The sequence below is a fragment of the Telopea speciosissima genome, chromosome 5, assembly GCF_018873765.1.
Source record: "Telopea speciosissima isolate NSW1024214 ecotype Mountain lineage chromosome 5, Tspe_v1, whole genome shotgun sequence".
In the NCBI taxonomy this organism is placed as follows: Eukaryota; Viridiplantae; Streptophyta; class Magnoliopsida; order Proteales; family Proteaceae; genus Telopea; species Telopea speciosissima.
The window spans coordinates 45,402,950-45,547,128 of NC_057920.1; the positions used below are offsets into that span (position 1 = coordinate 45,402,950).

Here is a 144,179-nt window from a genome sequence, read left to right on the forward strand (position 1 = left end):
ATCACCATTGTCCCATGTATGAAGTGTTTTGCTAGGGTATTAATCATACAAAGAAGAAAATACAGCAAAATAGGGGAATTTAAAGGAATTCAAGTTTTGATCGAATGAAAATTCCCAAATTTGAGATGAACTTGTCGGTTCATGGTTGAAAGAACCTATTGGTCATGTTAACAGCCTACCACAACCTACTTGAACCCTAAAATCCAACTACATTGTGAAGAATAATCAATTTGCGGTAAAACACATGAAAGCCCTAATTATCAATTGGGGAAAACCTAAAATTCAAGCAATGAAGTTAGGGGTTTGTTGTTTTGCATGGACTGTCAAGGACCAACATGCATTTGGTACTAAAACACATAAATAATCACTACATCACATATTTTTGCCCAAAACACATCATACATCCAAATTTGGGCAAAAACCCCTAATTTCCTAGGTTTGAAATTATGAAAATGGTGTTAGAACATCGGTGGAGTATCACACCTGTTCTAAAAACTTATCTACATCATGCATTCATGAAATAATCAACAAATCATGCTAAAGAATGCAAGCATTTCAAGAAAAATCACAAGCATGAACCTGGGCTGTAGAACTTTGAAGAAACTTACCCTTGATGATGCTTTGATGGTGAATAATGGATGAAGAAGCTTGCAATTGAGTTGTCTTGGGTGTAGAAGCTCTCCTCTCGCGGCTAGGGCAAGAAAGAAATGACCACACATAGTTGCAGACTGTTTTAAAAATAGATTTTTAAGCCTGTGGACGATGTATTCGAGCCTAGGGCCCATCCACAGACATCGTCTGCAGACACAGTCCGCATGGTATTTTTGGATTTTGATAGGTTCTAACTGCACCATCCGCTGACCTGCAGACGATGTAGGCATGATTCGCAATGATCGTCCACAGCGTGTATTTTTAGCATAAAGGTGGAATCTTTTGAGTTTTTGATATACGTGCATGTATTTAAATATTGTGACTCACCTAAACATGGATCCTACCCCATGCATGCAGACTTTTTAACGCTTTAATGATAAAATTCATGATGGAGTTTAATTGTGAGTTTGACTTGGTTCCTCCTCCTAGAATCAAGCATGGTTCGTGCTTGCAAGCAGGCCACCGAGAACCCAACCTCCCCAAGTCGGGAAGTGACTGGGACATCTGATTCCACTGTTCATGTCGCTCCTCCTGCCCTTACAACACATGACATTAATGCTATCGTGGGGAGCATGGTGCAAGGCTTCCAAAAGCAACAGCTTCTGTTCCTGGACAATGCATTTGCTACGATGCAACAATAGAAGTTGCAGTTTATGGCTGACGTGAAGGCTTGATTCCAATTTTCACACCAGACACAGGCCGTACCGGTGAATCCTTTAGTATCTGTTGTACCATCTGTGACCGACACCCCAAAGCGAAGAATTCGATGCTATAACTGCAACAAAAGGGGACATAAGTCTAGAGATTGCACGTATCATAGGAGTAGGTCCAGGTACGTACCATATCTGCAGGTCATTGTTCCCATGTAGCCACAGTCGGACAGCGGGCCTCACAGGAGTATGTTCCCCACGACTACTGAGGATGTAGGGTCATCTTTGGGCATAGTGACAGGTAACTTATCCATCTCGCTAATGCTTGTGCATACTTTGTTTCCCTACATAACTTGTATAGCATCAACTTAATTCTTTGTGTATCAAACACCTTGTGTGTACACCTATCACCCACACATGCATTTTCAACCCTTGAGCTTATTATTCAATTTAGGTATCCATCGCCGTTAGTTTGAACTTCATTTTGCAATATCTTGCCTTCGGAGAGAGACTCTCCGAAGGTTTCGCTGCTTAGTTTTGCTTTTTAATGGGAATTTCTCACTATTTCACTCGTAACCTTTCCAAAAGTACTGGGAGTGGTCCCGAGTACCCTTGGGTGAGCCTATAGCCCCACGCATCTCTCGGGAGTGCCATTCTTAGAACTAGTAGTAACCATGTCAGAAGTGCTGAGGGTAACCCTGAGTACCCTTGGGAGAGCCTTTGGCCCCACACGTCTCACAGGATAGCTATTCTTAGAACTTGTTGGTAACCCTATTGAAAATGTTAGGATTGATTTGGTGTATGGGTCAGCCCATAGACCATGTCATTAGAAACTCTCAGTTTTGTACCTGAATTCTGGGGGTTGGTGAAAGGCTATTAGGCATGTAATTGAACCCCGGTATGGCCATACACCGCTAGTCGTTGGATAGTTGGAAATGAATAAAAGATCTGGAGTTTTATTAGAGTGAAGTTATTTCGAGTGTTGTTGCGGCCCGGCTCAGTTGGGAATAAGATTTAACTGAAACTAAAGGATTTGACAAGACTTAGCTCAACGATAGGTATGAGTGGAGTAATGGGTCACCAAATGTCCCCTCCGTATTGGGAGTAAACAATAGGGATTCCATCAATATTCCAATTCATTCTAAAATTGAGCCAGGTAGTGGAAAAATCGGATATGAAACTTATTATTGATGAGCCATTTAAGCTAAATGAAATTTAGATTTGAGGTGGTTCAGCCCCAGATGAGAAATTATATAGATTGAACGGTGTAAAAATCTACAACTGTTTAAAGTTTCAGAAATGCCAAATTTTGAAGATGAAATTTTTATAAGATGGGGCGAATGTTACACCCGTCCCCAAAATCCGGGTCTAATTTGAACCTTATATGTAGGACCGACAGCGGAGTAACGGGGCATGGTCCTGGAACCATTTTTGAAAGTCTAAAGGGTGAATTTGTCCATGATTTATTTGAATGAGTTATACTTTTCAACATGTGTAATTGGGTCATATAAACTATTTAGGCAAAGTGCCCTTGCATGTACGAAGACCCCGGAGAAAACCCCATTGCATTTGGAGTTCAAATCTATAGGTTTTGCCCTCTACGGATGATGCCTGGGCAACCTGCAGATGATGTAGTACATCATCCGTAAGCACTATCAGCAGAGGCTAATTTAGCCCAGAATTGAGAGGTTGTCTGACCATCATTGGGAAAAGAGCAGTAAAAAACCAAACCCTAGGTCGTAGAATTTGGTCTATAGGATTAAGGAATCCTTTGAGTAGCTTGCAACTCATCAGAGTCACCCTTTGGTCAGACGAAGATTCCTACTCTACTTGAAGCCGAAAAGAATGGCCACGAGAAGAAAAAGGAGCCAACCTCTACACTCATCTCCTCCTTCGTGATCTAGTAAGGTGGCTCGAAGATGCAAATATCACCTTCAAAACGCATGCATCACCTTGGCCATGCAACTACCACTTAGGAGAAGGGTCATGGAGTGATTTGCAATCAACGAGGTGATACATTGTTTGAAGACTGCCCCCTGTGATAACACCTTTGTTCGAAGAATGCCCTTAAAATTTGCACAAGAAGGGAGATAACCCTTGGGATGTCAGCCACACCAACATCAAGTTGTAGCAGTAAGGCTGCATGGACAAGACCCCAAGTTCTAAATTGGGTCAAGAAGAAGAGAAGAAAGGTCTCTCCAGAGAAGCATGACCTCCAGATTAAAAAACAAAGCAGAATGATGACTATGCAACAACAGTTAGCAATGAAAATGGAGAAGGTACGCCCCTTATAAAGGGACATCAATGGTCAAGATCTTTTCCAAATGGACGCATCAGATCAGGCAACCCTTCGTTCCCAAGAGTTCTCTTCGGTTCCCTAGGAAGTGAGTTACGTGGCATCGCCCTAAAGGCAGAAGCTCAATGGACACGTGATATTGGAAAAACATAATTCAGACTCAACGTGAAGCCTCTTACTGTGTACAACGAATGTTCATAATGGCATTCAAAGCGGTACAACTTGACTTTAACTATTAGACATAGACCTCGAGAACAGCTGATCTAGGCCAAGCATGATGCATTGGGAAGACCTCCACAATGAGGCATGCGCCAAGCCAGTAAACTACCTACTATGGGAGTAAGTAGTTTAAGTGGAGTATCATGTTGAGGAGAGGAAACCTTACACTCGGAGGGCTTTTACTGACAGATATTCCAACGGTGATAGCTCCTGCCCACAATAGCCTTCTTCTCTGGAGAAGTCGATTTCGGTCTAGCGTATCCAAGGACTTTTAATACAACCTTACACCACAAGGTACCACAGTATAGATAAGACCTTAATTGAGCAGGTAAGGAGATCTTTAAGTTGTGTGAATTTACTCTATTATTCTTGGTTGTTGCCAGAGAACAGACTTGGGCATCGGAGAGTCCCCGTCCAAGTCTGCTCCGGCCACATCTTGTTACACCCGTGCCTAAAATTTGGGTCTAATTTGAACCTCATATGTAGGACCGATAGCAGAGTAACGAGGCATGGTCCCGGAACCATTTTTGGAAGTCTAAAGGGTGAATCTGTCCATGATTTATTTGAATGAGTTATACTTTTCAACATGTGTAATTGGGTCATATAAACCATCTAGGCAAAGTGCCCTTGCATGTACGAAGACCCTGGAGAAAACCCCATTGCATTTGGAGTTCAAATTTGTAGATTTTGCCCTCTGTGGATAATGCCTGGGCAGCTTGTGGACGATGCAGTACATCATCCCCACAAGCATCGTCCACAGAGGCTAATTTAGCTCAGAATTGTAATTTCTGCTCTTGGTTCACTCATACACGAGCCTAGGGCTCAATCCTAAATTATTCTAGGTTGCTTATGACCAAATTAACCTAACCTAACCTCTAGGATGATTGACCTAAGACCTATTTGGACTCTAAAGTGTTTTAAACACCTTCCAAGCCTTAAACCAAGCCCCAACCAAACAATCCCTTGAATCCTTAGCCAAATTAGGTGAAACCCTAGCCTCCTCATTTCTCCCATTTCCAACACCTGAGAGGAGGGAGAGAACATGGAGAGCAAGTAAGGAAGAAGAAGAAGAAGAGAACTCACCTCTTGTTGTTCCAACCTCCATTGCTGTCCTTCTTGAGCTCATTATCCATTCCAGCTGATTAGGAGCTCATCCTCTACCTTGGAGCTTGTGGGAGAGGAATATATTGATCCATTTCCAACTTAGAAGTCACCTCTCTTGTTGTTCTAGCCAGTTTCTTCTGTAAGCTACCCAATCTTCTTGAATTCCATTCAATTCCTTATAGATCTTAGATGGTAGTTGCTCAATTAATGTTCAGATCATGGGCTTCTTAATCTACTGATTATAGACCTTCAATTGGATGCTAGAAGCACCAATTATTGACCTCAATTGATTGTTCCCCAGCCCCTTTACCTATCCACTATGAAATCCCCATCATTGCACATTGAAATTTGGGGATGTTTGATTGAAAACTCCAATCTATGATTAGACCCTAATTGGGTTGGGTTCCTATGCTAATTAGTGACCTTAGAAGGCTAGGATATATGCCCAATTAAAGCCTTGAAGCTCCCAAGCTTTTATACCACCCACAACCCTTGAGTTTTGCTGAAGAATAGCAAAATTAGCTCCTACGGTCGATGCCTATAGACGATGGGTCCATCATTCGTAGACACAATCCGCAGGGACTAAAATGTTGTTGTTTCAGGGTTTGACCTCTGCCCACTGTTTTGACCATAACTCGATCGATACATAAGAAAATGATGCAATTCAAAATGCGTTGTAAACTAGACTTAAAGGGATACATTTCCTATGAAGAAACATTTGACCCAATCATAGGGGAAGACTCTCAAAAGTGGATCCAAATCTGTCTGTTGTGCATTGACAGCTTTAGTGGAACTGAACTTACTTCGGTGACCTCGCCTACTTTAAGGATAATTAAGTAGGGGTTGTAAGGTAATTTAATGAGGGTTTTCTACAGCTAGTAACACCTTTTAAACATATTAAATTAGGCAACTACAACCATCCGAAGACATCATACGGGAACGCGTAGGAATCGGATTTTGGTTAGAATCACCGGTTCGAAGAACAAGGTGAGTGGATTAGATACCTGAACTTAATTTCGGAGTGTTTCTCTCATTGCCTGTGGATGATCATGCATATTCCATGCTTTACATGTTTAGATACTATCTTCACTATGAATGTTAGATGGATTTGATTTCTTATTGAATGTCGGAACAGGTGAGACATGCTAAGATATCTACCATGTTGAATGCTAGTTACTTAGGGATTTACAATTATACTTGAACTATTATTGTGAATGTGGACATTGGTTATGTGTTAAGACATGAATATGAGATGTGATTTTATGATGATAATGCAATGAGCTATGGATGTGAATGATGGTTATGTGTTGGATATGCGATGTTTGTGAGATGAATATTAGAGTTGGGATCCAAGTGTCGTGAGTGAGCGCCGGACTTGGGATCACCATGAATTAATCAACGGATTTGTGATTGGGCCGACCGTTATTCGGTATCACATCCATTGTACCCTTGTATGTGTACGTGTAAGCTAGAGGGGGCGAGAGGATAGCCGGACCAACCGTTATTTCGTTACTATGGACTCAACCTCTAGTCTATACGTATGTATGCACCTTCATTTATATATTTAGATGCATATGGTTAGGATCATACTTCCCCAGTACTACACCCCTTACCAACAGGGGGTAAGGTTTTGGGTAACCGGTGGTGATTTTCGACAGACTGGGGTGTCATTCTCAACAGATCGATGTCTGGCGAAGCCTGAGTTGGTACTGGAACCGGGTGAGAGCTAGGGTTATATTGGGGGTTTGCGGACAACCCATGGAGGGGTCCTGTGCCGCAGGCGTCCAACTGTAACTAGGGTTTGGTATTGTCGGATAGTCACCGTGTTTTGACTCTGGAGGCCGGTGATGCAACCTAGGGTGTTGCAATAGCACTTTACCCCAAGGACTTAGGCATTATGATTGTTAGGTGGAGAATAATAAAATGAACTCATTAAACATTCTTTGCATGGCTGTAAACTAGATCTGATGCACGAATTGTCCTGGTGGTATGGGACATTGTGGGATTCGTCTATCATTTTTTTTTTTTGTCCTGGTAGATTGTGCATTCATGATTGTCTGTGTATGCTTGCATGATCTAATTACTCACTGGGATTGGTGAAGCTCATCCCTTGAGGGTCCTCTTTTTTTAGATGTGGATGTAGGTTTCGAGGACCAAGTTAAGGTAGACCTGTTTACTAGTATGGTTATAGATTAGATGTTTTGGTTGCTCCCAGCAAGGAGAGGCATAGCCCGGACTACACTTGTGATGCCTAAGCCTACGGGGCCCCATAGAGATTGGGCTTGAAGCCCATTGAACTTTGGACATTATTTTGATTTCCGGGTTGTAATTAATTACACTTATATTCTTTTGATGGATTTGTAGTTGTATCTATTTAGTATAATTTGACAAACTTTGTGTTGGAATAAGATTCAACCTACTTATATGATATCACCCTATTAACTTTCATACTCTGATATTTATGTTTATGTTATTATGCTTTGACTGATACTCTGATTAAGGTTATATTGTTGGGTCAATGTTCATGGCATTGCAAAGTGTAGATCCTGACATTGGTATCCCTAGGTGTAGGGAACGGGGTGTGACACCTCTGGTGTCACTTTTCCTTTGCAATTTGAAAAAAATTAGCCATTTTACACGAATTAGGACGTCGTACAAACAGTTTTCTACCATAACAAGTGGAGGAAAACTTTGTCCAACATTTTATTGTTCATGTGTATTCAAGCTTGTGAAAATTGATGAAAATGAAATTTCACAAAGTGATTCTTTTAGATATCTGGGCTCAATCATAAATAAAAAAGATGATGTAGATGATGCTTTTGGAGAATTACGGTAGGGTGGATAAAGTGGAAGGATGTGTCTGGAATGATGTGTGTTTGATGTATTCCTTTAAAATTTAAAGGAAATTTTTAAGGCGTAGCATATAGATAAACACAATGTAGTGGAGATGAGAATGTTGATATAGATGAGTGGTAAAACTAAACAGATAAAGTAAGGAATGATCAAATTAGAGTTCATTTAGGAGTATCTTTGATACATGATAAACTAGGAGAAAGTCGTTTGAGGTAACATGACCATGTTCAACGAAGGCCTTTGGATGCTCCAGTACAAAAAGTGATTTGATTTATATTAAATGAACTTTAAGAGCAAAGAGTAATCCTAAAATAACCCTAATAACAATAGTGAGGAAAGACATGCATAACTTAAGCCAGTATCAAGTATGACCTCAAATAGAACTAATTGGAGGCCAATGACTCATGTAAACCCTAGCCCATTTAGTTGGCACAAGACTAAGGTGTCCTATGCAAGCCATTGATTGTGATGTCATTGTAAAAGGAACTTGAATCCTCTTGATTCGTAGAAAAATGTTTTAACGGCAGTTATTTTCTTATTGCTTATTTATGTAATATCATGCTTGAAAATACTCACCTTGAATGCATTCATACATGCATCCGATGTTTCTTAACGTCTCTCCAACACGTCTCATTAAATCACCTTTCCAATTCTTACCCAAAAAAGAAATTCATCTTTCCAATATACTGCCGAAAATTGATACCAGATACCTTGCCTACTATTAGAATTGAACATCGACAGACCAACACAAACAATTTAGAAAACCTGTAATTTATAGAGAGCTGATATGAATCCGGGCTTTGTTGTGAAGGGAATGAAACAAAACAGACATTGAAGTGCTTGAGATTTATATATGGGCCAAAACTGCCAACAATTATTTGAAACAAAATTCCTGCAGAAGTTTACGCCGACTCAATTCAAACCACAGGTAATGTTAAATCAAGAATAAAATTACAAGCTCTGCCTCCATCCTCCTTTCTTCAATTCCCTATCCATATTAGAATGGATGAAGGTGAATTACCAACATTTTTCATTGGTTCTTTGATCACGAACCCACTCCACTACCTATAATCTGAAAAAGACAGCAAGCTAGCCGATCCGATTGAGGGGGAAAGAAAAAAGATGAGCTTATGTGTCAATATTGAGGACACTGACTCGTTAATCTCCAGCCATGAATGGATCTACTTCCCCAAGATCAGCAACTATAGGTTCCAACTCAGAAACATCCTCGTCTTGTGCAGCAAAATAAGTTGGGAATGGAAGCAAAGAAATATCTGGTTTGTTGTAAAAAGCATCCTTAATAAACACAAAGTTCCCTTCTGCACCTGGAACCTATGCCAATAAAGAAGAAAAATAAAAAAAACTCAGCAGAACAGAATAACCAGAGAAAAAGCAATAGCACGATATTTGCTTCTCATGTAACCTGGCTTTCCATTTTGTGCAATCCAACCTCCCTACACCCCCTCCCCACCCCAACCCGCCCCCCCCCCCCCCCCAAAAAAAAAAAACAGAGGAACACAACATTGACACTAGAATCAAGGTACAGATCCTCTACCAATAATACGCAAAACATGCCTGGGTCTGGTTGGCGAGAAGCACTTGAGAGGTTCCACCTAGCTGGCCATTTTTGTTGATGATATAATAATCACTGCCTGAATAAGCTTAACTATGATGTACAGAACATTTTCTGAACCAACCATGTTTTTACTCTGGCAATCTTTCCAGAGGGTAAAGACAATGGCTAGATTCATCATAACATGTTACATGCAGATCTTTTCTGATATACCGAATACGAAGAAGACAGACTACAGAGAGAAGCATACCTGGCCTCTGACCCACATCAAGTTCCTTGCTGGATCTATCTTGTAGACCCATACATTTTTAACTGTGCACTGCTTCCCACCCATGCGCCCAGGCATTTTCTTGCCTTTGAAAACCTGTATTAACAAAATCAAAGGTCACTTTTGGCACAGTAATGGCAATACTCCAATTGCATGAAATACCACACATCGAGAATCCATGTCCATAGTACATCTGTGATACATTAAATAGATAGTGGAAATGAAGATTGTAGTCACACACACACACACAGACAGAGAGGTGAGTCCAATATTAATGAGACGTACATGGATCATTAACCAGAGACATCCCATATGAGGTTCCTTGAGTATGCTTTTTGCTGACAATATTGTTTTGGTGGATGAGAAAAAGGCAGGGATAAACGTCAAGTTGGAGTTATGGAGATCAACTGTGCAATCAGAAGGTTTTAGTATATGGTGTATAACTTCAGTCACACTAGGACGGTTAATGAGATGGTGAATATTGATGAGGGAGATTCCACAAAGTGAATAATTTAGGTTACTGGGCTCAATCATAAATAAAGGTGGTCATATAGAGGATGATGTTGCTCATAGAATTAAAATAGGATGGATGAAGTGGAGAGGTGCGTTCAAAGTGTTGTATGATCGGCGTATTCTTTTAAAGCTTAAAGGAAAATTTTATAGGTCTAACATACGACCGGCTATGATGTAAGGTGTGGAATGTTCGGCAGTTAAGAAGCATCAAATAGATAAACTAAGTGTAGTAGAGATGAGGATGTTGAGATGGTTGTGTGGCAAAACTAGGAAGAATAAGGTAAGGAATGACCATATTAGAGCTGATTTAGGAGTAGCACCAATACAGAATAAACTACGAGAAAGTCGTTTGAGGTGGCATGGCCATATGCAACAAAGGCCTTGGGATGCTCTAGTACGGAGGAGTAACTTGATTCAGATTTGAGGAACTAAAAGAGACGGGCAAGCCTAAATTAACCATAGGAGAAGTGGTGAGGAAAGACATGGAAGGATGTTGAGATGGTTGTGTGGCAAAACTAAGAAGGATAAGGTAAGGAATGACCATATTAGAGCTGATTTGTGAGTAGCTCCAACACAGAATAAACTACGAGAAAGTCATTTGAGTTGGCATGGCCATGTGCAACAAAGGCCTTGGTATGCTCTAGTACGGAGGAGTAACTTGATTCAGATTTAAGGAACTAAAAGAGACGGGCAAGCCTAAATTAACCATAGGAGAAGTGGTGAGGAAAGACATGAATAGCTTAGGACTTGTATCATATATGACTTCGAATAGAGATGATTGGAGAGCAAGGATCCATGTAGCCAACCCCATTTAGTTGGGATAAGGCGTTGTTGTTGTTGTTGTTGTTGTTGTGAAACTACTGTACATGAGCAGCAATCTATATATAAATAGCATCTTTTATCTTCTGAAGCACATCAACCACATATCTGTGCTCCTAGAGAACGAAACCTGAAATTCTGGGAGAGGAACCGGAATTCAAGGTTCAAGACTTGAGGGCTTAACATTGCCTGATACAGATGAGGTTATAAGCAACCTATAATATATGCAGGTGATGGGGCAACTGATCCTCTCAACAATAAGTAATTCAAGGAAGATAGGAGATTGAAATATAAAACCAGCTAAGTCACACTCACATCAGATAATCCTAAAGTGATCAAACAGACGAACTACTATGTTGGTTTTGTAGATAATAACCAGCATCTACCTATATGCAGTTGTAGAAAACCAGCCTAGTTTGGCATTTCAGTCAGAAAACTAGGTCTTAATCAGATTGGATAACCTTAAATGAGTTGAGAAGTATATGCTATTTATTAAATAGCGCTATAGAAAACCAGCCTTCAGTAGTTCAGCGAGATCCAATGAAGATTTAAATAAAACAAAGACCAATACAAGCATCACCCCTCTACTAATGTCACAAGGAATTGTACAAAAATTGAAGGAATACAACAATTCTGGGGGGATAGGAGGCACTGGATCTGCTAAAAAGGGTGTACCCAGTGCATGAGGCTCCCGCCACTGCGGGGTCTGGGAAGGGTCATAATGTACGCAGCCTTAACCCTGCTTTCACAGAGAGGCTGTTTCCAGACTCGAACCCATGACCACTTGGTCACAGTGGAGCAACCTTTACTGTTGCACCAGGCACTGGATCTGCTAAACCAAAAATTTTCATTAAGTAGAATACACAAATCCTAGGTAGAGTTAATTCATTTATCCTATAATTGACTAAACTGATTTACAAAGCCCATAATCCAAATTTTATGCCTGGACTAGAATTCACTTAATCAACAATCTCTAAAGATTCATAAAACCCATATATCTGATTCATTAAATCCTTTTTATGATTGTTTCATTTCATCTGCACCTTGTGGAGATAAACGAGATGCAGAATTTGCAGATATAGTACATTACATATTCCTTCCTGCTATTCACTGCTATCAGAACTAATAGCAAAGACCTTTGAATGACTAAATGAGAAACCGCAGTGTCTTTTATTAATGATGAATGACTGCTCCCATGATTTGGAGTAAAGGTAATACAATTTAACATAAAAAAGTATACAGTAATACCACTCCCTGTAAAATATCAAGTAGTTTGTTAGAACCATAGGGGGATTTTGGACCCTTTTCTTATGTTTTTTTATGTTTCTATTATGTGGGCTTTAGTCCCACATTGTTTATTTGTAATTCTGTCCTCTATTCTCATTGATATAAATAAAGAGCTTGGGGTGATCATTAATCATCCAAGCCTTACTCTAATTCTAAATCTGTTAACATGGCATCAGAGCAGGTTTTGAATTAGGGTCCTCTACCTTCTATTTTCAGCTCCTTCTTTCTCTTCTCTTCTCTCTCTCTCTCTCTCTCGATCTCCTCTTCTCTCTTTTCTTCTTTTGTTTTCTATTCTTCAATAGGGCAACACTGATAAGGTGATCCATAGATCCAGCTGCTGCCCTTTCTCACCTCATTCAATGGTTAAATAAGTTTTTCGATATCAACAAATCCTTGGCTGCGATATTTGAAGCTTCCCATATTTGATTGATTCCACCTCAACTGTAAGGAACCAATCTCCCTTATTGAAGATCAAGAACTGCAGCAGGTTCCTTTGTTGAAGTTTTTATCTCAGATCTGCCTTGAAGACCCCTTAGATCGATTTCTCCAAAAAAAAGGGTTTTTTTCAAAACCCTGACAAATATCGATTTAGGGGTTGTTGTCCTCTGTTGGGGCTGATATTTGGAGGGGTGCTCAATCTCTTCTAGACCCACACTCGAGCCAAGTTTTCAGCTCAATCCAATGTTTTTTTTTTTGCAGGTTTCTCTCCCTACATCGATCTCAACAAAATCAAAAACCCTGAAAAAATTGATCTCAGGGTTTTGAGCCACTGCTGGTGCTGATTTTTTTAAGGCTGGTTCTCCACTTATAAAGACATCTGCCCCAAATTTGAGCCTCAACAATTCAGTGTTTGGGCCTATTCTTCCCTATATCGATTTCAGCCTAACAGGGTTTTTTCAAAACCTTGAAAAATTGATCTAGGGGCTACACTTTTCTGCTGCACTTATGGCTGAATCTGAAGTTTCTAGTACTTCTACTGATAATGGGTACAGTAGGAATGACACCCCTGATCTTCTCCCTAATCCTATCAAACTGGATGGGAGTAATTACCTGATATGGTCTCACTCTACCTACTTTGCCATTGCTGGCCGTGGGCTTACTGGCCATATTGATGGCACTACTGTCATGCCAGCTGAAGCTGGCCCTTCTCTGACCAGGTGGATCTACAACAATGGTATACTTACGTCCTATTTGATTGGCTCAATGCACTCAGACCTTGCCGATGGTTTTCTTCTCCTTAATACAGCCCATCAGATTTGGTCTGCTTGCAAGGAGACATATGGACAGCTCGGTAATGATGCACAGGTGTATGAACTGCGGAAGAAGGCCAATAATACTATTCAAGGGGAGTTATCTGTCTCCAAATACTATGCTACTTTGCGCAGTCTCTAGCAGCAACTGGACCATTTTTCTGATTACCATCCCATTACAACTGCTGATATCACTGCATATAAGAAGCATCTGGGACAAAACCATGGTCTATGATTTTTTGGTTGGTTTGTATGACCAGATTCATGTTCAGGTATTGGGCCATTCCCATTTTCCCACACTTCAATAATCCTATGTTTTGGTCTCCTCTGAAGAAAACCGTCAGGCTGCTATGCTCCACCCTCCTGTTATTGACAGATCAGCCCTCCAGTCTGCTGCCCAGGCTACCCCTGCCCCTGTCAGACATGTTTCTCTTGGTGATTCTACTATAGGGACTGTTACTTATGAGCATTGTCACAAGCCTTACCACACCAAAGAAAAGTGCTGGAAACTTCACGGGAAGCCAGCTGATTTTGAGGCTAAACGGGCTACCAAGAAGAAGACAAAAAATAAGGCAAACCACTCTGAATCTGTTCCTACAGCCCTGGCTACTGACACTGGCCTACCCCAGGATGATCTACAAGCTTTCCTACGACTGCTAAGGTCTTCTGCTGCTGCTGCTGCCTCTACTACATCTACTCTTGCCACCTCTTCTGCTCATTTAGGTTCACACTTTGCCCGGTCAAGTATTCCATTTGGTGGTCATTGTGCTTCTGTAGCTTCCCATTCTTGGATCATAGATTCTGGGCTATGGATCACATGACCGGTTCCTCTAGCCTGCTCCATTGGTATTTTTCCACTTCTAGGAAAAACAAGGTCAAAGTAGCTGATGGCTCCCTTTCCTCCATATCTGGAAAAGGAATCATCATTTGCACTTCCTCCCTCCCTTTGTCTTCGATTTTGCATATTCCTAATTTTACTACTAACCTTCTTTCTATTAATAGTCTTACTCGTGATTTTAACTGTAATGTGACTTTTTTTCTTCCCATTGTGTGTTTCAGGATTTGACCTCTGGGAAGGCGATTGGATTGGGTAAAGTGCATAGTGGCTTGTACCCACTTGATGGTGGTCGTCTCACTCCACCCCCGTTCCTATCTCCACATCAGAACTCCTTAGTCTCTTTGAAATTTACCAGTGGCACTCTAGATTAGGTCACCCTCCATTAGGAATATTAGCACCTTTATTTCCTACTTTGGTCAACTCATGTGATAAGACCGATTTTTTTTGTGAGGCTTGTGTTCTGGCAAAACAAACACGTTCTACTTATTCAATTTCAAATAAAAGGAGTTCTTCACTTTTTCAATTGGTGCATTCTGATGTTTGGGGCCCTAGTCGTAACACTTCCCTTTCTGGTCATCGTTGGTTTGTTTTTTTTATTGATTGTCAGTCTAGGCATACATGGGTTAATCTTATGCACACTAAGAGTCAAGTTTTTTCCTGTTTTCAACATTTCCGTAGAATGGTCCAAACTCAGTTCCAGGCTAATCTCAAGGTTTTACGAAGTGATAATGGCACCGAGTATAAGGAAAACCAGTTTTAGAAGTATTTGGCTGATAATGGGATTATTCACCAGACTAGTTGTGTCGATATCCCAGCCCAAAATGGTGTGGCTGAAAAGAAGAACCGACATTTGTTGGAAGTGACCAAGGCGTTGATGTTTTCGCACCATGTCCCCTCCCACTATTGGAGGGATGCTATTCTCACTGCAACCTATCTCATTAATCGGTTACCTTCTCGTGTTCTTGATTCCCGTAGTCCGGATGAACATTTACATGGGAATTCCACCTTTGTGGTTCCTCCCAAGGTGTTTGGTTGTGTGTGCTATGCCAGAGACACGAAATCTCATGGTAAACTTAACCCTTATGGGTTGCGGTGCGTTTTCTTGGGTTACTCTCCAACCCAGAAAAGTTATAAGTGTTACCATCCCCCTTCCCGCCGTACTCTGGTTAGTATGGATATTGTTTTTCACGAACGTCTTTCTTATTATCCATCTCCACATCTTCAAGGGGAGAATTCTGGTTCCAGTGAAGATGTGTTTGCGCTTCCTCCCCTTAAGGCTCCTCCTACTTTGGAGCCTATGACTGCTGTCCAGCCTACTTTGGAGCCTACTTTGGCTGCTGCCCCTTCTCCTTTACAGGGGGAGCTTGTAGAAAATAATGATGGTAATGTTCCTAGACAGGGGGAGTTGACTCCAATCCAAAAGACCATCAATTAATTTAAGAAGAGAATTGACAACTCGAATGTTATCACCTACGAAAAGAGATGCTCCAAAAGAGGGCAGCATCAATCCACTATGGCACCCATACCTATCCAATTGCCGGCTCAGGATCCAGATCCTCGTCCTCCTCCTGGTGAGACTTCTCCTTCTGAACTACATATTGCTCTTCGGAAAGGTACTAGGACTTGCACCTTGCATCCCATTTCTCGCTTTGTTTCTTATAGTTCTCTTTCTCCGTCTTTTCGTGCATTTGTGTTTTCTCTTTCTCTATTTCTATTCCTAAAAATTAGCAAGAAGCTTATGCAGATGGAAAGTGGAAGGTAGCTATGTTGGAAGAAATGAAAGCCTTGAAAAAAAAATAATACTTGGGATCTTGTAGATCTTCCTCCAGAGAAAAAACCAGTGAGATGTAAATGGGTGTTTGGGGTCAAACAAAAGGTTAATGGCACTGTGGATCGGTATAAGGCATGTCTGGTTGCAAGAGGCTTCACTCAGACATATGGGACTGACTACCAGGAGACTTTTGCTATTGTTGCAAAGTTGAATACAATTCGGGTTTTGCTATCTTGTGCAGTCGGGATCTACAACTGCTGGATGCGAAGAATGCCTTCATAAATGGAGTACTTGGTGAGGAGGTGTACATGGATATTCCACCCGGGTTTTCTTGTGACAGTAATCAAGGTAAAGTGTGCAAATTGAAGCAAGCACTTTACGGGCTGAAGCAGTCACCTAGAGCTTGGTTTGGTCGGTTTCATAAAGCCATGATTTCTGTGGGCTATCACACTCTCTTTACAAAGAGGGCTGGAAAAAACCTCACTGTTCTTATAGTCTATATGGATGACATTGTGGTTAATGGCGCAACGATGGTGATGAGATCAACCGGTTAAAGAAGTTTCTTGGGAAGGAGTTTGAGATTAAAGATCTAGGGAAGCAACGGTACTTTCTAGGGATTGAGGTTGCCAGGTCTTCTAAAGGCATCTTTCTCTCCCAAAGGAAGTATGTCCTAGACTTGTTGTCTGAAACTGGTTTGTTAGGATGTCACCCTTCAGATACTCCTATGAAGGCTACTGTTCGTCTCAAAGAAAAGGAGGGTGAACCTGTTGATAAAGGCAGGTACCAAAGACTAGTGGGGAAGCTGATTTATCTCTCACACACACGTCCAGACATTGTTGTTGCTGTGAGTATTGTGAGTCAGTTTATGCATGACCCCTATTCTTCTCATATGGAGGTTGTTCTTTGGATTCTTCACTACTTGAAGTCAGCTCCTGGAAAAGGCATTGTTCTGTCTCCTCATGGATACCTACGGGTAGAGGCATATACTAATGCTGACTGGGCTGGTTCTGAAGATCGAAAATCTATCTCTGGGTATTGTTCTTTCGTACGGGGCAATCTTCTCACTTGGCATAGCAAGAAGTAAAATATGGTGGCTCGTTCTAGTGCTGAAGCAGAGTTTCGTGCTATGGTACAGGGAATTTGTGAGTTACTTTGGCTGAAAAGCTTGCTACAAGACCTTGGTGTTCCTGTTCATCTTCCTATGATGTTGTATTGTGACAACAAAGCTACAATCAGCATTGCTCACAATCCAGTACAGCATGATCGCACCAAGCATGTTGAAGTGGACAAACATTTTATCAAGGAGAAGTTGGAAGACAGATTGATCTGTGTTCCCTTTGTGAAGTCTACTGATCAGGTTGCTGATATTTTCACCAAGGGATTATCTGAAAAATTTGTTCCATCCTAATCTAGTCAAGTTGGGCATGATTGACATATTTGCTCCAACTCGAGGGGGAGTGTTAGAACCGTAGGGGTATTTTGGACCCTTTTCTTATGTTGATTGATGTTTCTATTATGTGGGCTTTAGTCCCACATTGCTTATTTGTAATTCTATCCTTTATTCTCATTGATATAAATAAAGAGTTTGGGGTAATCACTAATCATCCATGCCTTACTCTAATTCTAAATCTGTTCACATAATTCAACCTAGGCAATTAATACGTTGAGGTATGAATACACTAGATTGCATAAAAAATAGTATTTGCATCAAGCCAAAGACTGGAAAGGGCCCGTTGAGCACCTCAAGGTGTGGCTGTCATAATAGATCTGAACACTTGCTATGGATTGACTTCTAGATCATAATTGCTCTAGTGGATGAGTAAAGAAAACTAATAGAGGGGAGATTTTAAAAAAAAAGAAACAAACAAACAAACTAATTATAAATATCTGCCAAAGGTTCACTAATTATATGAATGTTGGCAAGTCTCTTTGTATATGTTGTCATTAACGAGGAGCACTGTATGATTAATCATTCACCGGAACCAGAAAAGAAAATTTTGGTGGATAGGAATCCAGTAAAAACTTCTTGAGAGGAATGAGCTAGACAGTTATTTCTCAAGAGCAATAGCCAAGGGCCCTCAGATTACCACACCTACATGCTGATACTCATGAAATTTATGGAATACCAGTGATTTGGAGGAATCTGATGCAGAATCTAAATTACGGCTCATATATCAAAGGAGAAAGAAGAAAGACCTGTAGCAGCAGAAAGGCCCTTCCTAGGCCCATAGTTCTTGTTTTGAACCAGTTTTCTGTTTCTTTTTGGTATGCGGTTTTCAGTTCTAGTTCTCCTTGGAATCTCCAGGGTACTTTGGAGTCTTATTTACTTTATTTTATTGTTATTAAGTTGTTCTAGTTATGCTGGATTAGGTATCTATATATCAAGTCCTCATTTAAGTTTGGTTTTCTCTCTCTTCTAGAGTCCTATTTGCATTAGGGTTTACAGCAAGCGATTGGAGGAGATTTCAGACTTTGTTTTGGTTCTGATTTTCCTTTTCCGGTCAGGAATGCCTGTAGAAAATCAGAGGGTTTTACCCCTCTCTAAATAAAGTGTAAGGGCTACAGTCTACCCCACAATTTTTGGAAAACAAATAAAACTATCTGCTGCTGGTTGTGAGAGAACCCTTTCCCGCATCGGGCGCTAATATATATTTTTAACGTCTTATTAGATCGGATAACTATTCAAATTATAAACATAAGCTCGTTAGTTTTTGTTTCCCTATAATTGTGATGCAGATCGAACCCTCAGTTTTGGACCAGGAAACACTGTTCACGTGAACAGTGTCACAGCCCTTAGAGGAGCCAGCTGGCCTTTGACCAGTCAAGCTGCCTTTTATATTTTAGAAACTAAGTTACTTTACTTAGTTTCTATTTTCAGTCTTTTATATTTTAGAAACTTAGTTGCTTTAGTTAGTTTCTATTTTCAGTTTAGTTTCTATTTTCATAATTAGCAGTTGGTACTTTCTATTTTGTAATTAGAAAGTCTTCACTTTTCATCCCAAAAAAAAAAAATTAGAAAATCTTCACATCAACGTAGTTGTTGACAGTGCTATGTAACCTCATTCAAAGATTATAAATAAAAGCCAAGGGGGGCCCTAAGAGCTACACAATTTAGATTTAAAAAAAAATATTTGTTTTGCTCTGCCATTGCTGCTGCTGTTGAGCTCTACATGAGTTTGCCTTGTGAGTATCATCAAGGTGCAGGGTTGGTGGATCTCCAGTGACTCCTTGCATCTGTTAAGATCACCAAGTTCTTCTTCTTCACTCCTTGCATCTGTTCAGATCGGAAGATACATTCTTCAATCAATCTTCAAGCTGCTACTGTCTTGAAGATCAGTTTTTTTTCAAGTAAGTAATTTACAGATTTCCGTAATTACCTTCTTGTTCTCATCCTTCAACCAAGCTCCATTGCTGCTGCCCAGACCTTCATTCCCAGGTTACCTTCTATTTTTTACTAACCTTCTGATTCCATTCCCTCTCTCTCCTGCCCTATCCAGCCATTAGTTTTCTTCAAGCTTTTCAGCAAACCTTCCCCCCTCTAAGACCTCCACTCAATCTCCTTGTTAGCCCCATCTGACCTGCAGATCACCTTCCACAAGAAATCTTCCTAAACCCATCAAACCCCACTTTCCCAGCCTGCAGACCAAATCGGCAGAGACAACTACCCTGCTGCAGATCTGTTTGCCTAATCCCTTGACCTCCCTATCATTCCAGACCTATTCCCTCATCTTACCTTTACCTTAAGCCTATCCATTAATCCACCAGTCCAACCCAACCTTAACCCTATCGAACTGAGCCTTTTTTCCTGATTTCAGATCCTGTTTTGGGACTGGTTGAATCTTCATTCCTGTCCTACATTAAATTGGAGCCATCGAGCTCTATCCATTTATTCACTCGACCCAACTTTGAATTGATTTTATTTTGTCTTGTGAAATTCAGACCCCTAAACTGCTGCGAGAGTCGGTATTGAAGACCTGGTGGATTCCAGGTTAGGCTCTGGTGGGATTCCAAGCCTGCAATCAGGTGGATTCCGAATCAGTTATCTCTCTCCTATTTCTGTTCATCTTATCCATAAATTTCTAGGTCAGAAATCTGAATTTTTAAACCCTACGATTAGTTATTCTAAGTAGAAGATTCAGTTTCGGGTTAGTTCTTGATTTGGTCTAATTTGCTGAACTGTTCTTTAATATTCCTTGAATTGTTGACAACACTTTACTTCTGTATTTTAGAACTCAAATTCTGTTTTCGAAACTCAAAACCCAAATCGATTTCTCATTTTCCTATTTGAAGTCCAACATGGAAAACCTTAACTTTCTAGTTTGATCTTTCAATCTGATTTCTGTTTACAGTTACTGGTTTCAGTTTGCTGCTTAATCATTCATTATAATCATTATTCAAATTATTTTTTGGAACCCTAAAAGTCTTCTATCAATTCTGTCATTTCTGGGGGTTTCTCCTCAATTATCCTAGTCCCAATGAGTTTCTCCTCAATTATCCTAGTCCCAGTAGGATTTCTTCATATCTGGAAATCTGACTATTGGATTTTAACCAAACTTTAATTGACTATTCTCCTTGTTAAATAGACCAACCGACCAGGGTATTGACCTAAACAGACTCGTCTTAGTTAAATTATTAACTTCTCTCCTAAATCCGATCTGGATACTTACCTGTGATTCAAGAATTTCCTGGGTTTTCAAACCCCTAATCCATTAGGTGAATACAAACCCCATTAAGATCTCTTGAAAAGTATTCAGTGCCCATTTCGGTTAGCACTCCATATCTTCCTTTGGCTGAGCAGCATGTATTTCCATAATGCTCATTTTTTTCCAAAATGAAGCATGGTGATCCCACTCACACTGGACCCAGTGCCAGGTGGTTTGGCCAATAGTGGCCAAGAGATATCCCCAGATTTGGCGAGCATCTGGAACAACCAGTGAATACAAGTCTAATGTACTGTAATTGGTGTATTGGTTTTCACAGCCTTATTTCTTTTTGCGGGTTGGTTCCATGGTCATCAAGCATGTATTCAATGACTCCAAGCCAGTAATGCAAGTATTCCAATCACTGAAGTTGATTGGTGCAATTTTTGGTTAAAGGGATGAATAAAAGTTCAAGAAATCAGGATGCATTGATTAAAAATATACAGATAACATCAGTAGCAGTAGCAGCTATATATGAGAAATAACTGGAAAGACAATGAATCGTTCTAATATCTGAGGCAAAACAACTAAACCACCTGTTTAGCCCTTCAATAATCTAAAATCCTAGATAATTCTTCTCCAGAAGGAAAGGAAAACAAGACTCCTCAATATACACTCTCTAACAATAAAAGCACTGTACTCAGTGCACGAATGATGGCCAGCCCGGGGTTTGTAAACCCTATTTGCAATCACTATGGGCCCACATGACCAAGAGAACACTATAATCAAAGGCATAGTAGCAAAACAGTAAATAAATTGAAATTTATAAGAGAATGGCAGGACTATAAATATAGGGAACCTTAATTGGCTATCAAGGAATAGAGGGTGGAGGGAAATAGGAGGAATTATAAATTAACAAGGAGGGATAGTCTTAGTAAAGTAAAGGACATAGGAAAGGGCGTACCCAGTGCACGGGGCTCCCACCACTGCGGGTTCTGGGGAGGGTCATAATGTATTTTTTTGCAGCCTTACCCTGGTTTCGCAGAGAGGCTGTTTCCAGACTCGAACCCGTGACCACTTGATCACAATGGAGCAACCTTACCGTTGCACCAAGGCCCGCCCTCTTTGGGGGTGGCATTGTCTTCTGCCTTGCATTAGCAGAACCAGCAGGAGTTTCATTTTGAAGAGTATTTTCCCTCGGGATAGGATCAATCAGGTTGGGACTGATTCACAATTATGTACCCTCGGACATCCAGCTATAAACTAACCTAAACAGCTAGTGAAGAAATATTTCTTCAATCTGAACTTGTACCTGGATACAAATGGGAGTGCAGGTCTTAGTGTCATTGAGTCTCTAGGATGGAGAGGGCTTCGTGTTACAACCGCACCCAGAACCCTAATATAAAATTGTAATGTTGTGCCACGTAGGCGAGGCAGCAGCGTACTCCGGGGAATTATTTGCGATGGTCGTTAAGCCAACTCATAAGATCGCCGACCAAAGCACCGAACTCCTGGTTGAAGAGAGGTTCCTTAACCGAGACTAGGGAAGGTTCATGGACGGTGATTTCCTAGATTGCCCTCCTAGCACTTGTTCCAAAAGCGCAGAGGAACGCAAGGAGAACCCGGTGGCCGCTTGCATCAACAAGTGGTGCCTCTATGCCGTGTGCATTGAAAAAAAAATACCGTTCGGGGTCCGGGAACTGAGCTTGGACGAAAGGTGAGCAGATACCATGGGTGTAGTCCTTACCCCAACACTCATACGGTTGGACCCTCCTCGAAACCCTTGAAGTGTGAGTCAAAGCCCAAACATTTCTTGGCTTATTCAGCCTTGACAACAAGAACGGAACAACGAACGGAACCACTACTGGTGAGTCCGTTCGATCATCCATTCGAGCTATCAGGGTTGTTTTGGGAATTTTGGCGTGTGGGACCCACAACCCTACACTCCGAACATAGTGTCCATGCCCCCGAGTGTAGTAGACCCCACCTTTAGCCTTCACCTACCTTGTTGGGCCATATAGGCGGGCCACAGGGCTTAACTTAGACAATAAGTCAGTCTTATGACTTAAGGGTAAACCAAACAGGGCCTTAGGGCCATTTGACTAGTTATAAAGGCTGGCCTTAAAGACTCATTCATTCCAATACACCAACCCAAATCGTGGGAGGCTTGAGCATTGAAGGAATGTGGAGAAAAAGGGGGGAAACCTTGAACGCACAACCGATTAGAGGAAACCTTAAGCTCTCATTGACCAAGGTAAGCTCATACCCCTCCTCCCTCTTTCTTTAATCCATTTCTTGGGTTTGGGGATCTTCTAGGGAAAGGGTTTTACCGAGGGTTCCACTTGGAACCCAAGGATATGGACTTGATGAGCTATGGGGCTCCACTAATGGGTTCTACCCCCCTGAACTATAACCCTATGAAGGCCCATTTCAACCAAATTATAGTCCAATGGCTTCCCCCAACTCTAAAACCCTAGAAATAGTCAAATGGGAGCCAAATGCTTGTGAGCCCTAGAATCAATGAAAGGTTAGGATCATTGTGACCCTAGGAAGGCTTAGGACACCTCCTCCTAACCCTTGTGGCTTATGAATCCCAAGGAAAAAGGCTGGGAGATGGAAACTTGCAAAATCCCTGTGTTGCCTCAAACGGAACCAGTTATCGTGCTTCCGTCCATGGTTCTGTTCCATATAATTGGGTAACATGTTTGGGCGGAACAACGAACGGAACCATAAGAGTGCTTCAGTCCGATGTTCCGTTCCTCTCAGTTAGGCCTCAGTCTTGGGCGGAACAACGAATGGAACCATAAGAGTGATTCCGCCCGATGTTCCGTTCCTCTCAGTTTGGTCTCAGTCATGAGAGGACGGACGAACGGAACCAGTGGTAGATTCCGTCCGATGTTCCATTCCACCTATTTGAACCCAAATGCCTAGGCAGATCCAGGGACGGACTCACCCTGCTGCCTCTGCCGCTGAATCCATTTGTGCTGTACTTAATGAAATTAATAATTATTTTGGGGGACTCCCCTTACCTTCTAACCATGTTCACACATCCCTATGTGATCTAATTAATACGGAGGAGCGTGTATCTAGGCAATCCATCTCAAACGCACCGAACAATACGTAGACGACAAGTGAGTGGGTTTGGACTTTGTTTGGGTTTGCCTATATGCATCCACACATTTAAGAGAAAATTATTTGGACACCCCTTAGACTATGGCCTAATTACTTATTCTCCTCAACTTTTCAAACAATTACTTGAACACCCCCTGTAGTTTACCATTTTTTCATGTAGATCCTATCCGGTTGTTTAGTGATCATGTCATAGGTGAAATTTTTTGTAATGCCTAAACTACCCTTAAGGTGTAGTGAAGTGACAGATTTACCCCCTTCTTCCCTGCAAAAAAAAAAAAAAAACCATTAGGGCATCCTCAAAGATGGACGAGATCGTCGTTGACGGTGAACAGGACCATGATTGTGACAGCATCACAGCTTGCGACATATGATCAGGTGAAGGAGATGATACCTAGGAATGGTGTGATGAAAGATGGGCTTGGAACCCATGTGACTGCAAGCTTTGTTGCTGGGTTTGTGGCTGCGGTAGCATTGAATCCGGTGGATGTGATTAAGACAAGGGTGATGAATATGAGGGTAGAGGCAAGGGCTGAGCCGCCCTATTCCGGGGCCATGGATTGTGCTTTGAAGACAGTGAGGGCTGAGGGTCCAACGGCTCTGTATAAGGGTTTTACTGTGGTTCTGTTCGTGATGCTTGAGCAGATTCGGAAGCTGCTCAAAGATTTCTGAGTTCTCTCAGATAGATGATGACGAAGAGCATTTCTCATTATTGAGATGAAAATGGAAAATTAGTAATAATGATTCTATTTTCTTTGGGGGTTTTAACTTTTAAGATCCCTGAAGTCTGAGAATCAGGAACTAGGAAGTGGAAACTACTGTAATCATCTCATCAGTTAGCATTTCTTTTGTCTCTAATTTTTTTTTGAATTGAAATATGGTATTCAAAAATCTGAATGAATCTAGTAGTTTGTGTTTAGAGATTACCCATGCTTGCAATGATGATGGAGATCGGAGACTAGGTTAAGAAAATCAACGTTAATGTTTGCCCAAATCAACCCTAACTCCAATCAAGCACAAAGAGAAAAACGGGGTTTTGGGGTTGTAGCGTGTTGTCACGGACTTAGCCCTTTCTAAGCAACCGCGCCGGCACTTAGCACTCACACTAGCACTAAGTCAGCCTTTCCACAACTCTAGTAAGGGGCTTGGGAAGAGAACTCAGAGAACAAGAGAGTTTGAGTGAATAGAACTTGTATTTCACTAGAAAGCAGAAGAGGCGGCAAGGCTATTCTTGAAGCACGTCGTCAAGTATTGGGGTTTGCCACGGTCAATCATCAGCGATCGAGACCCTCGCTTCACGGGGAGGTTTTGGACGGAGCTATTCAAGTTGATGGGGTCGGCACTACACTTCTCTACAAGCTTCCATCCACAAACCAATGGGCAGGCAGAGCGCATCAACAACTTGTTGGAGCTTTACTTGAGGCACTTTGTGAGTGCCAACCAACGAGACTGGGCCAAGTTGCTTGATGTGGCCCAATTCTCCTACAATCTCCAAAGGAGCGAGGCAACAAACCAAAGTCCATTTGAGATTGCCACGGGACAGCAACCCTTGACGCCACATACAGTGATGACAGGCTACATGGGGAAGAGCCCCTCGGCATTCAAGTTTGCCAAGGAGTGGCAAGAGAAGGTGGGCGTGGCTAAGTCGTACTTAGACAAGGCCACTAAGAAGATGAAGAAGTGGGCAGACAAAAACAGGCGGCCAGCAAGGTTCGAAGTTGGGGACATGGTGCTTGTGAAGCTTCTACCTCAACAATTCAAGTCCTTACAGAAGGTGCACAAGGGGCTGGTTCGTCGGTACGAGGGCCCATTTGAGATTACAAGGAAGGTGGGCAAGGTGTCTTATAAGGTAAGCCTACCTCCTAAGCTTAAGAAACATCCAGTCTTCCATACAAGCATGCTCAAGCCTTATCATGGAGACATGGAAGACCTAAGCCGTGGAACGTCAACGAGAGCACCAATGAGTGTTACTACTTCCTACGATAAGGAGGCTGAGTACATGATCGCGGATCGGGTCATCCGGAAACGAGGAGTACCTCCTAGTAGGCAGTACTTAGTCAAGTGGAAGGGGCTACTAGAGAGCAAGGCAAGTTGGGAACATGCGGACTCTCTGTGGTAGTTCCAAAAGTAAATACAAAGGTTCTACGAGGAGGATGCGACGAGGACGTCGCCAACTTAGGTGGGGGAGAATGTCACAGCCCGCCTAATTATGGCCCAAGGCTAAGACTTGCAAGGCCCAATGACATGGACCTTGGGCAAAGGAAGAACCAAGGTCTAGAACCCTCCATACTTGAAGAGGCTAGACTTATTTTAGAACCTCTAGGCTTCAAGAATGTTCTAGAGAAACTTCTAGAGAATACTTGTAAATATCCTAGAATGTTCTAGTCCCATTACTAGAAAGTTCTCCACCATTGGATGGAGGACACTTGTATAGATCCTAGCCATTAATTGTAGGTTAGGGTGCCTATATATAGAGGTGGCCTCATTTAGCCAAGGCACCAAGCAAGTTAGCATTCAAGCTTTGTACTCAAGCTTTCTAGTGCAATACAAGTTTCTATTTTCTCAAACTCTCTTGTGTTCTCTAAGTTCTCTTCCCAAGTCCCTCAAAGAGTGGTGAAAGGCTGACTTAGTGCTAGCAAGAATGCTAAGTGCCGGCACGGTTGCATAGTAAAGTCTAAGGCCATGACAATTGTGGTATCAGAGCTTTGGTTACGAGGGAGCATACTTGTGGAGATATCTACTAACCCTTTGGAAGTGGTGGACATGTCGATGAACGAGCAAGTCCGTGGAAGGGAGGCCATTCCCAATAAGAAGAGGCGAAGAGGCAAAAACAAGTCTATAGATGTTGGTGGTGCTGTGGAGCCACGCTTACCTCGGGTGGAGCTAGCAACGGCCGAGGTGAAGGAGCACCTCGATGTTGTGGAGCAAAGCAGGGAGGAGCTAGAAGGCCACGTCGTTGAGCTCAAAGAGGAGCTTGTGAGCCAAATGGGGGAACTCAAGGAGTCCCTACAAAGCACTCTCAACACCATAGTGCACGCCCAACAGGAGGAGTTTACCACCTTCAAGATTCAAGTGTGGGAGGCATTGGCGAAGATGGATGCTCACATCGATGAAGTGCAAGCTGATTAGGCCATGTGTAGGAGGGCAGCGGCCGGGGGAGCCACTACCTCGCGTGAGGTGCCTAGGGTGGAGGCACCAAGGCCCAAGGCCCAAGGCATTTGATGGGAAGAGAGATGCACGTGAAGTCGACAACTTCTTATGGCACTCGATGATGAGGCAACAAAGGTGCGGACCGCAACCCTCTACCTTACCGACACTACGACTCTATGGTGGCATAGGAGGCACGCTGATATTGAAAGAGGTACGTGCACCATAGACACATGGGATGGGTTCAAGAAAGAACTAAAGAAGCAATTTTATCTAGAAAATGCTGCTTTCTTGGCTAGAAAAAGCCTCAAAAAGCTCAAGCACACAGGGTCTATTAAGGACTATGTCAAGGAATTCTCAACACTCATGCTTGAGGTCCCTAGTATGACTGATGAAGAACTTCTCTTTAACTTCATGGATGGTCTCCAAGGCTAGGCCGCGCAAGAACTACAACGCCGAGGCGTGCAAGATCTTGCATCGGCCATAGCAGCGGTGGAGTCATTGGTGGAGTTTAGGAGGGAAGACAACACCAAGGCCAAGAAAGGCAGCAATGGAGGAAATGGTGGGGGAGAGAACGGTCCCAAGAAATAGCAAAACCCCTGCAACCAAGGAGGGTAAGGCTAAGTATGACAAGAAGGACAAGATCACTCCAAAAGACAAGTGCTTCTTGTGCTACGGGCCACACTGGGCTAGGGATTGCCCCAAGAGGAAAGCTCTTAATGCCCTACTAGAGAAGGGCGAAGATGAAGCACACATGGGGTCCCTGCAACAGCTGAGTGCCATCAAGGCTAAGGCGACAGAGGTCAAGGCCACTACCTCTCAGAAGGGGCTTATGTATGTGGAGGTGCACATCAACAAGAAGCCCTCGCGTGCTATGGTCGACACTGGTGCTACACACAACTTTATCTCGACGGAGGAGCCAAAGAAGCTTGGACTAAGGGTGTCCAAGGAGGGAGGATGGCTGAAGGCAGTTAACTCCCAAGCTCGTCCCATAGAAGGTGTCGCGCGAGGGGTCGAGATGAGCATCGGGACATGGAAAGGCACCATAGACTTGTCGGTGGTACCAATGGATGACTTTCAAGTGGTATTGAATATGGAGTTCTTAAGGAGGGTTGAGGCTATACCCATGCCATTCATCAGCACGGTGTGCATCATGGAGGAAGGTGCACCATGTATGGTCCCAACGGTGCAAGGGACCAAGGAAGGCCCCAAGCTACTTTCAGCCATGCAGTTGGAGAAAGGGGTCAAAAAAGGAGAAGACACCTACCTTGCGGCATTGCTCGAGGAGAAGGAGAACAGCCATACAAAGGTGTTGCCTAAGCCGGTAGAGAAGGTCCTTGAGGAGTTCAAGGACGGCATGCCACCTGAGCTGCCCAAGATACTTCCACCTAAGAGGGAGGTGGATCATGCAATAGAATTGGAACCCGGTGCAAAGCCACCAGCCACGGCACCTTATCGAATGTCACCGCTAGAGTTAGAGGAGCTTAGGAAGCAACTCAAAGATTTACTTGATGCTAGGTTCATTCGCCCGTCTAAGGCCCCATATGGTGCTCCAGTCTTGTTCCAGCGGAAGCATGATGGGTCACTACAGTTGTGCATCGACTATCGGGCATTGAACAAGGTAACTATCAAAAACAAGTATCCTATTCCTTTGATAGCTGATATATTTGAAAGACTTGGTGGGGCAAGGTATTTCACTAAATTGGATTTGCGGTCGGGCTACTACCAAGCCCGTATCGCCGAAGGAGATGACGCCAGGACCACGTGTGTTACACGATATGGTTCATACGAGTTCTTGGTCATGCCCTTTGGCCTCACCAATGCACCAGCCACATTTTGCACATTAATGAACAAAGTCTTCCACCCCTACCTTGACAAGTTCGTAGTTGTTTACTTAGACAACATCGTCATCTATAGTAACACCTTGGAGGAGCATGTACTACATCTGAGGGTTGTCCTCAAGGTACTAAAGGACAATCAGTTGTATGTTAAGAAGGAGAAACATTCTGTTGCCCAAGAGGAGGTGATATTCCTACGGCATAAGATTGGGGGTGGAACACTAAGGATGGACGATGGCAAAGTAAAGGCTATACAGGAATGGAGGCACCTACCAAGGTCACTGAATTAAGGTCATTCCTTGGCTTAGTGAATTACTATCGGCAGTTCATAGGAGGGTATTCGAAGAGGGCAGCTCCACTCACTGATCTTCTAAAGAAGAACAAGGCATGGGAATGGTCAGACTCATGCCAAGACGCCTTTGATGACTTGAAGAAGGCGGTTATGGAGGAACCAATGCTTGCCTTACCAGACTACGGCAAGCCCTTCGAGGTACATACAGATGCATCAGATTTTGCTATTGGTGGGGTGTTGATGCAGGAAAGGCACCCCATTGCATATGAGAGCCGCAAGCTCAATGACACGGAGCGGAGCTATACTATCCACGAGAAGGAGATGACCGTGGTGGTGCATTGCCTAAGGACATGGCGACACTACTCGTTGGGCTCGAGGTTCGTGGTGAAGACGGACAATGTTGCCACTAGCTACTTCCAGACCCAGAAGAAGCTAAGTCCCAAGCAGGCTAGATGGCAAGACTTCTTGGTGGAATTCGACTTTGTCTTCGAGTACAAGCCGGGTAAGGCCAATGAGGTGGCCGATGCATTAAGTAGAAAGGCGGACTTGGCTCCCCTTAGCCAACCGGAAGGAGAACTCATGGGCTTGATCAAGGAAGGTCTACGACATGACCCGGTGGCTAAGAGCTTACTTGTCCTTGTCAAAGAGGGCAAGACACGGAGGTTTTGGGAGCAAGATGGCTTGCTCTATGCCAAGAAGAGAAGACTATATGTTCCTAAATGGAACAACTTAAGGAAAAATTTGATCCGGGAATGCCACCACACCAAATGGGCTGGACATCCAGGGCAGCGACGCACACGGGTATTGTTAATGTCACAACCCGCCTAATTATGGCCCAAGGCCAAGACTTGCAAGGCCCATTGACACGGACCTTGGGCCAAGGAAGAACCAAGTCTAGAACTCTCTATACTTGAAGAGGCTAGACTTATTCTAGAACCTCTAGGCTTCAAGAATGTTCTAGAGAGACTTCTAGAGAATACTTGATAAATATCCTAAAAATGTTCTAGTCCCATTACTAGAAAGTTCTCCACCATTGGATGGAGGACACTTGTATAGATCCTAGCCATTCATTGTTGGTTAGGGTGCTTATAAATAGAGGTGGCCTCATTTGACTAAGACACCAAGCAAGTTAGCATTCAAGCTTTGTACTCAAGCTTTCTAGTGAAAAACAAGTTCTATTCACTCAAACTCTCTTGTTCTTTGAGTTCTCTTCCCAAGCCTCTTGCTAGAGTTGTGGAAAGGCTGACTTAGTGCTACTGTGAGTGCTAAGTGCCGGCGCGGTTGCTTAGAAAGGTCTACGTCCATGACAATTGTGGTATCAGAGCTTTGGTTACGAGGGAGCATACCTGTGGAGATGTCTACTAACCCTTTGGAAGTGGTGGACATGTCGATGAACGAGCAAGTCCGTGGAAGGGAGGCCATTCCCAACAAGGAGAGGCAGAGAGGCGAAGAGGCAAAGACAAATCCGTAGATGTTGGTGGTGCTATGGAGCCACGCTTAGCTCGGGTGGAGCTAGCAATGGCCGAGGTGAAGGAGCGCCTCGATGTTGTGGAGCAAAGCAGGGAGGAGCTTGAAGGCCACGTCGTGGAGCTCAAGGAGTCCTTACAAAGCACTCTTAACACCATAGTGCACACCCAACAGGAGGAGTTTGCCACCTTCAAGACTCAAGTGTGGGAGGCATTGGCGAAGATGGATGCTCGCATCGATGAAGTGCAAGCTGATTAGGCCATGTGTAGGAGGGCAGTGGTCGGGGGAGCCACTACCTCGCGTGAGGTGCCTAGAGTAGAGGCACCAAGGCCCAAGGCGTTTGATGGGAAGAGAGCTGCACGTGAAGTCGACAACTTCTTATGGCACGCAGAGAGGTATTTTGAGGCAATGGCACTCGATGATGAGGCAACAAAGGTGTGGACCGCGACACTCTACCTTACCGACACTGCGACTCTATGGTGGCATAGGAGGCATGTTGATATTGAAAGAGGTATGTGCATCATAGACACATGGGATGAATTTAAGAAAGAATTAAAGAAACAATTCTATCCAGAAAATGCTGCTTTCTTGGCTAGAAAGAGCCACAAAAGGCTCAAGCACATAGGGTCTATTAGGGACTACGTCAAGGAATTCTCAATACTCATGCTTGAGGCCCCTAGTATGACTGATGAAGAACTTCTGTTCAACTTCATAGATGGACTCCAAGGCTGGGCCGTGCAAGAACTACAACGCCGAGGCGTACAAGATCTTGCATCGGCCGTAGCAGCGGCGGAGTCATTGGTGGAGTTTAGGAGGGAAGACAACACCAAGGTCAAGAAAGGCAGCAATGGAGGAAATGGTGGCGGTGAAAAGGGTCCCAAGAAATACCCTTCCAAGGAAGGAAATAGCAAAATCCCTGCAAGCAAGGAGGGTAAGGCCAAGTATGACAAGAAGGACAAGTGCTTCTTGTGCGACGTGCCACACTGGGCTAAGGATTGCCCCAAGAGGAAAGCTCTCAATGCCCTACTTGAGAAGGGTGAAGACGAAGCGCACATAGGGTCCCTACAGCAACTGGGTGCCATCAACGCCAAGGAGACGGAGGTCAAGGCCACTACCTCTCAAAAGGGGCTTATATATGTGGAGGTGCACATCAACAAGAAGCCCTCGCGTGCTATGGTCGACACTGGTGCTACACACAACTTTATCTCGACGGAGGAGGCAAAGAAGCTTGGACTAAAGGTGTCTAAGGAGGAAGGATGGCTAAAGGCAGTTAACTCCTAAGCTCGTCCCATAGAAGCTATCGCTCGAGGGGTCGAGATGAGTATCGGAACATAGAAAGGCACCACATCGCATATGAGAGCCACAAGCTCAATGACACGGAGCGGCGCTACACGGTTCATGAGAAGGAGATGACTGCGATGGTGCATTGCCTAAGGACATGGCGACACTAATTGTTGGGTTCGAGGTCCGCGGAGAAGACGAACAATGTTGCCACTAGCTACTTTCAGACATAGAAGAAGCTAAGTCCCAAGCAAGCTAGATGGCAAGACTTCTCGGCGAAATTCGAGTTCGTCTTCGAGTACAAGCCGGGGAAGGCCAATGAGGTGGCCGATGCACTAAGTAGAAAGGCAGAGTTGGCTTCCCTTAGCCAACCAGAGGGAGAACTCACGAGCTTGATCAAGGAAGGTCTACAACATGACCCGGTAACAAAGACCTTGCTTGCCCTTGCAAAAGAGGGCAAGACACGGAGGTTTTGGGAGCAAGATGGCATGCTCTACGCTAAGAAGAGGAGACTCTACGTGCCTAAGTGGAGTATTCTAAGGAGAAATCTCATCCGAGAATGCCACGACACCAAGTGGGCTGGTCACCCAGGGCAACGGCGCACGCGAGCATTGTTGGAAGCGGCGTTATTGACCTCATATGCGTGATAACATAGAGGCCTATGTGAAGATTTGCCTTGTGTGCCAACAAGACAAGGTGGAGCAACAACCACCTAGGGGATTGTTGGAGCCACTCCCTATACCCAAGAGAGCATGGGAGAGTCTCTCTATGGACTTCATTAGTGCCCTACCCAAGTCGGAGGGGTGTGGGTCAATCATGGTGGTTGTAGACAAATTTTCCTAAGTATGGAACGTTCGTGGCTGCACCAAGAGACTGCACAGCAGAAGAGGAGGCAAGGCTATTCTTGAAGTACGTCGTCAAGTATTGGTGTGTGCCACGGTCAATCTTCAGCGATCGAGACCCTCGCTTTACGGGGAGGTTTTAGACGGAGCTATTCAAGTTGATGGGGTCGGCATTACATTTCTCTACAAGCTTCCATCCACAAACCGATGGGCCGACAGAGCGCATCAACAGCTTGTTGGAGCTTTATTTGAGGCACTTTGTGAGTACCAACCAACGAGACTGGGCCAAGTTGCTTGATGTGGCCCAATTCTCCTACAATCTCCAAAGGAGCGAGGCAACAAACCAAAGTCCATTTGAGATTGCCACGAGACAGCAACCCTTGACGCTACATACGGTGATGACAGGCTACACGGGGAAGAGCCCCTCGGCATTCAAGTTTGCCAAGGAGTGGCAAGAGAAGGTGGACGTGGCTAAGTCGTACTTAGACAAGGCCACTAAGAAGATGAAGAAGTGGACAGACAAAGACAGGCGGCCAGCAAGGTTCGAAGTTGGGGACATGGTGCTTGTGAAGCTTCTACCTCAACAATTCAAGTCCCTACGGAAGGTGCACAAGGGGCTGGTTCGTCAGTACAAGGGCCCATTTGAGATCACAAGGAAGGTGGGCAAGGTGTCTTATGAGGTAAGCCTACCTCCTAAGCGCAAGATACATCCAGTCTTCCATGCAAGCATGCTCAAGCCTTATCATGGAGACATGGAAGACCCAAGTCGTGGAACGTCAACGAGAGCACCAATGAGTGTTACTACTTCCTACGACAAGGAGGCTGAGTACATGATCGCGGATCGAGTCATCCGGAAACGAGGAGTACCTCCTAGTAGGGAGTACTTAGTCAAGTGGAAGGGGCTACCAGAAAGTGAGGCAAGTTGGGAACATGCGGACTCTCTGTGGCAGTTCCAAAAGCAAATACGAAGGTTCCACGAGGAGGACGCGACAAGGACTTCGCCAACTTAGGTAGGGGAGAATGTCACAGCCCGCCTAATTATGGCCCAAGGCCAAGACTTACAAGGCCCATTAACATGGACCTTAGGCCAAGGAAGAACCAAGGTCTAGAACTCTCCATACTTGAAGAGGCTAGACTTATTCTAGAACCTCTAGGCTTCAAGAATGTTCTAGAGAGACTTCTAGAGAATACTTGTAAATATCCTAGAATGTACTAGTCCCATTACTAGAAAGTTCTCCACCATTGGATGGAGGACACTTGTATAGATCCTAGCCATTCATTGTAGGTTAGGGTGCCTATAAATAGAGGTGGCCTCATTTGGCCAGGGCACCAAACAAGTTAGCATTCAAGCTTTGTACTCAAGCTTTCTAGTGAAATACAAGTTCTATTCACTCAAACTCTCTTGTTCTCTGAGTTCTCTTCCCAAGCCCCTTGCTAGAGTTGTGGAAAGGCTGACTTAGTGCTAGTGTGAGTGCTAAGTGCCGGCGCAGTTGCTTAGAAAGGTCTAAGTCCGTGACAGTGTGTTAGGCACTTGGATTTGTGGGATTTGCTGTTCTAGGAAATTGCACGAGGGGTCCATCATTTCTAAGGACGTTTTATAATTCTGGACTTTTTGGAGTGGGGTCCGTTATTTTAGGTTCCCCATTCTGATGGTGGTGGACATGAAATGCGGCGAGGTCTGTGGGAGAGGAAACAAATTAAACAGGTGGTGGGCACCAGCGGTGGTGAGGTTGCGAATACCTGGTTTGGGTGTTACAATACGAGGTTTGTTCAAGTAATTGTTTGAACAGTCATGCAGATGCAATACAATAAGGGGTAGGGGCGGTAGGGTTGCAGGAGGGAGGAGGAGGAGGAGGAGGAGAAGAAGGGGGGTAAATCTGTCAATTTAACTGTTTTCTATTGAATAGGTGATAAGGGTAAAATGGGCATTTCCAATTAAACACTAACAACAGACTAACGCCATCAGGTTTAGGGGGTGTCAAGTAATTGTTTGAAACGTTGGTAATAGTAAGCAAAATGGCCATAGTCTAGGGGGTGTCCAAGTAAGTTTCTCCACATTCAATAATACTGCTTGCATTCATTATGATGATGCTTACATTATTGCATCTATCTCTTTTTGGATACTGATGATATGGATTATGAAATGCATATGATGTGATTCTAATTATACTGCCATGTGGGTTTCGGTGTCGGGTCAAACCAGCACTGGGACCAAGGATTAAGAACTACTATTTGCATGTCCTGATGGCCTGTATGCGTCGTGTTGTGCTGGTACCCGGGTGTTAGATGGAATGGGCACCTAGAATACCTCTCGACACGATAGGAAGCATGTAGTATATCTGTGGTTAGGACTTCATTCCCTATGCTACGACCCTTACCAACCGGGGTTTAGGTGTTGGGTAACCAAAGCACCTGATACATGTGGAGAGTTAGAGAGGCCAGGTCAGGGTAGTAATGATTATCGGGGTCTGCCTCTGGGTGGTGACTACGGCCGGCGCGAGCTCCAATGTGGTAATTGAGGTTGCATTGTGGCATCAAAAGGAAGGACCCACAGTGTATTCCCGAATTTCCACAGTAGCATATGCCTTTTGACTTAGGATTGTGTGTTAGGTGGAAATTGGATTAATAATAGCATGCACCATGGACTATCTGTGTTATTGTGTGTATGTGCATCCCGATCCCCTCACTGGTTCAATGGAGCTAACCCCCGTGTACACGATCTTTTTAAATGATGATACAAGTACTGACTATCTTACTGGTCTCGAGGTTGAACCCTCGAGATATGATGATATCGGCACTAGGGATTCGGAGACTGTGATCGAGGAACACGGCGACGGATGCCCGTATGATGATTGTACCTACAGGCCGTGGTGATTCTTGGGACATGGTCCCCTTTTTGTTGATTTTTGGGCCTCGAACCTTGTATAAACATTCATGTTATACTATATTTTTGTGTATTATGTCATGCTCAGTCGGTGACGGTAACAGAATTGTATTATGTATCATTAGCCGGTTGAACATATTATAACTACTACCCTTTTTAAACACTTCTGCTTATACATTTGATGATTGGGAATGTAATATTTAATTCCTTTCTGCACTTTGATATTGATGTGACATTGATGTTAGTTTAAGACTGTGGATTGGGACACTGTATCTGTGATCTTGGTAGTGTTTGGGATGACGTGTATCGTCCCAATCACCCCTTTATTCATTATTATATTCCTTATTGGAATGGGGGCGTGACACTTCGGACCTAGGATTTGGAGAGTTGAATTGCCTAGGTAATAGGAGCCTTCGACCCAAATATGAGAGAGAAAGAGATCAATGACCAGCAAGGGGTGCCGTTGTTACTATAGGGCAGAACAGTAACGAGAGAAAAAAGAAGAGAAACAAATAGAATAGGAAAGGCGTGGTGTACCTGCGATGAGGAGGGAGATTGGGGAAGGGAAGCAACTGTCAACCAACACGACACAAACACTCACAGCATATGCAACCAACTCAAAATTTCATTCCATGTCTCAAATCTTTCTTTCCAATCGTTGGGTAAAATATACAGAAGAAATAAAAAGAAATAAATATTCCTATTCAAGCTCTTAAAACTAAAATGGCATGGAACTCTCTCACCATGTAGGCTACTCAAAGTAAAACAAAAGATTACAAGATAAATCCAAATAAATAAACTACTACCAGCCCTTATTAGACCAAAAACCCGGGTTAGGCCAGTACTGTACTCTCTAAACAATAGATTTCTTAAATAAAGCAACCAATGAAGATTCCCCATAACTCCAGTTTACACTAAATATATAAGCATCACCCATCTATTTCTGGCAAGAGAATAGTCTATGTACATTATTGACAATGTTCAGTTATGTTCATCAAGGGCCTTGCTGTCAGCAGAAATTCACATATAGATTGGACAAGCAATTGTGCTGGTTGGGCAAGGAAGATATATAACATTATACAATTACATAATTTCAAACCAAAAAGTAAATCAGTTTCAATTACTCAGTGACAGCAGAAAGAGAGAATAATATATACGTACATGTTACAGCTACATGCATATACACATAAGGATGAAGCCAAGAAAAATAATGCACTCATTATCTACAGAAGCAATACATACCTTTCCAGGAGCATCTCGTTGACCAGTAGAACCAATACTTCGATGTGATAATGAAGCACCATGAGACGCAGGCATTCCTGAAAATCCCCATCTTTTCATACCACCCTGTTAATGGAAGAATTAGATTGTTTAAAATAAAGGAGAAAATTTACTTTTGTCTGGAAATTATATCATTTCATTGTTAAATTGCTTCTGACTTCCTGTTAGGTGATCTCCTAAACAACTCACCCCAGAACTCTTTTTTTTTTTTTCCCTTTTTCTTTTTTTTTTTTTGGGGGGGGGGGGGGTTTAGGGGGGGTAGGGGGCGGGAGGAAGTATTACCTCATCCCAGTACTTATACACACATATTAAGCCAAGCAGCAAATTAGCTAGTCAAAAATTTTATGGACTCTGGGATTGATGCACAGGTCTGGCAGTACAGTTTGCTCGGAAATTTTAAAAAGAAAAAAAAATCACCAATAAGAATGAAAAATGTTTCGTGAGATATAATTGGGGATAAAAATGCATTACAGAAGAGAAATAAACAAAACAAGTAATAATCTGCCACAGATAGGATTTAATTCCTCTCAACAGCACTATAGTGGAATATGATCCATGTAGACAACCCCAAGTGGAGTTGAACAGCCAAAAAGGTGCTGCAAACAAGTTTTGCCTTGTTCCAATTACAATTATGCTTTTGAAGTGCCGGATGAGAACTTCGGGGCTGTAAATTGGTTTACCCAAAGCATAGTATCTGGCCTATAGTGTATCTGGTAGAACAGTACTTTCTAATCCAAAGCCCAAAGACTCTGATGATTATAACTGCTTCTGCCCAGGTACTGCTACATGGGGCTCAGGGAGAAAACGCAATAATCATACTTCTGAAAATCTCTAAACCAGCTCAAAGGGCTAATCTTAATATGCACAAGTAGTTAAACTTCTTTTTCCTCTACGGTAGGAAGCTATGAACGGTACAGTAAATCATTTTTTTTTGGGGGAGGGGAGGGGAATCGCTTTCCCTTCTCTTAATCGAGTCTTTAATCTTCCAGTTTAGAAATAATCAAATATGGATATCTGTCTCTGTTCATGGAGTGTTGGTTTACCTGAAATCCTTTCCCACGAGTAATCCCTGTTACATCAACATATTGGCCTGGAACAAAATGACGAACAGTTATCGGAGTACCAACAGGAAGAAGTGCATCCTCTGTCACCGGAAACTCCCTCAGCTTCCTCATCAATGGAACTCCTTGAGCTCTAAAGTGACCCAATTCAGGTTTCGTCAAATGTTTCGCCTTTTTCTGTCCGCACCCAACCTAGCCAACACCAACAACCCCAAAAACGCTCAAAAAATTCAAACAAACCATCACAAGAAACTACTTAACAATTTGAAATAAACAAAGTGTCTTGATTGGATCATACCTGTAAGGCTGTGATTCCTTCCTTCTCGATCGTCTTCACCTGCGATACAATGTTGTCGTCCAACCAGAGGACCGAGATTGGAACCCTAGCTCCCCACTTATCCCAAGCCGCCGTCATCCCACATTTAACGGCGATTGCACCGGTCCTCTTCGAATCAGAAGTCATAACTCCCGGTTTCGCTTCGATGATTCTCGGCCCTCCACTATCGAAATCGTTATCATCTTCGATAATCACAGGCTGAGAAGAGAATCTCCTGAATTGATAACTACTTCTAATTATTGTTGTTGTTGGAGCAAATGAGGGAAGCCTGAGACAAGAAATGAGACCTCTCGAAGTGGCAGACATAGCAACGAAGCTAAGAGCAGGGACAGGGTTGAGATAAGGCGTTCGCAGTGCTCATCTCACAGAATCCATGGCAGGAAATTCAAATCTCGAAACCCAAATTTCACGCAGGAAGTTTTAGGAAGTCTTACCGTTACTGCCCAAAAAGTCCGACGTCACTCTGAGCCTAAGAGAACGAAGAGGCAGAGAGAGATCCTCACCGTTTTAGGGTTTAGGACTTTAGGGATGAATCGGGATAGAATTTTTGGTTTGTTTTCTATTCTGGTTCACCCAGCCCGGTTCGGTTGGATTTGGATTTCGGCTCATAAACCGCCGGAATCAGGTTGGGATGATAATCTTAGCCCAAGCTCGGCAGGGTTTGGATTAAAGTTGAGGTAATCAGACTTAGCCTTAATCACAGCAACCATAATTGCATCAAGGAGCCGGAGTTATGGGTGAATCCCACCCATACAAGATAATTAACACGAATTCCGCCCCAAAGTCAAATTTTCGTGGGCAAGTAAACCCTAGGTTACCCAACTCACATGTTTTAGCATAGATGGAATTGGCCATGTGGAGGGGGGGCATGCAAGGTTCTAAAATTCGGGTTTCGATTAGGTTTCGACCAACCAGAAAACGAGTTCGTCTTGGTTTCAACCATATCTCGGTCGAAACTTATGACTTCCTCCAGATTAACTCGAACCTTGGTTCCGAGGCCCAGAAGTTGGTTTTGTGCCTTGATTCTTGTTGTGCTGCCTATTTTTTACATTTTAAACTCAATCCTTGCATTATTTCACATAGAGAACACTAAAAATATTATTTGTGGTTTTGATCCAAGTTTGATACTGTATATTATGCTGGGACATGGTATCAAATAAGGTTTGACCGGAACATAACTCCTTCAATATAAATGAGATTTAAGCAATTTTGGATTTGTCAGAAAGCTTTGTTTTGATAGCTTTCCAATAAGTCCAAGATTGCTTAAATCTGATTTATATTGAAGGAGTTACGTACTGGTCAAACTTAATTTGATGTGCACGAATGTTGTCAAAATCACTATGAATGAAAATATTTTTTTGGACATTAAAACAAATGAATATTTTACCGTACTTTTGGTTTTTAGCAATGTTTTGTCATATTGACATTTATGAAATTTTTAGATTTGAGAAAAACTCCAGCATTAGAAAGTTGAAAATTACACTTACCATCAAAAATCCAGTTTTTGTTCTTGAACTGGGGGTTGACTTTTTTTCCTTTTAGAATTTGATTTTTTAACTATTTTTATTGGATTCAAATAGGGGGTATTTGCTTATTTATGAATAATATCTTAAGTAATTACTTAAATGATATTAGACATAACTAAGTGTCTGTCCTGGTTTCTAGCATAAATACTTGTATGTCCAAGTTTCGAGCCAAATTTCCCCAGTTTCGATGGGCATATGGGTCAAAACTATCGAAATATGGTCGAAACCCAATCGAATCCAGGGAAATTATAAAATCCCCCTTTAACTCGTCTCGAAAACCTGGGAAACCGAGTTAACTCGATGGTTTCACCAGGTTTCGATCGAGTTTTTATTCCTTAGGGGCATGATAAGAAAATTTTTTGTTGCAACCTGAGTTCCAAGAATGTTTTTGTTGCCCATAATCGTAGGCGTCGACTTGGAATAATCCCCTTCCCTTTTGGATTCATAAATACCCCCTTAAGTTTTCATATTTCTGAAATACCCTTTGGGATTCCAAGTCAGTCCATGCAATTTGGGTCAACAAGAACATTCTTACAACTCGAGCAGTAGCAAAATTTTGTGTAAGGCATGACATACAAAAGAAGGTATATACTTGAATTTAAAGGTGAATTTTATACGTTGCTAATCAAACAATTTCTTAGATATCCAATAGTCAAAGTTGATTTAACCAAAAAAAATGCAAAAGTTGCCACCTCAACCTTCCATGTGGCACCATTAGGAATTCCACTTGTAGAACTTTTTGCCCAATGTAAATCTATTATGATGGTAAAACTTGTGGGTCCATCTGGTTACAAAGGCCATCTTTGGTATTGTTTTTGTTTATGACCTATTTTTATCAAAAAATATCATTAATGAAAATCATTTGATAAAAAAAATTTGAAAACCGTTTGGTACCTATTAGACATAATAGAGTATAGAATGAAAAACCGTTTAGTAACTTCCTATGTGTAAATAATTTTTATAACATTTTAAAGAAATGGGCCCTAGTCATGGAAATTTAGCATTGAAGATAGGATTTTTTTTACCGAAATGGGTCCAAAGTCCATATACAGTTTAAGTGGTGGGTGGAGAGATTCCTCCTTCACCCATCTTATTCCCAAATCTGAAACTCAAAACCATAGCAGAGAACATAATAATAGGAATTATGAGAAACTGCTACGTACGATAGTTGAGTTTCTTGAATGGGCTGTTTCAAGGGGATTTTGTTTATCAGATTAGATTTCATAAATCTTCGTTTGTTATTTATTTCAATTTTGATTTGCCATTCCTCAATCTAATTTTTTTGTTTGCGGGATCAAATCCACGAGATTTACGATAATAATGTATTAAATGATCAATCCCCTAATCAAGTTATGTTTGTCTAGATGGAAGCTTGTTTTTTATGGGTTATTCTGTGAATTCTGCTTCTTCCACCTTTCCACTAAAAGGAGGAACAATGGATAGAGTGGTCTAGTCGGACCTTCCTAACTTGCACTCTTTGTCCACCTCCTCTAGCAGTTTGTGATGCATAATCGCCCATTCCCAGTACACCAAACCCAATGGTCGTTTTCTCAAGAAGTCTACTATTTCCATTTGATGTGTACAATTATCCATGGCCAATACATACACACCACATGGCATCCCCGAATAAGCATGTAGACCATCAACCACGTGATCAATAAGAAAGTCGTGAAAATCAAGCACGAGGTGCCTGTTTCAGCCCATACAAAGATTTGTATAAGCGACACACATAATTAGGATGAGCACGATCCTCAAACCCTAGCGGTTGAGACATGTAGACCTCCTCAGTCAAAATTCCATGCAGAAAAGCATTGTGCACATCTAATTGGTGGACCAACCAGCCTTGAGACACAACAATGGTTAGAACGGACCGAATGGTAGTGGGCTTGATTACAGGGCTGAAAGTGTCAATGTAGTCAAGACCATGTTGTTGATGGTAGCCTTTGGCAACAAGGCAAGCTTTGTACCGCTCAAGGGAAACTTTATGCTAAATCCGGTAAACCCATTTGCACCTAACCAAATTCTTCACGGAAGAGGAACGCGGTACAAGAGACCATGTACCATTACGCATCAATGCATTAAATTATTCAGTCATTGCAGCGCGCCATTCGGGATGCTTAGATGCCTGCGAAAGCAATTAGGTTTAGTAATAATGCAGGTGGTAGTTAGGACCGTATGTAGGTGGTTTTTGTCATGGACGTAGAGCCATTTGATGGGTGTGGTTAGGAAGGCAGGGGAAGTAGGGAGGTTAAGGTCCGTGGATGGGCCAATAGGGATGGTCGTGGGGGAGGTTGTAGGGACTCCTATTGGAGCTGTAGGGCTGGCGATTGGGTTTGTGGTGTTGAAGGCAAGTGAAGCGCCTTGCTCTAATACCATGTTAGGAATTGATTTCATTAAATTATAATCTCTCAAAGAGAGGGGATATATATGCAATGCAATTGATACAAATCCATGAGAATCCTAAACAATCTTAATGAGAGGGAAGGAAGAGATTGAGAGAGAAACGATATCAAATGTGATATGGTTTTAATACAAAGAACAATAGAATATTGAGTGTGATCATGTGTGTGTATAGATTTTCCTCATCTTTCTCTTCTCAACGATTGGATTTTCTGGTTCTCTTCTTTGTTTTCCTTCTTCTCCTTCTCTTCCATCAATCTAAACCCACCATCAGCTGATCTTGCTAATTGATCTACATAAGAAAGTGATGGATTTTGAGATTATTGAGTGAAATTATTGGCGTTACTGGTAGGAAATTCGTCGAAGCTTCTATGAGCTTAGAGTAGTGCTCATATTTTGTTGTTGGTTTCCCTCTATTCTGGTTCAATTTTCTATCTGTAGAGGTCAACTCCATAGTGTATACCTTGTACTTGAGACCTGTGATAATCTGCTCAGGGCCTTCTTTGCCTAATCAATATTGATCATATTTTTTGGTTTGCTTCATTGTTTGTTCTTCTATTTAACATACCATTTTTTTATGTAGATCGATGGGATTAGCATATCCAGATTTTGTACTTATTGAGCCAATGTTGTTGGGTCCATATGCTAATTTATTTAGGCCACGCATCAAGCCCATATTCCAGTCCAGATTTTGTCCCTTTGTAGCCATCGAACAACTAGATTTAAAGAGGACATTTTCTTCAGATTTAGTTGGCCCCATGGTCAGTTACATGGAGAAAACTTGGATGGAGGTTTCTCAGCTCATGTGGGACCCATACGTGCGTAGAGAATAATCTTGGGGTAGTTGCTGATTTGTGTGAAGATATTTTTAGGAACATATATTGTTGATTTGGGTGGATTCTTATAAAAGATTTTGTTGGCCTATAGGATATAATCTTTTACCTTCTATTTCTTTAGTTTCTACTTTATATAGTTTCCATTTTCCCTAATACATAGATGGGACCAAACTGACATATATAATACCAGATTTGCTAGTCGGGATAAAATGAAAGTTGATTTTATCTTTCAAATGAGCTGACTATTGTATGAGACATCTTGAACCCTATGTCGGGTGGTGAGAATCAATGTAAAGCAGAACTTTTTTTCTTGGTCTCTCTGCTCTTGGGTAGTGTGCTTCAGAGTGATCCTTTTTTTTTCACCATCCTGTAACATCACTCCTCACTTTTCCTCAACCCCATCCTCTCTGGTGGTGTTTCCCGAGGCTATATTGAAAGAAAGGATGTCGTCTTCCTCTAGACCACCTGATGAAGGGAATCAGGTTAGTCTAGTGCCTTTTGCCCCACGACACGAGCCCCCCTCCTCATCACAGTCGATTATAGAAGAGGAACCTTTGCCGACTAAGGAGCTTTCTGACGACGATTTTGAAATCGACGAAGAAGAGGAGAACCGGTTAGCACAACTGTGGGAGACAACCTTTGTTGGTTACATATTGGAAGGGCGGCCCTTTAGAAATTAAGTGGTTACTGAGGCATTTCTCACAGCCTGGAACCCACGACACAAGGTAGATGTTTTTCCACTTGACGATCGAAGGTTTTTTTTCTAGTTTTATCCTGCCATGGATAGGGATAATGTACTTCATGAAGGTCCAAGGCTGTTGGCGGTAATTTGCTGGTGTTGGAATGGTGGAATCATGAGCAGAAATGGGATTTCACATGGTGTGAATTATGGGTTCAAATACACTCCATCCCTATGGATTTGAGGTCACCGGAGATATTGTTTGGTCTTATGAAGAAGATAGGATAATTTCGCACGATAATGGCCATAGAAGGAATACAATTTGGAGATAGGGTGAATTAAATTCGAGTAAGAGTTCTGATCAATATCAAAGAACCACTCCATATTGTCATCAATATTAAGCAAAGGCAAGGTATGGTTTCAGTCCTCTTTGGTAAATATGAGAAACTGCCGCTTGTTTGTTTTCACCGTGGTTGCTTGGGGCATGATGAGAAAAGATGTACACCCCTATATGAGGAGATAGCCCAACATAGAAGAATTGAAAATATGGTAACGCTATACTCCTTATATATTAAATTAATATATAATTACAAATAAATTTAAAAAACTAACATCATGTTTGTAATTGTACAGGTCAACAACAGATATTGGAAAGAAAAAAACCAATCCTATGATAGCAAAATATTTGAAATTCAAAGAAGCTAAGTATATCAAAATGAAAAATCTCACTGAACAAGAAATATCTTCAATTCAGGTACAAAAAAAATTGTAACTTCTAAATTATTAAATAAAAATATTAAATTCAAAACTTATTTAACAATCATTTTTTTTTTACAAAAATATTATTATTATATCAGAGAAAAATATTAAGTGTTGATAATGAGGAACCATGGTACAATGCATGCAATAACTGTAAGAAGAAAGTACACTTCAAAAAAGAAAATGCCAGATGTGAAAATTGTGGAAATAATATATCATACACACAAAGGTAACAATATTTTAAAATTTTATATATCACTAACAAATTTATGTAAACATTATTAAGGACTAACAAATTACTTTTACATCACAAGTACATGGTCAGATTTAAAATTTCAGATACAACAGAGAGAATAAATGTAACAATGTTTGATGAAGTTGAGAGCTTGATAGGATGTTCAGCAATAGAATTTAACAAATCAATGGAACAGGTGAAAAAAATAATTTACAACATACAAATTAAAATTAAGATCTACATTAATATTTATTGTTTAATTATTAATTTACCATTTTTTGCAGAATAAGCAAAAGCTATATGATTTCGTATCAAAAACATGTTGCTTCTACTTTCGATTGGACAACAACAACAAAAATATAATCCAAAAAAGCATTGTAGCAGAAAACATCAAAGAAGGAAATCATGATGAAGATGAAGACAAAAACAAAGATGATGAATTAAAAGAAGAACACAAAAGTCAAAAAAATTAAAATCGAAGAAGATTAAAAAATGATATGTGATCGTGTCGTTAACCGATCAAAAATAATACCCTAAACTAATCTAACAAATAGTAAGTAAGGGGTCGATCTACGAGGATATGGAAGGCTAAATTACTAAGATGATAAGATGAAAATAATGAAAATTAATTTACAATAAATCTGATTTTAAAACTACGAATGAAATAAACAGATCTAAACTAACAACGATGTGCAAATACGGGAGAAGACTATCTTTAGGGTTCGAATCCCCAATGGGTTGCTATTCAATTCAGTTGCATGCTTCGGTTTATTATAACCACAGGCCTAATAATACCACAGAGTGTAGGGTTTCTCTTAAGTATGGACTATCTTGACGAGTACTATCGTCCGTCGCTTATAGGGCTTGGCACGCTTAGTTCGTTCAGCTATAATCCATCATCGGTACAACCACATAAGAACAAAATACCATTGCTTGAATAAAAATAATGAATCACAGAAACATAATTTTTCAACTAAATACATCGATTAAAATCTTCCAAACAGGGATGGGGTCTCAACATCAAGTAATCAAGCATACAAACCAGAATTTTAAATAACAAACACCAGTAGTTCATCTATCCTAAAGATAGAAAGAACTTAGCCAATCATAGTGGAAGGCGACAAAAGACAGCAATGGCGACAACGATCCATGAAGACGAAGCTGGAACGATGATCCTTCTCCTCTCCTTCTTGCCAAACCCAAGATCCAAAAATAAAACAAAAAACAAAGAAACAAAAGAAGAAAGATGAAATAAGAAGAAGAAGAGAAGAGGGCACGACTAATGGTTATGGGAATTGAATGGGAATTCCCTTGAATGGCAATCTGTCCGTGGGTTTATATAGTTATAAGAGATTTAATAATAAAAAATAAAAAAAAAAGGAAAGTACGAGAGATAGAAATAATGGTGGATATCTAAAATTCATGAGGGATTTGGATAGAATAGCTATAAGAGGAGGGAGAGAGAAGTGAAATATAATTAGGAATGGTATGACCCATCAAGGATTTGATAGGGAGAAGGAGAGAAAATTGAAGTTGGAGTGATAGAGAAATAATCCGTAGTAGATGAGAGGGAGATATTAGGGAGGAGAGAGAGAGTTTAATGTAAATTATCAAGTTAATTAAAATTCTCTTTTTGAGAATATCTCTCTTTCTTGGTCCCGGGTGGCCCCAATTTGAGAATTAAAGTTGCTCCAATTAATACTCCGGATGGTATGAGCCCAATATCGAATATCTTCTGAAGATGCCCTAATTTTTTGAAATTATAGTTATGCCCCTGTGTCTTCAGTGAAACGTTTTCCCATCTCGCCCTTGATAACCTATGAGTCGATCCATGGGTAGCCTGGTGCCTATGTAGCACTGAACTCCTCCAACCTGGTTTTCTCAATTTAGTCTCTGAAAATGCACTTTTTCTCCAATTATTCCCATATGTCAAAAATACTCCTGTACCCTGAAAAAGACAGAAAATACCCTAGGTAGCTCCATTCTAAGCAGATAAAATGCAGAATTAAATAGGATAATTTCACACATAAATGTGTTCATCAATATGCATATGTAATTTGGTCTTTAGTGAATGTATATAGTTTGAAAAATTGTATTTTGATATTTTAAAAACATTCTTGCTATAGTTTTATTTTATAATGATTGTAATTCGAATTAACAATGAGTAGCATTATTTACAATTTTTAGAATATATTTCACTTAAGAAACGAATAGAGAAGGAATTCATTATTTATAGGAAATCAACATCGATGATTTATATGGTTAATCCAAGTGGTTGTACAAAGATAGTTCACTTAAACTAATTACAACTCGAAATATCCTATTATTTTTTATGCCTTTTACAATCTAGACCATTATTTTCAGTTGGTGTTCTATAATTTTTTCTATTCAAATAAAGTTTGTTGGTTATTTTGTTGTCGATGTGTATATAATGTTTTAATATTTATTTCAGAGAACAAAAATATTCCATAAAAAAAGATGATTTAAAAAATTCAGCATTAGAGATACAATGATAATAAAAAGAATAAAAATAAGGATAACACAACCAAGTAAAGAATCAGGAAATAAAAAGTTGATGCTCAAAGCACAACTTAAAGGTTCAAGTTCTTCACATTCAAATTACGAAAATTCTAAATTATTTGAAGATTAGTAATATAAATTCATAAATTTGAGATGACTTATTAAATTAATTATATTTTTTTAATTAAAATATTAATTTAATCTAAAAATACAATAGATGTGGAACCTGAATGCTCCGATTTACATGTACTTAAAAAAATACCATCATGCAGATATTGTGAAGCAAAAAGATTTCAAGATGAACCACCATCTTTTTGTTGCTCAAATGGTAATGTTCTCTTAGTGTCAACAACTGTTCCAGATGAATTATATGAATTATTCACCTCTCAAATATCTGAAGCTATTGAATTTCGTAGATTTATACGAGCATACAATAGTATACTTTTATTTACATCTTTTGGAATTCATGTTGATAAAGAGCATACAAATGCTAAAGGAGGTATTTATACTTTTAGAGTTCAAGGACAAGTCTATCATGAATTACCTCCAATTTTGCCAGAAAAAGAAAAGTCATGTTATTTGCAATTGTATTTTTACGATATAGATCATAAAGTATAAAATAGGATGGAGATATTAGAAGAATTAAACATCAAAGAACCAATAGTATTGAAACTAATGGATATCCTATCAAATAATCCATATGCGCGGTTCTTTAGAAGTTTGAAAGATGTTCAATCTTTGAAGAATCATGAGATAGTAATCAAAAGTGATATACATCTTGACTAAAGAATTTATATTGCACTATCAGCCGATCAAGTTGCAGCAATTTGGATAAAAGAAAATAATCCTAACATGAAGGAAAAATGTGATATAGTCATCCAAGGTCATTCAAGGAAGAAGCATCGAGTAAAGCATTACTATGGTTATTGTGATGCATTGTAGTATCCATTGTTATACCCAAACGGAGAAGTTGGTTGGCATAGGAGCATCAAAAAAAGAATTACAATATCTGTTGTCTCAAATTTTATAACCTTTGAAGAAGAAGCTATATTTAATGGTGAAGAAGATAATGATGACGGTATGTATACATAAAAGAGCTTATCTTCATTATTATTATAGATCAAATAAATAATTAATACATCTTCTCACAAAATGCAGGATTTGATGAAAGCAAAAAAAATAGGATATCTCTGAGATCCTATTATTGCCACAAGCTCCAAACCAGAGATGGTAATCGTTCTATTCTTTTATACTCTGGTAGATTGCTTTCTTCAACATGTCGTAGACATGTATATTAAAATTGAAGCAACGAGATTAGATTTTAATCGTTCAAGACAATCAAATATTCGAGCAGAAGTATATCAAGAAATAGTTGATAGTGTTTTAGCCGGACAGACAAGAGGTAATGAAATTGAAAAAAAAGCTTGTCTTACCGGCATCTTTTATTGGGGGACTAAGAGATATGTGTCAAAGGTATCTTGATGCATTAACTTTAGTCCAAAAATTTAGAAAATCTGATTTGTTCATAACTATGACATGTAATCCAGACTGGATAGAGATACATGCAGAATTAAAACAAAGTCAAGTTCCACAAGATAGACCAGATCTTACAGTCAGAATATTCCAAGTAAAGCTCCAAGATCTAAAAGATCAAATATTCAAGAAAAATATTTTTGGGAAAATATGTGCACATGTACATGTCATTGAATTCCAAAAAAGAGGTCTTCAATATGGATACATGTTGATAATCTTACAAAGGATGACAAAAAATATCAAATCCTGGTCTTTTCAACAGATATGTTTGTGCTGAAATTTTAAATTCTGATGAGTATCCATATTTGTATGCAAAAGTTGTGAAACATATGATGCATGGTCCTTGTGGAAATTTAAATAGAAAGAATGCTTGCATGAGGAATGGAACATGTAAGAACAGATATCCTCGCTCTTTTAGTCATAATACAATGTAAGGAAAAGATTCTTATTCGATTTACAGAATGAAAAATAATGGAAGACAAGTGATGGTTAGAAAACAATTATTGGATAACAGATGGGCTGTTCCTTATAATCCATAACTCTTGACAAGATATGACTATCACATTAATATTGAGTTATATTTTGGATTGAAGGCAGTAAAATATCTGTACAAGTATGTTTATATAGGACATGATCGTATTGCAGTTTTTGTGTCATATAATACTGAGGAATATTTAATGGATGAAATCAAGCAGTATCAAGATGCAAGATGAGTATCTACACAAGAAGCAATGTGGAGAATATATGAATTCAACTTAAATGAGATGTTCTCATATGTAATTAATCTACAATTGCATCTACTAAATAAGCAAATGATATGGTATTGGAAAAATCATGACTTGAAAAATATTGTTCAATCAGATAATACATCTAAAACATTGTTAATTAAGGCACCGTTTGACAACGTTACTAGTGTTTCTGTGCCGTTTCTGATCAAAAAAGTATTTTGGTGTTACTATTACCAGAATAACGTTACTGGCTTCCTGAAAGGTGTTTAATAAACCTGTTCCAGAAATGTATCCAGAACACTATTAATACTGAAAGATGTTTGATAAAACCTATTTATGTAACAGTTTTGCATTGATTAATATAAATTACAAAATTACTATTTTTATTAAAATACATATAAAGTCATAGATGGTAGGACATTAAAAATTATTTTTAATAAAAAAAATTATAAAAAAAAATGAAAAAAAGGTCTTAGTGGATTCGAACCACCATCCCCTTAGAACATGCTTGAGACATCCACATGTTCCAAGTGCTCTACCAATTTGAGCTATAGACCCAACAAGTAAAGTTTGAAATTTACCATGAGACCATGCCATAAACCATGCTTCAATGATAATACTAAACACAATCAACCATTTCATTCTACATGTCAAACAAAATCAGAATAAACAAATAAAAGAAAAGAAAAGAAAAAAATATCACAAAGCAAACATTAATAGATCACAAGTGGCAATCCAATGGAAGCAACAGAATTTTGTCAACACTTATCCAAATTAATTAGCTGTGCTGTAGCAAATTCATATCATGACTCAACATTATGTATGTAATCTAGTGATCCACCATGATGACCAGCACATGTCTTCACCTCTTCTAGGTGCAGTGACAGGCTGCAGAAGAACTAAAGGCTAGAAAGAACATATAACATGACAGTTGCAGGTGAAGGGTACCATTGTAGTTTCACCAATAAGTGATAAGATTGTTACATTAGGAAAAGGTTATTAAGACAAGGGGCAAAATTGATTAAGAAGGTTCTGCCATGTGCAACAAAAACCAATAAATACAGCAATTTGGGGCTATAAAGGTTAATTTGGAATGCTGGAGGTGCAAAAATGACAAAGGAAAGGCTGAAGATGACCAGAGTATGTGTGTTTTGAGGATACGTGGATAAATACAAAACAAATTGAGACTACAGATGCAGATGATACTTCTAATAGTTTCTTTCTAACAATAAATTCTTTAAATTAGGGAAACCAATTACAGCTTCCCCACTCTCTTCATTTAGTAATTGGGATCCTTTGATCCCCTCAGGTCAGAAAGTGGTTAGTGTCTAACAGAATTTACTGACCCTCCCTTGCCCTCACTTTGGGTCAGCCAATCTATTGTGGATAATGTCTAACAGAATTTACTGGCCCTCCCTTACCCTCACTTTAGGTCAGCCAGTCTGTTTTTTTTTAAGGGAACTTCTGGATTACTCAGATGGTGGGTGGCTCCAATCATAGACCAATCTCACCCATGTCTCACACATGTGAAAGGTGTACTAATTGTGATGTCAAATCTCAAGTGCCATAGACTACTACTAATCACAATTGCTGAGTGTAACCATTAAAAAAATGTGAAACAGCATTAAAGAGTTTCATAGAAATTGTAGGCCACTACTACTACTACTACTACTACTACTTCCTCTTAATTCTTAAATATCAAATCAAAGATGCCACCTAAAAGAAGACACGGCACGATAGAAACAGATCCACATACATATACCACTTTAATATGATATGATCACATGACATGAAATCTGAAATGAAATGTTTAGAAACTATAAAAATTTGGTGAAGGAAAGAAGGAAGGGAGGGTGGGAGTTTACCACTTTAATTCTTCCAAAACTGCTTTAATTCTACCAAAAACAGATCCACGTATTCTTACAAAACTGCTTTAATTCTTCCAAAAATAGATCCACGTACATATACCACTTTAATTATTCCAAAACTACTTACCCTTCTATGTCTTGGAGATCAAACTATGGTAGTTGATTACTTCAGGGAAGAAGAAAAAACTCCTTTATGAGGATCATTTTCCTTCTCTGTTTCTTTCTTTTAATTAGAATCTAAGGGGCCTTGAGAACAGTTGATTAATTATGGAAATATGATCCAAAAGCCTGTCAAGTCAAGTGTGACTTTTGACCCCAAATGCCTGTCCAGTGTCAATAGTGCAGCTACCCTTTCTTTTCATCCTCTCATTCTTTTGCCACTTCACACCTCAACTTCACACTGGCAATGGCTCCTCTAATCCTTGAAGATCTCTGTTTCTTTTTCATTCTTTCTTTTGATATGTGAGAGAGAGAGAGAGAGAGAGAGAGAGAGAGAGAGAGTTTTGTACAGTATTGTCTGTATTGATGCAGGCAATCTTTATACTTCACTGGTTTAAAATTAGTTGATTTGGTAGAGATCCTTCCATTAATTACTCAAAATATACAAGAAAATCATTTACATTAAAACTCATAGTACAACCCAATTCCCACTGATTCCAAGTAAGGAAACCATGGAAAGCCACACATGCTGGTGCTTTATTAGAATCTTCATCAGAGAATAATAAGAAAGAAATCTTTCAATGCAAAGAGGGTGAACAATTATCTAAGAAGTGAAAACTCAAAAAGAAGATTTGTGTTTGTTTCTTTTGCAAAAAATCTCTCTATTGTTTTGGTTTGTTTCACGATTCTTGACAAACAACACCCACCCCCCTTCTCTCTCTCTCTCACTACCTCAAAATGGACTTTTGAAGTAGATAACCCCACTTGTGCTTTCCCAGCTCCACTATTTGCCTTTTGTGTTAACTCTCTTTGTGCTTCCCTTTCTTAACCCAGTAACCTTCAACCCCATTGGACTTAAAAAAAATCTCCAAGTTCTTTCCTTTTTAATTATTAATTTTTTTCTTAATTTCCCCCTCCCCCCACCCCTCTCTTATTTATTTATTCTGGTTTTGACCAACATCTCTACTTTCACAACTATATATAACCCTTTGTCACCTATTTTCTTTCAGCATCATTCCTGCAGTTCCTTCTCCCACTTCATATTCCATACAGAACAATCACTCATCCCACACCTTCTCTCATTCCTTTCCTTTTTAATCCATCCATTACTTTTTTTTTCCACTCTCTGTATCTCTCTCTGTGCCTCTGCCTCTGGTTACTGTAATGACAGAAACAACAACACCATTGAAACTCCTAAAATCCTTAATTTTTTATTGACTGCAGTTTCTGTCTATCACCTTCTACCTGCATCTCTCTCTCTCTTTTTGAAAACAGTGGCATGAAGCCACAATAGTAGCCACCATTAGGACCATACACAAATGCACAGGGGGTTTACCAGGCCAGCTGGCCACCCCTCTCACCCCACTTCACTTTCTCTCTGTCTCTCACATTGTCTCTCTTTTCCTCACTTGACCTTCACCATCTAATACTTGAAACCCTACAATCACCAACACCTATTTACTCACTTCTAGACTAAAAACCATGCTCTTTCACTTGGTTCTTCTTCCCCTAATAATGAAAGATCATAATAGCAACAAATTACTTAATAAATTCAAAATCTGTACAAAAAATAAAGTATTTCTTTTGACAAAATAATCATAGTAAACCAGCACTCATGGTAATCTAGCAAGGCAAGGGATTACTACTAATGGGATGTTTCTCAGGTTTTAGCATGAGTGACACTTGAGCATGCTATGTTCCAATCCAGTCCAGGGCCAACAAGATCACTGATACTATCTATCTTTAATATACAGAATCTGTTTTGCTCTTTTATATTCAAACTTGGAAGTGGGACATGAATGTTTCAAGAAACAGAATGACTATTTCAACATACATTTACATAAAACCAATTCACAAAAGCATAGAGAAGAGAAATCGATGGCTTAAACATATGTAAAGCTTCTCAAACTATGATCTCTTGGAAACAAAGGTCTCAAATCATCATCTCTTGGAATACTAAAGCTTCTAATAAGATTTTCAAATTGTGAAATCTTGGAAATAGAGGTCGAAAATCATCATCTCTTTTAAACATTCATAGCAAGAGGGACGAGAGAACAGTGAAATTTAAGCTTCAACAATCAAAACCCGAACTATATTTAGGAATTTTGAAATCCATTCATGCTCTTATCATGCATTTGTGTAGTCGTTCTCCAAATACATAACAAAGAGAGGAGAGGTACTTACCTGTGGTTTGCGAAATAGAGACAAAGAGCAGAGGTGGAACCAGCGGCTAGAGGTGAGCGTTCAGCAGCGTTAGGTACGAACAACGGCGAGGGAAGAGAGCAATGGCTAGAGGCGACCAAAGCGGCGACATCAGGCAATAGTAGGGCCAAGAGATGAGAGCAGTGGCGACTAGAGCTCTTCCTTGAGAGGAGAGCTTCGAGTGGTTGTCAATGGAAACCATAGAGTGGTGAAGGTGGAATTCAGCGTTTTTCTTCAAGAATGAGGTTGAGAGAGGAGAGTTTTCAGGGAAGGGTCGAGCGAGAGTTGAGAGAGGAGACCTTTCTTCAATGTTGCTTATTCTTTAAAACACGGGTAACACTTATGGATTTTGGACCACAAAGTGGTATTAACAACAAATTGTTGTTATGTCAAAAACATTTTTTTAACCATAAATTGTTATAAATTTTGATTTTTGTTATCAAAAACACCTGAAACAAAACAGATTTATCAAACAGTTTTTCTATGCCATTTGTGTGCTGGGAACATTATTGGCACAGAAACAACAAAAACAAAATGTTGTCAAATGGTGCCTGAGTTCTTCAGAATGAATTCAATTTTTCTAGAGGCAAGAAAATATCTTTACAGAGAATTCCCAGAGCATTGAGTGTGGAACAATCACGGTAAATGTTGGACCCTAAGGAAGATAAAAGAAGCTATTGGATGTGTAAATTCGGCCAATCCTTCAGAAGGAGAAAGATTCTACTTGAGATTACTATTGAATACTGTTAGAGGAGCAACATCATTGAAAATCTACTGTGCGTTGATGGACAACAATGCGTATCTTTTAAAGAAGCTGCTAAAAAGCTTGGTCTTCTTAAAAGTGATGATGCAATTTTTGAATATTTAAAAGATGTATCTTTCTTCCACATGCCATTAATAGTTCGAAAACTTTTTACTATGATATTGGTTTATTGTGAGCCTCGATATGTTAAAAATTTATGGGATGACAACTTTGAAACATTTTTTGAAGATTTTAAAAAAAGAAATCTAGGAAAATAATATAATGCTTTTGAAACACTGAAAAGTGTTAACTCTTTCTTACAAACTATAGGTAAAAGTATCAAAGAATATGATAAATGGAAGAAAATATTGAAGAATTAAGTGAAAATCATCGAAAAGAAATCGAAGATGAATATGCAATAAAAATTCCTCAAGACGATTATGAAGCACCAAAGAAGCTGAATGTGGAACAGTTGAATGCATATAATATTATTCTAAACACAGTGAATTCAAATAAGAGTGATATCTTCTTCATTGATGGTCCAAGAGGTATAGGGAAGACATATGTATATCGTGTCCTGCTTGCTATGATAAGATCAAATAATGAAATTGCTTTTGCAACAGCAACATCAGGAGTTGCAACAGCAATAATGCCTGGTAAAAGAACAACACATTCAAGATTTAAAATACCAATCATCATTGATGATTTAAGTATTTGCAATTTCTCAAAGCAAAGTGTAACTGCTGAATAATAAGAAGAGCAAAAGTTATAATTTGTGATGAAACACCAATGGCAAAAAGACAAGCAATTGAGGTAGTTGATAGGACATTGTTAGATATAATAGGGAATTCTGAGTCATTTGGAGGTAAAGTTGTGGTATTCGGAGGAGATTTCAAACAGGTACTACTTGTAGTTCCTCGAGGGACAAGAATGGAAATAGTGAAAGCAAGTTTAGTAATGTCATATTTATGATAAAAAATGAAAAAACTACAACTAACAATAAATATGAGAGGAATAAATGATACATATTTCAGTGAATTTCTGTTACATGTTGAAAATGGAGAATAGCCAACTGAAATTGAAGATTTGATAAAAATACCTGATGAGATGGTCATTACAATGAAAAATGAAGGTGATAGTGAGGAGAAATTGATAAATGAAATATTCAATGGATTGCAACATCATGGTCATTCGACAAAATATATAGCAGAAAGAGCAATATTGATAACTAAGAATGAAATAGTTGACAAATTAAACGAGATGCTAATTAATTTTTTTCCTAGAGAAAGTGTTACATACTACAGTTTTGATTCAGCAACTGATTATGCAGATACACAATATCTAGAAGAATTTCTCAATTCATTGACGCCAAATGGATTACCACCTCACAAATAATTTTTGAAGAAGAATTGTCCAGTGATGCTATTAAGAAATTTGAATCTAACACAAGGAGAATGTAATGGAACTCGTTTGGTTTGTCGACAATTAAAAAATAATATCATATTAGCAGAGATTACAGTTGGCCAATTTGCTGGTACTATTGTACTAATCCCAAGAATTCTACTATGCCCAGCAGAAAGTGAAGGATATCTTTTTCATTTGAAAAGAGAGCAATTCCCAATTCGTCTTAGCTTTGCTATAACGATAAATAAATTACAAAGACAAACAATACCATATGTTGGGGTATATTTTTCAGAAGCAGTATTCTCACATGGACAACTGTATGTGACATTATTAAGAGGAATATCAATGTCAACAACAAAGGTTTTAGTAAAAAATAACAAGACATGAAGGAAAAAAGGATCTTACACAAAGAATGTTATATACAAAGAAGTTCTATTACTAAGGTAAAATTATAAGTTGAAACAAATACTTATTAAAATAATTACTTAATTACAAATACTAATATAACATTTTATTTGCAGGTTCAATAATTCAGGTACATCTAATGTTTAATAATGCAAGTACATAATTTACATTACAAGAGATGGAATTCGTCAAAGTTTAGTAAAAAAAAAAGACATTCTGCAATTGTAAAGGTCAGTTCATATATTTCTAAGTCAAAAAAAAAAAATTATAATCAATTTACTTATTTTATTTAAATTGTTGTAACATTGAAACGTTATTATTGCCTATTTTAATGAAAATTGGTATTGATTTTGTTACAAAAAAAATATTCTCAATGGTTAAAAGCAAACATGTATTAGTATGTACGCTGTTAATTGGAAACTCTTTGACAAAGGAGGTGTGAATAGATAATGAATTCGTTCTGTGTCATAGAAGTATTAGTTGCGCATTTTGTATGTGTCATTCTTTGCTGTTATTAAAAGTTCATTACCAACCAAACGTGTTAGAAACTTGGGATATTGTTTTGTGTACTCATGTAAGTATTTTTTATCATCCATCGATCCCTTCTTGAGCTCTACTTTAAAAAAAATTTTGAAACTTTTTCATAACTGATATTACGAACCTTTTTTTTTTAATCTTTTGGTAGAAGATATTACAAACACGTGCATTTGCACGTGCAATTTTACTAGTATATATATGTATATATATATATATATATATATATATATATATATATATATATACGTTCTATACATCATATTTATATTATTTTCTTTAATTAATCTTCTATATTTGTAGTATATATGTTTGTACTGTACATGCATTGGATACTATTCTTTATATTGTACCTTTCTTGACTTATAAATATAGATCTCTAGTACATACATTCTTACGAATTAACAACACAGCAGAAAAAACAATATGATTTACGTGGTTCACTCTATTATTGGTGAAGCCTGATCTCAATCCAGAAAGTATTGTGGTGATTCTTCAAAGGGCTATTTCGCCTTCGAAACGCGCCATAATAGCTTAAAAGTGCATACATTAGCTCCATAGGCGATGATATTTATATAGTTCGTCGAGATCTTCGATTTGATATGTATTTCGACATATGTTTGATTCTTGTCTGAATCAGACCGGGTAGGTCTCTTAGGTCTCTAGGGTTAGTTTTGTACTTTATGGGTTAGAGTTTTCTTATAAAAGGTTATTATCTCTTTGAGAGATGAGAGATTGAGGGTTTGTATTTTTGCTTCACAGAAGTAGTGAAATTATTCTATCACTCGGTCATGGATGTATCCTTCCTAATTGGGGATGAATCACGTAAAATCTTGTCTTGTGTGATTGCCTTCTCTTTCTCTTAGTTTTTCTTCTGCAAAATCGTCATTCTGGGCGTTGTTTTTCTAATTCACTCGAGATGGGCTACATTTACTGCTTAACGATAAATCAGAACTTCCACTATTCTTATGAAGAAGTTACACCCTTACACACCTGCCTCCTTGCAATATCACCTTTTGTTTTGATGCATTACAATATAGAGAAACCTTAATTCCCAAAAATACAAAACTATACCTAATGAAAAACAACTCGCAAAAATGGGGGAGAGATCTCTAGATTTGGGGTAAAGTGAATAGTGCTTCTTTAAAATTAAATTGAGATCAAGCTTCAATACTTGTATCGGACCTCAACCCTCAGGTGAAGCAGGAGAGTTGATGCCGTGTTACCACCAAAGACCTTAATGCTACCTACCCTATAGGCATGGGTGTCATGCAATTATCTTCAATCCCTCACAAGTCACAACAACTTAGAGACTCAGAGAACCCATTGCATCAACATACGACTAAAATTTAGACTTTGTCACAGACAACACATTCTATGGTCTATATCTGTGGGTGGTGATTGTGGTTAGTAAAGTCAAAATAAAAGTTAGAACATGTTAGATCATTTTTTCCTTCCAGGAAAGGTTCAAGGTATAAGAGTTCAATAATAGTAAGTAATCTGATTAGATGGGATGTTGGGCATTGTGGGTCCACTCTATGGATAGCAATTACCCACCTCTGATGTGTATGGCCCACAACCCATGGAGGGTCCAGATTTGACACCATGTGTCCCTGGATGGAGACCTGATCCAAACTCGTTTTTATGGGGGGGGCATTCACATTGGATAGGAGAGATGGATCGATGGATCGATGGATCTTCAGTTCTATAGTGTCACGGGGATAATCTATCCTTTTCAAGTAAGCAATAAATGAGTAATAATAATATGGGTTGGTATTCTCTGTACATGGAGCGTGGCTTCTGCACGTGTATAGGGGCAAATGAAAGCACTCACGTTGGTATCATGGAGAGCATGATTTTCGTCTTTCATAGGGGTGGCGGGGTGGTCATTCACCTCACTGTGTCTGGGACATGGGTGATATGCTCTCCCACAGAGAAAGGTGGAAAGCCAGCCAAATAGACCTTTAACCTTGATTGAGTAGAGCTCTCTAGAGAAAGAATAAACCCTTTAAATATGGGCCTGATCAGAAGAATACTTGCAGAGAAGTTGCACCTTGAGATTGCAGCAGAGAAAATCCTAAAACCAGTGAGCCGATATGAATCCTAGAAGAAAATTCCAGATCTGATAGATCTGTGTTCAACAGGCCTTCAAAGGCAGGTCGAGTGTTTCTTGAATGGGGCAGGAACAACCCTCCAAATCTCAGTCCTATTGGCTATATGATGGCTGAGATCTGGGTCTTCGAATATCCAACAGAAAATAGAAAATATATGTATGCACATAAAGAAAGAAAAAAAGGCAGCCATGATTGCTGCTTCAAGAACCGGCAATCAATGTGTTGTTTAAACAATTTTTTCAGCCCTTAACAATAAAAAATAAAGGAAGAAGAAGATGTCCAAAGTTTACTGATTGTTTTCTGGGCAACAGGGGCAACGGCATCTCAGATTTTATTAGTATTTTTTTTTGTACCTGAATCGGCCATGAAAGAGATTTAATAGGGTTTGAATATGAAATCGATTAAGGGTATTGGGTTATTTTGATTTGAAATTTGTTTAAGAAAAAAGAATTTTTTTCTTAAATCTGTTTGTGTTTGAATATGAAATCGGTGGGTTGTAGGGAGAAGGAGGAAGAGGGTAAAAGGGTCACTTCACTACCTTTTAAGGGTAGTTTAGGCATTACAAAAAATTTAACCGATGACATCATCACTAAACTAACAGACTTGACCTACTTGAAAGAAATGGTAAACTGCAAGGGGTGTTCAAGTAATTATTTGAAAAATTGGGGAGAATAATTAATTAGGCCATAGTCTAAGGGGTGTCCAAGTAATTTTCTCTTATTAATACATTAATATGATATATTATAATATAGTAGTATTATACAAGCTAATAATTCTTATATTTTTGCACTTATCATGGACGACCTGACCAACAACATTCAAGACGAAGTCTTGTGATGTATGCTCTTCGCCAATAATATCGTTTTGGTGGCTGAGACAAAGGCAGTGATTAGCGCTAAGTTAGAGCTACGGAGATCAACCTTGGAAATAAGAGGATTTAAGATTTGTAGAACGAAAACAGAGTATATGACATGTAATTTTAGTCACACTATGATGGAGACTGACATGATGTGAATTGAGGAAAGAGAGATACCGCAAAGTGACTATTTTAAATATTTAGGATTAATATAAATAAAGAATGTGACATAGAAGATGATGTTTCACAAAGAATTAAAGTGAATGGTTGAAGTGGAGAGGTGCGTCCGGAGTCTTGTGTGATTGACGTATTCTTTTAAAGATTATAGAAAAATTCCATAGGACTATTATATGACCGACTATGATGTATAGGAGAGAATGTTGGGCAATTAAGAAGTGTCATATTGGGAAGTTATGTGTGGTAGAGATGAGGATGTTAAGATGGATGTGTGGAAAAACAAGGAAGGATAAGTAAAGGAATGATCATATCAGAGTTGACTTTGGAGTTGCTCTGATCAATGACAAGCTCAAAGAGAATTGTTTGAGGCGGTATGGTCATGTTCAATGGATGCCTAAGAACGCCCCAGTAAGGAGAAGTGATATGATTCAAATTGAAGGAGCTAAAAGAGCAGAGGGGCAGGCCCTAAAATGACCATAGGAACAATTGTGAGCAAGGACGTACATAGTCTAGGTCTTGTACCATGTATGACCTCAAATAGAACCTATTGGAGGGGAATGATCCATGTTGCAGATCCTATTTAGTTGAGATTCTGCTGACTTGTTGGGATGTGCCTCGTTCCTCTTACTTTTATCTGTCATTTTTCTTTTATTTTCCATCATTCATTTGTCATTTTTCATTTTTCACTTCTCATCTTATTCGTCATCCTTCTTTTTCCATCTTTTCATTCCCTTATTTTGTCTAGACCTCACTCTTACCTACTTTGTTTGTTTGGATCCATAATGTAGCTGACCTCATTAAGTTGGGATAAGGCTGAGTTTGTTGTTGTTGTTGTTGGGATAAGGCTGATTTCATTATAGAATCTTACAATCTAATACAAATATTAGTAATATGTTAGTATCCCAATTCGGTTCAGTTTCGGTTTGAACCAATGGTTCCTATGCTAGAATCAGAATTGAACTGAATTTGGTTCCTACATTCCATAACTGACTTTATTCGGTTCAACTTATTTGATCCAGTTTCTGATTTTCAATTGTAGTTCCAATTTGAAACATTTAGCACCAATATTTTTCATGTGGTAAAGTAGAATAGAGTTGTAATTTTGAGGATAGGTAGACGAAAGGATCCATGCTCACATATCAAGTTTTTAGCTAAATGAAATTGATTAAGATTGCATTAGTTTTGTTTTTAAATGTTTGAGGGTTAAAGGACTGTGTTTGTATCTTCTAAGGGTACTATAGAAGATACTATTGTTGTTCCAGCAAAAGATACGGTAGTGATAGTATCTTGTTCATTGGTATTCTTGGCATCCATGGAGGACTCCAACCAATAGTTAATAAGTATGCATATTATATGCAAATCATTTGGTTTTGGTTTTCACATGTTGTATATGGAACTGAACCAAAATCAAATCAAATTATCGAAACCGAACCAATTGACATCCTTGGTGGCAATATTATTTACCACTAATATCTTTCATTTTCCATTATTACCTTGTTTATCCAATTTCGTTTAAGTTTCTCTTACTTTCATTTCTCTTTATGAGGACCTCAGTTTTCCCTATTTTGTTTCTGAAAGGTTCCATGGACCCCATTTAGTTGGGGGTAAGCCTATGTTGTTGTTGTTGGTGGTGGTGGTAATATTATTGACCCCTAAATTGACGAGAACCGATTAAATCTGAGAAAGACACCCCTATATAGAGGTAGGGTTGCAACAAATTCGGATTAGGCCAGACTTTTTAAAACCCCAGCCCAACCTTGATTTTCCTTAGTTGAGCCCGGCTCGACCCTGACTCTGGGCCTAAAAAAATTCAACCCTAGCCTGCCCTCAAGGCCGAGCCGAGCTGACCCCAATTAGTCTTGACCATGGAGAGGGGGAAGGGAGATGCAGGGGCTAAGTTCTTTCTTGATTCCATTATTCCCCTCTTCCTCGTTTTTGTTCTCAGTTGTTATTTTGTTCTCTTTTAATGTTGGGAATATTGCTCATGATTCCCAAGGTGGCATCACCATTCCAATTGGCTAAAAGACATCCAATAATAATTGGATAACCATATAATTGTAATGATCATGGTTCTTCTTTCATTGGGAGATTACATAGCCATGAGCCCATGACTGATTGGTTTTGGTATTTTCAATGTTAGGTGAAATGGATATAAAAGACTAAATTCTTTAGTGTCCCCAACTATGTGCTGCTGCCATATCTTGATTGAAGTTTTGTATGATATATCTAGTAATGAAATCTTGAAAGAAGAAGATAGGGTAAAGCTGTGCAGATTCAGCCTAAGGCCTCAATCCTGGCCTAACTCGATCCTATCTTAGGACCAGAAATTCCCAGCCCTAACCCGGACTCAGAGTCAGGATATCTCAGCACAGGACCTGTTCGGGCTCAAGACGGCCTTGGGCTGACAGGGGGCCAAACTACACCCCTTTATGGAGGTGTCATTTAGACGATTCCAAACTTAATAGCCCGACTTAGTAGTTGATCCGGATAAAAAATGAAATAGCAATAGGGCAAAAAGTTTTCTTCTCCATCTGCGGCAATTCCGATATGCTGAAGTGATGGTTCGAGGATCAACAATTAAAAGTAATAGCAGGGACTTTAATATAGTCTGAAGCATCTAATTTTGAAATCCTCTTCTTCGTAGGTGTTGCTGCCAAAATCCTGCTCGATGATGTGGAGATTTGCAAAAGGTAGAAGAGCACTGAAGAGACCCGGAGCGGACTCCGAGGGGGGACTCTCCGATGCCAAAGTCAGTCCGGCAGAACAGTAAGTAGAGGAAGTACTAAAGAGTCAAAGTCAGTAATGGTGAGATGCCTTACTTGGGTCCCTTCGGCTACTATTTATAGCAGGGGAGTCCTCCAAGGCGGTTGTACTTCCGTAGTTCACTGTAATTGGGAGTCTCCCGAGGTTGTGTCAGAGTGGGATTGTTCCTCCCCCTTTGTGAGCAATCTTCAATAGATAGGGGTTATCCATCGGTTAGTTGCATAGGGGTTAGGGTCCCCTTACCTTGTACGGCAAGATAGTGACATCATCGTCGTTATCTATTCCATTGCCGATTGTGTCGGTGTCTACGTATCCTCGTGTCATTGGTCGGGGTCTGTTTGCCCCTATCAGATGCCCCCTACTTCCTTGAACACAGAAGGTGGGTGAGGGAGTACAGGCTTGGCGGACACCGGCCCTTCCTTTTCTTCTTCTCCCTCTCTCCTCTTTTGTTTTTTTTTTTCTTTTCTTGTTCTTTTTTTTTCAATGTGGTAGGTCTTGGCCGGGCAAACCTGGTCGGCTGGGCTTGCTCGGCTGGACTTGCTCGGCCTTCCCTCCCCACACTCTTCAACTTTTGAATGTGATTGAAGATGTCACATCAATCCCCTTTTTTTTTTTTAAAAAAAAAAACCACATTTGAATGTGATTTGTGCTTGACATGTCAAACCTCACATGTCACATCACATTTGAATGTGATTAAAAGCTCACACGTCACATTGCTTTTTGGCCTTTTTTTATGTTTTTTTTTTTCTTTTTGCTTGGAATGGCCGAGTAGACTTGCTCGGCTGAGCTTGTTCGGTTGCTCGGGCAGGTCCACTCGGGCAGACCTGGTTGGCTTGCCCTCTTTCTTTTGTTTCCTTTTTGCTTGGAATGGCCGAGCAGACTTACTCGGCTGAGCTTGTTCGGCTGGCCGGGCAGGTCCACTCGGTCGGACCTGGTCGGTTTGCCCTCTCTTTTTTTTTTTTTGGCTTGGGTTGGGCATGGCGTGCACGCTGGCTGGCCTGGCGTGCGTTCGGGGCTGGCCTTGAGTGTGTGTGGCTGGCTTCGTGTGCGCGTGGGGTTAGCTGCGTGTAGCACGGGCTGGCTTCGTGTGCGAGCGGGCTGGCTTCGTGTGTGCGTGGGCTGGCTTCGTGTGTGCATAGGGCTGGCCTGCCTCCTTCTCCCCCTTTCTTTTTTTTTCTCTTTGGGCCTGGCCGAGCTGATCAGGTCAGCTGGTTCTGCCCGGCTAGGTATTTGGCCGGGCAGACTTGCTTGGCTGGCTCACCAGTGCTTAGGCTTTAATGGCGGTCCTCGGCTTGTAGTGGATGTCAAATTCGCTCAGCTCGATCGTCCAGTTCACCAGCCTTCCGGAGAATTCTGGTTTTTGCAGGATTTTCTTAAATGGCTGATCACTTTGCACTAGGATGGTGTGCGCCTGGAAATATGGGCGTAGCTTTCAGGCGGCCACACTAAGTGCATACGCAATCTTCTCCACCTTTTGGTATCTCGTTTCTGCATCCAGCAGTACTCGGCTGACATAATATCCCAACCTTTGGGCTTTCTTCTCTTCCCGGATGAGAACTACGCTCACCGCTACTGGGGAAACGGCTAGGTATAGACCGTACAGTTGTAGCTCTTCTCCTGCCTCTGGCTTTTCTAGCATTGGCGGTGACAACAGGTATCTCTTAAGCTGTTGGAAGGCCTCTTCGCATTCATCTGTCCACTCGAATCGCTTGGCATGCTTTAGGGTTTTAAAGAAGGGGAGGCACTTGTTAGCCGACTTGGACATGAATCGGCCCAGTGTCGCTACGCGCCCTATTAAATCTTGCACTTCTTTGATTGTCTGGTATGAGGTCATTCCCAGGATTGCCTCGATTTTTGCAGGGTTTGCTTCAATCCCCCGCTTTGACACCATGAACCCCAAGAACTTGCCCGAGGTCACCCTAAAGACTCATTTTGTGGGGTTCAGCTTCATGCAGTACTTCCGCAGGACCTGAAAGGCTTCCTCGAGGTCGAGAACGTGCTTCCCTCGCTCTATGCTTTTTACTAGCATGTCATCTACGTATACTTCCATGTTTCACCCGATTTGGTCCTTGAAGATCTTGTTCACCAGCCGTTGATACTTTGCGCCCACATTTTTTAATCCGAACGGCATCACCCTGTAGCAGTACTAGTTGTCACCAGTGCGGAATGCTATTTTCAGGATATCTGCCTTGTACATCTTGATCTGATTGTACCCCGAATAGGCATCCATAAACGACAGCAGTTCATGGCTCGTGGTGGCATCTATCAGCTGGTCTATTCTTGACAATGGGTAGGTGTCTTTTGGGTAGGCTTTATTGAGATCGGTGTAGTCGATGCAAATCCTCCACTTCCCGTTTTCCTTGGGTACCATGACCACATTGGCCAACCACTCAGGATAAGTGATTTCCTTGATAAACCCGGCCTCCAGTAGCTTGTTGACCTCCTCCTTGATTTTGAGTTGCCGCTTAAGGGTGAAATTCTTCCCCTACTGTCGCACTGGCTTTCGAGCCGGATCAATGCTAAACCTGTGCTCGATCACACTTTGGGGGATCCTGTGTATGTCTGTCACGGACCAAGAGAAGATGTCTGAGTTTGCTCAGAGGAAATCTACCATCTCTTCTCGCTAGGTGCCTCGTAGGTGTGACCCGATCCTGACCTGTTTAGAGTCGTCTCCCTCTGTAATATCAACGAGATCGAGGTCCTCGGCTGCCTGCCTCTACGTGCTCTCATCCCTGAGGTCTTCGATGGGGAGCGCTTCTCCAGCCTTCCCTCTTCCTCGTAGTGCTGTTGCATAGTAGTTTTGAGACACCTGCTGGTCTCCCTTGCACTCACCAATACCTTGGCTGGTGGGAAACTTCATCTTCAGGTGGGGCGTTGACACCACTGCCTTTAGCACGTTGAGCCCCACTAGCCCGAGAATAGCATTGTAAACGGATGACACGTCTACCACTAGGAAAGTGACCATTACAATAGTTTGGTAGTCTCCAGTTCCTACTATGAGCGGCAATTCGATTGACTCCTCTACGTTCACGGTCGCCCCCGTGAAGCCCTGTAGGGTGTAATCTACCTTTTTAAGCCTATCCCTGCTCAGCTTCATCCGATCATAGGCCTATGTGAATAGAATGTTAGCCAAACTCCCATTGTCAATGAGAATCCTCTTCACATCAAAGTTTGCTACACGCATTGTCACCACCAGGGCATCATCGTGTGGAGACTAGATTCTGACTAGGTCATCGTCGGGGAATGAGATGACTTGGCCAGTTTTTGCCTTCTTGGTCGGTACTTCAGTCGTGTTAACCCTTCGAGCGTAGGCCTTCGCTTTCCTAGCCAACTTCAAACTTTCTTCCGCCCTGGGGCCTCCGTATATGGTAGATATAACCCCTGTTGGGCTATTTCGATTCCCTTGGTGGTTCTGCCTAGGGAGCTCGGCTGATTCGGGGCACCTTCGATCTTCTCTGCGCCTCTTGCCCGGTCTCTCTCTGCTCGGCTGCCGCGCTAGTTGTTCGTCTCTTCTGTGGTCGTCGAGGCGTTCGTGGTTTCAACGATCATGGATATAGCGCCCTAGGAAGCCTCTCTAGTTTAGGCTCTTAATCTCCCCTTTGAGGTACTTGTAGTCATCAGTGTTGTGCCCGGTTTCGTTATGGAAGTGACAGAACTTGTCGCCGTTCTTCTTGTTTGGGCTGTTGCCTATCTTCGTCGACCACTTGATGAACTTCTCATTCTGGATTTGCATCAAGATTTCCGAACGGGGTTGATTGAGCGGAGTATACCGTTTGAAGTGCTTTGGAGGGGTCCTGCTCCGGCGCCGCCTCCTCTTCTTGTCGTCTTCACGACCTCGCTTTTCATCTCGCTCGATTCTCTTTTTCTCGGTTCTACCGTCCTGGGCATCCATCTTTGCGTCGAGGGTTTCCACCGCCGTCATGTACCCCTTGCATCTAGCCTGAAGTTCCATTAGATTGCTGGGATTACTCCTGCAGGGTTCCTAATTGAGGTCCTTGTCGCGGATCCCAACTAGTAGAGCTGTGTATTCTACCTTGGGATCAAGGTCCTCCACTTCTAGCTTGACCTGGTTGAACCGAGTTAAGTAGGATCTCAGAGTTTCGTTACTTTTCTGCTTCACCGTGGTGAGACTCACCGGTGTCTTCATGTAGCTTCGACTGCTCGTGAAGGTGGAGGCGAAGGCCATGCTAAGCTGCCGAAACTCATGAATGGAGTTTGGTTCTAGATGGGTGAACCAAGTTCTGGCGGCTTTCCTTAAAGTTGGGGGAAAGGCGCGGCACATGATCGCGTCGGAGGCCCCACAAAAAGCCATAATTGAGTTGAAGCCTTCCAGACGTTGAACAGGGTTGGTGCTGCCATCATAATATTCGAACGCCGGCGTCTTGAACTCCTTGGGGAAGGGGACAGCCATGATTTCATCTAAGAGTGCTGTCTTCCCGGAGAAGACAAGTTTCTCGGGCAATGGCTGCTTCTTAGCCATCTTCTGGATTTGCTCTCGGAGGTCCTTCAATTGCTTGTTCAAATTGTTCTCCGCTGGAGCCTTTCCACGGTCCTCCTGGGGCTGATGCTTCGATTGGGCCTCGTTCTAATCGGCAACTTTCTTCTTCTATTTGTCAGCTTGCTTGTCGTGGTTGCCTTGATCCACGTGGGTCGAGCCCAAGCTGCTATCTTTGTCACCCCTACTCGGGCTGTGAGTCCGTGATGGGATGACAGTGTTCCCATGAGTGGCGAGGGCCTTTGAATTTTGCTTAAGGGCCTGCGCTAGCCTCTCGAGCTATTGTTGCAGGCCAGGAATTGGCCTTGGGTCATCGGCACCTGTGGATCTGGCGGGGGTACCTGCCTGCTCGTCTGTCCCCGCTGTTGGCTGGTTCTCCGCGTTCCGCCTCTGGGGGCTCTTCCACCGCGATTGGAGGTCGTCAACGCCTGGCGTTGGTCTTCTTGTTCATTGTTGGCTTGACTCAGGTTACTATTATTCCCGGCTTCATTATTTGATGCTGATCGATGACTATTCCTGGTGTTCACCATTGTAGACTCTGCTCTTTGTATTCCCACAAACGGCACCAATCTATTGCCGCCGGAATCTTGCTCGATGATGTGGAGATCTGAAAAGGTAGAAGAGCACTAAAGAGACCCGGAGCGGACTCCGAGGGGGGACTCTTGATGCCAAAGTCAGTCTGGCAGAACAGTAAGTAGAGGAAGTACGAAAGAGTCAGAGTCAGCAATGGTGAGATGCCTTACCTGGGTCCCTTCGTCTACTATTTATAGCAAGGGAGTCCTCCAAGGCAGTTGTACTTTTTGTAGTTCACTGTCACTGGGAGTCTCCCGAGGTTGCGTCGAAGTGGGACTATTCCTCCCCCTTTGTGAGTAATCTTCAATAGATAGGGGTTATCCGTTGGTTAGTTGCATAAGGGTTAGGGTCCCCTTACCTTGTACAACAAGATAGTGACATCATCATCGTTATTTGTTCCATTGCTGATTGTGTCGGTGTCCACGTGTCCTCGTGTCATTGGTCGGGGTTTGTTTGCCCCTATCAGTGGGTTCGAGTCCCCTTTGCCCTTCCTTCCAACGTCAGATGAACTGCTTTCGGTTCTCCATTCTTCACAGCAAAAGTTGCAAAGGTCAGTTGTTACCTCTTCTTCATTCTTCTATTTTTGTATCCATCTGCTTTCGATTACGTTTGCCACGCTTATTGGATTCTTGTATTCTTCGCTTCCTTTAAAATTTAAGGATAGGTTCAGTTAGGGTTTGATTTTTTTTTTTTTTGGGATGAATAGTTAGGGTTTGACTAATTAGCACTCATGACTTGATTTCCCCTCGTTTGATGAAGTATTAAGTGTATTTTTTTAAAAAAAATTCTCCGAGCTTCAATTGCAGCACGGAGGAGTATTGCTAGAAAACATATCAAGTTCATATGCTCAAATTAAAAGGCCTACAAGAAAAAAAGAGAGAGAAACTAAGAAAACAATTTGCACTTAGTTAAAAGGCATTTTCTTAGGCTAGTTGGTTAGATGGTCTAATTGTAATCATGGATTGCCTGCAATGCGTCTGCCTTCATGGGTTTTCCCTTAACCTTACCTTAACTGAAACTTGGATTTGTTTTACCTTAGCTGTTCATAATGATTTACACGGCAATTGATACATTCTACCTGATGGATGAGCAGTTAAGAAACTCCCTGTCAAGGAAAGATGACATAGATGAAGCTACAGAAACAACACTTAGAATTTATGGATGTGATCTCATTCAGGAAGGTGGCATTTTGCTCAAATTGTATCCTTTTTTTTTCTGTAGGCGATCAACTTCTGAAAGCTCTAGTAAATGTGCATGTGTGGCCATATATATATATATGTTGGGGCAATAGAGAAACAGGTGAGGGGAGATACATTGAGACTTGAGAGAATGAGAGAGTTTGTGAGAAAGAAGGAACATGTGGGAATTCAAGAGAGAATGAGGATCAGGTTTGTGTGTGTGTGTGCGAGAGAGAGAGAGAGAGAGAGAGGGGGACTCTCCTCCAAAATGTCTAAGGAAAAAAAGAGTTTGCTAAATTAAATAAATATATTTATAATTCAAATAAAAATTAAACAAATTTATTATATTTGTGGGTGGGGGATGTTAGGTAATTGTATTACAATTCCTTACAAATTATTGAAACAACACGAATTACAATACAATAGATTAAGCAGTAGAAACTAGGTTTGACCTTTGGCTGAAATGAGAAGACCAAAGCTTGAATTTGATGTAGGACCACACCCGCAACAACTTGAATAAGCTTGAGGTTGAGTCACACTTGTGGTGCTACCTTTAAGGTAATTGATGCCTCCTACTGCCAAGGAGTGTTCTACACCACTACCCCAAGATAAAACAACCTCCAACTAGAAGATGAAGCAGTCCTTCTAGTCCCTTGAAGGAGCCAAGAGCTTCAACACAGCAACCCTCTAACACACTTAGAAGAAAAGAGAGAGAGAGAGAATAATACTCTTAGTGATTGCTAAGTATGAGCATGAACATGCATCCAAAGATATCTCTTACAAAGCAATTGGTTGGGTTTATATAGGCCCAAGACCAATCCTTGCACTCCCTTGGAATTCTCAAGAATAACCATCCACTTATGACCAAATTGAAGAATAAGATTTATAGGCATGAATATGGACATGAATTGGAGGTTAATTCCAAATTCATGGTCATTCCCCACTAAGGGTCATGAATGACCTTAAAATTCATTCATTCTCTACTAAGACCATAAAGGCCTTAAAACCCCATAAAATGGTCATTCTCCACTAAGGACCATAAATGCCTTAATACCCATAAAGGGAGAGACATCACCGATGACCATGAATTGAGAAATCAATCTCATTCAATATCCTTGACCCACCTTCCCACTCATGATAGTGACCATGAATAGACTTTAGGGTACCCATAGAATGTTACAACCTTTGGAATTACTTCTATGATCACATGGGTCCCACACCATAACAAAACAATCAAAAAAATTTTAAAACTTAAAATAAAATAAAATATATTTTAAATCTAACAATCCCCCACAAGTTTCAAAACGACACGAGACACACATGCTGTGACTGAATTAGACACTATAGGACACATCGTTGTAGGTGTCTTCCGGACTTGAACCTACACTAGGTCTAATGAACCGCACTACAGAGTAGAGGTGGAGTCAGACTCCTAGAACCTTTTCTCATTGGTGTAGTTGACCATCCCATCAACCATATCCCATAGGTCGACTCTTGCGCTATCCATCATAAAATCACTTTGGACTTTTGAACCGGCCATATCCCTTATCTTGAACTCGTGAATGTTTTAGAGAACTCGCCTATAAGTTCTCATCGGCGGCGGCCACACCCCCTACATTCACTTAGGTTAGTCCCTAGTGTGCACCACAACTGACACACCCCCACATTTCCTGGGATTAGACTAATTAAGAGCTTTACCGCTCAACCTCTTTCTTTGTGGTAGTACTACTTTCACCATCTACAGCTTGGAATGAATATTTATACAAGTAGTAGTACAAAATCGGTCAACCAGTGATTTCGTTTGTACCCCTTGAACCTAATTCAGACATTTAGCCTCTTCACATAGGTAGGGTGTTCATCACATGACCTATGGATTAGGCATTAACCCCATTCCTGTAGATGCACTACACAAGTTCTTGACAGACATAGGCTTTGTGAACATGTCAGCTTGGTTACTTTCTGACTTCACATAATCGATAGCTATCATTCCTTCATCTATGTACTGTCTCACAAGGTTGTGTCTGAGGCGTATGTGCCTCCTCTTACCATTGTATATCCGGTTCTTGGCTAGATGTATAGCCGCTTGGTTATCACAATGTAGTGATACCGATGGCGTCGGTTTTTGCCACAATGGAATACCCGCCATTAAATTTCTAAGCCATTTGGCTTCCGTTCCTGCCTTTTCCAAGGCTATGAACTCAGCTTCCATGGTAGAGCCTGTCCCACAAGATTGCTTTGTGGACTTCCATGAGATTGCACCGTCTGCTAGTGTAAACACATATCCACTAGTAGATAAGGACTCGTTTGTATCCGAAATCCAATTTGCATCACAATACCCTTCCAAAACCGCTGGTTTACCACTATAGTGTAAACTATAGTTTATAGTGCCTTTTAGATACCTTAATAACCTATCAACCGCACTCCAATGTTCCTTACTTGGATTGTGAGTATGTTGACTCAACTTTCCTACCGCAAGGGCAATATCTGGACGCGTACAATTCATTAGATATGTGACCGAACCAATAATTTGAGCATATCTTTTTTGATTCACTGGTTCATCTAGGTTCCTTTTCAAGTGACACCCCATATCAAAAGGTGTTTTAACCGCTGAAACTTCATGGTACCCATACTTTTTAAGTATGTTTTCTGCATATCGGGCTTGGGATAATGAAATATGATTTCCTTGCTTGGTGATTTTGATCCCAAGGATCATATCAGCCTCTCTTAAATCTTTTGTGTCGAAACTAGGCATCAAAGGTTTATTAGTTTGATTAACCATTTCCAAGTTTGTTCCCATTATGAGCATATCATCTACATATAGTAGTATGAATACACCCCTACCACCATAAAACCTGCTATATAAGCATTTTTCAGCGTCGTTTACAATGAATCCATTTGAAATTAGAACCTTGTCCAATTTTTCATGCCATTGCTTCGGTGCTTGCTTCAATCCATATAAGGATTTTCGAAGTTTGCAAACCTTTCGCTCTTGGCCAATTACAACACAACCTTCTGGTTGGTTTATGTAAATTTCTTCCTCTAAGTCCCCATTAAGAAATGCCGTTTTCACATCCATTTGATAGATGACCAGGTTATATATTGACGTCATTGCCAACATAACCCTTATCGTGGCAATTCTAGATACCGGGGCAAATGTGTCAAAGTAATCAATATGAGGCTTTTGCCTAAAACCTTTGACAACAAGTCTGGCCTTGAAACGATCAAGTGACCCATCACTTTTTAATTTTTTTCGAAATATCCACTTGGTTTCCAAAGTTTTGGACCCGAATAGTAAATCCACCAATTCCCAAGTGTTATTTGCCAAGATTGAATCTAGTTCACTCTTGATTGCCTCTTTCCAAAAGACGGCATCCAGTGATGTAATTGCCTCTTTGTATGTAAGAGGATCCTTGTCTACTAAATAGACAAGCCACTCATCATCTGTATATTTGGGTCTTTTGAGTCGCTTGCTCATCTTAGGCCGACTTTCGTCATCATTACTCAATTCTTGATTGGTAACCCTTTCATTTGACTCCATTTCCCCATTAGTCAATTGACTATCCTTACTTATAGGTAATATGGACTTAAAGGGAAATAAATTTTTAAAAAACTCAACGTCTCTTGATTCAATGATGCTATTTGGTTCAATAACATCATCCATGGCTTTGGTCACCATGAACCGGTATGCCGTACTATTTGTAGCATAACCCAAAAACACACAATCACATATTTTTTGTCCCAATTTTCTTTTCTTGGAATCCGGTAACACCTTAGCCAAACAACCCCAAACCCGTAGATGTTTTAGACTTGGTTTCCTACAAAACTATTTCTCAAATGGAACCATACCAGTCTTGCTATGTGGGATTCTATTTGATAGATAACATGCCGATAGCATGGCTTTCCCCCACATATCAAGTGGTGCACCTGAACTCAATAACATAGAGTTCATCATCTCTTTAAGAGACCTATTTTTCCTTTCGGCAACCCCATTTGATTCCGGTTGGTATGGAGCGGTTGTTTCATGGATAATTCCATTTTCCTCACAAAACTTATCAAGGTTAAAGTACTCAGCCCCTCTATCAGTTTTAAGTCTCTTAACCTTCTTACCAAGTTGATTTTCAACTTCCATTTTGTAAGATATGAACGCCTTTCCGGCCTCATCCTTTGATTTGAGTAAATACACCATGGTATATCTAGAGTGGTCATCTATGAAAGTTATGACATAGTTGTTTCCTCCCCTAGACTCATATGACTTGTAGTCACATAAGTCACTATGGATTAATTCCAAGAGATTACTCTTCCTATCCATAGTCTTATGAGGTTTTTTGGTTAACTTTGCCTCTACACAAGTTATGCACTTGTTTACGGGGGATTCCATCTTATCGGTGATCATGCCTAACTTGCATAGTTTGATGATATATTTCACACTACTATGACCCAACCTACCATGCCACAAATCAAAAAAGTTAGAAGAGACAATCATGTAAGCAGAAGAAGTACTAGTTTTCTCAATTACAATATTTCCAACACTTAGTACAAACAACCCCTCACTAAGGTATCCATTCCCCACAAAAACATTGTTTTTAGTGATAACCGCCTTATCACTTTCAAAAGCTAATTTCATTCCTACTTTATTAAGCAAAGGAACTGAAATTAAATTGCGCCTAATATCCGGCACATGAAGAACATTGGTGAGAACCATAGTCTTCCCTGAAGTGAGTTTCAAAGTCACTTTTTCTTTTCCCATAACAGGAGCACTTTGGGAATTTTCCATAAATACCTTTTCATCCTCTGTATTCATGGAATAAGAGGAAAACATCTTTAGATCATCACAAATATGTCTTGTGGCACCGGTATCCATTACCCAATCTTTTGATTTTTCAACCAAATTTACTTTCGTGACCATAGCAATAAAGACGTTGTCTTCAACTAGGTTCACCTTTTCAGAATTTTTCTTCCTGAACCGACAATCTTTTTTGAAGTGTCCTAGCTTACCACACACAAAACAAGTAAGTTTCTTCTTCTTGAAAAAAGGCTCATCATTGTCTTGACGATTCTTCCTTTTCTTGTTTTGTTTGTTGGTCTCTACCAAGTTCGTTTTTAGGCGTCTTTCCCCAATGTCTTTTTCACCCTTGTCCTTGTGCCGGTTCTTCTCCTCAATTTTGATCCTTACAATCAATTGGTCTAGAGTCAACTCCGTCTTCTTATGTTTCATAGACGCCTTAAAGGCATCCTAAGAAGATGGAAGCTTTTCAATCAAGGCACCGGTCACAAATTCTTCCGGTAGAACCATCTTTTCCTTTGCTAGCTTTCCAACCAAAATTTGAAATTGATCAATTTGGCTTGAGACGGTGTCACTATCTTTCATAGCAAAGTTTAGAAAGTTAGCCACCAAGTACTTCATTGAACCAGCATCCTCAAGAGAGTACTTCTTTACCAACGCATTCCAAATCGAACATGCATACTCCAAAGAACTATACACATGGTATAGGTCATTTGATAATGCATTCAAAATTCGATTCTTGCACTGGTAATCCGCTTGAATCCAAGCCACCCTTTTGCCCTCCTTTTCAGGATCATTACTTTTTTCCGGCATGGGTTCAGTCAAGGCAAATACCACCCTAATTTGGGCTAATGTAAATAACATCATTTGCCTCCATCGTTTGAAGTTTTGACCTCCAAACTGTTCGATCTTGTCAAATTCAGAGATAATCCTCATCTTACCCAAATCCGGGATGAGCTCCGTCACCGACGGGATAACATTGGTGGGAATTGAGTCAACGATAGGAAAAAGAGGAATCTCCTTACCATTGCGGCTAACAGGAACTCCGCCTTCTTAGTTATTGATTGCTCCTTCAATACTTGTGTTTGAAGGATTTCCTTCATTGACAGCTCCTTCAGCGGTGTTGTTGTTCGAAGCATCACCCTTGTTGCTTACGACTCCAAGATCAGCCATGAGATCTTATAATATCAATTACCTTAAACTTGTTGGGTAATTGTATTACAATTCCTTATAAATTATTGAAACAACACGAATTGCAATACAATAGATTAAGCAGTAGAAACTAGGTTTGACCTTTGGCTGAAATGAGAAGACCAAAGCTTGAATTTGATGTAGAACCACACCCGCAACAACTTGAACAAGCTTGAGGTTGAATCACACTTGTGGTGCTGCCTTTAAGGTAATTGATGCCTCCTACTGCCAAGGAGTGTTCTGCACCACTACCCCAAGATAAAACAACCTCCAACTAGAAGATGAAGCAGTCCTTCTAGTCCCTTGAAGGAGCCAAGAGCTTTAATACAGCAACCCTCTAACACACTTAGAAGAAAAGAAAGAGAGAGAGAATAATACTCTTAGTGATTGCTAAGTATGAGCATGAACATGTATCCAAAGATATCTCTTACAAAGCAATTTGTTGGGTTTATATAGGCCCAAGGCCAATCCTTGCACTCCCTTGGAATTATCAAGAATAACCATCCACTTATGACCAAATTGAAGAATAAGATTTATAGGCATGAATATGGACATGAATTGGAGATTAATTCCAAATTCATGGTCATTCCCCACTAAGGGTCATGAATGACCTTAAAATTCATTCATTCTTCACTAAGATCATAAAGGCCTTAAAACTCCATAAAATGATCATTCTCCACTAAGGACCATAAAGACCTTAATACCCATAAAGGGAGAGACATCACCTATGGCCATGAAGTGATAAATCAATCTCATTCAATATCCTTGACCCACCTTCCCACTCATGATAGTGACCATGAATAGACTTTAGGGTACCCATAGAATGTTACAACCTTTGGAATTACTTCTATAATCACATGGGTCCCACACCATAACAAAGCAATCAAAAAAATTTTAAAACTTAAAATAAAATAAAATATATTTTAAATCTAACAGGGGATATCGTGGATAGAGGAACAAAAGGATCATAGACAAGAAAGGGGGAGGGAGAGAAATTATCTCTCCTCCCTTGACCGTGTAGACCCCATGTGTGAGAGGGGAGAGGAGATGTATGTGAGAGAGAGCATAGAGGTTTCTATTGGAGAGATATGAGAGAGCATGAGTAGTTAGTGGTGTATATGCTTATTCGAAGTTTCCTTTCGGTTGAGAACATATAAGTTGGAAATCTAAAGATTTTATATCATTGGAGTAAAATGGTTCTGATCTGTTTTAATACAGGGTGACAACCCAAACCTTTTATTTATCAGGCAGGGAAATCTAACCCTAAGTGAGGTTGAGAAAGAATTCTAGCTGGTCGAAATTGATGGTTCTTTAATAGAATTTGAGTTGAGATAAAATGAGGATGGCTACAAGTTAGTGCAAGAGAGTGGCTGCGATTCAATAATAGAAGATATGCATAATATCCATGAATAACAAAGTAATTTGCATTACTTTTGGTACAACTTGAACCTGCGATGATGTACCGAGGCAAGTTCTTGCAAAATGAAACCCAAACCAACTATAAGTGGATTTCTAGATTTACAACTTGGGAACTGAGAGGAAAAGCTACAACTCGATGTCACCTAGGATGTTCTCAAGAAAGGAAAAGCTACAACTTGAAATCTGAAAGAAAATGTCCAAGACAAATTAAACTCATTCTTGTTTAAACCATTTCTTTCAGGTTTAGAATAAATAATGAAACATTATATACATAAAATGTGTCAATTATCTTGTGTTGATATTATGAATCATAAATACTATCAAATTCAAAAATATAATAAATTATTCAAAAAATAATAATAATAAATTAAGATTAACAAAAGAGAGTAACAACCATCAATTCATCTAATCCAGCTATTCCCTATATTGTGATTTTCCACTTCCACACTTAGATGTTATCCGAAGTCGGCCCGGATAAGCATTCACCTTGTTGACCATACTCAGATTTGATACCATTGCTCTTAACCTTAAGAAATTACACAGTTGATCTCTATCAAAAGTGCAAGAATCCAAAAAGAGAAATGTGACAACATAATGCAGAGTCCTAATGTTTAACAAGACAATTTTTTTAAATAATGCCAATTAGACCCATCTTTTTTTTAATTGTTTATGAGATTAAGAGCTATGGAAGAAGAAGCAAATAAATTGGAATTAAGGTTATCAAATTAGCAGTTGTGCCCTACAATGGACATAGCTAAGTAAGAGACAATCTAAAGAAACAAAACATCACATAAGCAAAAAGACTAACATATAATTGGGTGACATTTCATCAAAAAACAAAAAGAATGAGTGACAATTGAGTCATCCTAAAGGAATGTTCCTCACAACTTACAAACAAAATTAGCATTGACATCAACTTCCTTTGTCAAGATACGTCCACCTACTGTACCAAAGAGGGCTAAGACCTCAATGATATGACTACAAAGAATATGCCATAGAAAAGTACCACTCTATTTGTTGCCAAGCAAAGCCATCAGAAGTAGCTCTAACTCTTGTGCTTTGATTTTATTCATTGAAAAATGGTAAACCCTACTTGTTCAGGCTTTACCCTGTAACTATGAATAATAGACTTTAGATTCAACTCAATACCAAGAGAATGCCAATACAGAGAATAAATAGTGATGAGTTGATTGATTGATTAACCTGAGATTATGAAATCGGTGAACTTTTCTTGGAAATACAGACATCAAATATAGTTAATAAAGAGCAGAGAAGCAAAGATTCAAGGCCCATAATTCATTCAGCCCACTGTCAATATATACAGTAAACAGAAATTTTGCATATTGCAATCACATATTCAAAACCTTGTCAGTTTTGTTAGTTTCTTTCGTTTTTTCTCCTACGAGCTGTCAATTCAAGCAAAAAACATCGATGGTGTCATCTAAAGACCCACTCGCTCAAGGGTATAAAAACACCAAGCCTTGCAATACAATAAAGGTTCTCATCTTTTTTCTTTATTTTTTTGCCACATTGAAAGTAGGATGGCTGCAGCATTCTCTTTGTTTAGGGTAAAGCCTTTTCCCAACAGGTCTATCAAAACAGGAATGATGACGGCCTTTGCTATATCAACAAAACACTCTTGGTGGCTGACAGGAACTGACAAAATTATGAGAGCTCCACTAACCATGGAGCTGCTGGAGTCTGTAAGCATCTGCTTCAATGATAAGAGGATTTTTAGTTGTGGCACTCCTTTGGTCTGGCTGGAAACGTTACAGACCAGAGCATTGATGGCTTCTATGTCCCCAGTAACATCCTGAAATGATCCATCTCACATTCTTATCCTACCATTTACAGATCCCATTGACAGCTCAATATTGTTCTCTACACACCATTGCATAATCAGACTTCTCAACAAATAATTTAGGGTTAGTATCAAATTATGATGCTTTTACAGAGCTTTTGGGCATGTTCTATTGCCCATCTCTAGATATATGACCTCTTATAAGTATGCAAATCAAGACAATAAAAGATCATGCAAGAAATATCCCATCATTTTTTTTTGGGAAAATATCATCCGCCTAATATCAATCTAGTACCCAAGTTTTGAAAAATATCTACCCCCTTCCTTACCTTATAAAGATTGATCAACTGTACCCTAACCATGTAAGGTGTTAAAAAAAACCTGTGTAAAGACAAAACTACCCTTTTTAATATCTATTGAAAGCATGTCTTTCTCCCTTACTTATGAAAAGACTATATTACCCTTATGTAGAGTTAAAAGGCAAAAGCCTTTCTTCTCCCTTGCAACACTTTTGCCCTCCTGCGTCTTCTTCTCCGTTTGTTCTTCTTCCTCGGTGCTTTTTCTTCCAGCACCACCATCATCGCCACCATTGCCGCCTCTAATCCTCTTCTACCGCCAGCTCCACCATCACCATCGAAACCCCTTCTGCGATGAAGGGTTATCAACATTTCTTGCAGAGAGTCCCCGAGCCACAAATGTCTTCTGAGGGATCATTCAAAAATTGTTTGAAGATTAGTGATTTTTTAACCATTTCAGCAAAGTCTTTTATTTTTTATTTCTTATCGATAGAGATTCTTGAATTTATTGTTATCTAGCCTTTCGGTTTTGCTTCCACCTGCGATAGAACTACAAATGATGAATTCGATAGTGTTTTGGTCGATTTTGCTGCAAATATGCAACTTGTTGAGAAAAAAATAAAGGGCTAACCTAGTAACAAAAAATAAGGAACTCAAAGATCCGAAACAATAAAGGAGAGAGAAATTAAAAGGGAAGAAAGAGAAAACCAGATTGTCGGAACATAATCAGTTTGGATTAAATTCTTTCATCAGCAGTTCAGAATTCCACCTCTCTCAGAAAAAGAATTAGAAGAAGCTAAAAAGAGAAGAACAGATTGATGAAAAACAAACCATCAATCATAAAAAAGAAATCCAAAAATTCGAAGCAATTAAAAAAAAAAACTAACAATAAAAAAGCCTTGGAGGGTTTGTTTGTTCTTGGGGAGTTACGATCAAAACCTGTCGGGATTCATGAATAGACATCACATTGTAATTTCAGTGGATTAACAGACATGAATTTTATCATCACCTCGCTTTCCCCCCTTTTTCTTAAACCTAATACCCACCATTTCCAAATCTCCGATTAATAGAAAGAACGAACCCTAACCCTTACCACAAATTAGACAAGAAGCAATGTTAAGAAGAAGAAGAAAGTTGAAGGGAGAAGAAAGAAACGCTCAGAAATTCTTAGAAGCAGTCAAGATAAGCTCGAAAGGAAATCATCCAACAAAGTGAAGCTCAAGAATTTGAAATTTCAGATTTCGATCATCATTTCGAGTTCTGTCGAAATCAAAATATTTTGGTGAAATTTCAGTCCACTTTTCCACTGGAATTATGTTAATTATTTGTTTTGAAATGATTAGCAAAATAACTAGAACTGTTTCAGCCACTGGTTCTGATCTCTTTCAACCACCAACTAGATCAGTTCAGCTTAGAGAGCCCATAGAACCAGGCCAGTTCATCAATGGGCTGTCATCAATGCCCCAACCATGAAGAAGATCAGAGGTGGCAGCGGTGGTGGTGGTGCTGGTGGTAGTTTAGGTTTCTTGATATATTTTAAACCTTCAACTGTAATTCCTTCTGCGATTCTCTCTGTTGACGTTTGAGCTTTTTTCTATCACAAGGCATCATACGCTGCAGAATTGTGTGTGTCTCTCTCTCTCTCATTCATTGCTTTATATTCTTTTACGATTTAATGTCTGTTCTATTTGTGTGCGCTTGGGATTTTCCCCCCGTACTGATCGGTTTATTCATTTGCCCTCACTCCACCTTCTTATGTGATGGGATGATAACGATCGCAGCTTCGTTTCTGCTTTTATTATGTAATTACTTCTCTAGAGGATAAGGAGAGGATCTGCCAGAGAAGCAGAGGAAGAAGAATGGTATTTTGGGATTGAAGGGGTAAAATTGGAATTAAAATAATTTAAGGGTAATTTAAGGTTTTAGATAAATTAGACCTATCCACGTCATCAGTTAATAGTCATTTTTAATGGTTAGGATACGGTTGATATAATCTTTATAAAGTAGGGGAGTGGATAGATATTTTTTAAAACTTGGGTACTGGATTGATATTAGGCAAACTTAGAGGGGGAGGGGGATGATATTTTCCCTTTTTTTTTTTGTTGAAAAAATATCCCATCATTGACTTATACTTTTCTTGGCCATAACTCTTCTAAATCAAACATAATGTGCATTGATTCAACTCTCCGAAAACAAGTCCAACATGAAAAATTAACTCAACACACATTACTAACATAAAAGAAATAATGAAACCTATAGTCAAAATTAAACAAGTTATACAGAAACATAATTATTGTTAGCTATTGGGTTCTCTATCTCATGAAATACCAGTTCTCATGACACTACCATTGAAGTTAAAATGAATATATAAATAAGAGACTTGATGGATTCGAACCACCATCCTCTTGAAGTATGGAGTCGTTTCTCGCACCCCAAGTACTCTACCAGTTGAGTTAAAAATCCATATTTACTACTTGTGAAATCGAGAAAAGAAAAATGCTATTAACCAACAAGATTAATTTGCCAACAAAAACCCCTACTTGCTTATTTGAATAAATGAAGAGAGCTTTACAATACACAAAAAAGTTGTCAATCACAACAAGAGTAGCCTACGTGTGTCTACAATTTCAAATCAGTCTCAAATCAAACTAGTCACAAATTAATTAAACCAATTCAAAATACATTGGAAAAAAAACCCACATACCTACATGAAGAAGTAAAAGCAATTAATAACAATTGCTTCAGTTTCTTTTTAACATGTTCGAAATTCTTTCTTTATTTATTTTTTCCCTCTTCTTTTGTTAACTTGTGACAGGTCCATCAACTTCAGACCTCTTAGAGAAATAATTAGCAAAATCTATAGCCATTCAGTGACCAAAAAAGACAAAAAATACAAATGGTTCAAAACAAACTTTTACATGCAAGTAAATGGGAAGGCAGATTCTAAATGTTACTTCTATGCAACTCAAAGACTGAAACAATTTTGGTTTATCAAAGAGGTAACATTTTGCAATAATGTGAAGTTCATTCTAATAGAGGACAAAAGATAGTCTACTTTCTCAAGCGGGTACATGTTTTTCTTGCAAGCCACACACTTACAATCAACTCCCAAGTCCTACATCAATTAATAAGATCAATAAGAAAAGAAAATGTAAAGGAACACCAGATAAATATTTTATTATGTCTTAAAATAGACAACAAAGGAACCAAAAAGAACTAAAAAAAAAATTGAGAGGAAGCATCGATGTGGATATTTCCAGGTCTTGAAATTGACAATGAAGAGAAGTATATGCCTTTGTTATAACAAGAAGATATAGTACTATTCAGTCAGCTGCAAAATTACAGTCCGTATGTATGGGCTCAATTTTTTTTTATGGTTTGGCCTCGCTACAATTATGGAAAATGTTAAAGCATGCAACAATTACCGATAGTGATTAATAATTTTTTGGCATCTGTTTCTAGTTTGTTACTCTCCGAGGACCTTGAACCTGCCAAAAATAAAGAAGTTTTTAGTCTGGGTTAAAGAGAACTCTGCAAAATCTGAACAAAACAAATGAAGCATTTAAATCCCTGTATGTGAAGAGTAATAAAAACATCCATAAAAATCAATATAAACCCTTACCACTTTTGGGTATATGATTCAACTCTGAGGACATTGGAACTTGCAAAAAAAACAATAATTTTAGTCTAGATTAAGAAAAACACAAAATCTGCAAAATTTGAACAAAACAAACGAGGAAATAAGTGATTATATCAATTTGATCTAAGTAAAACTCAACAACCCATTTACATTGGAGGAATGTGTGTGTGTGTGTGTGTGTGTGAGAGAGAGAGAGTCCATCTTTAACTATACCATTCAACACAAAAAATGCGGACATGGCCTTTTTCGTATGTTGGGGGTGGAGCTCCTGTTTTTCAATCTAAGAGAAAGGTGGGCTCGGAGAATGGAGTTCGGGCAAAGCACTTTCTTTACTTGTGCAGAAAGGGGTTGGATGCTCCAAATTTGGGAAAAAGCCCCTGTTTTTTTTTGTAGAGAGGAAGGCAAAAGAGGATGAGGGAAGGGGGTGGGGGCAGATCCCCTATTTTATTGCTTCTAAGAAAGAACAAAGCCAAGAGGGTGGGATTTTCTATTGTTGGGTTGCTCCACTGTCTTGTTGTCTTCTACAATATATATGCACTTCCATTATTCTAATCTTCTGAATAAATGCATGACTCAAAAGGATATAATATTATATACAATAAATATGTACTTCCATTATTCTAATCTTTTCGAATAAACTCACACGTGCTGTAAGATGTATCTGTTGTAAAAAGTTTCTAGTACTAAACATCATTGAAGAAGAGCTAAAAAAAGAGAAAAAGTTAATGGTTTTCTTCTACTAATCATTAAAAAAAACAAATATTTTAGCCACAAAAGGGGAAAGCGCTTTTGGGACTTCCCTGTTTCTGACTTGGCAACAACATCATATCCTCCGGCTACCTACACATTGAATCTCAAAATCACAAGGATATAATATATACAATATAATTACTTATATACAATATATCCAAGTTGCATATTTAAACCTAGCTAAAATATCAACATTGGAGTAAATGATAAGGAGAGGAGAAACCACACTTCCAAATTTAGCATTTCCTTCCTTTGAGACAATTCCCACTAAACGCTCTACCAGAAGGTGGCCTGCCAATCCAAGATCTTCATCCGCTAGAAGCTGTGATATATTGGAAAACTTTTAGTCATCAAATACTTCATAAATCAATAATAGACAATGATAGACAGAAAGAGAATTGTGTGTGTGTGTGTGTGTGTGAGAGAGAGAGAGACCAGGTGATGGAAATTGACACAGAGAGAAGTGGAATGACAGAGAATGAATGGAGCAAGTGGTAGAGAGAGAGAGAGAGAGAGGCAGAAAGAGTGACAGAGAGGAAGTGAAAATGTAAGTTTAAAAAAAAATCAATACTTGAATAATGGGAATGAGAATGACTACACACACAAACCATTATGAAAAAATTCACACATACAAAAGAACTCTTCAATGTCAAACTCGATTTCAAGAACTCAACAAAGTTAAATTTGCTGAAGTATTATACAATGTAAGCTTAAAAAATTCTCTTCTTTCCTCCTGTTCCTGTCACAAGTAACTGCAGAGCAACCTTCACCTAATCCACAAATGTTGCATCAAAGAATTTGAAAAGGCAAGGATTCATATTTCAGATTCTCATTCTACCAAATGAGAAAGCCAAAAAACTAACCAATTGAACATTCACATAAATCATCAAACCCAATCTAATTCAAAGAAACAAAAGCAAACAAATTTTACTTGCAGCACCAATCAAATTACTTCCCGTAATATAAATCCCCTTATAGAAGTTGTGACAGAATAAAGTCAAAGAAATTCAATCAAAACCAACAGAATCACAATAAAATCTGCAAAGTAAAAAGAATAATTGGGATAAAAGAAAATTCTACTTTTATTTTTACACATAACATTCTCTGCTTTACCCAATTGAATTGAGTGGGAGAGAAAAGAAAAAATTCTCTTCTTTCCTTCTGTTCCTGTCACAGGTAACTGCAAAGCAGCCTTCACCTAATCTATAAATGTTGCATCAAAGAATTTGAAAAGGCAAGGATACATATTTTCATCCACCAATATAAAAAGTAAACAAAGAAATTTGAAGAAGAGAAGTTACTGGGACGTATGAGAGAAGGCAAACCCACCCCCACCTAAACAACACTTCAAGCTGATAAGCCTCAACAACTTTCATCCAGCCGCAATAGATTCAATCCCCAAATCAGAACTCAATTTACAACTTGCCAACCACAACTTCTCCAAATTTTGCACCTCAGTCTATCGAAGCGGCAGCAGAGTCCATGAGTTAAGTACCGTGAGAAAGTAAAGTCGAGAAAGCTGAGAATTGCAAAGACGATTTCAGAAACATAGGAGGTTGTTCAGATATGACTGACATAATGAAAATAAAGAAACAGAGGAGGTTGTTCAGATCTAAAGATATGACTGAAATAATTAAACATTATGTCCAATCTGATGAGGAAAGAGAGGATTCGAGATATTCAATGATCTTGTCTTGATTTTATGGATCCCCTTCACCTAAAGCCCTCATCTCTACTTTGTGGCTCATTTGAACTGAAATTGTTTAGCTACCCATTAATGACGATGCCATATACTTAATGGGGGTACTCGAGGTTAAAAATTCACACTCAATTACAATTAAAATCTATAATAAAACTCAAGGTGTTGACCGCCTCATCTCTATTTCTTTTTTCCCTTCTATCTACTGCTCTTTCCAAAAAAAAAAATCATATTACAATAAAAATAGAAGATGCAAGGGAAAAAAGAAATAGGATTGAAAGCACTTTTGATAACATAGGCAATCCTGTAGGACCAATTGTACCCATGGATTCCAGATCATGGACCAAACTCGGTCCATAAATTTGAGAATAAATATCACAATCACCAACACCAGCATTATCATCATTCTGATTTGATATCAGCTACTTGGAATTGTCTTTTCTCTATTTTTTTCAGCTTGCGTCTTAGTTAGACAGAGGGTGTCAAAAGTTGAATGGGCTGCTATTCTTTGGGTAAAAATGAGGCATTACAACAACACAACAACAACTCAGCCTTATCCCAACTTAATGGGGTTGGCTAAATGGATCCAAGAAGAGACAAACTATTAAAAATGAGGCATTATGGGACTATTAAAAAAAATGGAGCATTTTGATACAATTTTAATGTTTGGAGAGTTTTAAAATGGTTTCTTCCTACCCAGTTCCTATTACAATCAAGGGGTACAATAAATATGTCAAAACGCTGCTTTTGCTGAATTATGGGGGAAAATTCTAGAGATAGAAAATTACTTTAGGAAAGAATTCAATTGAATTCAAGAAGGAACTGAATGGACATCTAGTTTCTCTCTCATTGTATAGAGGAGCTTGAAGGAAGAACTTTTTTCAAAGTGAAAATCTCACAAGGCTGCAACATAACCATCAGAAGATGGCAAGCAAAGCAGACCAATGAAGAATTTGAGTGGGAGCTCTGGAGATCTGGATATGGCTTTGGGAAAAGACTCAAAAAATCAAATACATTTGAACAGAACAATGAAGTGGAAATGCCTGAAGTGAATAATAAAGAGATATTAGAAAGACAGATTTAGAAGTAGTTGCATCTACTGTTGCTGAAGAATATGGGGTTGCACGAAGCAAATGATGAGGATTGAGAAATTCTGGGAACTGAATGCAGATAGAAAACAGCAAGATCTCTAGGTGGGGTCTCTTGAATCAAGGCCCCTTCTTCCATTGAACATCCTAGCTCTATGGATTCTCAATACCCTCGGGAGGAAGGAGGTAAGAAGCTGAGTAGAGAGACAGGTAGAGGTGAGAGCGAGGGCAAAAGAGAGTTGCAGGGGGCAAGGAAGAGAGAGTTGCAGAGGCGAGGGAGGGAGAACAGTAGAGGCCATAGACGAAATAGAGAACAGTTGCAGTTGGAGCAGAACTTTCAAAAGTCCATTAGTACCCATAGGAATTTTCATGGAATCTCTCATCCCTTGAACAACAACCACAACAACCATCAATTGGACATGCAGGCCAGCTCTACAAATTGAAATTAAAAAGAACCAAAGGAAAATTAAAGGTATAGAAATGAAGGTACAGAGGAAGCCAAATCATCTACCCTTAAAATTTTAGCAAGTCCAAAATTCCCTGAAAAACAACAAAAGTCTTTATAAGAAAAGAAAGCATAATAGCATGACAATCAATTTGATATGGTTGCATTACGAACTCCAGCTAAAAAACAGCATCAATATACAATAACCTAGGCTGACATCTTGATCCTTAGTGAGAAAGATGTTAGAACACTAAAATGGTATTGCTGAGAAAGTCAGTGTACAACTTTCAGAGGTGAGAGAAATTCAAACTTTAGCAAATATTCACATACCTTTAGATCTCTATGAAGAACAAAGTTCGAAAGCAAATATTTGACCGCCAATAGCAATTGTGTGAATCACTTGCAGAGTTTCCATACAATGCCAATGATTGTCAAGATATAATGGTAACTCAAAATTGAACCATAAGCAATACAAGATGGGGGAAGTGGACATACCTCCTCTGGAAACAATGCCCCGTTTGATCTTTTCATCAACTCAGCCTTGCCAAAAGGTAAGAAGTAACCTATGTCAGAATATAATTTATCAATTACACCTTCCGAGTAAAGCCTCGAGAAATTCATTTTGAATATGACATCTGAACAGTACTCACCTGTCTATCCAGTGATGATGCAAACATAGCAGCCCTACATTAGAATACCTTTTTCAGGAAAGAAGCCAGATAGGGAAAACTAAAGAAGATGAATGCATACATTAAAAAATAAAGAGTAATTCTGTAATTTTCTACCCATGCTTCCTTGAATTCGATAATGTAAGGGTGCTGGATTCGTGCAATGAAATCCATCTACATTCTGAACGTCCATAAGTGAAAAGACCTCATCCCAAACAAGAACCAAAACCAGGTAAAAAACGAGCAAACCAAATCTCCATCCCAACGGTATTCAATATGCAAATAATAATCAGAGAGAAGGAAAAGGGGGAAAGATAAATGCAGAGAGAAGAGGAGGCAAAGGGCAGAGGGGGACAAAGGGAGAGGGATCTTCGGCCGGGGAGTGGGGAGTGGGGATAGAGGGAGAGAGAGGTCTTACCGGATCCAGGAGGAGTAACAAAAGGGCTATCGACATCCTCTTGTCAATGTTTCTGATGGGCGTTGTCACGGTTGAGGTCGATTTAATGGTCGCCCATGGCTTCTATGATGGGAAGGTGCCTTTCTCGCTCCAACAGTCTTCAAGGAAGGATAAGGGGTTGTGGCAGTGACAATGGCCGCGCCGTCGAAGTTGGGGCCTCTGATCTGCTCATGTAAAAAGTGAATGAGTGGAGGATAAGAGAAGGAAATGGGTTAGTGAGACAGTGAGAGCCAAGATTTAGAACAAAGCAGTAAATAATTTTCCATGAATAAGCAGCTTTGAGACGTGAGAGGGACTGAGATTGAGAGATTGGGAGATTGGGAGAGGGAGGGGTTTAGGTTTGAGGGAGAGAGGAGATCATGGAGAGGGAGAGGGTTTAGGTTTGACAGAGAGAAAGAGAGGGGTTCGATTTTTTTTAGATTTCGATGGAGACATGGTATACTATATTATTTTTTTTAATTTTAAAAAAAATTTAAGAAAAGGTACCAAGAATTTTGATAAAAGAAGAGAAAAGTAATATAAAAAAAAAAGGAGGGGAAGGTATTAAAATTAAAAAGAGGGATAAGATTGTCAAATGAAAGTTTTGCCACGAAACATGAATTCATGCACTTATATCTTTTATATATATATATATATATATATATAAAATAAAATGACATAAGCACATGTGACCATATGCTTGGAGTGAGAAATATAAGAGATAAAATTGTGGAGGAAGGGAGTTAAAAAGATTATTAAAACATTAGTAGGTTTCCAACAAAATAACATAGGAACTGTATGTAAAAAAAAATACATAGTGAAAATAAACATAACACTTAATAGCATCACAAGAAAAGTATACCAACATAAATTGAAAATAAAATTATAAAAGAAATCTTGAAAAACTTCAAAAGTAAAATAAGAGAATATAGTACTGAATCTTTAAAGAACTACAAGATGAAGTCTGAATAAATAACTTCAAGCAGTAACTAAATATCACAACATTACTTACTATTTACTATGGGATATCATACATTCTACGTTCTAACCCTCTTAATATCATGCTGTTTTTTATTTTATAGGTAAATATTACAAAAGTGAGAGCATTTCAAAACCATGAGAGAGAGAGAGAGAGAGATGCAATACTTATTGTTGCTTGTAGAACAAGAAAAAGATGACATGAGTATAGGGTAAGTGCAATTGACAAGGAGGCAATGCAAGAACACACCGTCATAGATTTGAAGACATCCACTCTAAAGTTCAACAAGGGAGGGGGGGAGGGGAAGGGGGAGAAGCCTTGGTTGGCTCTAAAGGTCTAAAGAAAACGACATTGTATCATCTCATAAGAGACTTAAAATTGTAGATATTTTTTTAAGAAAAATAATAAGTTTATAGGTTAATATTGATTTATTAAAAATCACATTGTAATTTCAAATAGGCGGACAACAGATAGGTACAAAATTTAGCAAGTCTTCCCTCAAATGATCGTTGCAGGTCATGAAAAAAGTGTAAGAAATATCACAAAAAGCTCAACTTTTCAACTCACCTAATTCTAGAATCTTCAGAAACTTGGTAGGTAACATATGCCCATATGCTGCTATAATTATAAAATTTTGACAGCCAAATTCTCTAATTGGACAATAATATTTCCTGCAAGATATTTACAAGGCAATAAATACTCTTCATGAGCAAAAAACATGTTCAATATATCCAATAGTTAAAAGCAAAGAAATAAACAAAGAAGAAAGAGTATTCATCTATAGAAGCATGCATGTGGATGATATTCAAACACCAATTATAGTTTTAGGTCCATGTTACTTGTGTGCAATGTGTGGTTTGTAATGAACATATGAACTTCTGTACCAGGGACTTTGCTAATGCTGACATGGTAGGAGACACTGGTTTGCAGGGGAAGTCATGGCCTGACTTAGATATGCTACCACTGGGGGTGGCTTACTGATCCAGGTGAGTGACTTGGGTAGAAAGCTTTGGCTTATAACTTATGAGATTTGCAAGCACTCACAATTATGTACAGTGGGAAGAATCAAAGTAAACACATACACAGAGATTTAAGTGGAAACAAAGGACACAATCAAATTGAGTCATTAGGGAAATTCTGTTCTCACTCTTTTTTTTTTTGTTTTCAGGACAAAAAAAGCTCTGGCCAAGGTCTACTTTGCTATATGTGCAAATTCATATACAAGATAAGAGACTAAATAGTCTATGACCATGGAAAAAAATTATTACAGCTTGCCTGGTTATATTCTCTTGAAGTGAAATTGTGGAATTATCTTAAAGACATCATGCACCAATTATAAGATTAACTGCCATCCTCATGGCCTAACCAATGGAGATATTGTCTATCTAATGTAGAGTCAGTATTGGCACCCAAAAAAACAAAGGTTTTCCATCTGAAAAAATTATGAGGTTGATGAGGAAACAACCCAGGATAAGGAAAACATAGAAGGATACCAAAATGCCAACAAGAGAATTTAAGGGTCATAGTTAAGCTTGGAGAATTATGAGGTTAATTTCTTCCATGGGAAGCTTTTTCCGTCCTCGACGAAAGGCAACACTCATCTATATGGTATCAACTCATTGAAGAAATTAATAAAGTCTCTTCAATAAAACTAAGTAACACTGGAGCCTCTTCGACTCTTGGAAGAGGCCATTGGTAATAGCACACATCTTCCATGCTAAGCTTTTTACCTCCTCGACGAAAGGCCATGGGATCAGATACCATACCAGTCAGAAAGGGAAGGGAATTTGGTTTACATCATGAGTAATTTGAACCTGTAAGAGCGAGAGAATTAACAAGTAGCCAAAATAAAAGAATGGAAGAATTTGTAGAAAAAAATCACAGAAAGAGTTTTTGGGTTTTCAGCCATTGTTGAGGAAGATGATCGGAAACCGACGAAGGTCTAAAAGATTCCAGCAAAGGTCAATCATAGTGAATCAATCATAGAGACCACAACAGAAGCTCAATACGTACTACAGGGTATGGGGAAAGCATTCCATAGAGGAAAAAATGTATTGTTGCAAGAAAAATGGAAAGAAAGAAATAAAATGGGAGTTGCACTGAAGGGAGTTACCTTAAGAGATGTTGGGATGTTGCGTCCCACAGCAAGGATTCTTGACAGCGATCAAACACGAAGGGACTAGATGTGAATGGATCAATATCAGGGGGGGTGGGGAATTATTATAGACTGAGATTAATGGATTAACTAAAAAGAAAAAGGGAGGAGACAGAAGCTGTGACGCTACTTGCTCCATTTAAAATCCTGATGAAATATGTGTAATGTGAGAATACCAGTTCTTCTAAATTGAGCCCACGTAGCATTAGGGTGTGTGGCCTAGAAGTTTTCCTTAGTAGAAAGCCACCAAGAATCGGTATCGCTCCGAAATTGGTACATCGCACACCTGATCTTCTCAGCATCAATGCGCTGAAGCACCTCGAAAATCCTCTCAAGGTTTTGAATCCAATGGGCTGGTAGCAAAGAGTCACTGGCCGGCTTCTCGAACACAGGAGGGCGGTGTTTCTGAAATTTCTCCGAAAGCTTGGAGGGATTCACATAAGCTGGTGTCACCACTGGGACTTGTTGAGCCTCAGGAGTAGGAGGGAGAGGTGGTACTGGCACCACTTGTGCCAAGGGAGTCCAGGGAGCAACGGGTGCCGGAGGGGTGTTAGGCCCAGCAGCAGCTGCAGGAGCTGGAGGGGGAGGAACTGCATGTACTAGAGGAGGTACTTGTTGCCGTTCTCTAGAGATCTCTCAGAGTTGATTAGTCATGTTCTGCATGGAAGTGCGTTATTCTTGTTGCACCTCTCGATGTTCCTGTTGCATGGCTTGCAATATATTGCTCATCAACGCGGCCACATCCGTACTATTATTGATTAGCGGAAGTACCGATAAGGCCGTGTTAGAGGCATTGGCGGCCTCGTCCCTAGGAGGGGAACGGTTCCAATTCCGAGTATTGACCATGTTTTAGCACCTGTTCATGTTTTAAGATGTCTGACGAGGTCAGTACACGGGAACAAAAGGAACAACAAGATATGGCACTTCAAAGGGCACAAGCATAAAGGAGAGCGTACAAGATATAAAATAACACACACAAGGGGAAAAAGGAACATGGGGGAGTGCCAGTCCAGAAAACCAGGCCAAAAGCCCTTTAAAACGCGGACGGATTCACGGACGGAACCAGTCATGTGAGTCTATTCGTGACTCCGTCCCAAAATAGGGAGGATGGACTGATAGACGGATTTTGCATCATGAGTCCGTTCGTCGTTCCATCCTCAAGTTTTTTGGTTTTGATCAAAATACCGAATCAGGCGAAACTACAGACGGATTTTGGACTGTGGTTTCGTTCGATGTTCCGTCCTCAGAGTTAGGCTGAAGGTCAAAAGTCCCGAAGCGTACGGATTATCGGACGGATCCTTGGTCATGGTTCCGTTCGATGTTCCGTGTAGTTTAAAACATGAAAAAATTGCCCTTTTTATACTGGACGGATTTACAAACGGAACCACGTATCATGGATCCGTTCATGCATCCGTCCGAGGAATTTTCGTAAAAAAAACAAGGCCGCGAGTTCAAACTCATTTGGCCTTTTTGAGAGGACAGAGCCACAGAGCAGGGGAGCCCCAAACATCATCCGTTCGAGGTTCCTTTCGCCCCCCCTTGGTGGTTTTGAAGCTTAGCCTAGAAGATTCACATCTCCAAACCAAGGTAAAGCTCGTCTCTTCTTCTTCCCCATTTTTCAAATTCTTCTGTTCTTGGGTTTTTGCTTACTTCTTTTCTTTTGCTGTAAAAAGGAATAAGTAGAGGTGTTTTTGGTTATGAACCTTGGATCTTTATTGAGGTAGAACATGTATAATGGTCTTTAAGCACCATGCAATCGATTCCCATGTATATGATGGAACCCTAACACACCAAAACCGAAATTTGCTTATTGTTTTGGGGAAAAATACACTTGTGTTGTGAATGTGCTTAAAATTTCTTTCTAAACTCCACATCTACATGTTAATTGAATGTGTTTATGCTTAATTAGATTATTTGATTACTTTGTAGGTAATGCTTGGAAGAAATCCCCCAAATTTCTATTGTTCTAGGCATAAATGCCTCCATTGCTTCCTCCCTAATTATATGAGATTGGATTGTTAAAGTACCTTTCAAACATGTATTAGATCATTTGTTTAGCTCTAACCAGAGTTTGAAAAAGAACTTTCCTCATACTTGCATTGATTCTTTTCTAACTCCATTTTAATTAACTGTTGGAACTCCACCACATGCATTTATATTTAGTGTTCTCTTATCTTTTTTTCTGTACATTGTTATATTTGCATTTGAATTTAATCAGTGCATTCCTTGTCTTCTATTGTTTGTGTGTAGGTAAGCAATCACAATGGTTCCCAGGCAAAGAGGGAATAGGGCTCCCGTAGCGGCACCATTTGATGCCAGCCTATTTGTGTCTGCCGAGGCAGAAGGGTTGTTCAACGAGCACTTCCATAATAGGAAGATCCTTGTGGGAAGAGAGGCCATCACCGAGGATTTAGTTGCCTTCAAGGTGGGGCAAAGGTTCGATAGGTTGGGGTGGTTCAACATGTTGACACTCCCAAATTCTATTACCCCAAGCTGATCAGACGCTTCTACTCTAATCTGATCATCATTCATGAGGATGTGGTGAGGCGTCAGGTCACCTCATTTGTGAAGGGGGTACCCATCTCCTTCGATGAGGTGGAGTTGGGGGTGATCCTTGGTGTAGCTTCTAGAGGGGATCGTATCTATCACCCACCTGGGAGGGATTCGAATTCTTGCCTCCCAAAGGAAGAGTACAAGTACTTGTAAGCGACACTCACAAATGACAAGTTCCAACACTAGGTGAACCTGACTGAGTTTGGTAGTTCTCAAAGGATCCTGACCTACTTGGCCAAGACCAATCTAGTCCCAGTCAAGGGCCACAATACTGAGCCTTCCCTGATGGTCGCCTCCCTAGGCTACTCTCTTTATGAGGGGGGGGGTGCAGGTGTGTCTGCCTTATGCTATCATTCAACATATGGGGCAAGCAATGTCCAAGACTCGGTGCAAGAACACCTTGCCCTATGGGAGGCTTCTCACCCGTGTCTTTCTACACTTTAGGGTGAACCTCGCTAGTGAAGTTGTAGCAAAGAGCTTTGAGGAGCCACTTGGGCACAATGCCCTTGCCCGGATGCACATCTAGTATGACACTTCCAGTGACGGCGAGCCCGTCAACCAAGATGAGGATGAGGAAAACCAAGAGAGTGAAGAGGACGAGGAAGATGAGGCACTAGTGCAGCATTCTGCAGGGGCCTCCAGTTTAGGGACTACAGATATGGGTGTTGTCTGGCTGCCATTGGACAGTTGAACTCCAACATGGTCAAGCTCAATATGGACATGGTGAAGGGGTTCGCAGGCATATAAGGGCACTTTGCTGCATATGATCGCCAATTTGAGAGGATGGAGAAGGACATCCACGACATCAATGCCTACTTGTACTATGAAGGCAATGATGAGGAGGATGATGATAGTGATGATGATGATATGGAGGACTAGGCTCCATAGTAGCAGGAGTTATTTTTGTAATGTTCCATTTTAGGTTTTGATAATTTCGGTGTATATAGGAATTTAGTTTATCCAGTTATCATTTTGGTGATTTCTTTTTGGGTTGACAGTACTGTACTCACCTCCAAGGGAGGTCAAGGATGTAGGTAACAGTTGGACTCGAATATATATATATATATATATATCACTGACACAGTGTCCCAATCCACAATCTTGTACTAACATCAATATCACATTAATATCAGAGTGCAAAAAGAAGGTAAATATTACATCACCAAAAGTAAACAATTATGCCGAAGCGTTTAAGAGAGTAGTTACATTATGTTCAATCACTAAGTGATACTGTAGGTTAACACCATGTTCGGACTGAACATAACATAACTATACAAAATATACGTATAACAATGAATGTTTATACATGGCCCAAGGCCCAAATGTAAACAAAAGGTGAGAACAATCCCAAGTGTCAGTACAGTCCATAAGAACAGTCGTCGTAAGGACAACCCTTGCCGTGTTCCTCAAACACAGTCTTAGGTTCCTCGGCACCTATATCATCATACTCAGAAGGCTGGGCTTCAAGTCCAGCAAGATAACCACCATCTGCATCAACATCTAAAAAGAGATGTACACAGGGGGTTAGCTCCACTGAGCCAGTGAGGGGATGGGGAATGCTCAAATACACAGTTCACAAATAGTCCATGATGTATAGAATATTAATAGATTTTACACCTAATAATCAGACTAAGTCAAAGGTAGATGCTACTGCGATAACTCGGGTAAACACCGTGGGTCACTTAACTTATCGCCACAGTGAAACCTCTGTTATCACAAGGGAGCCTACGCCGGTCGAAGCCTTGATACCACCTAGTGGCAGACCCCGATAGCCATTACTACCCCTGGTCTGGCCTCTCCCACTTCCACAAACGGTAGGTGCTCTGACTATCCAACACCTAAACCCTTGTTGGTAAGGGTCGTAGCATGAGGGTACAGAGATCCTAGCCACAGTTAAACTACATGTAAGATCCTATCATCTCGAGAGGTATTCTGGGTGCATCAACATCCCATACCATCTAGAACTCGGGTACCATCATGACACAGTGCATACAGATCAATATGACAAGCAATTTATAGACCATAATCATTTTTGGGGTTCTGGCACCGGTATAATCCCGGCACCGTAACCCGATGCTAGATAAGCCATACGTATCATCACAGTTACATCAATCATAACAAGATAGATTATATGCAATATGCAACATGCTTGATAAAGATGCATTAACATATATAGCATGCTTAGTAAATATACAACCCAAACAAATCCCAAGACCCACTCACCAAGGATTCGCATAAAGTTCGGGTGTTTGAAAGAGATTATAGGACACACGTCTCTGAACCGGTTGGACTGCCTAGGGATGCATGAGATAAGTGTTAAAAGAGCGTGGGTGGGCCCCTTGATGAGTTCCAAGAGTCAAAGTCAAGTTTAACAAGAGACAACATGAATGGACTCAGGGACGGAGGCAGCAGTGTGAGTCCATTCCTGGTTCCGTCCAGGTTATGGGGTCAAAACGCAAGGGTCAGATCCACGGACGGAACCTACCTGTGGATCCATTCGTGCATCCATCCGATGTCTGAGACATTCCCAAGGGGAAAGGATCCAAAGATGGAGGCATAATGTGAATCTGTCTCTGGCCCCATTCGAGGCAGACACCAGAATACATTGGACGGATCTACGGACTGAAGCACGATGCTGGATCCGTTCATGGATCCATCCGAGTTCCTGACCAAAATTTGAAGGATTTTCACTTCCACCTTCAACCACTGAGATTCCATGGCTCCAAGAGCTAGGAAGGGGTGTTCTAAACCTTCCTAGGTTCCTTAGTGTATAGTCCATTCATAGGTTTGGTGTTTCCAATGATTAGAATCAATTTAGGGCTTCTCAAACCTAGGTTAAGGTTGTTTAGTGACCAGCAGTTGAATGGAGAGGTCTAAGTAGGGTATTGCTAGCTCAAGGGTGAGTATTAACTCACCCATGAGCTGAGGTAGGTATTCCATTAACAACCTTGGGTTCCAAAGGAATCCTAGGTCACAACCGATCCAACTTGCCATTACTTAGGCATTAAGTAAGGATAAGAAAGAGGAAATGAGAGCTTACCTAAGTAAGAAGAAGCAAAAAGAACTCCTCCAAATGGCAGCCCCTCTCCTTCCTTCTCCTCTTGCCTTTCCTTCTTCTTTCCCAAGCTCCCACGATTTTGTTTGGTGAGGACTTGAATGAGCCAATGAATGGCTGAGTAGTGCATTTATATTAGGTGGCCCAGGGCCTGTTTGGTTTGGCCACCTAACACATTATAAACAACAATTGGGCTTGTGGGGCCACTAACAAGCACACACACAATAAGGGGACGAAGGGTAGGGTCCACCATGCCCGGGGGCATAGCTACGAGGTTCGGGACACAGGGAGGTGGACCCCACATAAGAAAACACCCAAAACATAGGAGACAACACCGACGGATCATCGGACGGATTCGGTCCTGTAAGTCCGTCTGTGACTTCGTCGCTACTGTAAAGGCTGAAAACATGCCAAAAGCCATTAGGCTTTGACCCACGCTTTCAAGGCCATAAAGAGGAGGACAACCAAGTACGCATGGGTTAGTGAATCACCCTTTGGTCGTCACGGCGTGTTCCCCATGATTCAGAAGAGCTTCCCCATAGCGATGCTGAGTTCATCTCTAAGCGAAATGTCCAAATGGGGCGACACTGGGTGTGCCCTCTGATACTCCTCGCTTTTAGGGCTGGTACTAGGAGGAAAGTCGATGAATTTTCCCCACTACCGATTGAGGATCCTTTCTTCGATGGGCAAGCCTATGTAGTGGTCAATGATCTTATGACTGGGCTTGACCACCAAGAAGAACAGCTCACCGGCATACGTGGCAGCACCATCTACATGTCACAAGGATAACAATAAAATATTAGACCTCGGGCGCGGGTATAACAAATACCTCTCACCATGCCATGAGAAGAGAAAACTTCTGTTTCAAACCCTGCCATCAACTACTTCCACTGAATTTTATTCGATCAGGATATATCTATCTCAATCCCTTACTTAGTCTGATGATTCCATTAACTTACTTTCCCTTTTGAAGGAATGGATTGATGATCTTTCTATTTCTACTGCTACTTCTCTCTCTCAGGAGTACCACTGCACTGAATCTACTAATGCACCCTTTTATGTGGAGGAAACTGACTCGACTACACCAAATGGGGTACCCCCCCCCCCCATCTAATTTTCCAAACTTTTTCAATTTTAGTTTGGTTCTTCATCCATCTATTGTGCTTTGCTCTATCTATTTTTCTCTTGAACAAGAGGGCTCATCGTAGGTCTTTTACCCCTAGATATAATTTCTGATATCTAGTATTTCTCTATATTTTGTTTTACATGTTCTGTCTATCTAGTCTTTTGTTATTCCTGTCCGGTGTTCTTATCTGGTACTTTCTTATTGCCTTATTGAATCCATACACCATGAAAATTCTGGCATGGAATGTTAGGGGAATTCATAGCTCCTTTACTCAAAGAAGTCTTATGTCTTTCACAAAAATTCATAAACCGGATCTACAGTTTTTATGTGAAACAAAGTGTAAAGATCATGATAACTTCAAGACTGTTGGATTACTTGGTATGTACAAGTCCGCTGCCTCTATAAATACTGAGGGTTTAAGAGGGAATAAGGGAGGCTCTAGGTACTTGCCAATCACTCGATCACTATCACAAATATTTTCTTTTTTTAGAAAATTTTTGGCACTTTTTATATCAGATTTTAAATTTGGCACCTAGGTTTGTGTTTACCTTTATGCTCCACCTCATTATCAGCTAAGGACATGTTGTTGGTCTGAATTGAATTATTTCCTATCCTCTATTACTCACAGTTTTTTAATTATTGGGGATTTTAATGAAATTTTGTCGCAAGCTGATAAACTTGGAGGAACTTCTTTTCACCCCTCCACAGCTGCTCCTGGATTAGTAAATTTAATTTCATCTCTGTCCTTGGAAGAGATAACTCCCCATGGCTCTAGATTCACCTGGACTAATAAACAAATACCACCAAGTCTAATCAAGGAATGCTTGGACAGAGCCTTTGGTTCTCCTAATTGGTTTTCCTCCTACCCTTTTGCTGGGATTTGTAAAATCCTTGCTTTAACATCAGATCATAACCCCATTCTTGTTAACACCTATGTGCCAAATAAGTCCTACAAGAAATTATTCCATTTCCATGATGCTTGGACTTATCATTCTGAATTTCTTCCTTTTTGTCATACTTCTTGGAAAAACCTTGGCCAAGACCCTCTAGTATCCAAACTTGCAAGCATGGCAAGAATCCTCAATCATTGGAACCATCACACTTTTGGTAGAATTGACAACATTAAAAATAAGTTATTGAATAATCTGTCAAAGTTTGAAAATTGCAATGCCTCCTCTTCTAAGGATCTGTGTACAACATTTGCACAAATTGATTGGATCCAAAGAGTAGAGGAAACTTTCTTGCTACAAAAATTTAGACATTTTTACATAAAGGATGGAGATGGGAACACAAAATTCTATCACACAGTCTCCAAAGTAAATCATAGGAAAAGAGGGCTTCACTTTATCATTAATAACAATGGTGACAAACTGGATAACCCAATGGATATTGCTAATGAATTTATTCCTCATTTATAAGGAATTTTTCATTCCTCCAATCCATTAGATCCATCCTTTGTAGAATCTCTTTTTGATAATGTTATTACTGAAAGAGACCAAACCTGCATTTGCAGATTGCCTGAGTTGGAGGAAATAAAACAAGTGGTTCTTTCTATTGGAACTCTTAAAGTTCCAGGTTTTGAAGGGTTCCAGGCTTGTTTCTACCAAAACTTTTGGAACTTGATTGCTTCTGATGTTCTTGTCTTTGTTCAACAATTCTTTCAGGGACACCCCCTGTTACACCCGCACCCGAAATATACCCTAATACCCCGGGGCAAATTAGACTTTACCAAAGGGTAGTGCCATGGTGGCAATGGTCAACATTTATGACCTTGAACTTAAATTACTATTATAAGTGTCCCCTTGAAGTCTTGGAAGTACGGACCAAAACCCCGCAACTTTCCTTAAGGTTTGGGCCCTGACAGCAACAACAGAGTCATGAATGGACTCATTTGATTGGTTCCGCTCGTGGATCCGTCCATGCTGTGCACTTGCCCTTTTGATTTATTTTCCTGTGGGACCCACATCCCCATGTCCCTGACACTATAATTAGATCCCCGAACCAGATGGACTCCCACCCTCACCATTAATTGGTTATTTGGGCCATGAAAGTGGGCCCATAAGACTTAACTTAAACAAATAATGAGTTTTACTATTCTAACTTAAACCAAACAAACCTTAAGGACTAATATGTCTTATAAGACTTAGGGTATACCCAAACATGTCCTAACTAGATGGACTTAATAGGTTATGACCTGGGCCAAACAAGCCCTAAGGCCTAATTCAACCTAAAAGACTAACTTGTGTTTTAGGGGCACCTAAACAAACAAGACCTAAGGCCCCTTAGTCTTTAAAAGATGAGATAAGCCTCATATCCTCTTATCTCTTCCCCTCCCAAGCAAACCGTGGAAGAGAAGAGACAAGGAAGAAGAAGTGGAAGTAGGAGAGGAATGAGAGGGGAAGGGAAGAAGATGGAAGGCATGCCAAGAAGGCTGGCTGCCCCAAATCTCCTCCTCTTGCCGTCCAGACAAGGCTTGAACAAAAGAAGAAAAAGGAGAGATGGAAAGGAAGGGAAGGAGGAAGAGGAGGTGGGTCTTCAAGGCTGGCTAGGGCTGAAATTGGAGCTCCACTCACCAAGGTATGACTTAAACCTTGGTACATCTCTCTTTTCCATTCCCATTCTTGAGTTGAAGTAGATTCCTTGAGCTTGAGCTAACCTAGGGTTCCATTTGGGACTCAAGGTGATGTTTGACCCTTAAAGGGAGCTCAAATGGTAAAGGCCAAACCCTATTAAAGACTTATATGTGCTGCATTACAGCCATTGTTGTAAAACCTTTGGTTTTAAACCACCAAACCCTACCTTTGGACCAAATGGAGCTAAGTCCTTATGAGATCTTGGATCCATGAGGTAAACCTAGGTTCTAGTGACCCTAAGGAGACCTAAGACACCCCCTCCATGACCCTGAGTGCAGGTGAACTCCAGGCTTCAAGCTGGAGGAAAGATCCTTTGAAATCTCGAAAAAGAATTCTGACAGACACACGAACGAATTCACCGTCGTGGTTTCGTCCGTCAGTCCGTCCAGTGTAATCCCAGTGACTGGACCTAAATGGATGAAGGAACAGATTTACTCTGTTGCCTCCGCCCGAGGGTCTGTTTCCTCTCGGGAATGTCTCAGAGATCAAACGGATGCAGGGACGGATTAAGATGGCACATCCATCCGTGGATCCGCTCGCTCTCGGGTGTGTCTCAAAAATTGAACAGATGCAGGAACAGATCCAACCAAGAAGTTCCATACATGGATCCGCTCCTCGTGTTTTGACCTTTTGGCCTGAATGGAGTCAGGGACAGACTCACCCTGTTCCTTCCGTCCATGAGTCTGCTCATGCTGTCTTGGTTGAAACTTAGTTTTAACTTTGGGGACATAAAATGGGACCCCTCTATACATCTTTTGATGATTGCTTTTGTATTTCTAGGCTACCCAACTGGATGGATAGCTGGTGCATCGGTGAGATTCATGTCAATCATGTCGGGTGACACCTGAGTTTGGTGAGTGGATTTTGGGTGACTTTGTTGGGCTTGAATATACATATTAAGCAATCATTATCACGTTATTATATAAATATAAGCATTGTGCGCATTGCATTATTTATCTCAAATGTGAACTATTATGAATGTGATGCGATATTATTCTCACTATTGTATCAGGTTATGGTGTCGGGTGTGTCGGTACCGGAACCCCAATTTTAATTATGAAAATTGTTAATTGCCATCCTGATCTTTATGCGCCGTGCCGTGCTGATACCCAGGTACTACATGGAATGGGACGTTGATGCACCCGAAATACCTCTCGGGACGATAGGACTTGCATGTAGTATATCTGTGGCTAGGATTTTTATTCCCTTATGCTACAACCCTTGCCAACAGGGGTTTATGTGTTGGATAGTCTGAGCACCTGTTGCCTGTGGTGGTGAAAGAGGCCAAGTCAGGGGTAGTGATGGTTATCGGGGTCTGCCACTGGGTGGTCTGATGGCTTGTACCGGCGTAGGCTCCCGTGTGATAATTGAAATTTCATTGGGACGATAAGTTAAGTGACCCCCAGTGTCTCCCGAGTTATCACAGTAGCATACACTTGACTTTTAGAATTATGTGCTAGGTGAAAAATGAATCTAACATTAGCATACATCATAATTGCTTGAAAATTACGTGGTTGTGTGTATGTGCATTCCCCTTTACTCTCTCACTAGCTTGTGAAGCTAACCCCGTTGCGTAACCCTTTTTAGTTGATATCCAAGATAATCTCTTGATGAGCACCGTTGGATGCGAATCAAGTGGAGCCGATGGCTGTGACTTGGATGTCGATGTACACCCAAGAATGATGCCCTAGTACCATGAATTACTATTTAATTTATGTATTCATGTTCATACATGTATAAACTTTATGTTTAATTATAAGGAGAATGAATGGTTACGAGATATTGAAATTATACTATGTGTTATTATTAGATAATCGATGCTCTATATTCACATGATTTAATTAAATTTTGCTTCTGCTAACTTTGTAATTGGAACGATTTATTTCATGGGTACGTTCCTTGTTGTTATCACGACTTGATGACAGGGTGGACTGTGGCTCGGGATACTGAATCTGTGATCCTAGTAAGTATTGGGATGACATTGGTTGTTCCAGTCACCTCTTTTATTGTAAAATATCTTTCATTGGGTAGGGGGCATGATAAAGTGGTATCAGAGCAATGATGCTCTGCACCGACCACAGTCTGGTGTAACCTCTTGATTCACTCTCCACAATTAGGTTCTAAATTAAAAATCTCAAGAGCATAAATCATTGTATGCAGGCATAAGAGAAGACTGATTGTGGTGAAACAAGAACCTAGAAGATAATAGGCAAACATGGAACTTAGGACTTGAAACATAGGCTGTTAAGTGATAACTATGTTAATGCTTTGTTGGGTTTTGAGTAAGTAATAGATGGGCAATTATATATGATGATCCATAATAATCAATGATAAATCAAACATAACCAACCCACAATTATCAAAAATAATTCAAATAAGAGGAATTAGGTAAATACATACATATATATATATATATATATATATATATATATAACCAAGTTTAATCTCCAACTAGTTTCAAATTCCTGCTTGGGAGTGATTGTGATTATCCTAATTCAAAACATAAGATTTTGTCCACCCCAAACCAAAAGATACAAGTTCACAATTCCAAAACTTTCTAAATTAATTGATTAAAAAAAAAAAAAAAAGCAAGAAAACTAAAATAGAATAGTCCCAACAAACATCTATCCAAAGATAAGAAAAGAAAAGTCTGATCAAAGCAATTTCAAATTTTTTGAAAGGGAGAGAGGAGGGGCTAATCCTCCGTGCCATCGCCACCACCCCAGCCAAGGAAGGTGTTGATGTCGCTCAATCCTTTCTCTATGCCCTCGAGACGCCTACCTTGAGTGGAGAACTATTTCTTGACATCTTTAAAGTCCTCCATCATCCTCAGGTTCATCCGTTTGATGGCCAATAGAATGTCACTCCCACCTCCCCCTGGAGCACTAAAAGTCCCTGCAGCAAATGGACCGGATCCCATGTACTCGATGTCATCATCATCATCCTCATCATCGATCTCTCTGGGTCCTCCACCATCCCCATACCTGATCTGCTCCCCAAAACTGTCATAATCGCAATACAATCCCATCCTTTGTATGGCATTGAACCCAAAAGGTCCCTCAGAACTTGTTTCCTTGGGCCCATGGTCGACGTCTATCCCAAAGTACTAAAAGATCCAAGTAAGCAGTCTACCATATGGCAGAGTGTTCTTGCGGGTAGGATTTATCACCGCATGAGCCATATGCTGAATGATCACATGCGGAAGACAGATGTGCTGGCCAGTGTACAGGGAGTATGCTAGTGCTGCTGACATCAGAGGAGGCTGAGTGTTTCATCATATTTGTTGTTGGTGAGTGTCTTGAACAATTTTTTATTGTCTGCTGGAGACAAACGCCTGTTGGGATCGCTGCCAGGGGGATGATAGACCCTGTCTCCCTCTGCAGAAACATCTAGAAGGATCCCCAACTCCACCTCATTAAAAGCAATGGTGACTCCCTTCACAAAAGAAGTCAACTTGACGCCATCACCGTCCTCCTTGACCAACACCAGATTGGAATAGAATTCTCTGACCAATGTGGGATAGTAGAAGTCCGGATAAGTTAGCATGCTACTCCATTTCAGCTTGTTGAATTTGGCGCCCACCTTGTAAGCAAGAAGTTCTTCCACCACCATATCCTTCTCCACTAAGATTTTCCTGATGTGGATGTGTTCCCGGAAGATCCCCTCGGTTTTTGCCGAGATGAACCTCCCTACATTATAGGCTGTAGGAACAACTGTCACTATGGCTAGTTCTCTCTTTCTTTTTAGAGCCATGGCTATTTTTCTACACACAAGACACCACCCAAGAAGACAACAATAGTGAGTCAAATTGAGTCAATTGAGATGTGATTGGCAAATAAGATTATAGAAGCAAAATGTCTATATGATATGGAAACTGTTGGATGAAAGGATTACACAATGAGAAGATAGAACATGGATACCATTGGAGATATGATTAAATTAAGGGAAAAGAGACAAGAGTTATACATGTATATCAAATCCATATGAAACCCTTATAGCATAAGCATGAAGAGATGAGATCAATATGAGCAACCTATGCTTTTGGCGACCTTACACCCCAATCAATACCAAACAAACAAATGATTGAATGAAAGACCCCAACAAGAGACAAGGAATCATTATTATAGAGAGAAAGGGGATAAATTCCAAGAATTATACCAATAACCACATGATCAAGAAAATAATGTCTGAGGATATGACAATGGAATGATTTTTTCTATGAAATTATAGGGCATATTGATGAGCACATTTATATGCGAAATCTTAGGGCCATAAAGCATGTATTTTTATACTTGGAACGGAGCTACTCAAGGTTTTTGTTTGTGTTTTCAGGTTTTAGGTGAACTCTTGTGAAAATGAAGCAAATGATGCTAGAGAGCCGTTTTTAAGCTATTTAGTGATGTTTGGCAGTAGTCGAAAGCGTCTAGGAGTCGAGAAAATCAAGTTTGGATTGAGCACTGAAAGAATCATGTCAATTAGTCAAATTTGAATGTGACTACAGTGGGCCCCATAGCATAATTTTGAGGTGTTAATAATATGGATATGTAGCCCGTTGAGTCAGCTTCGCAACGGTTCAAACGACACTTGATTCTGAGTTGAAACGAAGAAGTTACGGCCGTTTTCGTAACGACACGCGAAAATGGCATGCCAATGTTTTCAATTTTTATGATAGGGATTTGTTTGTAATTATCAAAAATTGACCAGGGACAAAGTAAAGCGGAAGTTTGGATTTAAGGGGCCGTATTGCAATTATCAAAAATTATATTTTCTGTTAGCTGAAAGATTCCATTTGGAAGGCTCTGGAGTAGTCCACCTTCAACTTGAGATATCTTGGGCTCCCGAATTCCAAATTGGACGAAATTTGGGTCTATTTTGGGTGATTTTTCGTAAGGAATGCAATTAGTGAGGCTTATATAAGCACCCCATGCTCCACGTTTTTTGAAGGACAGAATGGGTATTTTATTTATTGTGAGTGGAATCCTAGTCATCACTCTCTCTCTCCTCCAACTTTCCAAGGGTACTTTTGAGATTTTACTTTGGATAGATTTTTTTTGCAAAATATTCTCTCATCCTTGGAAGGTTGAAAAGTCAAAGATGCCTTAATCTCATTGCTTGGAGAAGACTCCTACAAAGAAAATGAAACACAAGAATAGAATTAGAAAATCTACTTTTTGAAAAATGGAAGGTTTACGTAGCTAAGATTTTTATCTCTCTCAGTTTCTATTTTTTTCTTTTTTTTCTTGGGATTCAAGCTTTTTGTAAAGGAAGGAGAAGGGAATATTTCTCCTACGTCTTCTCTCTTCTCCCTTCTTCTCTCCTTCCCCTTATAAATACCCCTTGCCCTTTGGGTTGTAACTAGTTAATTTTTAGTTAGTTCTAGTTCAGTTTTAGTTCAATTTTTATGCAATTTTCAGTTCAATTCTTTGTGAAATTTTCTCTTCTTCTCATTCTAATTTATGATTTTTGGCTTTCTAGTTCTTAGTTTTGATTTTATGAGCTTAGTTTAATGGTTGTAATAGGTTTAATTCAAGCTTTACTTTCAATTTATGTCTTCAATCTGGTTGTAATAATTTAATTCTAGTTTAGTTTTAAAGCTTTCTAGTCTAGGCTTCTAATTCTAAAGAGAAGAATTAGAGACTTCGAAGAGGAAGCCGTGCAAAGATTGTTCAAGTGTTCAAGTTTCTTCAACTATATTCATGCAAGGCTTAATTAATTCATGCACTTTCTGTTGGGAATAAACCCGATGCGCAGCGAAATTTGGATCGGATCAATACATGTAGTTCATGATCAAGAGTAGAGAAGAAACAATTTTAAAATAACATTCATGGTTACCTTAGAGTCGCAAGAGAAATTTCTCCTATAGATAATAGGTCTTCCAACTTGTGCAAACTTGGAGATTGAAAAATCATTCAACACTTTGAAGCTTGATCAATCATTGCAATCTTTTAGAAGAACACAAAAATCACCAAAGCCTCTTGAGTTCTCTAACTCAAGTCTCACACACACCACTACAAGAGAGGGAAGAGAGAGAAATCGTGGGAGGGGGAGAGAGCACTGCCAAAATCTTGGGAGGCTCCTCCCTCTCCCTCTTTTATAATTTTAGAGATCCTTGGATCTCAAGTAATCCCCTTCCATCTTGGCCTTGGCTCAATCTTCCATCTTGGTGTTTTGTGAATCTTCTAATTTTTGCAACTCCAATTTGCTACTAAAGTGAAGACATAGAATCTCAAAAGAGATACAATCTTTCTAAATTATGGTTCATGAGATATTCTCATAATATCTTTTGCCATAATATAAAAAGATATTTAACCATAAATATTTTGTTCTCCCATACAATGTCATGTGTCCAATAAACTCTTTTATTGCACATAAGCTCTTCCACTTTCCTAATATCCCATAATAAATTATAGGGTATGTACTTTAATGCTATTAATCCCCAATTCATCAAGTACGTTGATCGAGAGAATCTGTGATTGTGATCAGACGGCCATAAAACTTTAAAATAAAATTTAATATATTATATATTAATTTTATATTGAAAATAAATTTATAAAACATTTTGAATAAACACTGGATCCAGATTTCTGTCCGACCAATCACCGAATTTCTGTCTCCTAGATATTTCCCATAAATGGGCGGTGGATTCCATGTTGAGAGATCCTTTGCTTACAATGCAGGATCACGAATCCAGTGTACCGGTTTATAATCCGATTGGACATCAACTATTAGCTTACCAAAATCCTTGCCACATTGTAACAAATGGAATCTCTCAGGTCAAAGGGCCATCGAGTGGCGGGTAAGTATATCACACACACAACCAATAGCAATACATAAGATATACGTACCAGATTCTCATTTATACACGTTCTCGACGTGTACCCACATCCATGCACCAAAATCTCCATTTCTCGTAACATGCGATATGGAAATCATATAAACAGGATGTCCAGTTCCGTTCCCAGTTCAGACAAGTTTTAGGTAAAGACCTATGGAACATTCTCATAAGCCCAAATAAAATAATAAAATATAAAAATTAAATTCAATAATTTAATAATTCGGGTTTGATGGACGCACATTTCCAACACTTTCAACTTTAGTAGAAGGGAGTATCAAGTTCTTATTTTTATTTTTATGTTCTTCTTCTTCTTAACCTCTTAATTCTTCTAGTTTTTAGTTTCTTCTTCTTATTCTCTACCACTTTCTTCTTCTATTAATTTTACTTTATTAGTGTTCTCATCTCCATTAATCCCTCCATTCTATTATGAATTTTCATTTTTCATTATTTTTATTTTATTTCTCATTCTCTACCTCTCTAATTCAATCATGCTTTTAGGATTTTATTTTTTATTCACTATTATTATCATGCATTATGGTATGACTTTAATGTAATTATTTTTATTTTAATTTCAGATTTGGTAGCGTCATTTCAAGTGTGGTAGAGAAGCAAGCAATTTCAATCCGGTTTAAGCACCTTCGGGTTTCATCTCTTTAATCTCTTTGCTTTATTTTTCCCTTTATTTTTATGTGGTTGTGGTGTGTGGCTGCAATTTATTCCCTCCAATTCGTGTTAGTATTGATAGGTTAGATGGATATGTATTAGGACGCCAATTCAATTTGTTAGATACGTAATTTTGCTAGATGCTTGTGAGTTAGGATACGTTAATTTAATTATCATTAGTTTAATCCACCACTTTAATTAATTTGGTTCACTTTGCATTGCTTTTAAGTGAGTAAAATGGAGTGGCGTACATCTCCTTGAGTTCGACCCGTAGCTACGATTGATCCGTATGTTTGCGGTTATTATTTCTTGCAAGCAAGTTTTTGGCGCCGTTGCCGGGGAGATTATTGTCCACTTTGTTTTTCTTATTTCTAAGTAATTTGGAGTGCTTTATTTTCTTTTTTTCTAAAAAAAAAAAAAAAAAGAAAACCTCATCTTGTTTCTCTTCTGTTTCAAAGAATGTGCGCTCAATCTAAAATTTTTCATATGCCCAAACCCAGCCAATCTTGGTGTCCCTCATAGGGTTTAGTCACCTATGACGCTGCATCTTGACTTGGTTGGGTGGATTAGCATGTGACCTATTTTTGGAGGTGACCAACTTTGATAACAGAAAAACGACATAGTGAGTGTTTTTGTTGTTAGTGATTTTTTCTAGTCCTTTTATTTTTCTTTAAATTAAAAAAAAAAAAAAAAAATTTGTTTGAGGGAGACCTCAATTTTGGATAGGTGGTTAGTAAGCATGTTTGGAATAATGGGAGACACACTTCCATCTATGACTTTGGGAGAAAGGTGGAACCATGCTAAGGCACATATGACTTTGGGGGAAAGGTTTAACCAGGCTAGGGTGGCCAAAAGTAGAGAGTTAGAGAACAACTTTGCATCACCCCAATACAATTTTGTTCCCCAACCCAACTATGGGCTTTCAGGAAATTTTGATTAGTCACATCCCCAGACTATCCATGATATGGAAAGATGCCCTAATCTTTATGGGATGGTGATGAGAATATGAGTCCTCTATTTCAGTACAATTCTTTTGGCACTTACAATCAGGGGTGGAGTGATCATCCCAATTTCTCATGGGATCAATAGAATAACCAAGCTGGACCACCCAATTTCCAATATCGTGGTCAGTTTGGTCCTCCAATGCCCAACCCTCCACCTCTCCTTGCACCGTATCAACAACCCCTGATAGAATAAGTGAGCTTGAGAAGACTGTTGACATTTTCATATAAAGTAGTAATAACATGGAGATGCAACTCTCTCAACTGATCACCATGATGCAGGAAGAGGAAATGGGTAAATTACCTAGTCAGCCTGAACCTAATTCATGTTATCAGATTCCAATTCAGAATGAACCGCCCCACCCCCAGTTTAATGATGTTGAAATTCCACCACCTCAGTTTGAAGTTAATGTGACTCACTCCCAACAAAATGATTTTCAAGATGATTTATTTATTGAGATTGAGTTTCCTGAAGATGTTAGTGAAGCAAAGTTTGATGAGCTACCTGAGGACGTCCAACTTTTACCAAAAATTTCTGATTTTAGTGAGCCTAGTGTTTCTACTGATTTAGAATCAGATTTTCATGATAGCATAGAAACCCATGAAATTCGATCTCCCTCTCTCTCTTTGGAAAAATGAGATAATTGTCATTTTGAGGATTCGATTGTCCCGTATGTTGATTGGTCCAAGCCTCCTAGGTTTGATGATTTTATTGAGGAGGACAATGTTAGTCATGATGCTCTTCAAGCATATTATCGTGATCTTTATTTGGCAAACCAAGTTATGCAAAGGGAGGATAATTTTATTGCTATGATTGATTTAAGTAAACCTCCCATTTTTTATGATTATCTTGATGAGGTTACTGATATTCATGATCCTTATGATACTTACTGCGATCCATTCTTGGTTAGTTTTTACGATAATGACATGCATTCTATATTGACCATGGGAGAGAATGGAAGGATTCATGGCCTGAGTTTTAATGCTTTCATCTTCCATTGTCCCATTAGGACAGATTTTCTAGTTGGGTATTTCTCATTTGTGCTTAACGTCCATGTTATTTCTCGCTTTACTAAAATTCATGGTCGAGTATTTTCTGATTCTGAAGCTCTTTCTACATTTACCGGTCATGGATTGAGATTTCTGTTGCTGCCCCTAGTACTTTTTGTAGAGCTCATAACTCTTCATGATCCTCCTTATTGATTATATCTGGTAAGCCCCTTCATCTCCTCCCTTGTCGTTCTTCTTTATTTTCTGCATGCATTGAGGACACTGCGTGAATTAAGTGTGGGGGGTATGTTGGGCTTAATTGGTGAATTTTGATTGTGGCGGTAGTTTGGTTTTGTGCATATGTTTCTTTAATTGCGAAGCAAGAGAGAGAGGAAATTAGATGCCCTAGCATGCGAAATAATAAAGAAATCCCTTTTTAAGGACGGTAATGGGTATGTATTCGGTGAGAGGGATTGAATTGGAAAATATGAGTACTATTTCGTTTGATGGTTAGATTCCTCTATGTGTTTTATTGATCCTTTGATCTTTTAGCTAGTAGTTGAGACCAATTTGTTTGTGGCAAGGCAAGGCATGAAAGTGAATGAAAAAGGAAAAAAAAAAAGTGGAATTCCTTGGGACTAGACAGGGCACTGTTGCCTCAGGAAGCAGGGTGACTTGTTCGAAATTCCTTGGAAGGAAACTCAAAAAAATAAAACTCTTGCATCTGTGAATTCATCTAGAAGGGGGGTGAATAGGTGAAGGTAGTAAAATTAAAAATTATGTGGAAATAACCAAGTAAAGACAAGCAATAAATCATAGAGTGACACAAGAGATTTATAGTGGTTCGGCCAACACTTGCCTACGTCCACTCCTCTCACCTTAGAGAGAATTCACTAAATCGAATCTTGAGTAAGAGCAAAAGGACTCGAACAATTCTTGAAATAAAGAGCAAGAGGACTCAAAAACAACTAATCTATATTTAATAAGCAAGAGGACTCAACATACTCTTGATTCCAAGCAAGAGAACTCAACCTACTTATATAAAGTAAAAGTGATACTAAAGGGTTTAGAGTTACCTCAAGCCTTAGTAATGCTTTGCTACCTTTCAAACTTATAAAGTTTTAATGCAAGTTGAATGAAGGAAGCTAAGTGAGAGTGAATGCCTTGAATGAGTGCTTGAATTCTCACTTGAGAGTAACTTGTCTTTGGAGGCTCTTGATTGTGATTAGTAGTAGTGTTTAGAGCCTTAAACAAGTGGGTATGTATAAGCTAGATGGCTTAAATTAATTAGGAATCTAAATTAAGATCGGATTCTAAAAGTCATATATAATCCGGTATGCTGGATTCCAATCCGGTATGCTGGATCACCTAATTTTCATATTGAACAGGGGAATAACGGTCAAATTATAACAGTAACATATTGATTCGGTATGCTGGATAGCTATCTGGTATGCCGGATCAGGGTACAATACAGGCCAATAAGGATCTGGTATGCTGGATCATTATCTAGCGTACTCCGGAGGGCTATTGTGACTATTTTCTTGAGACTCCCATTGATCCGGTATGCTGGATTGGAAATTGGTATGCAGGATTAGGCAATTTCAGTGGAAATAGTCCAATTCCATCAAGGGGTTGGTTCGGGGGGGTTCCAAAACTCAATAGTCACATGTCTAAGGGGACAAATCACCTCCTAAGGACATTCTAAATGGATGTATGCGTGCGTGTGTGCATTACATCAATTGTGACTTTATCATTACAACCACTTGATTACAAAGTCTTCAGTTTGTCTTCAATCTTTAATAGAATCTTTGGTTAGACATAGCCCTTTGTCTTCAATGTTTGACTATTTGATTTCCATGTCTTTGTATATGCTCTTGTATACGCTCCCCCTCACTTGGTGCTACGCTCTTATCTAAACATCTTACACAAATGTTAGTCCAAGAGAGGCTTTATTTGTTATCATCAAAACATGGCTTGGAGTATATGAGGTGTTTTCCTCAACAACATCAATGTCTCAAAGTCTTTATAGATATATGCAAAAAGCAAAGCTACCAAGTATTTGGGTGTTTGGTGTATGCTCCACCATGTCATTCAAAGAACAGTAGTGGAGTAGAAATAGAGTTTACTGTTGTGAAAAAAAAACTTTTGTCCTAATGCCTGAAAAGAAAGTATGGTAAAAAATACTCAAAGCCTAAGTCTTTGGTTCCATTGATGCTATGAGTGATTTACCTGAAGGTGAGTAGTGTTAAGAAGATATGAGGAGATCCCTTAATCTTGATGCATGCTTGTTACTTGAATTGATGTGGGGTGATAAAATTCAAGTGTGGGGGAACCTTTGGCTCCTTGATCTTTAGTTGAGCACTTTTTAGAGATTATGTACACTATCCTACTTATGCCATGATTAAAATTTACAGTAATTTTTTATTCATTGAATTTTGGGTGTACATTCACTATAAATACCCATGAGACACAACTCGTCCACTAGGGGTAACTTAGGGGTTTAAAGGCTTGTTGTACATGCTAAGTGCAACCGTGATTCCTACGAAATGCGTTAGCATTTCTGCATTTTAGGATAGTTTTTGTTTTATTTACTTGAGGACAAGCAAAGTTTAAGTGTGGGGGAATCTGATGAGCACATTTCTGTGTGAAATCTTAGGGCCATAAAGCATGCATTTTTATACTTGGAACGGAGCTACTCGAGGTTTTTGTTTGTGTTTTCAGGTTTTAGATGAATTCTTGTGAAAATGGAGCAAATGATGCTAAAGAGTCATTTAAGCTATTTAGTAGTGTTTGGCAGTACTCGGAAGCGTCCAGGAGTCGAGAAAATCAAGTTTGGATTGAGCACTGAAAGAATCACATCAATTAGTCAAATTTGAACGTGATTACATTGGAACCCATAGCATAATTTTAAGGTGTTAATAGTATGGATGCATAGCCCGTCGAGTCAGCTTCGCAACGATTCAAACGGCACTTGATTCCGAGTAGAAACGAAGAAGTTATGGTCGTTTCCGTAACGACGCGCAAAAATGGCATGCCATTGTTTTCAATTTTTATGATAGGAGTTTATTTGTAATTATAAAAAATTGGCCGGGGAAAAAGTAAAACAGAAGTTTGGATTTGAGGGGCCATATTGCAATTATCAAAAATTATCTTTTCTATTAGCCGAAATATTCCATTTGGAAGGCTCTGAAGCAGTCCAACTTCAACTTGAGATATCTTGGGCTCCCGAATTCCAAATTGGACGAAATTTGGATCTATTTTGGGTGATTTTTCGCAAGGAACACAATTAGTGAGGCCTATATAAGCACCCCACGCTCCACATTTTTTGAAGGATAGAATGGGTATTTTATTTATTGTGAGTGGAATCCTAGTCATCACTCTCTCTCTCCTCCAACTTTCCAATGGTACTTTTGAGATTTTACTTTGGATAAATTTCTTTTGCAAAATATTCTCTCATCCTTGGAAGGTTGAAAAGTCAAAGATGCCTTGATCTCATTGCTTGGAGAAGACTCCTACAAAGAAAAGGAAACACAAGAATAGAATTAGAAAGTCTACTTTTTGAAAAATAGAAGGTTTATGTAGCTAAGATTTTTATCTCTCTTAGTTTCTATTTTTTTTATTTTTTTTCTTGGGATTCAAGCTTTTTGTAAAGGAAGGAAAAGGGAATATTTCTCCTACCTCTTCTCTCTTCTCCCTTCTTCTCTCCTTCTCCCTATAAATACCCCTTGCCCTTTGAGTTGTAACTAGTTAATTTTTAGTTAGTTCTAGTTCAGTTTTAGTTCAATTTTTATGTAATTTTCAGTTCAATTCTTAGTGAAATTTTCTCTTCTTCTCCTTCTAATTTGTGATTTTTGGCTTTCTAGTTCTTAGTTTTGATTTTATGAGCTTAGTTTAATGGTTGTAATAAGTTTAATTTAAACTTTATTTTCAATTTAAGTCTTCAATCTGGTTGTAATAATTTGATTCTAGTTTAGTTTTAAAGCTTTCTAGTCTAGGCTTCTAATTCTAGCGAGAAGAATTAGAGACTTGGAAGAGGAAGCCGTGCAAGGATTGTTCAAGTGTTCAAGCTTCTTCAACTATATTCATGCAAGGCTTAATTAATTCATGCACTTTCAACTTTGGTAGAAGAGAGTATGAAGTTCTTATTTTTATTTTTATGTTCTTCTTCTTCTTAACCTCTTAATTCTTCTAGTTTCTAATTTCTTCTTCTTATTCTCTACCACTTTCTTCTTCTATTAATTTTATTTTATTAGTATTCACATCTCCATTAATCCCTCCATTCTATTAAGAATTTTTATTTTCCATTATTTTTATTTTATTTCTCATTCTCTACCTCTCTAATTCAATCATGCTTTTAGAATTTTATTTTTTATTCACTATTATTATCAAATATTATGGTAGGACTTTAATTTAATTATTTTTGTTTTAATTTCAGATTTGGTAGCGCCATTTCAAGTGTGGTAGAGAAGCAAGCAATTTCAATCCGGTTCAAACACCTTCAGGTTTCATCTCTTTAATCTCTTTGCTTTATTTTTCCCTTTATTTTTATGTGGTTGTGGTGTGTGGCTGCAATTTATTCCCTCCAATCCGCGTTAGTATTGGTAGGTTAGCTGGATATGTGTTAGGACGCCAATTCAATTTATTAGATACATAATTTTGCTAGATGCTTGTGAGTTAGGATACATTAATTTAATTATCATTAGTTTAATCCACCACTTTAATTAATTTGGTTCACTTTGTATTGCTTTTAAGTGAGTAAAATAGAGTGACGTACATCTCCTTGAGTTCAACCCGTAGCTACGATTGATCCGTACACTTGCGGTTATTATTTCTTACAAACACATATAAAGAGTTAGACATGCCTTTAAGAGTTTTCCCAAAGTATTGAAGATTTGAGAATTCCTATCCCAACCAAAACCTAGAAATAATCCAAAAAATTCAATTAGACATGGCAAACATGACAAACAATCTCTAAAATTCTTGTAAAAGACTTTAAATTCAATGAAAGGTATAATATTCATACAAGGATCCACTAACTTAGTGCCATTGATCGATTAGGACTTGATTCAACCCAAAGACCCTAGTCTCAATCGATTTTGACATGGTTTTGGTGTGTACATGGCTAGAAAACACAACTTGAATCAAAACATTATCACAAACTTGAGATGTTTATCCCTAATCCATGTGAAAGGAAAGGAAGATGAAGAGACACCATCACAAACCCTACAAATGGAAAGGAAGGGAGAAAGGAAAGGAGAAATGAAGAGACAACCATACCTTGAGAAAGTGAGAGATGGATTTTAGGACTTGGATTTACCAAAAACCACCAAGGAAGAGCAAGGGATGCTTGAACGGAAGTTCCTTGGAGAGCTTTTTCTCCTACGATTGTGTCCCTCTCTTTTGGAGTCAAAATGAGTTTGAAAATTCGTGGCTCTATTTATATAAAATTCTGCGAATGGACGCACGAACGGATCCACTTATCGTGATTCCGCCCGTGAATCCGCTCAGCACAAAATTATAAAATTTCGTTCTTAAAGCTGCACAGAACAACGAACGGATCCGCTCTCGAGAGTCCATCCGAAGATCCGATCGCCATAGTATTTTTATAAAACTTAGTCTTCTGAGAATGGACGAACGAACTGATTCACATTCCACATCCGCCCGTTAGTCCATCCTGCCTATTTTGCAATGGAGCCACGAACGGACTCATAGCAATGATTCCGCCCGTGAGTCCGTCTGATTTCTTTTAGGATTCTGAGCCCAAATTTTGAGACCTTTTAGCCACACCTATATGTGATGATTATGTGCCTATACCCTAGATTTAACACCCCTGTTGCTTGACCCATTCATGAAGATCACTTAAATCTCGCTTAATGCCTTGAAATTGAAAGGTTAGGGCCTGCACCATTTGGCCAAGCCGATAAGAGATGATAGGCATTAGTATATGCTGTGGCTCCCCTCTTACGTGAGAGGAGGAGAGTTACCCTTGAGGATGAAAATCCTTAAACTCCGTAAGTGATTGAACCTAGAATAATCAGTTGGACCAAACCTATGCGGGTAGAAACCCTTAATAGGGTACATAGGATCCAGACTCGTAGCCAGACAAGAGGAAAAAGAGAATTAATAGGCTGGTTTCAAATGATTTAGTTTGAGTGATCAATAGAGACCTTGTAGAAGTGAAGATCATTCTTGACACCTCACCGGCTAGTGACAACCTTGTTTGAAATTTTCTGGTCCATCCAAACTTTACTTAGACTCACAGATGGAGTCTCAAGCTGTATTTAGACCTTCTAAAATGACCTAGTATACCATACCTAAGACTAGCCTACCCTTGTGAGTTTACCAAGGTGACAGATACATTCGTAGGGATTTGAATGTAATTATTAAGCTTATACTCGCGTATATACGTGAATTGAAAATAAAATAGATAAATATAACCCCTAGATTTTTACGTGTGTGGGTAGGCTAAATTCTCCTATACTACAAATACGACCTTGCCTTGACCTTACTATGTTAGTTGGATTGAACCCTGACCTTGGTCAAGTTAATCGTGGATTAATAGGCAACGAATTTGACAATGATCGGATAGGCTAATAATTAAAACCTGTTTAAAAGAGATGACTTGGACCAAAACTAATAGAAGATTGTGGGGTTCTCAGAAAAAGGACCATTGTAGACTTCTCTAATAAGTTGACCGGGTAGGTTAATTATTGGAACCTACTTGAAGGATTTGACTTAGACCAAAACTATTAAAAGATTATTGGCTCTCGAGAGAGGACCAATATGGACCTTCCCCTGTGAAATGACTGAGTAGTAGGTTTATAAGGTTGTGAAGGCCGAAATTGAAAGATGTAACAAGACCTTCTCCAACAACAGATATGAATCGGGTAATGGATCATCAAATGCGTTCCCTCCGTACTGGGAGTGAACAATAGGAGATTCCATCAATATTCCAGATCATTCAAAAGTTAGGTTAGGTAATAAGATAACCCAAAGTGAAGGCATTCAACTATGAACCCTATGTTAGGGACTATACAAAGTTAACCCGATAACTCAAGGGTGATAGAATGTAATCCTGACCTGATCTGGAAGATCTAAGGAGCCCTTTTGTTCCTTGTGACTTAACTTAGTAATTGAGGCCCTGTTTCCCTTGGGATATTGTAACCATCGGCTCTTAACCCAATGGAGCCTAGGGTTACTGTGAACCTCACCCCCTGTGGTAATGTGACCCTGTAAGGAAAGGGAATTGTAGAACCTGACTTGTTGTGCCATGTAGGCACTGCCCCACCTTGATTGAACCCTTGACTTAGTCCATGTAGTGGGTGACTAGAGGTGTTATTATTTAACAGTCCTCACCGATTGAGACCATAGATGCGTCAAATTTTGGGGACAAAATTTTTAATAAGGTTGGGGGGATGTTATACCCGCACCCAAAATATACCCTAATATCCCGAGGTAAATTAGACTTTACCAAATGGTAGTGCCATGGTGGCAATGGTCAACATCTATGACCTTGAACTTAAATTACTATTATAAGTGTCCCCTCGAAGTCTTGGAAGTACGAACCAAAACCCCAGAGTCACGAATGGACTCACTTGATTGGTTCCGCTTGTGGATCGGCTAGTGCTGTGGACTTGCCCTTATGATTTATTTTTCTGTGGGACCCACATCTCCGTGTCCCGGACACCATAATTTGATCCCCAGACCAGATGGACTCCCACCCGCACCATTAATTAGTTATTTGGGCCATGAAAGTGGGCCATAAGACTTAACTTAAACAAATAATGAGTTTCACTATTCTAACTTAAACCAAACAAACCTTAAGGATTAATGTGTCTTATAAGACTTAGGGTAGACCCAAACATGTCCTAACTAGATGGACTTAATAGGTTATGACCTGGGCCAAACAAACCCTAAGGCCTAATTAAACCCAAAAGACTAACTTGTGTTTTAGGGGCACCTAAACAAACAAGACCTAAGGCCCCTTAGTCTTTAAAAGATGAGATAAGCCTCATATCCTCTTATCTCTCCCCCTCCCAAGCAAACCGTGGAGGAGAAGAGACAAGGAAGAAGAAGTGGAAGTAGGAGAGGAATGAGAAGGGAAGGGAAGAAGATGAAAGGCATTCCAAGAAGGCTGGCTGCCCCACATCTCCTCCTCTTGCTGTCTGGATAAGGCTTGAACAAAAGAAGAAAAAGGAGAGATGGAAAGGAAGGGAAAGAGGAAGAGGAGGTTGGTCTTCAAGGCTGGCTAGGGCTGGAATTAGAGCTTCACTCACCAAGGTATGACCTAAACCTTGGTACATCTCTCTTTTCCATTCCCATTCTTGAATTGAAGTAGATTCCTTGAGCTTGAGCTAACCTAAGGTTCCATTTGAGACTCAAGGTGATGCTTGACCCTTAAAGGGAGCTCAAATGGTAAAGACCAAACCCTATTAAAGACTTATATATGTTGCATTACAACCATTATTGTTGAACCTTTGGTTTTAAACCACCAAACCCTACCTTTGGACCAAATGGAGCTAAATCCTTATAAGATCTTGGATCCATGAGATAAACCTAGGTTCTAGTGACCCTAGGGAGACCTAAGACACCCCCTCCATGACCCCGAGTGCAGGTGAACTCCAGGCTTCAAGCTGGAGGAAAGACCCTTTGAAATCTCAAAAAAAAATTCTGACGAATGCACGAATGGATTCACCGTCGTGGTTCCGTCCGTCAGTCCTTCCAGTGTAATCCCAGTGACTGGGCTTAAATGAATGAAGGAACGGATTTACTCTGTTGCCTCTGGCCGAGGGTCTGTTTCCTCTCGGGAATGTCTTAGAGATCAAACGGATGTAAGGACTGATTAAGATGGCGCATCCGTCCGTGGATCCGCTCGCTCTTGGGTGTGTCTCAGAAATCGAACGGATGCAGAAACTGATTCAAGCAAGAAGTTTCGTCCGTGGATCCGCTCCTCGTGTATTGACCTTTTGGCCTGAGCAGAGTCAGGGACGGACTCAGCCTGTTCCTTCTGTCCGTGAGTCCGCGTGCTATCTTGGTTGAAACTTAGTTTTAACTTTGGGGGCATAATAATATGGGACCCCTCTATACATCTTTTGATGATTGCTTTTGTATTTCTAGGCTACCTAACTCGATGGATAGCTGGTGCACCAGTGAGATTCATGTCAACCACACAGGATGGCACCCGAGTTCGGTGAGTGGATTTTGGGTGACTTTGTTGGGCTTGAATATACATATTAAGCAACCATTATCATGCTATTATATAAATATAAGCATTGTGCGCACTGCATTATTTATCTCAAATGTGAACTATTATGAATGTGATGCGATATTATTCTCACAATTTTAATTATGAAAATTCTTAATTGCCATCTTGATCTTTATGCGTCGTGCCGTGCTGGTACCCGGGTACTAGATGGAATGGGACGTTGATGCACCCGGAATACCTCCCGGGATGATAGGACTTGCATGTAGTATATCTGTGGCAAGGATTCTTGTTCCCGTATGCTACGACCCTTACCAACAGGGGTTTGTGTTGGATAGTCTGAGCACCTGTTGCCTATGGAGGTGGGAGAGGCCAGGTCAGGGGTAGTAATGGCTATCGGGGTCTGCCACTGGGTGGTCTGATGGCTTTTACTGGCGTAGGCTCCCGTGTGATAATTGAGGTTTCAGTGGGGCGATAAGTTAAGTGACTCTCAATATCTTCCGAGTTATCACAATAGCATACACTTGACTTTTAGAATTGTGTGCCAGGTGAAAAATAAATCTAACATTAGCATGCATCATAATTGCTTGAAAATTACGTGTTTGTGTGTATGTGCATTCCCCTTTACTCTCTCACTAGCTTGTGGAGCTAACTCCGTTGCGCAACCATTTTTAATTGATATGCAGGCAATCTCTTGATGAACACCATTGGATGCGAGTCAAGTGGAGCCGGTGGCTATGACTTGGATGTTGATGTACACCCAAGAATGGTGCCCTAGTGGCGTGAATTATTATTTAATTTCTGTATTAATGTTCATACATGTATAAACTTTATGTTTAATTATAAGGAGAGAATGAATGGTTACGAGATATTGAAATTGTACTATGTGTTATTATTAGAGAATCAATGCTCTATATTCACATGATTTAATTAAATTTTGCTTCCGCTAACTCTGTAATTGGAACAATTTATTCCATTGGGTGTGCTCCTTGCTGTTATCACAACTTGATGACAGGGTGGACTGTGACTCGGGACACTGTATCTGTGATCCCATTGGTTGTCCCAGTCACCCCCTTTATTGTAAAATATCTTTCATCGGGTTGGGGGCGTGACACCTCCTCCCCTCTGGAACAAAACACACACTCTTGTGCCGCATTCCCATAAAAGAGGATGCAATGAAGGTGATTGATTTCAAACCAATCAGCCTTTGTATGTGTCATATAAAATAATTGCAAAACTGTTAGCTGGCAGATTGAAACCTCTTCTTTCATCCTTCATTTCTCCATTCCAAGAGGCTTTTATCTCTGGCAGGCAAATTTCAGACAACATTGTTATTGCCTAAGAAATCTTCCATTATCTATCCCATAAAAAAGGTAAATCTGGTGTAGTGGCAATACAATTAGATATGTCTAAGGCTTATGATAGAGTTGAATGGAGATTACTTGAGGGCATTTTCAAGTTTCTTGGTTTTGGGACATCATGGGGAATTCTAATCCATAATTTGATTTCAACCTCTTCTTTTTCCATTAAGATTAAGGGCAGTCCTTTTGGGTTCTTCCACGGCTCCCGAGGACTTCAATAAGGTTGTCCTTTTAAGCCCTTACTTGTTCCTTATCATAATGGAAGTGTTGTCCAGGTTACTAAATGTCTATAGAGAGATGGGGATGTTTAAAGGTACAAAAATCTCAAGATCAGCCCCTGAAATCTCTCATCTTTTCTTTGCAAATGATACATTTATTTTTTGCAGACCTATTGAAAATGATCTGCTTACCATTAAAGCAGCCCTTGACCTCTTTGCAGATCTCTCTAGTCAAGAAATTAATTTTGGGAAAAGTAGATTATTTTCAGTAGAAATGTCCCACATATTGAAAGAATAGACTTGGAACTATTCTAGGCATCCAAAATGACAATCCAAGCACATCTTATTTGGGTACAAACCCTTTACCATTTGCAATCTAAAGTTAAAGAATTGGGAAGCCTAGTGAATAGAATCAAGTCTAGCTTATCTATTTGAAGCTAATCATCTCTCTTTTGTAGGTCAAAAAATTCTTATCCAATCAATCCTTAGTTCTATACCTGCTTACCTAATGTCCTCTTTCCTTTTTCCTTTAAAGGATTGTAGGAGCATTGACTCAATATGCCTGAATTTTTGGAATGGTGGAGGAAAATCCCATTTGATCTCATGGGATAGAATTTGTTCCACCCCCCCCCCCTTCTGCGGAAGGTCTCGGGTTAAGAAAGGCTGAAATTCATAATAAAACCCTGATATTGAAATTAGGGTGGAGACTTCTCAACCAACCAGAAGACATGTGGGCCAAACTATTAAAATTCAAGTATTTTAACAATGCTTCCATCTTCCATCCAAAAGTAAGGAGAAAAAAAGGATCTTGGTCCTGGAACAGCATTACCCAAATGCTTCTAGTCTTGAAAGGTATGGTTTTTCGTAAAATAGGTAATGGTCACAATTCATTCTTTTGGCATGATCCTTGGGTAGCTACAATTCCTGGACATAATTTATCTAGTATAGCTCCTACTAATGTAATTGATGTGCCTGTCTGCAATGCCTTTGATAATTCTGATTCTTTACACACTTCATTTACAAATGATTTGCCAAATTGCTTTGCTTCAGCTTGTGGTAATATTCAACTTGTCAATCGAACAGATGCTTGGTTATGCACTCTTACTAATTCATTTGTTTTTCCTACTAAGAAAGTTGTCCAAGCTCTTCTACATTCTACCCCTTCACACACTCAATGGTGGAGGTTCTTCTGGAAAATTCCAATCCATCCTAAGTTCAAAATTTTCTTTTGACGTGTGCTAAATAGAGGGTTACCTGTCAAAGCAATCCTTTCAAAGTGGACTCATATCGACCCAACTTGTGTCTTTTGTGGGACACATGTGGAATCTATTTGGCATGTTTTGATCTCTTGTGACTGGACAAAACATATATGGGTTGCTGGACCTTTAGGACTTAGAACTGAACACATATCTTTGCCATCTTTATTACACTTTTGTGAGTCCTACACTCTAAGCAATTTCAAAGATAAAGCCATGATAAGATGGTTTTTCTCTGTTTTCATCATCTTTTGCTATTTCATTTGGATTCACAGGAACAAAGTTCTATTTCAGGAGGTTACACCAGATCCGTTATGGATCATGACTATGGCTAACAAATGGCTCTGTGAGTTTTCGGTTAACCCACCTTGTATTGATTCTTTTGAATCTTCAACATGTTACACGAATGGGTTCAATAGCTTATCATCTCTGGATAATCTACAAGTTTTTAATTTCCCAATTTTGTTATGCGTAGGAGTTGTTGCCTCAGAACTAAATAGATCTGGTTGGGCTTTTACGGTTCTGCTACAAGGAGAAATTAAATTTATTTCTGCAGGTGTTTTTAGTACAAACAATGTTCTGAAAACAGAACTATTTGGCATTACTCAGGGGATGGAGTTTGCTTCCAGACAAGGATACAACATCAGGGAGGTATGGTGCAACAACAAGGAGATCGTGGAGTTGGTCAATAACCCCTACAAATCAGTCCGACAGCTACCATTAATATATCTTGTTCTTACACCCCACATAGCCTCAAACTCTAGTCTTTTTGTTTTCAATCTTGATGTTCTAATTTTTTCCTTACTTTGGGCTCTTGCTAAAATATATGTATGTTAACCAAGAGCAGATACAATTATCCAACAATATTTTATAGTCGTTATCTTTTATTACTTAATATATCTTTTCTTTTCCCATAAAAAAAAAAAAAGTTATGGCATTATGGTGCGCCCCTAAAGTCAGATTATTCATGTGGAAATTACCCCCATGATTGCCTTCCTCATCCAAATCTTATTTTAGAAAGGTGAATGAATCTTAAAACACAATGCCCTTTTTGTCCATTATATGTTGATCTCTCATACATTATATATATATATATATATATATATATATATATATATATATATATATATATATATATATATATATATATATATATATATGAAAAAAGATCTCTGTCCGGGAGTGTGCCCTATACCAGCACTCCCATGAGTCTATCTCTCTTCACTATATGAAAAGACACCTCTGCCCCCTTATTTTGAGGAGGAGTGAGATAGACACATGGGAGTGCTGGTATAGGCCACACTCCCGGACTGAAAACTGCTTCCCATATATATATGGGAGAAAGAACACCACCTGATCGTGCCATATGCTGCCCTGTGCCCTTACACAGGGGTGCGTGAAATGATCGCCGCACCCCTAGTCATTTTCAGGGTTCCAGGGGATGTGACGGTCATTTTGCGTGCCCCTATGTCAGGCGCAGGTGCGGCATGGACTGCGCGACCGGATGGCATTCTATATATATAAGGGAAAAGAATGCAACCTAGTCGCGTGGCCCGTGTGGCTCCTGCGTCTAGACACAAAATCGCACAAAAGTATCACGTTGCCCCCATAAAGAAAGGCGGAAATACTACCCAGGTTGACACTTGCATATGTGCGTGTAGGCTCTAGGGGCCCAGACAATGTTCTCTCACCCATATTTTATATATATATATATTGCGCATGCGGGGGGCTAATGGGATTGTGTGCGGCGGCATCAATAGGACGGTCATTACTGCCTTTTATGGGGAACGGGGCAGTCATTGCACACCCTTTGTGTCTGGGGCAAGGTGCGCACTCTCCCACAGAGAACTTTCACAATCAACAGTCTTGAAAGTGGACCCCCGATACTATGGTTCTGAATCGAAGGGTGGGGACCAATGCCACATGTACGAGAGGGATGGCACATAGTCCTCTTTCTTACAATTTCGGTACAATACTCTGAGACAGCGGAGATAAGCATATATGGTCGAAGAAAAACTAGAAAAGTACAAGGAAATGAATCACATGTATCATGAATCTCTCTCTTTAGACATTTTTGGCAGTGTTTATCCATTATTAAAGGCCAGAAAGAAATGAAGAATCCCAACTCACCTATAGAAAGATAGATATGAAAAGATAAGGCATGGCCATTAATTTTGTAAAAACAAAGAGATCATGGGACGGTTCTTTTGCCAGGTTTCTTCATTCCTCAAAAATTTCAAATTTCCAACTTCAAATCATAACCATAGTTTTCTTTATCTAATTTCAATTTTATGGTCACCATTTTGCTGCTGTGGTTGGCACTTGGAACTTGGAACCATGGTTTGAGTAAACAGTATTGAATTGTATCGGCCGATTCAAATCAGTATTAATAGAGACCCATATTAATATATCCTTGATCACATATCAGTGTAACGGTACAAATCAAGGGTAAATCTATTCAAAAATTACCATCTAATTCAAGCCGATATGTGTCAATCCATATTAGCATCGGTCAAGATTGATACCGATACCAATTAATTACACGATGCTTGGAAGTACATGGATGCTAACTTTTTCAACCCTGGATGTATTTTTAACTTTAAGTGGTTATCCACCTTCAACGTGTGGTGAAGGGAAACTTGGAGAGAGAGAGAGAGAATGCATGTGGTATGTTGCCCCTATGCCTAGACACAAGGGTGCGTGAAAACATGATTTTAGTGCGCGGTATCAGTAACTTGCAAAACCGATGTGATATCAATCCAGTATCGGTCTGGATCGGCTGTATCAAATAAAATTACCCCTGAATCTCCTTAAAAAATGAGTTTTCTGACTATTTTATCCCTTGTAATAACCGTGCTACCGATCCTATACCGGTAAAACTAGTTAGTATATGAAATGACCACCGCGCCCCCAAGATTTTTTGCCTTTCCATGGGCGCACGAAGTTCGTTACAGGTGCCCTTGTATCTGGGCATAGGGGTAGCACACCACACGCACCTAGATTGCATTGTTTCCCCCAAAAACTAAATAAATATCAAATACGGAGAATGTTCTCTATGTCACAGCGCAGCCTACGCCCAGGCACATGGGCAGTCTGTGCAGGGGGGTAAGGTGGTCATTATGCCCATCCCCATGTGTCTGGGAGTAGGCTGCGCTGCGGCACAAAGAACAGCGCCCCTAGCAAATAATACTGTTACAACTTTTAACAAAAGGGATAGGGTAAACAAGGAAGCTTTCAGGCCATAAATACCAGTAAGCTACAAGGAAGCTTTCAGGCCATAAATACCAGTAAGCTACAAGGAAGATTACCGGCCATATAACAAAAGGGGGTAGAAACAAGGAAGCTTTCCGGCCATCAACCTTTGTTTAAGTCTATCATAAGCCACTGAACCTAAACTGTCCAACGTACAACCTAAAACAGCCACACATGTAGTGATGAATAAGGGCAAAAAAAACCAAAAAGGTTGAAATCATTGAACAAAAGATGATGGATATAGATAGATCCAACAACCGCCTCTTCCCTAGAACCACGTGAAAATCCGCCAACCAATAAAGCTTAAGCCACGTAAACACTTAGAAATCTCAATCCACCAATACCATTTTGCCACATCATCAGATAACTATTATATCCTTTCCATGAAATACACTATATTTGGGTGAAAAAAAACATATACTCAAGGTAATATAAACTTAAGCGTCCTAGAGGATGTCAATATTAGTAAAATGCCCCCAATAAAATATTACAAAAGCCCCCACTTAGTAGAGTGGTCCATGTTATGGCAAAAATTTCATAACTACCCTTACACTTATTCTACTTCCTAGATTGCACTAACTTCATTTTTTTTTTTTTTTTGATGAAAAATCAACTGTTTTAATTAAACATAATAGGAACATTGTCATCTAAACAGTCTGAAGATGTAGAATTAATCCAAGCAAATCTAGCAAGCCTATCCATAGGTTTTATATAGGATCTAGGTTGTTTCAAAATTATTATAGACCCAATACTTGTAATAAGATGTGAAATGTCATATAACCATGTAAAAAACTGATACGGCCAAGGATGATTATCAGGACAAGTGAGCCGATTCCTAATCTCCTGCGAATCAGTCCACACGATCATTTTCCCTCCTGCCAATGGAAGTGCCTTTTGGAGCCCTTCATGGAGTCCTCGCAACTCTACCTCCTGTGCTGACCCTACAGTACCATAATTCATAAAAGCTGCAAATAATTGTTGGTTATTCATAACAAGACACCCCCATCCTCCCTGCTTAGATACCGAGGAGTAACTACCGTTAGAAACAATAATACACGCCTCAGGATCAACCAAACTCATATAAAAAGACCAGGAAAGTGGGGTAGAGGATAGGACTGAATTGTCCTTTGAACAGTACCCCCGATTCAACCAGGGCGTCTGAAGTCTCCGATTGAACAAGATGTAAGTCAGAAATCCATCTAGAAATATTGAGTAAGACAAGGTTGGGGTTAACCTTATGGCCTTGAAAAATGACTTGGTTTCGAAGAGTCCAAATGAAGTATAAGGTTATAGCTACAATGCTCATAATAGAATTTTCATTAAGATTGCAAGAATGGTAGCAAATGATAACACTCTTATAGACTTATATTTGAATATTTAAGCTTGGAAGGGAGGAAACATTATTGGATCATTAAGAGTTTAAATCACCAATAACTCATTTGATTTACATTGAGATAATCATACTTCATTAGAATTATTTGTTAACCTCTATGATCCTTTTTTTTTTTTTTTGGGGGGGGGGGGCGGTTTTGGGAGGGGGAGGATGCTACTTAGGGATGTAAACGGATCAAATTCGGTCGGATAGTGGCATTATCATATTCATATCCGATAATATTTGGACGGATTCGGATAATTTCCGGATAGTGATTTTTTTAATACAGGTTCTCCTAAATGGATATGAATACAGATCGAATACGATTTTTCAACTATCAGTTGACATATTTACCGTTTTTATGATGAGGGTTAGGGTTAAGACTTGAGAGTTCAATAACTACCCTTTTTTCTACTCTTCTTAGTCTTTTATTCTCTTACGTTTTTTGCTTTTGATTTTTTTAATAGATATGTAATTCCATGTATCCTATTGCATAAAACAATATATATAAACCAATAGCAAATCTAGAAAAAGAATCACATTATCTTAACTTATAAATTTATAAAAATAAGATAACAAAATCCAATAAGATAACTTAAAAAGATAGACCAACACAGAGTTATATTTCAGATATTTTATTACCGTCGGACTGCTAAACGAATCGGATAATAATCGATCAGATAGGGGGATTATCATATTCGTATCCGATTAGTTTCAGACGGATTCAAATTCTCCTAAACGGATACGAACGCGGATCGAATACGGATTTACGAATATCCATTTACATTCGTAGTGCTACTTCAAGATCCAATTTGCACAATTGAACTTGTGGATTTATTATATGACAAATTATACTAAATATTGTCTTAAAATCAAGGATTTTTTTTTTTTAATACTTGAATTTCTTTAGCACAGTATTAGGATTGGATTAGGTATATCGGTTTGATATTAGGAAATAGAATCACGAAGCTATAGAGGCTTCAACCACCCAATATCCCTATAGATGTATGTGTATATGTCAGCAAGAGTTTCTCCATTGCTGATCTTGCTTAATAAATTATTAGTTGGAGCAATTACTATCACTACCCTACACTTAGACTATATTTATTAAAACTATCCTACTTTAAACTTCTTTTCTGATACTATCCTGCTTTTAAACTTTTACATCTCCTTCTACCCTTATATTTTTAAATACTTAGATTGCCGTTCCTTTTCACCTAGTAACTTGTTAATCTATTTAACGTACCATTCATCTTCTACTTTTTACTATTTTTGTCACTAAAATAGTAAAAAATGAAAGCACCCACCCGCTTCTTCTCTCCCCCGTTTTTTACTCCATTCGATTTTTTTTTTCAATTTTTTTATTTAATAATTTTTAATTCAACATTTCATCCTCATTGTTCTTCTTCGAACAGATCATGGTTCTTGTCCGCAGGGATCATGATCTGTTCGAAGAAGAACAATGATGATGAAATGTTGAATAAAAAATTAATTAAATAGAAAAATTGAAGAAAAAACCGAATGGAGTAAAAAATGGGAGAGAGAAGAAGCGGATGGGTGCTTTCACTTTTTACTATTTAATGACAAAATTAGTAAAAAATAGAAGATGAATGGTAGGTTAAATAGATTAGCAAGTTATTAGTTGAAAAGGAAGGGTGGTCTGGGTATTTAAAAACATGACGGTAGAAGGAGATGTAAAAGTTTAAAAGCAGGTAGTATCAGAAAAGAAATTTACGGTAGGATAGTTTTAATAAATATAGAGTAAGTACAGGGTAGTGATAGTAATTGCCCCTTATTAATTTTCTTACCAAAAAAATCTATGAAGACTTGGCTTTATAAGTTTCGTCTTCTGTTTGCGAGCACGACTCGTGTACTAATACGAAGACCAATGGAAACACAGGTAAAAGCATCAACAGGAGTAGGAACTCCAATAATTTTAGCGACCATCCAAGATTCCAAGGTAACATTTAATTCAGTAATTCATTCATACCAAAAAACAAAAAAAACAAAAAAAAAACCCAGTAATTCACCATTACAAAGCTGAAGAAGGGCGTTTTAGACCTTCTGAAAAAAGAAAAAGAGAGAATCTCAGCAAGTTGACAAGAGGGTGAAAAGGCAAGATTGTTAATATGGACAAACCAGAGGGCCTTTCGTAAAAGAGGAAGCCAAAGCAGAAAACCAGGTGGTCCCAGAGTCTCCAGTCTCCAGACTTCCAGAGGGTACTGATGAAAACGAGCGTTGTCGCTTCCTTGCTTCTCATCTTATACTCAACTCTTCTATGGATCTCTCTCCGTCTCCAGAGAGAAAGAGAGAGATAATAGACGAGAGTGAGAGATATACCCTGCAATTTGTACAGAATTCTGAACGGATACTTTTTTTTTTACCCATTAATCTGTACCATCTCGTGACTCACTGAGCAAGAAAATGAAATCTTCTGCCAAGATTTTTCTTCAATCCTCTCCTCTCTTTCGCTGTAAATTTACTGATTAGGCAGAAGATTTAAACCCACATTTGATTCCCTTTTCCAGTGATTTTCTATTTTGAGACCGTTTTCATTCTTTTAAAACCAAACCCAACTGAGTTTATAGCCGATAAACTGGATTTTTTTTCGTTTTTGTGTAGTCATTCTGATAGAATTCGAAGTGGGTTTTTTAGGGTTTGGGTGTGAGTGTTGTGCTTTCTCTTTCATAAGAAGTCATATATAAGGAACATTACTCATAGAACTTGAGTTGGGTTTTGGGGGTTTTAGATCTCTGCTGTGGTTTTATAGAAAAAAGGGAAAGAGAGAGAGAGAAGAAGCTCGTGTGTTCTTTGTTGCGGCTTCAGTAGTCTTTCTCCAAATATGCTGGATTTGAACTCTGTGGACCCATTTAGAGGAATCTGTAATAGCTTTCTAATGGGCAGATTCTCAAGGAAGATATCTACCTATCTCTCATTTACAGTTAATTATTAGGTTCTAGCTCCTTCCCCTGTTTTAGTTATTCGTTTATTTTTGTTTTCATACATAGACTTTCCTCTTTTGCTTTTTCATTTGCTTTTCATATATTCCTAGAACACTCAGGGTTTAGGGTTTTGTACTCTTTTAGTTATTTCACTTAGTTCCTGCTTGACATAGTTTGGATTGGTGGAAGAAGTTATTTCTTTAAGGTTTGGGATCTTTGTTTCATTTTAGGTCTCTGAAACTGCTTTGAATTTGGGTTTTAATACCTTGAGCTCTAAGTGTGGTGTGGACTTTAAGGTTTGAATTTGTTTCTGCCTTTTACTGGCCTTGTTAGCCTTGAATATCACCTGATTGTGAGGTTTCTTTTCTGAATTATCTCTTGTTTGTCTTCTCTAATTCTCTGTTATAGTTTTTTAATTCTGGGCCTCTGTCTACAAATGTATTCCTGTATAAGTGGAGGAGGCCTGACTTATGGAATTGATATCGAAATAGTGAAATCACCATCTACTTCATCAAGAACATCACATTCCTCTTCTCCTTCCTCAACTCTCTCTGAATCAAGCAACTCTTCACCTAGAATCTCCACTCGAAAACCTCGAACACCTCGAAAGCGTCCAAACCAAAGCTATAATGAAGCTGCAGCCCTGCTCTCCACAATCTATCCCAACATTTTCTCCACTCAAAACCTCAGAAAACCCTGCAGACACACCAAACAGTATGATTTCTTCTCCGATGAATTCCCTGAATTGCTTCCTCCCTCTCCTCGCATCATCGACAATGCTGGTTTCCTTCTCGACCAACAAGTCCCTGATAAACCCACTTTCCAAATAAAACCGAAACCTGCACATTCAAGTGAAAAGCCATGTCAAAGCCTTCCGGAAATTGATTCCCTGCCGAATTCTGCAAGACCAGGAGACAAGTATGAGGAGGACTTTGACGCCGAATCGATACTGGATGAGGAGATGGAAGAGGGTATTGACAGTATCATGGGGAATCTCAGTGTTAACAACGATTCATATGATGATTCCAATACTTGTTCTTACAATGGCCAATTCAATTTTTATTCTGGCAATCAAATGGGATTGGGATTTGGCAGGAAATTCGGACTGGGATATCCCATTGATGGTGGAGTGAGAGCATTGAGACATGTAGATGATGGAGATTGGTGGAGATTTCCTATAGTTGATGTTCTTCAAATCTCACCCAAATTGAACAAAGTCTCATCACAGAACAAGAAGAAGAAGAAGAAGAAATCGGAACACAAGGAAGAAGTGAAGAATTCTGGATCCTGTAAAGAGAATCACTCGATCTCGAATACGGGTTTGTCTTTGAAATTGAATTACGACGAGGTTCTGAATGCTTGGTCGGATCGAGGGTCACCGTTCTCCGAAGAAATTCCGGTGACATTCTCTTCGGGCTCCGATACTCTTGTACGTATCTCATTCTCTACTCCCGCCGGAAATCTCACGTTTGCAAATCGCAATCAAATTTGAACTTTGCTAAACCTAACTAATTCTAACATACGCCATGTGTATACAGCGTACATATAGGTTTGATGCTCATTACGCATATGGCGTATTTTAAATACTCATACTGTTTTTTCTATTTATTTTTTTTTTTGACAAGAATATCCCTGAGAATAACTATAATAATTGGCTTTTTACTTTGATTTTGGTGGGGCCAGGCCAGGCTGAAGCAGATTGATTTGTTCCCGGAGAACAACGGAGGGGTGAGGGAAGCAAGTGTGATGCGGTACAGGGAGAAAAGGAGGAGTCGTCTCTTCTCTAAAAAGATCAGATACCAGGTTCGGAAAGTCAATGCAGATCAACGGCCCAGAATGAAGGCAAGTAAGACTTTTTTTTCATCATATGGAATAAAATCTTACACGTGTAGGGTCATTGGGCCCACCTACTTGGGTTAATAATGGTTTGATGGAATTTCCATCAAACTTACTAATCTCCATCACTGTCAGCTTTTCAAAATTTTCTTTTCACCTAACTTTAATAATTGCATCATTTCCTTTAAACGGGGGGGCATGGAAATTTCATCCTCCCACTGGTTAAGAGTGTCGTTTTGCCTATTTTATACCAATTGCATTTTCAAAATACAAAAATAAACAAAAGTTCCATTGGGTCAGTCCGTGGGGCCAGAGCAGGGATTGAGATATCGGTATACGATACCAATCCAGATCGGCTGATATTGACTGGATCTACCGTTTTCTTATAAAATTGAGTTTTTGGACGATTTACCCTTGATCCGATTGGATCATTTGGGTATTGGTATTGGTATCGACTGGTACCAATACCTCAATCCATGGGCCAAATTTTGTATTGTCAATGAACCGGGTTAATCCCAAGCCCGTTTTGATATAAAGTGGCCAATTCCATTTCCTAGCTACGTTTGTAAATTAAAATTTTTTTAAATGTGAGGAGAGACATAGATATATAAATAAATCATTCTGTTATCATATTTTTTTTCTAACCTTTTCTTTTCTTGGCAACCAAACATAGAGTAAACAGTTGTATGGAAATTTCCTCCTCCTACTGGCTGTAGTATCCTTTTGCTTATTTTATACCAATTGCAAGGCTATACTCTCTCTCTCTCTCTCTCTCTCTCTCTCTCTCTCTCTCTAGCTTTTGGGCTAGGCCTAGGGCTAGGCCAAATCCAAGTCTGATCTAATTCATACCAACTTAACTACTTAAAACTGTTTTTTTTTTTTTTTTTTTGGTAAATATCTACTGTAAAACTATACATTCTTTTTTTGTTGCATTCCTGATGAAACGAATTTAAAATTTAAAATTCTATTCTTTTTTCATGTTAATTACATTTTGATATTTTAAAAAAAAATTAACAAACTGAATATATATATTTTTTGGTAGCAGGGGCGATTTGCTAGAAGAAGGCCAGTTCTCTCATCAAGTGGTCAACGATAACAATTTTTATGGACATCCTCCTTTTTGGAGTTGCCAAAAAAATGAATGGTTTTTGAGGTGGGGGGGGGGGGGGGTCCTGATAACCAACAAGAAGAGGGAATCTCAATCTTTTTTGGGAAAAAAAAGAAAATTTTGTTCTATCATTTTTTTGGGGGTGGTGTGTGGTGTGGGGTACACCTTCATCTTAACTTTATAGTTTCATTTGAAGATGCATAGTTACCAAAATGGTCCAAAATGTGGGTTCTTTCTGGTAAGTATGAAAGTTTTGTTGATTAGACATTAATAAATTGTTCAATTTTGACTTTTGAATACAGAGTAGTAATAGTTGAGCCATATTATTACATTTAAAGGCTTGGGATCTGTCATTTTATAATTAAACCCAACTTTACAGCAAATCATCTTCTATTTATATGAGGGGATAAAGTTCTCTGCCCCGGGGTGTTACACCCAGACATATGGGAGGGGAGAGGGGGGGGGGGGGGAACGACCGAGCCCGCCCCCCCTAATGCCTAAAATCCCACCCTTATCCTGCCCCATGTGTTTGCGCTCCCAGACAGAGACCGTATGCCCTTATATGAGTTACAGACAGATTAAAGTATCAAAATGCTTAAAATGTATATCACCTAAGAATCAAAACCAAAAACCTCATATCTGAATAGCCTCAATCAACCAAATTTTTGGATAACAATCAAACAAACAAAGGAGACACTACTATGGAAAGCAGAATCAGCTAAAAATTAGGTTGGATTAACAATCTGTCAGTCCAACTAAACCTGCAAAAAAACTAAAGAAAACCCAAGACCCAGCACTATTTAGTTCTTATTTCTTGAATCAAGAGAGTTGACACCAGGGTTTTAAGAATCAGGAATTGGATTGGTGACTCGGCTGTGACTGATCCTGATTTCCACTAATCCAACAAGGCTGATTCACACCCAAAAACCCTAGAAATTTCATGTTTTTGGATCCGAGGATTGATTCCAATCCAATCCAATTCGAAATTGCCAATGACTGATTTCTGTACCTGATTCCGTGTTTTGAAACCCTGGTTAACATTGCCCTTAGCATCCAAAAGCACTTGAATATGCCGAGCTCCACATTTTCTAGCATGCCCAATACCTTCTTCACAGTGTAGATATTAGCTTCTCAGTCACCTCCTGCAATAAGAACTCTTTATTAGAATTCATATAGAGAAAACTAAATACCATCCATCCCTTCTGGAAACTACCATTATAAAAGTGATCAAATCTGCATATAAAGGGATGCTATTGCCCATCTGACTATAACTCTTGTCAAGTTATCCAAGACATTGGGCAGATGAAGGGTCATAAATCATGAATAGTAACCTTAAAAATACAAGCAGTTTCTAGCCTCCTATGGATCTATATTTGCCTAGCAAACAGATATGAAAGAGCTACAAGTAATGGACGAAGAAGCAACAACATCCAGTGGCTCTAACCACCAATTCTGTCATTCCTCAACAGAGTAATCACTCAACATCTCAGTTCTAAGACCAAGATTTGTAGCTAAACCTAGTAGCTTTCGCATAAGGGCAATGAAACAATATCATGGGGATCTTATTAATCTTCAATATCACTCTCCTATATATACATAGGGGAACCGTTCTCTGCATGGGAGCACGGGGCCACGCACGTGTAGCAGCCAAGAAGAGCGCTTGCGCTGGCACATTTTCTTTTTTTTTTGGTAAATGCGCTGGCACATTGGAGGGCGGAAATTTCGTCATTTATGAGAGCGGGGTGGTCATTTCCACCCCCAATGTGTCTGGACGTGGTCCCTGCATCCCATGCAGGGAGCTTTGTTAAAATCTTTGATCATAAACAGATCCCCACATTGAATTATGGAAATCAATTAACAAGAAACATAAATGACATACCTGTCAATGACGGCTGCAATCAAACCACGTAGCTTTCTCCTTCCCAAAAGCCTTCCACAGCCTTTCACTTTACCTCTCCCGTGAGTAGGAATAATAGAATAATCAAAATGACGGTTGTGGGGACCTTAGGGTTGAATATATAATATTCTCCCTGACCCTAATCACACTCCCACAATGTGTAAGGTCAGTTATACCCCTCACTAAACCTGGAGTGAAATAAAACACCTTATGGGCCCAATAGAGCCAACCCATATTAATTAAGCCCAATAACCCAACAATCTCCCACTTAGGCAAAATTAATACAGGTGTCTTTATTGGAATTGGCCAAAATCCACTTTCACTCAAAATTACTTTGGTCCTATTAATGCCCACTTGTGTCGAACGACAGCAGAAGATATGCCTCAACATACGGCATACAAATTTCTATCATCACGGCCACAAATGATCCATTAACTCGAACCGCCTTGGGTATATGTAACAACAAGGTAACAAGAGCATAACAAGTGATCAGCAAGTAAATGCTCGTGTCCTCGTAGGTCCTCTACCTTGAAAATCCTCACAAGTAGTACACTTTGATATTAACTCATACTTGGGTTAAACCGCCATGAACTAGAATTAACACCATCCTTTGGCTTACCGCCCATGGCTTATCCGCCAATCTTAAAACTTTGGCTAAATACCGTCTATGGCTAATTGCCATTTTGAAAGCTTTGGCTAAATACCGCCTATGGCTAACCACCATTTTGTAAGACATGTCTTATAAGAACAAGTAATGAACTATAACCAGTAGATGTATTAAGATGGCAAAAGAATGCAAAATCACTGGTTAAATAAAAGAGCTCAAATAATAACCAAGGAGGAAAAGCAAAATCCTCCTACTAAACCGACATATCATGAATGTAACAATCATGATTGTCAAAACAACCCAGACTCCCACTAATCCTTGGGAATCACACTATCATCACCCAAACAGACATGTTAAATACTATGCTGTTCTATACCTTCATGAGTCTACCTTCATGAATCTAGGGACTTTTGCTCGCACCGAACTAGTTGGTCTCTTGAGGGCATGACCTTAGAGGAAAGCTCTACTGAGCGAAACCAAAGAAAATATTCAGTCACCAACTGCCTAGTAGGGACGAAAACACCATTGACCTCTCCCCTAGTCACCTCTTCTCGGATAGGGAAAATACTGTCCCTACTTGCCTTGAGCTGTTTGCCTTTCGATGTTCCTTTGGATAAACAACTGCAGGACTGTTGTCTTACCATAACCACAAGGGTTTAGGGACTGAGCCAACAACCTTTAGTTCTACAGAGAAAAGCCTAACCAACCAGCCCTCTCGATCATTTCAAAAATTCCATCACGCTTCTTACATGGTGGATAGAGCAACAACAATCTAATAACGGTCTGCTTGGCACCTTTCCATTTTCCCCTAGAACTTCTCCAACTACCAAGACGACACCGCCTAAGACCAATTCCATGTCATCAGTTCAACCACTGGAGCCTGAATCTGATTATCCGGCTATACTAAGTCAGTCATCCTTCCTGTGGACTAGCCTGAACTCTCTGGCACCTAGTAAGTACCGCACCACCTTCTCAGCTGCGGTCCAAAGACCCAGTCTTATATCAGACTGAAAAGCTCCCAAAGAATGCTAATTACGGATGCAATATCGGTATGAGTGCACGTATGTGCACACATCAACCCGACCACAGCTGAAACATGAGGCTCGTCCTACATGGAATCATCCTCAAGAATCTCCTTCGAACACCATTCCAAGTTCAAATTGTCCCCTTCGTGGATGAGTGCATCCTCCCACATCATTGGGTAAGTCAAACCTTAACAAGATCCTGCTAACGCAAACCTTCTATGGCAACCCCAGACAATCTTCCTTTCCACCACGACTTGCCACGACTTATCACGAAACCAAATACACAGGTGTACCTTTCTTTGTTTTTAAATTCATGATCCCAGGAAAGGAACTGTTTGACTTCCCAAAATAGGTCAAGATCACTGCCGGCTAGCAGTATATCATCTACATAGGGCACACAGAAAGTGAACCTACCCCTAGTAGTTTTCTGGTGGACGCAATTGCCAATTGCTCACGCTTAACAGAACCTCAAATCACTGTCCTGCAGCCTATTTTAGATCTTACAGTGACACCAGCAACTCAAAACTCGATGGTCCTTTCTTTCCTTCTCAAAACATTCATACTCGCACATGTGGACTCGCTCTTCCTTACTAGATTGGCGATGGCTTACAGCCTTCCCCTGAAGGTCAATATCGGTTCTATAACAAACAGCTTTGATGCAACAACCTTGCACCACTGGGGAAGCTCAATGAATTTTCAAACGCCATTTCATCCTTAATCCTTCCAACCATCTCACAAACGCAGACACTTTACCTTCATCCTCATGAAACTTCTCACAAGTGATCTTATTAACTCTACTCTCTGAGCCTGGGTGTTAGATCTATGACCCTACGGTCTTATTAAATATCCTCCAAGTCATCACCCGCCTTGGTTTGTAAAATATAAAACTTAAGAGGACAGGTTCTTAGGTAATCCTTGGTTGTATCAAATGGGGTATCTTAATTGACCTATTCAAAATACTAAACCCCAAAATCTCAACCCAAACAGAGGCTCAGGGTTTTCTAATTTACTTCCTTTTCAAGTATTGACTAGCATCACCACTACTTTTGTGACATTTCCTTGATTATTACAGTGGGACTAATTTCCTTCGAAAGTTATCACTTCCCCTTGATGCAGTCAACGCACTACCTTAACATTTCAAGGACTAAGTAACAATAATGCCTTCCTATATTCCTCTATAGGCCCATCCTAACATCCATTCACGGTGATTGATTACACTATAAGAGAGAATAACGACTTATGCAACCATCAATCACATAATCAAAATAAAATAAAAGAACCAACTCTATTAAAAAAAACGTAAATGCTTATCCAAGTAAAACAAGATTCTTCTAAATTCAAATAAATTATATGTTTTAGTAAAACAAAACAATAAAATAAACATGAACAGAATGGTCTAATAGTTCTCAATGACTCTTATATGGTTTCCACATTCTCATAGCCTCATTTCTTACTAAGACCTTTACTTCTCATTCACCGCTTGATCATGAAACCAAATCTCATCTTCCGAGTGCTGTGGTGAATGGTTACGAGACCTGGGAGTGTAGAATGGTGACTCCAGTCTGTCCACTTCCTCAGATTCTGCCTCATCTGTTGGTGGGGACCTCGGAGTATTGTAAGGTGAGTCCGACTTATCCATTGCAACAGAGAGAATTTTCTCAACTGGTCCGCACCCACGTGGCCAATCCCTCACCACCAACAATCTCGGCCTCTTGGGTCCTTTCACAACGGTTGCACGTGCCCTCAAGATAGCCCTATATTTCCGTGCAGTCAAACGCGTTTTCTTACTTCCTATTCGAGTCCGGTCTCCAGTGTGCTGGGAAGAATCTAAGGCACTGGTATCACAGTTTTGTATCTTGAAGTTATCGGCTACAACCGACTTATCCCTGGTGGGTGGCATCCTGTCAAACAGAATATCAAATCAATAACTAGCACTTGCCACACCCATAACTTCAATAATTATCTGGTGTCAAGACTGTGTCGGTTATAACAAAACAAATTTATGTAACAATCAAGGGTTTTAGTCTGGCGTACATTTCTAACCTAAACATCCTTAGATGCAGTGGTCCACATTCATTCCTTCTATCCCTTAATTAGTCTAGATAGTGTACACAAACTCTGGTTACTATCAAATGAATAAATACGCACTATTGACCATGGAGCCTAACTAGGGTGTGTTACAAACACTCCATAAAAGACAAGATGGTGCAGAATACAATACAATATACGAGCAACATATCCCGAACATATCTTTCCCTCTCTGAGCATAAGATATGTATTTATTAAGCCATACTTGCCATAAAACCAGAAGTAACTATAGTGGTCCTATCACTTTTCGACATAAGGAGCCCTAGGGTGCAAATCCTTCATATACTTGCATGTGCATCCCTAATCTCTTTAAACTTGGGCAGTAACTCTCATAAGCATGTACCACCTACTTTGCTACCATGGCCGAACTGTTGAGGAGATTGATGTGCCACCGCGGTGGTCATCACCTCATTCCCCTATAATTCCCATGAATGGAAAACCACAGCTAATTATCTCTAGTAAAGTACTCTCTTACAAGCACGTGCAGTATAGTATATTTTCAACCACCTTCACTAATTCTTATGTATAACGTTTTCCCCGTGCACAATCAAGACCTTTCACTAACATTAAGTACTGGGTACCGTTAATACCTATACATTATGGTCCATGCTAGTTTCTAATGAACTAGCTTATAAAACCGGAAGAGTATCAACCGGAACTGCATTTCTAACCTTTGGGTAAACAATAATTCCTAGGTCAGTTTCTCCCTATATGTGTGTGTGTGTGTGTGTGTGTACTACTACATTGTTCTTGGATGATGCTACCTTTGGGCGAGCATCACCATTCTTTGCTGCCATAAATATGAACCTTAAGCTATTGGGTATTATAATAAAATTTGATCTTACCACTTTGGTGGATTCCATCTGACCCTATTAGAGTGTCCAACAGCTCATGATGCAGCCATGGGATGTTCATTCATGAGTTTAAACGATTTTATACATTAATCTCATTACACATCAATTTTATAAAAAAAAACTACTGTTGTTCTACATTGCATTGTGACGTAATATTGCATATGGTTGCCTATGTTCAACCGTTAATCAAGGAATGCAGAAACGCACATTTAAAGAATTGCAGAAACACTTTAAAAGCTCACTGTGGGTCCCAATAGCCACAATTGGAGCAAGTGAGGTATACCATCACGTAGGCCTCTAAAAATCAAACACAACGGGAAAACCCCCATCTCAAAAAGCCCTTCCACGAGCCCTCACGCGCAGCCGGCCAAACCCAGTCAATCGTTCGGTCTGGACCGGTTCGTCGAGTCGTCTTTCCAGGTTAAAATTCGGGTCAGTCAACCCGCCCAATCGTGTTCGGGTCACGGGTCCGGATCGACCCGTATTTCTCGGGTCGGTTTGCCCATTCGGGTCGGTCCTGGGGTCGCCCCATCTGGATCGGGTCTGGGCTGGTCATCTGGGTCGAGTTAGGCTTGACCCACTTGGGGTCGGGTCTAGTCTGACCCAGCTAGTTCGGGCTTGGCCTGACCCACCTGATTCGGGCTTGGTCTAACCCACTTGGGTCGGGTTTCTCGTTGGGTGAACTCGTCGGTTCACCAGGTTGACTCGAAAACCCTACCGAGTCGACCCGGCGATGAATTGCCCGCCGCCCCAAAACTCCTTTTTTTTTTTTTTTTTTTTTTTGAAACGGTTGCCGACGCTTGCCGGCGCGTCGGGAAGATTCCGACGAAACGATTTTCAGATCCAGGATCGCCTCGACCTCCTCCATTCCATGCAAAAAAATTTTGATTTTGGTGACCGGACACCACCGGCAGTGGCCGTACATGAACGATCCAAAACCCGAAATTTTTCAAAAACCTTGTTTCAATCATAACCTGAATTCCATATCTATGTAGGTTGGCTCTGATACCACTTGTTAAAATCTTTGATCATAAACAGATCCCCACATAGAATCATGGAAATCAATTAACAAAAAACATAAATGACATACCTGTCAATGACGGCTGCAGTCGAACCACGTAGCTTTCTCCTTCCCAAAAGCCTTCCACAGCCTTTCACTTTACCTCTCCCGTGAGTAGGAATAATAGAATAATCAAAATGACGGCTGTGGGGACCTTAGGGTTGAATATATAATATTCTCCCTAACCCTAATCACACTCCCACAATGTGTAAGGTCAGTTATACCCCTCACTAAACCTGGAGTGAAATAAAACACCTTATGGGCCCAATAGAGCCAACCCATATTAATTAAGCCCAATAACCCAACAAGCTTTTCTCCATATATATAGGGAAGCAGTTTTCTATCCAAGAGTGTGGCCTACGCCAGCACTCCCATGTGTCTATCTCTCTCCTCCATAAAACAAGGGGATAGAGGTGTCTTTTCGTACACCACACCCAATACCTTGGTGGATCATAAATAAATATACCAATGGTAAATTACACTACGAACCCTAAAGGTTTGTCCTAAATACAGTGCAACCCCCTGTGTTTCTAAATTATACAACCCGCACCTTTAAGTGGACGGTGTTAATAATAAAATGTAAAATACCAACTTTGCCCTTCTAACATTTATTATCAAAAATCTATTCAAACCCTCTTTACCTTCTTAACCGTTACCTTCTTCCTCACAACCGAAGCTGCTCTTATCTTCTCCGAAGTCGCATGACCTGCAACTCCACCGCACAGGTATGCCCTTCTCCACCTGCCATTGTCTCTCTCTTCTCTCCCTCATCTCAACTACCCCTCTCTTCTCTTGTCTGACGTAAGCTTCAGTTTTTGCATTTCACAGAATCAAAATATAAACAAAATTACCTATCACTCACTGAGGAAAAAATGATGAAAGCTTTCACTTGTCAATGAGCCCACCGCAATGATGAGATTTCAAGAGAAACCCACATCAAAAGGCGCCTCATTTAGCAATCTCACCTAGATAAAAACAACATATTCAGCAAAAAAGGCAGGAAATCAAACATTCTCATAGACTTGAGATATCAAAGCAAATGGTGAAACAAGAAAATGCCGTCAGATTTCCACATTACCCAGACATCAAAAGATTATTTATTCAACAACTCAAATCACCAAGTTTCATCTTTTATAGGGATTTCATTGGCTTAACCACCATGCATGCGGAATCCAGCAAATTTCAGCATGAGATTCAATAAACAAACAGAGAACTGGTGAAATCACCAAAGATTGGTAAGTTCCTACCTTGCATATAGGAAGAATCCACGTTTCTGGATTTATGAAACTTAGCACCGAAGGCTTCTAGCAACCCATCAAATTGATTAACCTAGGTTTCTGCACAAGCTATTCTAGTTTAACTTGGAAGCGTTAAAGCAGGTTTCTCTTGCAAAAGGTTCAAATCTGCAAGAGTCCAGAGAAGACATGATTTTCAGCAAAAAAAAAAAGACATGATGATCCAGTCAATTATAGAAGCAGATCTGCCCTCATTGGAAGGTTCTCAGAACCAAGAAAGTGACAGAACCTAAATCCCTAATAACAAGAAGGATCTCCAATCATAGTAGATCCGCCATCTTGAGAACCCTAAAATGTATCTTCCTTATCATGCCTTCGAGTAGCAAAGGAAGGAGTTGAAGATGGCCTGAGGCAGATCGCCAGAACCCTAAACCTACGACTGATTCAAGTAGCAGGGGAAGGGGGTGTGAAGTTAGGGATGCCTTATGGGCAAAATGGTAAGCTCACACCCCATTAGGGGTATATTTGTCATTTTAAAGCATCAATGGCCAACACATCAGCAACTAACGGAAATGCTCTAACGGAGTGGGGTGACTGTAACAACTAACCTAAACTCAGGGGTCAGGGTGTATAATTTAGAAACACAGGGGGTCGCAGTGCAATTTACCCATATAACAAATGTATTTTCTACGTAATATTGATGAACTACAAAAAAGCCCTTACCTTGACAAAGGATTGTGAAAGATTTAAGATAAGAAGGGTTAAATCGATAACTCGATATCCTCAATCCAGATGATGCAGTTCAGGTTGCTGATAAAACCATGGAAAAAAGATTCATTAAGAATATGACTCACACTAACAATAATTAGCATGAAATATTACCATAAACTTCCTTATCTAGTTGGTGAGGAAAGGCTAAAGCATAAATAATATGCATAGGTACCAAGCAAAATAATTTTAGCATAAGAAGGTGAAAGTAAATTAACCAACATTGAAGATCTGGTTTTAAAAATATTCCAAAGCTAGATCCAATTGTTTTAGGCTAAATTAGGAAGGGTAGTCCTCCATAAGTATGCCCCCAGTTTTTCTCTCTTTTTTTTTTCCAATACTAAGATGAAATGTTTCTGGCCCCTTAGCAAAATGCATGTAGAGAAATACTATGTTTGAACTTAAGGAAATCCTTCAGGTGGTGAAATAGTAATAAGCCCAAGAAATTCATTTACCAGGAGATATCATCCGATCTTTTCTGTAGTCCATGTTATGAAAAAGAAAGTTATGTCTCATGTATTGTTCATTTTGCGCACTGCATTGTACATTTGTTACATGAAAAGGGCATACCCAGTGCACCACTCATGCTGCTGCAGGGTCTGGGAAGGGTCATAATATACGCAGCCTCACCACCACTTCACGGAGAAGCTGTTTCCCGACTCAAACCCATGAGCACTAGGTCACAATGGAGCAATCTTACCATTGCACCAAAGCCCGCCATCAAAAGGAAAAAAGATAAAAAAACAATAAAGGAAAAGAATGAAAGAAAATCAAGACAATTGTAGAGATTTTCAAATTTCTTATTCAATGTAAATTCTTCCAATTGTAATTACCTCCATTCAGTGTATTAAAGCTATTACTGTACCATAATACACAATTTCTTTTGTGTATCATTCTTCTGTTGACTAATTCCAATTTAGGACTCAAGGTAGGGTTTTACTTTCACTTTTATATGTATCATCTTTTTATCCCATAGCCAAGCCAATCAGAGTACTCATGTTTAAGGGCTTGTGAGTATCATTACATCAAGGACAGGTCCTTAGAATATCAACTCTAAAGGGTCAACTAAGCAAGTACCTCTGACGAGGCAATGAAGGAGCACAAAAGCAGTATGGCCATGGTGAAAACTTGCAAAGATGCAAGAGTAGAAATTGCAAATACTTACGTGGACTTGGCGATAGATCGACATTAGGAAAAAAATTCCTCATGCCCAACTGATCAAACTCTGAAGTCAAGTGGATTTTATCTACTCTGTAAGTTTATAGAAGACTTGATTTACCCTTCAATGAACGGGCCTGTCTTTTGCCAAACTAGCTGTTTGGATGGATGGTACCCTTTAATGAACGGCCTGTCTTTTGCCAAAGGCAATGATAATAAAGAAGAAATTGAAGGGGTAGTTGCTTCTTCAAGAACCAGATATCTCTTCCTTGCTGTTCTTAGTCGCCTTTTGACGGAATGTGAGAAATCAAGTGGAAATATTCCATATCTAGATCTCAGTATGAAAAGTTGAAAGTGAAAGGGGACCTTACAGATAGCCTGATATAGGTCGTTGCTTCCATTGAAGATTGGAAGAAGCTGCTTTGGTAGTAGAGATTACGAGATCATCTTAGCCGCCCCGCTCTACACTATCATTAGGGCATTGCATACTAGAAACAAACTTTCTTGTAAAATATTTCACATATTTTCCATTTTTCTAGCAGGCATTAGGAGAGAATTAGGACACTAAACGTTCAGACGGGCATTACCTACCATTACCAGTAATCCTTGCATGAACACTCACCACTGGTGAACACATGGAAGCAATTTCTATCTCAAAGGACAATTTCCCTCTTGAACTCCTTAGATATAAATTTGATGGCCAAGTGAAACACCCCCCCCCCCCCCCCACATACCCTCAAGTTGTTGATCACCCTTATTGGGGAGTTATTTGCCTAGGAGACCATAAGCTATGGCCAACCTCACTGTGTCTACTCAATTCAATGTGCCTCCTCTTTCTCCTCCTCCAAATCCACCACTTCCACCCCACTTGCAACGAAATCAACCTTCTCAATTCTGTTTTTCAACTCCTCCAACATCAAATATATCTGTCTTGCCTCACAGTGATTGATATCACCCACCACAAAGTCATGCACCCTCCCGTCTATTTCAATGAAACTACACCCTTGTGTGGTTTGCAGTTCTTTCCCCTTGATCAACTTCCTCACCTTCATTGCATCCTCCTCCTCTCCAGTGGCAGCAAACATTTGTCCAGCCAGCTTATACCGGTCACCAGACCTTGGTTCCAGCTCAATCAATTGCCTGAACACACGTTCCCCTCTCCTCAAGTCCTTATGGGTTCTGCAAGCACCCAGCAATGAACCCCATATAATTGCATTCGGCTTCTCCGGCATCGAGACAATCACTTCTTCAGCTTCTGCCAACCGCCCTGCTCGCCCTAACAGATCTACCATACATCCATAATGCTCAATCGAAGGTTTGATCCCAAATTCTCGTGACAGACGATCAAAATAATAACACCCTGCTTCCACACATCCAGCATGGGAGCAAGCTGATAATATGGCAACAAAAATGATTGCATTAGGATAGATACCCTCAGCAACCATCTCGTCAAAAAGCTTGAAACATTCTTCAGCTCTCCCATGCATGGCAAAACCAGAAATCATGACTCCCCATGCAACAACATCTCTTCTGCGCATTTTCTCGAAGACTTGGTAACCACTATCAATGCTGCCACACTTGGTATACATGTCAACCAGAGCAGTACACAACCTGACACTAAGCTTAATTCCAAACCGTTTGACATACGCATGTATCCATCTCCCTTGGTCCAATGCCCCCAACTGCGCACAGGCAGATAGAGAGCTAACCAGTGCGGATTCATTTGGTGGTGGCGCACCGGACACAATCATCTCCCG

The 144,179-nt window shown here is 39.8% G+C and overlaps 4 protein-coding genes and 1 non-coding gene across 6 annotated transcripts in view; 2 read left to right on the forward strand and 3 right to left on the reverse strand.

Annotated features, from left to right (window-relative positions):
* Window positions 1-8,591: 8,591 nt before the first annotated feature.
* Window positions 8,592-38,722, reverse strand: LOC122662195 (50S ribosomal protein L3-2, mitochondrial-like). Its single transcript, XM_043857770.1, has 5 exons — window positions 38,253-38,722; window positions 37,937-38,146; window positions 36,855-36,959; window positions 9,597-9,710; window positions 8,592-9,105 (listed from the first exon to the last, which is right to left on the reverse strand). The coding sequence occupies exons 1-5, from the start codon at window positions 38,595-38,597 to the stop codon at window positions 8,932-8,934; spliced, it is 948 nt and encodes a 315-aa protein (XP_043713705.1). The 5' UTR covers window positions 38,598-38,722; the 3' UTR covers window positions 8,592-8,931.
* Window positions 38,723-55,267: 16,545 nt separating this feature from the next.
* LOC122663004 lies at window positions 55,268-55,873 on the forward strand. Its single transcript, XM_043858712.1, has 2 exons — window positions 55,268-55,378; window positions 55,547-55,873. Exons 1-2 carry the CDS (start codon window positions 55,268-55,270, stop codon window positions 55,871-55,873), a joined length of 438 nt encoding a protein of 145 aa, XP_043714647.1.
* A 23,522-nt stretch (window positions 55,874-79,395) lies between these two features.
* Window positions 79,396-79,481, reverse strand: LOC122663471. The gene has a single exon (XR_006333141.1). It is a non-coding gene; the product is annotated as a small nucleolar RNA snoR14 (small nucleolar RNA).
* Window positions 79,482-129,209: 49,728 nt separating this feature from the next.
* Window positions 129,210-131,752, forward strand: LOC122662335 (protein CHLOROPLAST IMPORT APPARATUS 2-like). Of its 2 annotated transcripts, none has more exons than XM_043857938.1 (3): window positions 129,210-130,215; window positions 130,470-130,632; window positions 131,668-131,752. In XM_043857938.1, the coding sequence occupies exons 1-3, from the start codon at window positions 129,223-129,225 to the stop codon at window positions 131,679-131,681; spliced, it is 1,170 nt and encodes a 389-aa protein (XP_043713873.1). In that variant the 5' UTR covers window positions 129,210-129,222; the 3' UTR covers window positions 131,682-131,752. The 2 variants fall into 2 exon arrangements, with proteins under 2 accessions (XP_043713873.1, XP_043713872.1); XM_043857937.1 differs by having other exon boundaries at window positions 130,470-130,628.
* Window positions 131,753-142,913: 11,161 nt separating this feature from the next.
* Window positions 142,914-144,179, reverse strand: part of LOC122660913 (pentatricopeptide repeat-containing protein At5g56310-like) — a 2,049-nt gene continuing 783 nt past the window's right edge. Inside the window, exon 1 of the mRNA XM_043856169.1 lies at window positions 142,914-144,179. This exon is cut by the window's right edge and continues 783 nt beyond it. Coding sequence (XP_043712104.1) covers window positions 143,241-144,179 — 939 coding nt within the window. The 3' untranslated portion in view covers window positions 142,914-143,240.

Coding starts and splice junctions, on each gene's coding strand:
- LOC122662195 (XM_043857770.1), bottom strand. CDS start 38,597: ATGTCTGCCACTTCGAGAGGTCTCATTTCTTGTCTCAGGCTTCCCTCA. Junction 38,147..38,252: donor AAGGAATCACAGCCTTACAG/GTATGATCCAAT, acceptor GGTGTTGGCTAG/GTTGGGTGCGGACAGAAAAA. Junction 9,711..36,854: donor AACGAGATGCTCCTGGAAAG/GTATGTATTGCT, acceptor TTGTTAATACAG/GTTTTCAAAGGCAAGAAAAT.
- LOC122663004 (XM_043858712.1), top strand. CDS start 55,268: ATGGCAAAAAGACAAGCAATTGAGGTAGTTGATAGGACATTGTTAGAT. Junction 55,379..55,546: donor TCGGAGGAGATTTCAAACAG/GTACTACTTGTA, acceptor AATGGAGAATAG/CCAACTGAAATTGAAGATTT.
- LOC122662335 (XM_043857937.1), top strand. CDS start 129,223: ATGTATTCCTGTATAAGTGGAGGAGGCCTGACTTATGGAATTGATATC. Junction 130,216..130,469: donor CTTCGGGCTCCGATACTCTT/GTACGTATCTCA, acceptor TGGTGGGGCCAG/GCCAGGCTGAAGCAGATTGA. Junction 130,629..131,667: donor ATCAACGGCCCAGAATGAAG/GCAAGTAAGACT, acceptor TTTTGGTAGCAG/GGGCGATTTGCTAGAAGAAG.